The sequence below is a fragment of the Morus notabilis genome, unplaced genomic scaffold (assembly GCF_000414095.1).
Source record: "Morus notabilis unplaced genomic scaffold, ASM41409v2 Scaffold39, whole genome shotgun sequence".
Classification (NCBI taxonomy): domain Eukaryota; kingdom Viridiplantae; phylum Streptophyta; class Magnoliopsida; order Rosales; family Moraceae; genus Morus; species Morus notabilis.
This window is the reverse complement of record NW_010366566.1, coordinates 46,219-186,972: the sequence shown is the minus strand read 5'-3', so window position 1 is coordinate 186,972 and position 140,754 is coordinate 46,219. Positions and strand designations below refer to the sequence as shown.

General features: G+C 33.4%; 14 protein-coding genes and 1 non-coding gene across 27 annotated transcripts in view; 7 read left to right on the top strand and 8 right to left on the bottom strand.

Annotated features, from left to right (window-relative positions):
- LOC21403411 (universal stress protein A-like protein) overlaps positions 1-436 on the bottom strand; it is a 2,167-nt gene extending 1,731 nt beyond the window's left edge. Inside the window, exon 1 of one of the 2 annotated variants that reach the window (XM_024173741.1) lies at positions 165-436. In XM_024173741.1, coding sequence (XP_024029509.1) covers positions 165-342 — 178 coding nt within the window. In that variant the 5' untranslated portion in view covers positions 343-436. The remainder of the gene's footprint in view (positions 1-164) is intronic. The other variant, XM_010110481.2, reaches the window with a different exon arrangement.
- A 2,333-nt stretch (positions 437-2,769) lies between these two features.
- On the bottom strand, positions 2,770-3,626 carry LOC21403410. The gene has a single exon (XM_010110480.2). It carries the CDS (start codon positions 3,470-3,472, stop codon positions 2,963-2,965), a length of 510 nt encoding a protein of 169 aa, XP_010108782.1. The 5' UTR covers positions 3,473-3,626; the 3' UTR covers positions 2,770-2,962.
- A 6,548-nt stretch (positions 3,627-10,174) lies between these two features.
- LOC112093998 lies at positions 10,175-10,268 on the top strand. The gene has a single exon (XR_002903299.1). It is a non-coding gene; the product is annotated as a small nucleolar RNA snoR1 (small nucleolar RNA).
- Positions 10,269-12,026: 1,758 nt separating this feature from the next.
- On the bottom strand, positions 12,027-15,701 carry LOC21403409 (cinnamoyl-CoA reductase-like SNL6). Its single transcript, XM_010110479.2, has 5 exons — positions 15,276-15,701; positions 14,574-14,737; positions 13,180-13,377; positions 12,843-12,996; positions 12,027-12,585 (listed from the first exon to the last, which is right to left on the bottom strand). Exons 1-5 carry the CDS (start codon positions 15,544-15,546, stop codon positions 12,263-12,265), a joined length of 1,110 nt encoding a protein of 369 aa, XP_010108781.1. The 5' UTR covers positions 15,547-15,701; the 3' UTR covers positions 12,027-12,262.
- Positions 15,702-18,392: 2,691 nt separating this feature from the next.
- Positions 18,393-27,885, bottom strand: LOC21403408 (serine/threonine-protein kinase BLUS1). 6 transcript variants are annotated; one of them, XM_024173732.1, is made up of 22 exons: positions 27,489-27,885; positions 25,916-26,102; positions 25,372-25,579; positions 24,607-24,861; positions 24,042-24,166; positions 23,854-23,898; positions 23,672-23,753; positions 23,494-23,562; positions 23,248-23,418; positions 23,077-23,142; positions 22,931-22,999; positions 22,664-22,795; positions 22,454-22,527; positions 21,805-22,011; positions 21,100-21,191; positions 20,919-20,995; positions 20,268-20,393; positions 20,129-20,171; positions 20,002-20,048; positions 19,251-19,312; positions 19,087-19,165; positions 18,394-18,829 (listed from the first exon to the last, which is right to left on the bottom strand). In XM_024173732.1, exons 3-22 carry the CDS (start codon positions 25,537-25,539, stop codon positions 18,785-18,787), a joined length of 2,034 nt encoding a protein of 677 aa, XP_024029500.1. In that variant the 5' UTR covers positions 25,540-25,579; positions 25,916-26,102; positions 27,489-27,885; the 3' UTR covers positions 18,394-18,784. The 6 variants fall into 6 exon arrangements, with proteins under 6 accessions (XP_024029505.1, XP_024029500.1, XP_024029501.1 ...); XM_024173733.1 differs by having other exon boundaries at positions 26,001-26,102; XM_024173734.1 differs by lacking the exon at positions 25,916-26,102.
- A 12,221-nt stretch (positions 27,886-40,106) lies between these two features.
- Positions 40,107-47,681, top strand: LOC21403407 (probable phospholipid-transporting ATPase 8). The gene is made up of 11 exons (XM_024173786.1): positions 40,107-41,322; positions 41,837-43,194; positions 43,571-43,681; positions 43,764-44,040; positions 44,202-44,290; positions 44,363-44,471; positions 44,830-45,057; positions 45,183-45,308; positions 45,915-46,013; positions 46,367-46,558; positions 46,877-47,681. The coding sequence occupies exons 1-11, from the start codon at positions 40,930-40,932 to the stop codon at positions 47,471-47,473; spliced, it is 3,579 nt and encodes a 1,192-aa protein (XP_024029554.1). The 5' UTR covers positions 40,107-40,929; the 3' UTR covers positions 47,474-47,681.
- Positions 47,682-51,268: 3,587 nt separating this feature from the next.
- LOC112093992 lies at positions 51,269-56,264 on the top strand. Its single transcript, XM_024173774.1, has 2 exons — positions 51,269-51,289; positions 55,433-56,264. Exons 1-2 carry the CDS (start codon positions 51,269-51,271, stop codon positions 56,180-56,182), a joined length of 771 nt encoding a protein of 256 aa, XP_024029542.1. The 3' UTR covers positions 56,183-56,264.
- Positions 56,265-66,869: 10,605 nt separating this feature from the next.
- Positions 66,870-71,671, top strand: LOC21403406 (phosphoglucan phosphatase LSF1, chloroplastic). Of its 4 annotated transcripts, none has more exons than XM_024173750.1 (10): positions 66,870-67,309; positions 67,404-67,477; positions 67,803-68,268; positions 68,447-68,518; positions 68,785-68,906; positions 69,102-69,317; positions 69,443-69,554; positions 69,725-69,837; positions 70,681-70,825; positions 70,939-71,671. In XM_024173750.1, the coding sequence occupies exons 1-10, from the start codon at positions 67,025-67,027 to the stop codon at positions 71,056-71,058; spliced, it is 1,725 nt and encodes a 574-aa protein (XP_024029518.1). In that variant the 5' UTR covers positions 66,870-67,024; the 3' UTR covers positions 71,059-71,671. The 4 variants fall into 4 exon arrangements, with proteins under 4 accessions (XP_024029518.1, XP_010108778.1, XP_024029517.1 ...); XM_010110476.2 differs by having other exon boundaries at positions 67,404-67,510; positions 69,449-69,554; XM_024173749.1 differs by having other exon boundaries at positions 67,404-67,510.
- Positions 71,672-72,272: 601 nt separating this feature from the next.
- On the bottom strand, positions 72,273-74,166 carry LOC21403405 (26S proteasome non-ATPase regulatory subunit 11 homolog). Its single transcript, XM_010110475.2, has 2 exons — positions 74,067-74,166; positions 72,273-73,821 (listed from the first exon to the last, which is right to left on the bottom strand). The coding sequence occupies exon 2, from the start codon at positions 73,777-73,779 to the stop codon at positions 72,502-72,504; it is 1,278 nt and encodes a 425-aa protein (XP_010108777.1). The 5' UTR covers positions 73,780-73,821; positions 74,067-74,166; the 3' UTR covers positions 72,273-72,501.
- A 6,840-nt stretch (positions 74,167-81,006) lies between these two features.
- Positions 81,007-87,640, top strand: LOC21403404 (carbonic anhydrase 2). The gene is made up of 10 exons (XM_010110474.2): positions 81,007-81,295; positions 82,253-82,314; positions 82,496-82,642; positions 82,803-82,851; positions 83,003-83,119; positions 85,542-85,595; positions 85,779-85,864; positions 86,617-86,722; positions 86,977-87,135; positions 87,427-87,640. The coding sequence occupies exons 1-10, from the start codon at positions 81,116-81,118 to the stop codon at positions 87,463-87,465; spliced, it is 999 nt and encodes a 332-aa protein (XP_010108776.1). The 5' UTR covers positions 81,007-81,115; the 3' UTR covers positions 87,466-87,640.
- A 2,924-nt stretch (positions 87,641-90,564) lies between these two features.
- LOC21403403 (protease Do-like 1, chloroplastic) lies at positions 90,565-94,537 on the bottom strand. 2 transcript variants are annotated; one of them, XM_010110473.2, is made up of 8 exons: positions 93,964-94,537; positions 93,734-93,856; positions 93,470-93,641; positions 93,319-93,356; positions 92,859-93,057; positions 92,638-92,790; positions 92,354-92,488; positions 90,565-90,818 (listed from the first exon to the last, which is right to left on the bottom strand). In XM_010110473.2, exons 1-8 carry the CDS (start codon positions 94,437-94,439, stop codon positions 90,741-90,743), a joined length of 1,374 nt encoding a protein of 457 aa, XP_010108775.1. In that variant the 5' UTR covers positions 94,440-94,537; the 3' UTR covers positions 90,565-90,740. The 2 variants fall into 2 exon arrangements, with proteins under 2 accessions (XP_010108775.1, XP_024029511.1); XM_024173743.1 differs by lacking the exon at positions 92,638-92,790.
- Positions 94,538-95,734: 1,197 nt separating this feature from the next.
- Positions 95,735-99,794, bottom strand: LOC21403402. The gene is made up of 14 exons (XM_024173772.1): positions 99,545-99,794; positions 99,267-99,355; positions 98,971-99,025; positions 98,803-98,856; positions 98,605-98,688; positions 98,406-98,491; positions 97,963-98,043; positions 97,497-97,627; positions 97,366-97,407; positions 97,096-97,172; positions 96,935-97,025; positions 96,771-96,852; positions 96,208-96,280; positions 95,735-96,018 (listed from the first exon to the last, which is right to left on the bottom strand). Exons 1-14 carry the CDS (start codon positions 99,631-99,633, stop codon positions 95,850-95,852), a joined length of 1,203 nt encoding a protein of 400 aa, XP_024029540.1. The 5' UTR covers positions 99,634-99,794; the 3' UTR covers positions 95,735-95,849.
- Positions 99,795-109,311: 9,517 nt separating this feature from the next.
- On the top strand, positions 109,312-113,451 carry LOC21403401 (L-aspartate oxidase, chloroplastic). Of its 2 annotated transcripts, none has more exons than XM_024173718.1 (8): positions 109,312-109,380; positions 110,094-110,244; positions 110,368-110,722; positions 111,027-111,269; positions 111,540-111,596; positions 111,685-111,765; positions 111,869-111,930; positions 112,230-113,451. In XM_024173718.1, exons 2-8 carry the CDS (start codon positions 110,105-110,107, stop codon positions 113,239-113,241), a joined length of 1,950 nt encoding a protein of 649 aa, XP_024029486.1. In that variant the 5' UTR covers positions 109,312-109,380; positions 110,094-110,104; the 3' UTR covers positions 113,242-113,451. The 2 variants fall into 2 exon arrangements, with proteins under 2 accessions (XP_024029486.1, XP_024029485.1); XM_024173717.1 differs by having other exon boundaries at positions 109,315-109,556.
- A 2,257-nt stretch (positions 113,452-115,708) lies between these two features.
- On the top strand, positions 115,709-121,758 carry LOC21403399 (GDSL esterase/lipase At3g27950). Of its 2 annotated transcripts, XM_024173746.1 has the most exons (6): positions 115,709-116,205; positions 116,314-116,517; positions 120,627-120,799; positions 120,888-121,158; positions 121,244-121,490; positions 121,617-121,758. In XM_024173746.1, the coding sequence occupies exons 1-6, from the start codon at positions 115,962-115,964 to the stop codon at positions 121,648-121,650; spliced, it is 1,173 nt and encodes a 390-aa protein (XP_024029514.1). In that variant the 5' UTR covers positions 115,709-115,961; the 3' UTR covers positions 121,651-121,758. The 2 variants fall into 2 exon arrangements, with proteins under 2 accessions (XP_024029514.1, XP_010108771.2); XM_010110469.2 differs by lacking the exon at positions 116,314-116,517.
- Positions 121,759-122,458: 700 nt separating this feature from the next.
- Positions 122,459-125,858, bottom strand: LOC21403398 (protein KINESIN LIGHT CHAIN-RELATED 2). Its single transcript, XM_010110468.2, has 3 exons — positions 125,691-125,858; positions 122,977-124,968; positions 122,459-122,859 (listed from the first exon to the last, which is right to left on the bottom strand). Exons 2-3 carry the CDS (start codon positions 124,962-124,964, stop codon positions 122,646-122,648), a joined length of 2,202 nt encoding a protein of 733 aa, XP_010108770.1. The 5' UTR covers positions 124,965-124,968; positions 125,691-125,858; the 3' UTR covers positions 122,459-122,645.
- Positions 125,859-140,754: the final 14,896 nt, after the last annotated feature.

The following is a 140,754-nucleotide window of genomic DNA, read 5'->3' as shown; positions in this document are numbered from 1 at the left end:
GCCCAAATTTAGTTCAATTTTTCCGGCTTCCATATTCCGATCATCCTTCTCCTCCCTATTTTTCCTTTTCTTCCTTTTCTCGGCAACCAAACAGAGGCTAAACGAAAGAATCGAAGAAATCAAAAAAAGGAAAATAGAGACAAAGTAAGAGAGAAGAGAAGAACCGTCTTCGTCGGCGACTTGGACATGGAGAAAGAGGAGCTTGAAGCCGGAGGTGTTGGAGCGGACGATCTTCTGGAGAGTCCACTCGAAAGCTCCTCTGCTGCTTATGGAGGCGTGAGGATAGCCCTTGATCGTCGACTCGTTCACCGCCACCATTATCCGAGTTGGCTCGCTCTCCATCCTCTCTCTCTCTCTCTCTCTCTCTCTTCGAACTCTCTCGCTTCCTGGTCTTAACGGGCTTTCGGTTTTGCCGCGTGTGGCGTGTGCGCACAGAAGCGCATGACGCATCCAAGCGCACGATACGGGATGATTACACTTGAGATTACTAACGTGCGCTGTTTAGTTATTAGAGCCGTGGCGAAATTTGGCGGGCCGTAGTGTCTCCCATCTGTCCAACTTGAAATTACCCAAAACTCTCGCGTCCGGACAAAGGAATCAGCAGTCTTTCCTCCTCCCGCAGTTTCTTTTTCTTTTAAATTATTTATTACTATTATTAATTTTTCTTTTGTGTAATTGTAAAAGAAAAAAAAAATTGTGCATTTTGGACCGCGTTATGGACCTATGTTAAGGTACGACTCTTCTTTTTTTTAAGGGGGGTCTAATTTATTTTTTTTAAAGTTTGGTCTAACGTGTCTCACAATGATATAAAAAAAGACGTCAAGTGTCATGTCATCATTTTATAAAATTATAATTAGTGTCGTGTAAGTGTTATTATTTTATCAGTTTTGAATTGGGATGAAATAAACTTTTTTAAAAATTTAAAGCGCATTTTAGAACATAATACAAAATTTAGATGAGATTTATGAAATTAATCATAATATTTTTTTAAGGTTTAAACAAGGAAAATTATGTAAATATACCTCATACCACAGTTTTAATTTTTTTTTCAAAATTTTCTTATTATTTTTTAGAAACTATAAAATATCTTTTAATTTAAAAAAAACATTATATCTATAACGCTTATTGGACCAAAAAAAAACGTAAAAGGTAAAACTATACGTAAATAGTTTCTCAAAAATAATTTAAGAACTATATTTTCATTCGAAACAATATCAGTTGGAGAAATGCTGTAGATAATATCATTTCCTAAAGAAAAAGTTTGATGTTTTTTAAATGTTTCAAATCAAGTGCATAATTTTCAAACTAAGCCACATATAAACACAAAAAGATAATTAGATACGTGTAACTTTTTTTGTTCATTTACATTTTATCTTTTGAATTTTAAAAAGTAGTATACACACCGTTTAAACTTTAAAAAGCCAGCATATTTAGTCTTTTTGTCCATTAAAATATGGCATGCCAATAAATTAAGTTTAAATAAGTAATAATTATGCCATTAGATTATTAGAATATAAAACTAATATTGGCTTAATTTTTATTAGCTTATATTTTTAAGATAAATGGTAAATATTGGAGTATAAATGTAAGAATTGTCTTAAGTTCACAACGGGACTAATTAGATACGTGTAACTTTTTTTGTATGTCTATGTAATATTGTTTATTTGTACGTATAACTTTTTTCATATGTACGTGTAACATTTAATATTATACGTGTTGGGTTATATTTAATGAATGTTACATTAAAACAAAATCGAGTGTTACATGCACTACAAACAATGTTAAACGGGCATACGGAAAAAGTTTGCCTGATTGACTTGAGTACCGAATTTAAGACAATTCATATAAAACTAATGTTTAGGAGTCTGACGTTAGTATACCCTCTGTAGTCATTATTAAAAGAGTTCTCCAAATATTAATAGAAATATTCGTTGAAGACCCTATGGTTAGATTTTACTTTTCAACGATGAGCGCATCACCCAATCAAATTAAATGTGTTAGCAAAAATGATGCATGGGTGTGGTTCCAGAAACTCTATTAGAGTACTAAGATGATACAACCAAATCTTCACATTTAAGATTTTCATAAAAAGCCGTTCAATACTCAAACTTTTAACCACAAATCCATCACACCATTATCCCTAGACACCACAAATCCATCACACCATTATCCCTAGACCACCCCACTTAAGGATAAAATAACTAATGTTGATCTATTTCTTTTTTTTTTCTTTTTAATAGAAAATGTCGGTCTATCTCTTAACAACCTAAGTTTTTTATATAAATGATAAATTATCATGATATTAGAGCACTAATTGCACTCTCTAAATCAAATTATACTTTTGAGTCTTCAATGTAACCAGATAGATGCTTCTACCATTACTTATTATTAGTACACACGCGACAAAGAGCATTTTATGACTAAACTAATCTTAGTCCACATCCTCGTCACGCATGGACGAAAACTAAAACCAGACAAGGATAATGAAAATAAAAGTTGACATATTCACACCAAATAGAGAGACAGAATGTGTTTGTACTTGGTGATAGTTGGTCAATCAAACGATTTCTTCACAAGAACAGCAAAAATAAATAAATAAAATAAAATCTAAAACATTTATTTTACCGATTTAAATTTTATTATAATAAAAAAAAATTTAAAAACAATCACATTTAATTTTTTTATTAAAATAAAAAATTTTCACATAAAATTATATCTCAACTTAAATTAAAAATGTAAATTAATAAACTGAGTCTTAAAAATTCTTTGATGAGTAGAAACCCGAGTGGTTCTTTGATCAGTAAAACCCAAGTTGAACTTTGAATTGCAGGTAGGTACTTTTTTCCCATCACTAGTTAAAAGGGTAAAAAAAAAAAAAAAAAAGCAGATTCAAATATTCCCCCACAAAAAAAAAAGGAAAAAAAAAAAAAAAAACTCTTTACAATTTTTGACCTCCACTTCCCTAATTGCCCTTGAGCTGAGGCTGAATTCCGGTGAAGGAAAGCCTCCCAAACCCCAAATGACCAATCTGGTACAACTCCAACCAAACCCTCTCGGCTTCAAATCTCGCACTCACACACTCCATTCCTTCTTCCGAGCGTGAAATCTCCAAAACACCCTCCTCCCTCCACCACCTCTCTCTTGATTCCTCCTCCCCAACGACATCACCGTCGGTGTCGTATCCCCCTCTCTCCGTCGTCGTTTTCTTCTTGCGCTTCCTTTTCCCGGCCCCCAAACACTTCCTTCCCACCGCCCACGGCACCTTGACGAAGGCGAACGCCAGGAAGTTGACGACGGCGCAGGGGCAGCAGCAGAGCGCCACGCAGTCCGCGATCATCGCCGCCGCGCACGACCTGCAGGAGCACTCGTACCCGTCTCCGGCGCCGCCGTCGTCGTTCTGGTTGTGGTGGGCCCCATTTCGATGACGTGGAGCTCGGTGATCCCCCATAGCCAGTGAATGCCTGCAGAGCATTGAGAGGAAAGAGAAGGAAAAGTGGTGTGAATATTTGTTTAGTAGCGGTAGTAGTAGGCATGTAATTCACTCATTATTTTCTTCTCTATTTTTGAGTTTGAAGTACTCTCTTAACATGTCAGGTTTGGGAGTCTCTTTTAATCTCCTCAGGCCTTTTTTGATGTTTATACGTAAGAATTATGATTTTAAAGCTTGGTGCACTTTTATCAGAGTAACAAAAAATAAAAAATAAAAATCTGTAAGGGCAAAATAGTCCCCGTAAATTATTTTGGCACAGAGAGGGAGAGAGGAGATTCACGGGTTAAAAACTGGTGAACAGAGCCCAACAAGTATGGAATAATTTTTTTAGTTTAATGGAAGATTGGTGTTTGGTACGCGCGTAGCTGAAAAACTCAAATTGAAGTGGGACGCCTAAAACTTTGTGCACATGGGACAGAGTCGTTGACCATTGACCGGCCTAGTGTGTTGTATTCTCTACTTATTTTAAGAGAGAACGTTATTAAGCACTAGTAATAAATTCGGAGCCCAAAAAAAAAAAAAAAAGAAACGGTTAAATTATTCAAAAACAAAAAAAGGGGTTAAAACCAACATATCATAACATTAGAGATCAACACGACAAATGGTCTCTAAAGTTTATGCTTAATTCTACTTTGGGCTATAATTTTTACAACGTCTTACAATTAATCTCTAACATTTTACTGTGTTTTAATTTCTATCATTCTATTAGTTAAGTATTAAATATTTAACAAAATTTATGGAATTGAAGGCTCAAAATTGAAAACCTCTAAAGTTTAGGGTTAAAATAATATATAAAAAAAAAAAAAGTTTATCTCAAAAGATAGTCTCTAAATTTAACTTTTTCTAATTTTAGTCCTCAATTTACACATATTTCGTCAATCATTTAACACCTAGTTAACAGAAATTTAAAGTGACTGACTAGTTAACAAACTAACTAGTAAAATTGCATGAATTAACTGTGAGACATTTTTAAAGTTAAAGACTAAAATGAGATTGAGTGTAAATCTTAAAGATCTTTTATGGGAGTAACCCTAACATTAGCTCGTATTTAGGACCTATTTGGCTCCTAAATATAAAAGAAAACAAAAAATATTATAGCAAAAATAAATAAATTGTGGTTCAAACTGCAAACCAAACGAAGCTTAACATTATACAGCCAAATATGTCACTTTCATGAAAGAGTATTTGTTCCATAAGAATTTTTCAATAGAGTAAAAAATGTATTATGCCGATAGTGACATTTCTAAGGGTAGATTTTCTACAGGATCGTTTAAAATTTAAATCTAGTTAAGTGTATGATATAAAATGACGTTAAAGATTTGCAATACTAGTAAAAATGTTCCATATATATTAGTCCACGTTATAATAAAACAGAATAAAAAAAATGTCCATACCACACGTAGATATATACTATACTATGCATACGGCGGAACAACTTTGTTTGTCCCATCCAGCAGAGCATATGATCCGGTTCACCAAGTGGTCCATGTTCTTGTCTAGACACTGAACTAGAAAGATGCACTGGACTAAGAGTTGCCACTAGCAATGGCGTTTTCTACCCCAGGAAATGACAGATTTGCCCCACTCCGGCAAAATATAATCAAAGCACGCAGATTATACATTAACTCTTAATCTTGTGGCCAAATTAGGATTTTCATAGCATGGGATATAATTAATGGCCTATTTAGTTCGTTGATTCGAGTTAAGATGTGACTTTATGTGATAATTTTTTACTGCAGTAAAAAAATTAAATGTGACTGTTTCTGAGAGCTTTTTACTGTAACAAAACTCGAGTCAGAGCCTAAGAGTTGGTGTGAGGGCATATTGGTAAAACTACATTGCTGCTGCTAAAGTTAAGGACTAGGGAACATGGTTACAGATGTGGGTGGTGTAGTTTTCCTTGAATAAAAAAAAGTTGAGCTTCAAAATGGGTGCTTGACTTAGACATGACACACTAGAAAGATACTAAGTTGGTGAAAAAAACTTCCACTCCACGTATTTTTGTAAAAACAATGCTCACTTAATGTTCGCAAAATTTGCCTGATTCAGCTTCCCTAGAAACCAATTTGTGCCCTATTGAGATGAGTTGTCCTAGAAGAAAAGTTTGATCACCCTTTTCATAGGCAAAATTATTAGGTTCATCTGATATCACCCTAGTGTGTGTGTGTGTGTGTGTGTGTGATGTTTATATATACACGTTTTGCACTCTAGATCTGGATCTCTTATCTCTTAGTTTATGGAACATACTTAAAAACTACTAAATGAATCGTAAATTCAATGCTTTCTTGTTAAACTTGTTGGTTTCTTCCCTCATAAGCATTTGATTGAATTCTTCTGTACATGTTTCTTTGTACGTGTTGTTTTCTGTCAAAAAAAAGACAAGTAGGAAAACCTGAAAGTTTCGTCGGTGAGCGATCGAAAGTTACGTGTGAAGGGATAGATATAAAGCATGAGAAAGGAAAAGGAAAGAGTCCAATCAATTTCCTAATTGTTGAAAGGTCATGGGGGAGTGTCATTAGGGTGTTTCCTGAGTACACTGTCAAAATCAAACTCGTGAGGTCCAGAATATTGTAGAAATATATATATATATATATATATATATATAACTACATGAATTCCGTGGATGAAACTTATAGGTTAAAAACTCTAACCAGATTTACCCTATAAAAATGTGTGGTGTGGTGAGGTTGGATATGCTAGCTAGCAGCTCACTAAAGTTTATACAAACTCCAAAATCATTTGTTCAAAAAAAAAAAAAAAAAAAATCTCCCAAATCATGACAAGGGGTAAAGTTGAAAAATTTGGGTTCACATGGGTTGTTGTTATAGGTCAAAGTCTATAAGGCACCCAACCACATGGCCATGAGGTATAATGTTAAAAAAAGTTATAGGTCAAAGTCTATAAGGCACCCAACAAGAGGAAAAATTTAAAAAAAAAAAAAAAAAAAAAAAAAAAAAAAAAAAAAAAAACCTATAGAACAACAGCTACAGGTTGATATGTATATGTTGAACAACTAGCTAGCTAGCAATAATTTATACACATAAGTTAAAATGTGAATGCGTAACTGAGAGGACGTTTGGTTGGAGGATTCCAATCATGTGATTTGAATCATTTTCGATTTACGTGTATTTTTTATGAGAGAAAATACTATAACGAATCACGAATCATGATTCGAATCAGGGAACGAATCCCTCTATCAAACATCCTCGGAATGTTTCACATGTACCTTCGGTACTATTTATGTATAGTGCCATATTTGTCTAAGAGTAGTAGTGAAATTACTTAGGCCTCGTTCATTTCACCGATTCGAATTTTTAGTTTTAGGTTTCTACAGTAAAAAGCTCTCAAAAAATGTCACATCTAACTTTTTCTGTTATAGTGAAAAGTTCTTTGAAAATGTCACATTTTAGCTCAAATTGAAAACTCAAATCCGCGAAGTGAACGAAACCTTAGTCTGTAATCTCTAAAGGGTATTGATTAATTAAAACCATATATAACAAATCAAGATGATATTGTCATACATAAAACCAGAAAAAGGAGTACTGCAGCTGAAAGAAAAAGGAGCAGGAAAAGCTAGCTATATCACTGTATATATACATATATATCTATATATGCATTGCTATATATATATATATATATTAAGGCCATTTACCTTGTCAACACATTAATGACGACTGGCAAGGAAAGTACCGATCGGAAAAATTGAACGTGGTTTTCTGATAAAGTGAAGCCTCAAATATAGGCTTTAAAAAATAATAATAAATAAATAAATAAATAAAAGTTGGCGCATTGGTTGGACTTAACTCAAATATATATTAGTCAGTTCATTTCATCGATTTGAGTTTAGAATTTGAGTTTTGTTACAGTAAAAAGTTCTTAGAAACAGTCACATCTAACTTTTTTATTACAGTAAAAAACTCTCATATAAAGTCACATCTCAATTCAAATTAAAAACTTGAATCAGCGAACTAAACGAGCTCAACGAGAACTAAACGAGCTCAATGAGATATAGGCTTATAGCCAACGTTTCGTGAGATCCAGTGCTTATGACGTACTAAACCAAATACACAAGCAATATTTGTAACGGTTGCATGTTGAAAAAAGAAGACAAGAAAGCCCACGAAAACCATTATACATAATATAATCAGAAAACTCATGTGAATCAAATGTATGAAGAAAAAGAGCTCACCTGGTTTAAGCAAAATGTAGGTTTCGATATTCTTCCCTCTTGAAAGCTAAAAATGCGCTATAATACTCCAGCGAGATAGCTATGTTGTGAAAGAATTTCAAAGACGGAGAAATAAGATCTCTCTGTGTTTAATAAATAAGGAACGGCCACTAGTCTAGTAGTAGTACTATTACGATCTGATCTGAAACTTTGAGCTTATAAGTGATATTGATGATGCAATCTCTTGTTTATCTCTCATTTTCTGCAGCGGATTTACTCCACTACTCTCTCTCTCTCTTTCTATATATATGTGTGTGTCTGTATACATATAATATATATATATATATATATATAATAGTTCTCTGACTGCTTTTTATTATTCTAATAATATTGTTTTAGTAAGTTGTAATCCTATTAATTAATTCTCGATAAATTAAGAGAATATATCGTTTTTTGTTTATGGGGTGTAGAAATCTGAGGCAGAAGCTACAAATATAATAAGATATATATCAGGGAAAGAATCTCCGGAGAGCGATCATTAGAGAAGAGTGATCTCTGGTTTTGATGAGTACCGATGACAGCGAATATAGGGAACTGTTTCCTCATCTACCAAGCTCTTTTTCCACTTCCCCACCTCCTGTAAATATGTATATATATATATATATATATATATACCCTATCGGTAGAATATAATTACCGTAAAAATTAATCTCATCCTTTTATTTTTAAGAAATATTGTCCTGTTATTTTTTTTTTTTTTTAATGTCCCTAACTTGCATGAGTCATGCACGCACGTGGGGACGCTGGCGAGCACGTGCATGGCCACATTCAAATTCATTAAAACTATTATGTCAGTCGTGGCTCTCCACAAAGCCTGGCACAAACTCTCAGTCAGAAGCTCATATATAAAATGATGATCTATATATAATATTCATTTTGTTGTAAATATATAGGTGAGTAGCTTTATATAATTAATCTCACTCTCCATTTCATAATGGTATATTGTGGTAACTGTAAACAACCGTATCTGGGTGATCTCGTTAAACTAATGAAAAGCTGACAGGTCACCGGCCTAGGATTATGCAATAAAAAGAGGAGAGAAAGCTTTGATTGGTTTTGAGAAGAATTGTAAAATCAGAGCTGCATTGGAGACCACTTTATAATCAATCCAATGTGAATTGTTTAAAGACAAGGAAAGTTCTATGATTTTGGCATATTGCGTAAATGACTACAATAGTTTGACCAATTTCAAAGAGTTTTTTTTTTTTTTTTTTTTTTTTTTTTAAAAATCATTGTCTAGTCATTCAATTGCTAATTTAGGATCGACACAAGCATTTCTCTTAAAATTACAACTGATAAGAGAGACAAAATCAAATCATTTAAACATAACTCATTATCAGATTGGGGAATCCACCTCAAACGCAACTCGTTTGAGCTCTTATTTTGAGAGGTCTTTTATAAATTTATAGGCGTACCCAACGAACAGACTCAGACACTTTTCGACCCTCAAGTCACGTATCGCCTTGAAGTTCAAGTATGCTCCTCTATCAGTTACTAATGCTTGTATTGCATGTAACTCCTTCATACTATCTGTCTGTAACTCCTGGATAAAATTAATTCAATCACCCACGTGTAGGGGTACAAACATATATTACAGAGATTGCATAATAAGAAAGTTGATGTATAATAGAACACGTTCTATATACTTGACTCCATACTATATGAAGAACCCGTTTAGTTTACTGATTCGAGTTAATATGTGACTTTATGTGAAAGTTTTTTATTGTAGCAAAAAAAATAAAAATAAAAATAAATGTTACTGTTTTTAAGAGCTTTTTACTGTAGTAAAACTCGAATCGGGCCTTAGTACTTCCCATTTTAAACGACTAATCACTTCACTTTCGATATCTTTAGAAATTTAAATCATTACCAACAATGACAATTCCTAGTACGAGTATATTAGTTATTGCAAGTTGCAACCATCATAACCACTTGACATTCTTTTGTTTTCTTGAAGTGGAGGGATTCATTTTTCATGGTACATATTTTTAAAATCTGCAATCACTTCAATTATTTACCATAAAACACAACTTACTTCTTTCTCCAAAAAAAAAAAAGAAAAAAAAGGAAAAGAAAAGAAAAGAAGACAAACAGACAATTGATAGTATCTCTATAGTATTGGCGTTTTGTATGGACTTCTTGTTCGGCCTCATAAGACACTTAATGATAGTTTCGGCCTTCTTCTAAATGGCCTAGGTTGGTTGAGTTGGATTATTGGGCTCACATCCTAACCCTGAACTCGTCTTACACGGCCCAGAAGGGCTCAATAGCTGTCTTTAAATTCTCGAATTTGACTGAGATCAACCTCATTGTCACAGAGTCGGAACCCTAACAATAGAATAGCCGCCATGGCTGCTTCTAAATCTTTTCCTTGCTCATCTTCTTCTTTGTATTCATAGTTTTTTTTTTCTTTTGTTTTTTTTTTTTTTTTGAGTGAGCTTTGTGGCGATTAGTAGGGCAAAGATGACGAGTGCTTTATATTCTGACACCTCTTGTATGAGAGGAGTTCAAAAAAAACTCTTCTTTGAGCACAGATAGCAACTCTGAGCCCCTTAAGTTCTCCTTTTTCTTCTTTTTAATCTTTTCCAATTCCATTTTCATTTGTTATTATTTTCATTATTTTTATTTTTATTTCCGAGGTTCTAAATCGCTTGCTCTAATTTTTGAAATTTGACTTTTATCTCATAGAATAAATGTGTATTCTTTTACTCGCTTGTAGAAAATTGCCATCCGGTTATTCCTAGATTAAGAGGATGTTTGGTAGAAGGATGTTTTTTTTTATTTGAAGTGATTTTTTACAGTATTTTTTCTCATAAAAAATTTATGTAAATCAAAATTAATTCGAATCACATGATTTGAATTCTCCAATCAAACGTAAATTATCCAATATTTTTAATCAAATGCCCCCTAAACTTTTGTTGGATGGCAAGTTGTAGTTGAACTTTTAAAATTTTGGCGTGTCGAACCCTGATTGTCGTTCTTTAGTTGACGATTATTTGATTAGATTGCATTGCTAAGAGTTGTAAGATTCTGGGTGTAAAATTTTTAAAATTAAAAGTTTAGGTGAAATATGCAAATGATTATAAATTTATGATGCATTAATACAATTATAATTTTTTAAGTTTAAGGGGATGTTTAGTTAGAGAATTTAAATCATAATTTGAATATGATTTATGATTTATTACAGTATTTTCTCTCATAAAAAATAATCATAAATTAAAAATAGTTTTAATTATATAATTTTAATCTATAAACTAAACGCTCAAGTTTTAAATCTAAGCAATGTGATCCCTTTTTCTTTTTCTTTTTTTGATTAACCTTATAATTTTAGAAGTTTTAGACAGAGACACCCCGATAACAAGAGTGTTAATTCATTTTAAAGGAAATTGAAAGTGTAGGGTTTTATTTGCTTAAATTGAAAGTTTCGGATTCAAGATGGCAAAAGTTTAAGCTTTACCAATGACAACAAGATTTAACATTCTAGTCTAATTTAAAAATAATAAATAAAAAAAGAAGAAGAAAAGATTAACCTTCTAGAATGAGCGACTAAGCTTAGGAACTAATGTCTCTAAATGTTGTTTTACTTTCTAAACTTGATTTCCACTTGGCAACGTGCTATTTGACAATTAACCTTTTAAATTTAAAAATTCGTGACTAAAACACCCCAATGACAACGATGTTATTTTTTTTTTAATGGAAATTGGTAAGTGATGAGCACTAAGTATTAATTAATAGATTAAATAAATTAGGCTTCTAACGACCAAGCTTAGGAAATAATACCTGGTATATATGTTTCTAGTTATCATTTTGTTTTGTCAACTTCAATTTTATCTATACATTTGACGTATTAAGGGATTGTTCTTTTGTATTTTTGAATTATGGTGATTTGAGTGATAATTTTAAGTTGAGTTTGAGTTATAACTTGAGTTGAAGTTGTAACTTGAATTTGTGTTTGATTGTGCATATTTGAGATGATTTGAATTGAGAATCTTTTTGAGTTTGTATTTGAGTGGCTTAAAATTTAAATTTGTATTTAAATAGTGTTTTAATAAAAATTCAATAGTGATGAAAAATTTTAATAAGATATATTGATGGAGTTTTATTCGTATGCATAGAAAAAAAATCATCTCAATTATAATTAAAACGATAAAGTTATGACATTTTTAAGAATAGAAAAAATATTATTTATTAACTTGAGTTCGAGTTTATGAATTCGAGTTTAGTCCTAAATTCGAGTTCAAACTCAAATTATACAAAAAAATATGAATTTAAATAAAATTATAATTCAAATTCAAATTTTTTCTGAATTTGGTTGTATTAAATAGACATGGTCTCTACTTCTCACGTTTTAACGAATAATTCCTCATATGCCTTTTCATTAAAGTGTAGAACATTGATTCTCTTGATTTTTATCTTATGGGTTCCTTATGCTTGGTTTCCACAGACAAATCACCGATACAAAGCTATGCTCAATACAAATAAATCAAATTTTTAACAAAAACAATATGCGATAATCAACCACTATAATACACAGTCCGATTGGCCTAGTAAGTATAATTCTGGCAGCTCTGGTTGTAACAGGGCCGTAGAGCGGTTGACATGAGGCTCGAAAGCTTCTTATCGGACAATTGGAAGACATTGTCAGTGGAAAAAGAAGAAGAGCCTGTTCCACAAATCCTGGTTTTGGGCATGCTCATTTCACTTGCCAACTTCTCTGCATCTTCCTCCTCTTGAATGACCCTATCAAAGCAGACGTACCTTCCACCTGTTGTCTTGTTCAAAGCCTCAAATACACAAACGTGTGCCTCCGCCAATCTGTCCACGTCCATTGTTGCTAGCACCCCGCTTTCGTACATCTCTTCGGCTCCTGTGGTACAAGTCAGAGATTATCATTCGTTCAACTCTTTTTGTGGGCAATTTTGAAAATTAAAAGGGCTTGCTAAATAAGGTCAAGTCAAAACATGTGCTTTTTATTTTTAGATAGCTTGAGAACCAACGTGAGTGGTCTAAAGTTGACTGAACATAGTGTTCACTAACAAGAAGTGAAACTATTAGGACCCGAATTTTAGTGGACACACGTACACACTCATGTACCTAATCACTTAAGAGCTACACGGGGTTTACCTTTAAGATAAGCAAATGTTGCTGTTGAATTTCTTGAGCAAAACTCCGGACCTGTAATTAGACCGGGGCATAATGTGGCCATATTTAAACCACTTTCTTCAGCTACCTTCCAAGCAGACTTCTCAGCCCTTATCTTGCCCAATGCATACCATAGCTGATTGACCAAAGTAAAAAATATAAGGCACCGACCATTGAAGTGAAATGGTTTCCCAAAACAAAGAAAATATTATACTAGGGACCAACTAGATATTATTGACTAGCTAGTAGTAATCATTTTCTGGTTGCATAAATCGTGCAGTGAAATTAAAAGAACACAATGAAGGGGGGGAAAAGTCACCTTCTTGTCTATGCATACGGATTCATCGCTCCAACAATCATGGTTTATTACGGAAGAATTACTTTCATTCTGAGCTCTATCTTGCCATAGGCAGGCCAAAAGTGACGAGGTGAAAACACATTTTTTAACTGACGGTGTTCTTGCACATGCCTTGATCACATTCTCACTGGCCCTTGCTTCTACATCAACCATGTATTTCTGCTCGCATGATTAAATAGAAAATTGAAACGGAAAAGTTAAGAGTAGTGAAGCTTGAAATAGATATACAAAACAATCGCGAAACAAATTGATCGAATAGTATTTATATTTTTGTCCATATCAAAATTTACTCGGGTTAAATTTTAGTATGCTGAAATTGACATCTTAAACTCTGCTTGTAACTTTATTCAATGCTTGATAAGTTATTGTTTTGACCAACTAATAATGCATAGACAATGTTCTGCGGAAAAAAAATGCATAAATATGTAAGACAAAATAAACGCATTATATATATATATGCTCAAGACACACATTTTGTTTACGTTTTTCACGTTTTTTGAGATAAAAAATGAGATTAAAAAAGAAAACACATTTGGAGAAAAAAAGATAAAAAAAACAAAAACAGTTTTCGATTTAATGTAAAATCATTTAAAAACTGAAAGCGACTTTTAAGTGGTTTTTTATTTTTTCATTGGATCGAATAGTTTAGAGCCAAAGCAGAATATTTCAACCGACGACTAAGTGACATTATTGGCAGAACCATTGACCCGTTAAAGAAAATTTAAAAAAAAAAAAAAAAAAAAAAATCACCATCTACCTAATGAACCTTTTTCACATGGAAATTGCTACAGCCAGCAAGGCAAACTAACACGTGGGGGGTAGGCGGGTAGCTCTACTCCTCACGTGATCTGGCTCTTAATATGCAATCGGATGCCCCGGCTACCCTTCTCGTATAGACTAATGGTATTATTTTATTGAATAAATACTGAGCCCACACGATTTCAAAATTCAAATTACTATGAGTAATAAACAGACAATTCGAAACGAGGAAATTAATACTTAAACCTTATGTCATTATCTCAATAAATAATCGCACAAGACAAACAACAGAAAAATGCTTAGACGCAGGATGGGCCTGCTAACAACCTATAGGGAAGGAGCCTCACCAACCATTTCGAGATCAATAAATAAGGTGTGACTACCCGGAAGTTATGGATCACACGAACGGAAATTAGCCACCGAAAATATGTGTTTATTAATTGATAGCTCCCTTGAAATGTATTCAACACTTTTTTAAAATGATAAGCATTAATACTCTTTCGTATATGACAATTTAATATTATTTATCTCTTCTAAAAAAAAAAAAAAAAAAAAAAATTGATGGAACATTTGACAATAGAAGGAGCAGTAATTACCGTGTAGCCAGAGACACCGGTGGGGTCAATAAACGAAGAGGTGTGAAAAACACCACGACAGTCCTTGAATGCTTCTGGTAAACTTTCTACGTCTGTTAACCTCGCCATTGTCGCTGAAATATTGCTGTTTGTTGTCTCCATTTCTTGTATTATTTCCAAATCCTCTGTGCACACATTTTTTTCGCGTCATAAATATGAACAGAGACATAAAAGAAAATTTCTACGCTTCACAGTATTGTCCGATCATTTTGTTACACATAAGTTTTAGGCCACATAAAAAACAAAAAAAAAATGATTGGATAAAATATGGTTCATAAATAATTGAAACCAAATATACATGCCAACTGCAATGTCTAGCCGTAGATATATTTATGACACAATACATTATAAAACTTTGGGATGATCGCTTAAGTAGTACGTTAAAAAATAAAGTAAAATTACGTCACGACATGTTCGAGAAAATGTTAAAAATTAACAACTCCATTTAGCAAAAAGTGATTCTTACCAAACAAAAAAAAAAAAAATCAGATAAAAAAAAGGAGAAGAAGAATAAAAGAAAATTTGCAGTTCTTTTTGTTAAAAAAGTAAAAATCAAATAAATCATCAAATTCTATTTGCTTCTTAGTCGTTTCGAACTTTGATTCAAAGGATTCTACTAAGGAAAAAGAAACGTTTCGTTTCGAAAATCGGCGATCAAGTTACCTGGATTCTCAACGACGATTCGGACGGAGTAGCCGCGGGCGAGAAGGTTGTTGACGAGGGCGATGCCGAGGAAGGAGAGTCCGCTGGTGACGCAGACGGGGCGGTCGCGATCGCAGAGATCGTCGTCGTCGACGGAGGACGGAATTAATCGAGAACCGTCGAAGCCTTGGTGGTCCTTCCGGCGGTGTGTGGCGGCGCCGGAGGCCACCACCATGCGCCGGAACTCCTCGATTTCCATCCTCTCCCGCTCTTCGCAGTTCACAATTCCCATTCTTCTGGCTTGGCGATTGCAGAAACAGAGAGAAAGAGAGTGTTCTGTTCACGCTTTTGTTACTTTGCTCTTTCGCGCGGTGTCTAGCTCAGCTCTTGAGTCTGTTAAATGGTGTGAGATTTTTGTGAAGGATGAGACTAAATAAGGAGATAGGATATATATATATATATATATATATGTGTGTGTGTGTGTGTGTGTGTTTGTGTATTTTTATATTGTATTTGGCGCCGCAGAATAGAGGGTAGCCGGTCGTATAAATTTGGGCCGTCATATTAGACGCATTGTCCCCGTCCCCCCACTTTCAGCCCTTGGTTTTGACTCTTGACTTGGCTTAAGCTTTAAGCTGAATAGCTAAATTTTGGCTTACATATATAATATATTAATTTTTTTATAAAAAAAAAAAATAAGAAGAATAAGAAGAAAAGAGTGGTCCTTAAAATAAATAAAATAAAATAAAAAAAAAAAACAGAGAAGAATGGAATTTAGAATTTTATTTAGCAATTATCTCCGTATTTTTTTCCAACCAGCTACGACATTTCAATTATAAAAATCACAAATTATGATACAGGTCACGGACAATATTGTATTTCAACATCTAACTAATTAAAAATCAGTAGTGATCACTTTTGAAGATAGCTATAATATTTGAGATATTATAATGTGCGATTATTTTTTTATTTCAATGTTAAGACTTCCACTCAGACCCTCTAAGGAAAAGAAAAAAATCTGAAAAATATATAAATTCATATTATTTGCAATCAAATAGATAAAAATAACACAACTATATTGTGTGTCCTAAAAGTACTGTACAAGTTAAATTATTCAAATGAAAATTAATTGTTTATAAGTGTTTATTTTTTAAAATGATTTTTTATTGTATATTTTTCCTTAATACGCAATTGAATATTGTGAAAACGAGAACAATACAGGAAAATTTCATGACTTGATGGTGTATAAGTTTTGATTTATTAAAATGATTTGTTATAGTATGTTCTTCCTTAACACAGAATTAATATTGTGAAAGCGAGAGCAATGTGAGAAAATTTCATAATTTGAGATGAACTTGAAATAATTTATTTTCCTTGAATTTTTTGTTCTCAAGGGATTTTGAGTTTGAAATTGTAAGGTGATTATTGAGATTATAAAACGGGGCAGCTAAGAGAATTACAGAGAGTCAAGTAAGAAAAAAGCACGAGTCATATTGAGATTATAAAATTCAAACTTTAGAAATAATATTATTATAGAAAAGTTATCTCAAATCTTTTTGCCAAAAAGTATAAGTAATAAATATTATTTTGTAATTTTTTAAAAGGAAAAAAGAAAAGATATTTGATATACATGTTGAGACTGGGAGAGTCTTGTTGAAGCGGCTTGTGCATAGACGACGGCTGAATCGGGAGTAGATAAGAAAGGGAGGGCTCACGTGGTGAATGACTAGTGAGCACGGGAGAGAACTACTTGAGACAATCCGGGGTTAGGTTAGTTGTTAAAAATTATGTTAAAGCTGACGGGTCTGTGAGTCAACATCCTGACGGCCCAATAATCTCTTTTCACTGTAGTGGCGTGGCGCCTCCACGGTCGTTATCCAATTTATCTGTTTGTTCTTCACTCAAAAAAAAAAAAAAGAAAAAAAAAAAACACACACACACACACACATATACATTAGTATTGATGGCTGTCGTGGACTTGGAAATTTATAAACTTCCTCGTGTTTTCGGTTAATTTAATTGTTTGAAAACTTCCTCGTGTTTTCGGTTATTAGAGTATATACTATATATTATATTCAAATGTTATTGCAGTCTCATATGACTTTATTTTTTTTCCCCTGCAGTCTCAGATGACCTTTTTTTTTAATTTATTTGTTGGCTAATTGAACGCAGTCGCAAATGACTTGTGGTTTGACAATCAAATAGTTAGACTTTTTAAGATGTCTCAAATGAATTTTTTCCTTATGTTTTCTTTTTCAATAATAAATGTCTTATATGACTTGTTAACTTAACTATATAGTTTTGAGACGTGCTGACATTAAATTAAAGCAAATGGAGAGTTTGTTTTTTCGCTTGAATTTTCTCCTTGGACAACATGGAATTAGTTGCATTATTTGAACCTCACATCTCCACGTAAAAATTATTTGAACCTCACATCCCCACGTAAAAGTTTTTTTCACCTATAGAACGTTAAAATTAGCACCTTTTGGGTCCACAACATCTTGACACGTGTTGCTTCTTCCATGTGGGTACTTTACACGTGTTGGTTTTCAATAAATAAGCATTAAACTTGATATTTTCATCACGTATTGGTTTCCATAAATAAGCATTAAATTTGATATTTTCATACTCCAAATCTCTTTAGTTCATTAATTTAAATTTTTAATTCGAATTGAGATGTAATTTTATGTGAAAAATTTTTACTGTAATAAAAAAATTAAATATAATTATTTTTAAAAATTTCTTACCGTAATAAAATTTAAATTGATAAAATTAACGGGACCCAAGAGTCGTTACCTCAACCTCTCCGAGCACCTTCAAAGGTTCGTTGCTTACTTTAAACAAGAAATTTGGTTCCCTCTTTGAAATCTTTAACGGGCAACCGTCAAAAGTCTGACATGAAGTTCAACTGATTCAACTATGGTTTACTAATAGTAATAGTACCATAAGTCGAAGTGATTGCGGGAACATAGAAATAATTGTGTTATATAGAAATTGGTCCTCTTTTCTCTCCATCTGGACCTTTATGCATCCAAGTCATTATCGGATTAGTTGCATTAGTTGAGCAAATATTTGAAAAAAGTGTGATTTCAAAGGTTTTTCACTTCAACCCAGCTCCTACTCTCGATGGAAGGCTTTACCAATCCACATTTCTCTGTGAAATGGAGTGAGACAACACAAGCATGCACTTTTTGTATGTGTTCTAAGAGATTATAATTACAATATCTAGTTTTAAAAAATTACATCTTACAGAAATGTGAGAGACGCGGGGAATTGGATTTCAAAATTTTGGCTGTCTGCATAAACACACATTTTTTCTTCACACATATGGTACACTAGAAAAATACAGTACAAAGAATGCTCGTATACCTCTCAAGCAGCTTTGCCACTCAGACCAAGCTTTTGTCATTTGAAAAATTCTATCGCTTGGACTTTGATTCATATGCCATCCTCGCTTCATTGGCCCGGTCACATGGATTTTCGAGTTTCGTTGTAGAGACAACAGTGCTATTGCGAAACAAACTCGTCCCTTACTCGTCGTCTTTGTGGGCCACCACACTCAATTGCCTCTCTAACTGAAAACGAAAGAGACGACAGTGACAATTTGTCCCAGAGAGTTTATTTTTCAATTTCAGTAGGGAAAACATGTAATTTTTCCAAATAGCTCATCTGCAATCTGTTGAGAAAAATCATAATAAAGGCCAAGCAAAGCCAGAATGCTGACCCAAGGCCGAGCAACAAGCAAACTCAGAACACACTTCCCACCCACTATCACCCACTAAAAGTACTCATAGACGCAAACAATTAACGCTAATAAGATGAACAACCTTACATTTATAGCCAGGGTAAAGACAGAAACCTGGGAATTTTTTATTTTCTGTCGCTGCAATTCTTCGACAAGACTCCCAATTCTGACATAGAGAGATGGATGTGAGTTGAATGCAAAGTAAAGGTAAAACATAATGTCACCAGGAACTATTGGGTTGCATCAAGTACCTCTGTTGCAAATTATTCACCTGACATTGCAGGTCTCTCTCGCGGGAGGAAGCAGGAGATGTCTGCATATTTAACATTGAAGAATCAACCAAGAGTTTCTCTTCTTATTTTTTTATTTTAAAAACAATTATCCAAGTTTTTCCAGCAATTAGGATTTCTCTAGAGACATTTTAATCCTCAATAAATTAGTTTGACACGAAAGTGCAAAGGGGGTGCAAGCACTATGCTAGTTATATGTGAATTGTCCAAAACTAGCTATGCTACTATGGAAAGCATTTAATATCCAAAGAATGTTCAAGAAGTATCCAAGGCTGCCAATGCTCCTGCGAGGGAGGCTTGTCAAAAACAAAATAGTCCGACCAAGTTGGAACATATCAAAGGCTTTTCAACCCTCTCACGCAAAAACAAATTATTAATATTAGTACATAAACATTTACAACAATAGAAGTGAAATATTAGAAAGCATTACACTCAGTAGCGGAGCCACTTGGAGATGAGTGGGGGGCGGCCCCCCACTAAGTTTTTTTTTTTTTTTTTTAAAATAGCCTTTAAAAGTTTGTGATTTTGTGATTTTGTCCTGTACAGTTTTTTTTCATATACACGCCAACTGAATTTCATATTTTTTTATTACTTCAAGACAAAAATTTAGTATATGCCCCCACTGAAATAGAAGTCTGGCTATGTCACTGATTACACTAGGACAAAAATATCATTAAATGCTCAAAATGGATCCAGGGAATACAAACGTTACCAGCAAAAGGTCACATGTGCCTGCCTCCGTTAACTCCACTTGCTTGCCTGCGTCATGCTAAATATGTCAAATCCAATAAAAACCGTTAACGAGAAATTCTAATCAATGAGAAGGCAAGAAGCATTACCAGATGTTTGTTCCACATGCTTTATCAATTTAATTATTTCTTCCTGTTTGGAAAAACAAAAACAAAAACAAAACAAAAAAAGAATCTGAGGCATAATATCTAGCTTCATAACAAGGTAAATGTGCAGATAGAGATATACCCTTTGCATCGCATTCTGTTGCAAAATGCATTGCAGTGATGGAAGAACCGTTGAAGCTGTAACCTTCAGGGTGGTTGGACTGATTGAACCTCCACATATTGGGTTGAAGTAGCAGTTTGCAGGACCCTGAAGCAGAGACAAGAATGGCAATGGTTATAAAGCCATTGCCTAAAAGATATTTTGCTAAGTTCCGTTCTTATTGTTCCTAAGTTAAGCATCAACTAAGCACAGTTTATAGCTAGGCAATTTCCAATACAAGAAGAATTAAAGAGGGAAAAAAAAAGAGCAAAATTTTGAATAGAACTCACGAGTTAAGCATAAAAACTACATGCATACAAAGCAAGAATGGATATATATATATAGATGTATATACTAAAAATATCCAAAAACCACCGAAAGCCTTGTACAAAAATCACTGCTTTAAAAATTGTGTTGAAAACAGAAAGCAGTATTACAGTAGCAATGATAACCGTGATAAATAGATTGTTCTCTCATAATCATTAGTTATCTGCTATGCACGCATTGTTGAACAGAAGGTTTTGTCAAGCTGTAACATTAACGATCAATGACATGGATTTTGAGTCTGACCTTGTGTTAATGAAAGGCTAAATTGAGAATAATATAGATAAGAAACTATTGAAGCATTTGTACCTTCGGGCTCAGCTCGGCTGATGTGACTTTAAAGCGGCCCTTACGCTGGACAACCGTTCCGTCAGATGTATCTTCAGCTGCAGAACGAGATGTGAGAATACCCAAATATTATTTTCCTATAAAATTCTAACAAGTGACTCTCCAATAGAAAAGGGGAAAAGAAATATGAGAGAAGACACACCAGATGTAGCATTATTGGTATCTCTCATCTGGCGATACACCAATGAACCGCTGTAGTTCCGCTCAAACTGAAGTTTTGATTGTTGATAATCCCTTCAGAACATTTTCAAAATTACTAAAATCATTATAGTTTCCCTCGACCAGTTTTCTACTGAACAAATTGGTAGTAAGCGGCCAAATGAAATTTATAATATATTAAAAAAAGGACAAAAGAAGAAGGCTATACTAAAAAAATGATTCATGACGCCATGCTAAATTTTAACGTGCATTGCCAACTCACAATAGCACAAAGGTCCAGGCAATAAAACAATAATTCTATTACAGGATTGCTTCGACAGAACAACATGGATAAAAAAAGCCAACCCCGACGACATATTGTGAGACAAATATAGCTCCTAGTGACACTCTATGAAGAAAGTTGAGGATCATGCACTCCTGTTTAACACTAGAAGTCCCTATATAAAGGTTAACAACAAATATGGTCTAAGAATGCTATATTTTGCTTCTTTGCATTTAGCCAGATTCAAGACTAAACTTCACAACGTTTGATGACACATCTGTCAGAGTTCCTATCTTTAGCGAAGCTTCATAATCATCAAATTTCCTAAACTACAAAATGCATTAAATAAATGGAGGGCAAATAATCTTCCTGCAGGCTCAATTAAGATAAAGAAGCACAATGAATTTTTAGGACAAGAAAGGTTACCTGTCCCCGTCACCAACAACCCTTTTAGGAGAAAGAGCATTATCTGGTAGTAGTGTGCCGCTCAAAAATTTTTTATGCTCAGCTATGACATGACGTGGCAAAGAACTACTTTGCCCAGAACAATCACCATCACTTCTTCCATTTTCTTGGTACACCATTCTTGGACTAGTGGCACTCACATCATCCTCACAAATATCAAAACAACCTCTGTATCAGAAAAAGAACACCGCTTAAGAATTGTGGTACCATGGAGATATAATCAATGCCTAACAAAGCTTTAGAGTAATTCAAAAATACACAAGGAAGAAACAACAAAAAGGTAAAATAAAATGCATATGATCACCCTAACAACTAATAAGCAGTTATGTCTGCAAGGAAAAAAAATCTAAGGAAAAGAAGAGAAAAAAGAACTGAAGTACTTATTTTTCTTTTGACGATGCAAAACATCCAACAAACAATCAAAGAGCAAAAAAATGATGATAGTAATACACCAGCAAAGCGAGATAAATTTTGGGGGAAAATATGCAGTAAATATAATCTGATATAAAGCTGTTTAAAAATTGAAAGCCTCAATCTCTAGCAATATAAGCATAAAGATGAAAATTTTCTTCGATAGATAACACAAGGTATAAAAGGAAACCAATCATACTTAAGTGCTTCAAGAGGTTTAATAGGAAATGAAGTAAGTGAACTCTCCAAATCATGAAGATCACTGAATTCATCCTGAAACAATGAAACAACATATATATTGACTTAACACAAAGATTAAATATGAGAACACAGGACAATATATAAAACATAAAGAAAAAAGAGAGAGAAAAAAGAAAAACCAAGATATTTTCTGCAGAGGTCTCTATACCTCCTGATTTGGAGCAGGATTAGACTGGCTGGCCATTTTAAGGGACAACCTCTCCGCTGGAATGTCTGCATCTTTATATCCATCCATTTGCTTCTTTGGCTCTTCAACATTTGGCATTTCATCATCCTGAATCTGTGGGCAAAAAGCTGCTGTTATTATATGTATATAAAAATAAGACATGCAACAATATCAAAAGCAATGCAGATTAAATTACTATTTAAGTCCTTTCCTAAAAATCATGGTATAAGGTAACCAGACAATACTTACCAGAGCAGCCTGATTTTTCAAGTCCTCGAGGTTAAAATTCCAGGCACTGATTCCTCGAATGTACTCTTGCTGCAGCAATATATGAATGTACAAACATAAATAATTAGAAATACATAAATCCCAACACCATTTTAACCAGTTACTACCTGCGACAGCTGCTCTTTATCCCCATAGAGAGCCTTGTTCTGCACAAGAAGATCAGCCTCCTTTGCCTAAGACAGAAAATGTAGTCAGAAGAATTGTATATTAACTTGGGAAATATCTCGCATAATGGAGCCAACAAAGAAGAAAGATAAAATTCAGGATAAGCAAGCGACCTTCAGCATCCTAAAACGATCACCTAATGGAGCGAGACCCTCTAGAATGGTGCGAGCTAAATACTCAGGGGGACGCACATGCTTAAAAAAGTGGTGCTTCAAAAGCTTTTCTGAGGTTGGACGTTTCTTTGGGTCCTTGACTAGGCAAGCAGCTACCAATTCTTTGAAGGACTGGAAAAACATGGTGCTCTTTAAGAACAATATTTAAAAACGGAGGACAAATTACAAAACTGAAACTTCAGATACCTTTGAAAATCTCTTATCCCTTTCATAGTCCAGACCAGGAGGAGCATTTTGTAAAGTCATCAACAGAACCTGCAAGAGCAAAGGAAACAAGGGGGTTAGTACTTTTGAGTTCACAAATCAATCAGCAGCAAAATATCCCAAATTTCAACATAAATATAAGAAAAGTTTAGAAATTTACTTTCATTGGTGGATACTTGGAAAATGGGGCATGGCCATGAGCGAGCTCAAGTGCTGTTATACCAAATGACCAGATGTCTGCTCTGTGTGGAGCCAAAAAAGGGAGAAAAACCTTAAAACCGTTTTAAATAATCATAACACTAAAACATAATTTGACATAAATCCAATATACAACCAACTCACTTAAAGTCATATCCATGCAATTGCTGCATAACTTCTGGAGCCATCCTGAGTAGAAAAACAGGAATAAAAATAGAGTGTCCATATAGATAGATCTCCATATTTTAGAACCAACATTACCACAGGATCCAGATTTCATAAAACACAAATGAAGACATACATTGGTAAGAAAGAAAGCAAAAAAGAAATACCAGCAAGGGGTTCCTACAAAAGTGTTTCTGGAACGTTGCCTATCTCCAGTATCAAACATACACGCTGACACACCAAAGTCAGCTAACTTGACAGTGCCATTAGAATCGATCAAAATATTACCAGCCTGCAGAGGAAAGGCAAAAGAAAAAAGCAAAAAGAGAGAGATTATGAACTTAATAAGACAGGCATTGTCATACCCGAGGAACCTAACATGATCAGCAAACTACTTAGATACTATTACAGGCGAAAAGCACATATGAAACTCCACTATCAGATGTAATTCACGTAAATACTAGAGATTCAGCACAATAAGATAAAAGTAATATGCAACACGAGAAGAAAACAAACAAGTTTCTCACGGCTTTGATATTGTATTTGTACTCATGTAATTCCCCGCAGGATTGTGGATACCAATTTAACATTTTTCTTTAAAGATACTAAATAAAAGAGCACCAATGTCCTATTATTTTTATAATGAGACAGATCACTGAAATATTCCTAACCTGCATAACAAAAAAAAAACAGTCATGGAGAATTAATAGATGAGCATCTCGGGAAGAGTACCTTCACATCTCTATGAATGTGCCCATGGGCATGAAGATAAACAAGAGCTTTGAGAACCTCACGCAGTAAAGTAGCAATAACAGTCTCTTCAAAACCCTCTGGATAAGCGGACTTCATTATATGAAGGCAGGACCCACCAGCCATATACGGCATTACAACCCAAAGGTTATGGCCACTTGTGAAAGAGCAATGAGCCTGTAGAACATTTGGGTGATCAATCAAGCTCATTGTCTGTACCTCTCTCCGAATACCACCCTACAGTATAATATGAGAATAAAATGCATGTTTCAAATAACAGTTGCCAATTAACAGTTTGAGACAAAGATCAATCAAACATAATTTAAGTCCACAGACCTATACAATAAAATTGAAGTTCAACACGAGTGAAATTTAACTATTCTCCTAGAATTATCAGATCTGAAGATGCGTGTAATATTAGGAGAAGAAATGCTATAGATTTGACACATCACTTTGAGTACAAAATATCATCAAATAACTCCGGAACGGCCTTTCTTTTTTTTTCTCTAATAAGAGCTTCAATTCCAGCTAGCTCAGAAAATAAATCTCAAATTACCTAACATAAAGAAACAAGCAATAGATATGCACAAAGTGTAACCAAATACATAAATGTTAAGTCAAAGACCCAATGCTATTTTGAAAGTTTAAAGGGAAAATCAAAGTGAGCATCTATTCGGCAACAATAAAATACATTAAGAGAGAGAAACTTGGACAATTTGAGCTACTAAGTGGAATTGGCATACATACCAGGTCATTATTACATTTTTCCAAATCAAGAACCTTGATTGCAACAATCAAGTTAAGTGGAACGCAGAGAGCCCTGTACACAGTGGCGCTGACACCTTCACCAACTTCTTCATATAACTTATAATCTTTTGCATCAACTGGGAACCTCTTCTCTAATATATGCTCCATGCTTTCTTCTTATAAAACACTCTTAAAACTGTCTTTGCTCCTATATTTTACAAAGAAAGAAAGTAAAGTGCATGCCAAGGAGGTAAGCAAAATAATGCGAAGTTTCATGACTTTCGTCCAATTTGGTAGCATATTCCCTTTGTTCAACAGAAAACAGCAGACAAATCAAGTGACTTTATCAAAGGGTTTCTTTATTAATTTTTCCCTTTTAAAGCCAAATAAATCTAAAAAATGTTAGATACAATGTAAATCAGATCTTTAATTGCAAATGCCAAACAATATATTTAGATTTATTAACAATAATTCTTGACTGAGGTAATCGAAACAGCACTACACGCCATTGGATAAGTTATGGGATCAGAAAGAAAAATATGACCCAAAGCACTTCCGGAGGGAACCAGCATCAACACGTGGAGTTAAATTTACTCGACTCTAGCATATTCAGGAAAAATGCACGCTACCACCATCCAACTCTGACGCAAGAATTCTGCTCCCAAGACCAACTAATATGAGATGCATTCCAAAGACAAGTGCAATATCTTCAGAAAGCAAGGCAGAAAGACCTACACCATTTTGAAGGCAGTGTTTAGGGCAGTACTGGAACCAAAGGGAAGAAACCATAATTAATGGCAATTGCTACAAAATAACAAATTCGAAGTAAAAATAGGGAATGATACGAAAGAAGGAACATCAATGCAATGAAACAAAAACTAACTAGATATAACTTCGTAAACGGATTTCTAAAGAAAATTTACGAAAGAGAAAGTGCCCCCTCGATATAGAATCATAATTAGCATTGCCAACCATCTCACGGAAGGCTTAATTCTCTACATCTCAAAAGTTAGTATCATGCCCTTGTTGTTCCATTGTAAACATAAAATTCAACACCCCTTAATTTGCTTGCTGAACCAATCTTTTTTGCATTTCATCAGCACCCCACACAGCCAATAGAGTTCAGGAAGTTTCCATACACTTCATTATTCCCTTTCTAGAACTGAAAACTAATGCTCCCGATTCATCTTTCAAAATGCACCCCACCAAAAAAAAAAAAATCCTAGAAACCCACAGTCCAGAAACTTTTCCATGGCATAACAAACTAACAATCACCCTTTACAACCCAATTTCAGAATACACTTATTCTGACTCTGAGTTGACAATCCAACTACACCACCAATGACCCCTCATCAGACTCCAAGATGCATTATGATTTACTTCCCCAGTAGCTCAAGTACAAGTTATAGAAGAAAAAAGAGTAGCAAAGAAGAACACGGTTTTTCGTTTCCAAAAGCCAATCTAAATATATGTAAAATGGGCCAAGAAAAACCCACGATGGAGAAGCTCAAGCAATCCCAAATTGGAACTTCCAAACAACAGAATCACAAGCCACCTTTTTCTATTTAATCTTCATAGAGAAGAAAGAATCGTAATGTACTAAAAATAAATCAAAGCTTTACGTGCCTGTAAAGAATCGTAATGTACTAAAAATAAATCAAAGCTTTACGTGCCTGTACCTTAGAATTTCTAATCTTTTTTTTTTTTTTTTGCTGAAATATATTCTCTACTCCTTAGCCGCAAATCATTATCCTTAAAAACTTTTAGATCAAAAAAATGCTTGCATTCAAGCATTCCTATTTTCTATCCTAATTTGTTCGTCAAGGTTACAAAAGCAGAAATTCAAACAAAAAGACTAACAAGAGCTTCAAAAGAAAACATGTCAAACCAAATTTCAACTCTCCATTTCCAAACTTCATCAACCAAAAAAAGAAGACATCGGAAGAATAAAAATGAAGAACGATGATAATAATCTCTATCGTTTCGCGAAATACACGAAACAAATATCAACGAAATGCGGCGAATTCAATCGCACAAGGCACGACACGTGAGGAATTGCGGACCTAGGGTTTCCCAGACCTCGGACTAGTCGAAGAAGAGAACTGAATCTGACTGACCTAGTCCAGAGCAAAAACACAACCTCGTTTTCCGACAAAAACGACGGCGGCGATTCAGCTGGTGCTCAATTGCCTCATCATCGACTGTTCCGACATGAACGATGCCCGTAAGCTCTCGATGTTGTTCTCTCCTCTCTCTTCTCTCTCTCTGTATCCAACTGTCGCCGAGACTAGTACCGGATCGAATCTCTCACTGTTTTTATTAGCCCCAAAATAAATAAATAAATATAAATAAAAGGTAAGCTCCTTTTTCTTTTTTTTCTTGCTTTGATTATGGAAGAGAATATTTTATTTACGGTAAATGAAAATTGAGTAAATTTTCCAGGAGAGACTCCAGGGAAGGGGAAGGAGAGACTGCGCAGAATAGAAGTGGGACCCGCCAAAAAAGATTTTTGAGTCTGAGTATGAAGATGAGTAGGTGAAAATATCGGGCGAATCGCCCGAGTATATCGGGAGATTTTATCGCCGATTTTGAGATCGAGTAGAGGAGAGATAATTGGATCACCTGTCGGAGACTGAGGAGTTGTGTTGATTAGGAAATTCGTATCCCGATTTGAATTATAGTTTGTGGTTTGTTACAGTATTTTCTCTTATAAAAAATACACGTAAATTAAAAATAATTTTAATCTATGAACCAAACGTCTCCTGAATTTTGTCAACCACAGCGCGTGATTGGCCAGGATTTATAACGAGCGCTGTCATCTTGCTAATTTTCATCTTAAGCCAACCATTATGCTCCGGTTTTAGCATTTCATTTCTTGTTTTTAACACTTCGGGCACGGAGACGTTTGGTTCATAAATTAGAATCATGTGATTAGAATTATTTTTGACGTACGTGTATTTTTTATGAGAGAAAGTACTGTAACAAACTATAAACCATGATTCAAATTATGTTTTGAATCCTCCAACCAAATACCCCACAGTTTTTTAAGCTTTGACATTTTCACTCTTTGAACTTTTATAATTTTAGTTTTGAATTTTGTTTAAGTGTTGGAATGTGCCACATTTTCGTAACAATTAACATGTGTAAACGCCTAAAGAGAATTATCAATATTTTTTTCTTTTTGTCATTATATCTCTTCATCTTCGATTTTCTAATCAAACCTTAATCTCAAAATAATGATTAAAATGGTTTTTTATGTTTGAAACAACAATATAACTTGGAGAAATTTCGTTCTTAATAATATTAATATTATTAAGTGTTTATAAAGCATGTTTCACTTGTCTTATGACACTGGTGGCTCGTTTGGTTTGTAGGTTTAAACAGAAAAATTTAAATAAAAAATTTAATTTTTATAAGAGAAAATACGGTAACATAAATGTTAAAACAATAGTTTAAAGCTATGAAATAAACGAAAATTAAATACATCCGTGCTTGCTCTGAAGTTTTACCTAAAGAAATAAGAAATGCGGTTGTTATTTTAAACTTCTATTAGTACATTGACAATTGCATGGACCAATAGACTTATCTATTTTAGTCGTTACAAAAGTCGATACTTCAACATCGAGCTCGTTGTTAGAGAAGAAAATCAATATATTGTTTATTTTTACTTCTATCGCATATAACGTGTTTGAGTTTAAGGCCTTATACGTTGAGTGAAATGTTATAAAGCTCCACAATTATAATTGACCATTTAATTAGGTACGACGTGTTTATATAAAAAAAAAAAAAAAATTTAAATTATTATAACATAGTCAGTAAATAAATTTGAGTATATGATTTTTATGAGAGTGTAAAGTTGCCTATATTTATTATAAACGAGATGATTTTGTCACAAACTATTATAATTGGTGACATAAATATTTGGTTGTAGGATTCAAACCATGATTTGAATCATGGTTCATTACAGTGTTTTCTCTCATAAAAAATACACGTAAATAAAAAATAATTCTAATTACATGATTATAATCTATAAACCAAACGTTAATTTAACAAACTACATTGAACGTATTTTCATTTAATTTCCATCGAGATGGTTGTATTTTCTATAAGAATGGTCACATGAGATGAGCTTAATCCTGATTTATGAACTCATCATCATAGATTGTATCGTTCAAACTGTTGTCAATTGGTATAGTCAAGTGAAATAACAAAACTCATGAATTCATACATAATGAGAGAATTTGAGGACATAAATTAGTATTTAGAAAAAAAAAAAAAATATATATATATATTATGCCAATGAGAAGCATTCCTCTAGATTTCCCAAGTCCCAACAACAATTACATGCCCGTTAATGGATAAATGGGCTTTTTAGCTGAGTTGTCCCCAACTATTGTTGACAATGTTTAAGCCATTAGCTTCGTTGTCATGCAATATTCTTTCCCAACATGGCAGAGAGAGAGAGAGAGAGAGAGAGAGAGAGAGAGAGAGAGAGAGAGAGAGAGAGAGAGAGAGAGAGAGAGAGAGAGTGAGCCTCACAAACAAATTTGTTACTTCCTATATTTTCAATTGTGGAATCACCAAATATGAAAATAACAACTTGTAATTATAAAGAAGTCATTCTTTTCTAATAAAATTCAGAAAAAATTTGAACTCGAGTTATAATTTTATTTAAGTTTATGTTATTTTGTAAAATTTAAGTTTAAACTTGAATTTATGGCTGAACTCGAGTTCAAGTTTTTCCTTTAATTCCAATTTATAAACTCAAACTCAAGTTAATGAGCAGTATTTTTTATATTCTTAAAAATATCATAACTTTTTCATTTTAATTCTGATTGAGATTATTTTATTTCTATGCATTCACAATGAAAAGACGAATAAAATCTCATTCATATACCTTATTAAAATTTGTCATTACCGTTGAGTTTTTATTAAAATACTATCTAAATACAAATTTAAGTTTTTACTTATCCAAACACAAACTCAAAAAGATTCGCAATTCAAATCATAACTTAAATATGCACATTTAAATATAAACTCAATTTATAACTTTAACTCAAATTATAACTCAAATTTAACTCAAAATCATCACTCAAATTACTCTAATTAAAAATATAAAAGAACAACCCCGAACTAATTTGACCTTTTAAGTGGCAGAACGCGTGTTCTACATTGAGTTGCGAGAATGGTCAACTAATATTGACAAAGAAAAATATTAGGCTTAATTAGGATGTAAATGATATAAGACGTCAATAAATTATACTTTTATTGAATAATATATAGAATAATTGTCCGTCAGATCTCTCTGATTAAGATGTTATTCAGGTACTAGACCAAGCACTTTCTCTTTTCGCTGGAAACCATATTGTAATCTCCAACGGATTGCTGGGAGTGCTTAGGATAATAAGATTAGAAAGGGGTATTGGCCTTTTTCAATATCACCAAAAAAAATAAAAATATTATAAAAGGTTCTAATTGACTGTAAATTAAATTTGTGATTTGTCTTGTGCATCATTGTAGCTGTCAATTTTTAAAAGTTTTTTCAAACTAAACTCGTGTCTTGACCTTGGGAGTGCTTAGGATAATAAGATTAGAAAGGGGTATTGGCCTTTTTCAATAGCACCAAAGAAAAAAAAATACTATAAAATGTTCTAATTAACTATAAATTAAATTTGTGGTGTGTCTTGTGCATCGTTATATATGTCAATTTTTAAAAGTTTTTCCAAGCTAAACTCGTGTCTTGACTTTGAGAGTGGTTAGGATAATAAAATTAGAAAGAGGTATTGGTCTTTTTCAATAGCACCAAAGAAAAAAAAATACTATAAAAGGTTCCAATTGACTATAAATTAAATTTGTGGTTTGTCTTGTGCACTGTTGTGTCTGTCAAATTTTTAAAGTTTTTTCAAGCTAAATTCGTGTCTTGACCTTGGGAGTGCTTAAGATAATAATATTAGAAAGGGGTGTTGGCATTTTTCAATAGCACCAAAGAAAAAAAAACTATAAAAGGTTCTAATTGACTGTAAATTAAATTTACGGTTTGTCTTGTGCACCATTGTATCTATCGATTTTTAAAAGTTTTTCCAAGCTAAACTCGTGTCTTAACCTTGGGAGTGCTTAGGATAATAAGATTAGAAAGGGGTATTGGCCTTTTTCAATAGCACCAAAGAAAAACAAAATACTATAAAAGGTTCCAATTGACTGTAAATTAAATTTATGGTTTGTCTTATGCACCGTTGTATCTGTCAATTTTTAAAAGTTTTTCCAAGCTAAACTCGTGTCTTGACTTTGGGAGTGCTTAGGATAATAAGATTAGAAATGCGTATTGGCCTTTTTCAATAGCACCAAAGAAAGAAAAATACTATTAAAGGTTCCAATTGATTGTAAATTAAATTTATGGTTTGTCTTGTGCACCGTTGTATCTGTCAAATTTTTAAAGTTTTTTCAAGCTAAACATGTGTCTTGACCTTGGGAGTGCTTATGATAATAAGATTAGAAAAGGGTATTGGCCTTTTTTTAATGGCACCAAAGAAAAAAAAAATTATAAAAGGTTCTAATTGACTGTAAATTAAATTTGTGGTTTGTCTTGTGCACCGTTGTATCTTTTAATTTTTAGAAGTTTTTTCAAGCTAAACTCGTGTCTTGACCTTGGGAGTGCTTAGGATAATAAGATTAGAAAGGGGTATTGGCCTTTTTCAATAGCACCAAAGAAAAAAAAATATTATAAAAGGTTCAAATTGACTGTAAATTAAATTTGCGGTTTGTCTTGTGCACCATTGTATCTGTCGATTTTTAAAAGTTTTTCCAAGCTAAACTCGTGTCTTGACCTTGGGAGTGCTTAGGATAATAAGATTAGAAAGGGGTATTGGCCTTTTTCAATAGCACCAAAGAAAAACAAAATACTATAAAAGGTTCTAATTGACTATAAATTAAATTTACGGTTTGTCTTATGCACCGTTGTATCTGTCAATTTTTAAAAGTTTTTCTAAGCTAAACTCGTGTCTTGACTTTGGGAGTGCTTAGGATAATAAGATTAGAAAGGGGTATTGGCCTTTTTCAATAGCACCAAAGAAAAAAAAATACTATAAAAAGTTCCAATTGACTGTAAATTAAATTTATGGTTTGTCTTGTGCACCGTTGTATCTGTCAATTTTTTAAAGTTTTTCCAAGCTAAACATGTGTCTTGACCTTGGGAGTACTTATGATAATAAGATTAGAAAAGGATATTGGCCTTTTTTAATGGCACCAAAGAAAAAAAAATATTATAAAAGGTTCTAATTGACTGTAAATTAAATTTGTAGTTTGTCTTGTGCACCGTTGTATCTTTTAATTTTTAGAAGTTTTTTAAAGTTAAACTCGTGTCTTGACCTTACTGTAAAATTAAATTATTTCATTTTTTAAATTAAAAAATAATTTTTCTTTCATTTTTTTAATTAAAAAATAATTTATCTTTCATATGGATTTACAATAGATCCTACTTATGTAAGTCGCACATCAATAAACGATTGAGATGGACATTGATGTTAATCGTGATTATTAGTATTGACTCCATCTATTGTTTATTATATGCCTATTAGTAAGGGAAAATCTCTTTTTGAATATTGTTCTTAAGGAGCTACGCCGCAGCTCCATTCTCATCTTTTATTTTTTCTCTTTTTACTTTTTTTATCTTTATTTTTATAAATATTTTTTTTAGTTTATCTTTTAGGGCCTCCTACTAATAGGAGTCGGTTTCTTTTATTGTTGGTATGATCAAAATTAAATCGAATTAAAAAAATTCACATAATAGATAGATTTTGTCACAAATTTAATAGTTAAAATTAGAGAACTGACGATGATTTATTTTTTTAGGGCCTACAAAAAAAAACTCTTTTTTTGTAATTTTTTTTTTACAGATTAAATTTGTACATGTTTTTTAAAATATTTTGTTCCCACTTTACTCCTATTATCTATTGTATATCTTTAGGAGAATGCATTTTTAGGGAGAGACATGCAAAATGTTTGCACATTTTTTCCCCTCTAGTAACTAAAAAAAAAAAAAGAAACTTTTTTTCCTTTTGTTTTCTTTTCCCCTTTGTTTCTTTCTTTTCCTCGCTTCTTTCTTTCTTAATTTTTTTCCCTCTACAATACATTCTTTTTTTCCTTTTTCAAATGTGACCCCCATAAATATTTTTTACTCTAATTGTCTCATCAAAATAAATTTTTCTCACATATGTCCTAATCAAAATATATTTTTTTTATGAAATGACCATCTCAAATTTTTTTTTTTTTGTTTTGCTATACATGCCCAATTTTTTTTTTTGCTTTATTTCCCCCCCTTTTTTTTTCTTCTTTCCCCTTATTTCTTTATCCCCTCCCTTTTTTCCCTCCATAATACTTTATTTTTTTCTTCTTTCTCAAATGTGACCCTCATATATATTTTTTCATTTAATTGTCCCGTTGAATAATTTTTTCTCATACATGTTCTAATCAAAACTTTTTTTTTTTATGAAATGACCCTCTCAAATACTTTTTTGACTATATATGCCAATAAATAATCTTTAATATCTTGTTCTTCAAAAAAAAATTTATTCTCTATGTACTACTAAATATTTTTTTGACTGATGCACCCCGTTAAGAACTTTTTTCCCTTTTAATATGTTGCTCTATTTAATATTTTTTCTATTGGATTTAATTGTGAAGAAAACAATGATAAAAAAACTATAAAAATATTTAAAAAAAAAGGATCTCCTTATTAAAAAAAAAAAGGTTGAATACGCGCACGGGATTACGACTAGATTTAAATAATTCTTGACAGCCTCCGAGATACAAATATCATCATGTTTCTCGTCCTCTTTTTATTATATAGCGACTGGTAATTGAATTTACAAATTTCATGAATGTTTAGTTCATAGATTTAAGATTATTCTTGATTTACGTATATTTTTTAAAAAATAAAATAAAATAAAATAGTGGTTCAATATCCACTTGGCTGGTGTTTCCCTGCTTTGATTGCTGTCTCGTTAAGGACTATTGGACTTAACTATAATTGTCAGGCCATTAGGCTCTTCTTGGCTATCCTGGCCGAAGTTAATATTGGGCTTAACTTAATTAAGCCCAGCTGAAGTTTCTGAATTGAGTGTTTCCATATAGGGCAATTAAAAAGGAAATGCCAGACTTTCAAAAAAAAAAAAAAGAAAAAAAAAGGAAATGCCAGTAACTACTCCATGCCTTGAATTGATTCGTGATGTACGTTATATTAAAAAACGTTATTCTGCAAAATAACACGCCAACGAAGTAAAATACTAATAACCGTAATAGTAGTATTAAGATTACCACAGTAGTTATTCATGACCACCGGTATTCTATCATGATATTTAGAGGTATCCTATCGTGATAGTAAAATACCTCACAATCGACGATAAATGGTCTATTAGGATTGGTATCGGCCCGTTTGAATTGGCTTACAAAAAACTATTTTTGGTTTGAATTTGTTTGAATGGATAATCTTAAAGTATTTTTAGCTTTTTATTCAAACAATCTTAAAGTATTTTTAACTTTTTAAAATACTTTTAGTATAAGTCATCTCTTTGGTGCTTATGAAAAAAAAATTTTATTTACATTTTTTATTTTTTATTTGTGAATAATAAATTAAATATCTCATTCATATTCTTTTATTACATTGTTTTTTACAAAAATAAGTATTTTTTGACATTTTTACCGTTCAAAGCTCTTCTTAGATATAAAAGTGTTAGTACCGGTTTTAGTCTTTTAATAATTTATAAGACAATATGAATAATGTAGAGACATAAAATAAAAGAACATGAGAGAAATGGTATCGCGGTTCGGTAACACCCTACTCCGCGGGGCCACGCCCAGATGATGAACAATCCACTAAGAACTCTTTTACAATTCAATTGGACTTAATCTACCCGAGACTCCCTCTCTAAGAAGACGCCTATGAACTTGTAGTTTCCCAATAGACTTGAACAACGAGATCCCCTCGACTTTTTAACATTGGAATCCCTCCAACAAAGTTTTTCTCCCGAAAAATACTCAAATCATCTCACTCAATACAAGTGCTCACCCCTGTCTCACAACCCAGTAAAAACTCATCAAGAGATCTACAATTACTCAAGAGACTCTTTCAATAAATAAGCAAGCTGTGAATAGCTTGACACATTTTCAATTAATTCACTGAACCACATCTGTTGCAGATCATGTTGCAACAACACTGCAACATAGCTGTTACGGCCAACTTTCTCAAAACCAGATGAATCAATCTTCTTTAATTATGAAATCTTCCCAAAACTGATAAACGAACCTGGACACGTTCTTAGGCAACATAGGAAGATCATCCAGCTATGAAATCTCAATCAAGAATCAATCAAATCAATTTTCCATCTTTGAATCAATGGTTGAATTAGAAAAATATAAACTAAAACAAGTTTCTGGATTTTTTGAAACTTGCCAAAAGAAACTTGCCAGCTACATAGATATTTCCAAATGCAATCATCCCAGCAAAATATTTTCAAAATAATGCCAATCAAATCCGATTACAATCAATACACAAATTGGGAAACAAATCCCAACAATAAGTATATTTTTTAAGCATTATTCAAACACTAATAAAAAAAGGTATCAACTTATGCGTATCTTTTTCTACTACTTAAAAGCACAAACACAAGCTATCTCTAACGGGTTGTAGCATTAATACTTTCGGACACCAAGTTTAAAGACCAACAATGAGATCAACTTTATTTTTTTTTTCCTTCTCTTTTCACAAAATCCAATGTAAAGAGACACTTTGATAGTCAACAATTCAAGAAATGAACGTGATGATCGGATACAATAATGTTGTAGAGGAAGAGTTTGAATTTTAGACGTGTGAATTGCCGACCTATAATCATGTTTGGAAGAACATGATAAATTTGATAATGACCATTCAAAACTAGCATGACAAACATCACAATGGAGGAATCACATCTCGCAGGCACACTGCAGAACATGGGAGACAAATTTATGGCCATTATATAAGTTCGTGAATTTAGTTAGTTTTTGTAACTCGTGAATAGTTCTCTTAAGAGTACTAAATTAATTACTTCTTTAATTTGAGAGCACTAAATTAGTTATCTGAACTAATGAATTGTATAATAACCAAAGGGGTTCATCAATTATAAACCATATTGTTTATTAAAAGAAAAAGTAACTACAAACCATGTTAAACTATTCATATTTAAAAAAAAAATAATTGAAATGAACCCTTTTTTTTTTTACTCCTCAATATTAGTCCGTATATTTCTACCTTTTAAATTAAAACTATTTAAAGAGTAGAGTTTTTAAAAAAAATATTTTTAGTGAGTCAGATAATTAAAAAAGTAGAATATGTAATTTTCTCTAAAAGAAAAGTAAATGGACGTTCTTTTTGTTGTGTGTGGAAAAATTGTCCAACGATAATTTTAAGGTGAATATCGTACGCGTTTGACGGTTAGGAAAAAAAAAACGTGTCTTTGTGTATCGGTATTATAGGGTGAGATTAAATGTTGATAGACTATCATTTCAAAAAAAAAAATTAGTAGACTAACTAATATTTTACTTAATTAACACTTTTAGAAGAGAAACAACTGGGAGGAGACCTGATTAATACGAAAAAATTAAATTACATAAGATCACGCGGGTTTACTGATGTGATCCATACATAAAGCTTTAAGTCAAATTGTTCACATTATTACGACTTTATGAAATTGTAATATAATTATGTAGTTTGCATGTGTATAAAAATAATGATTCAAACTAATTGAGAGAGCAATTACAACTATTCAGATTACAAACACTTCAAATACGTTATCCGGATATTTTGTAATACAAATTGAAATTATAAAAGTACAAATTTAATATTTACAACTACAAAAGGCTTTCATGCGAAAAAAGTACAATGTACCAATATAATCATTTTCTTTAATATAATCAATGTACATTCTTTTTATCTTTCAAGAAATAAAAAGTGAACAACTTGTAATAAATATAATAGTCAAAGTAATATAATTAAGGAAAAAAAAAAAAGAAAACTGATATCTCTCGTCGAAAATATGTCTATTTTGAGCCATTTAAAGAGGAGAATACGATGAATATTCTTGAATAACAAAAGTACCAAACGGGAAAAAAAAATATAGAGCCAAACGACAATCAAAAAATATAGGGTGCGTTTGGAATTGGTTCCAAAACGTTTTTATTTTTTGTATGAAAATGAAAACGAAAACGTTTTTATTTCATTTTGGAATCATTTCTGAAAATGCGTTTGGTAATTTTATTTCGAGATTGTTTTCAGTTTAAAAAAAATTGAAATTGTGTTTGGTGGTTTAATTTTTAAAAACACGTAATAATATATTAAATATATTAAATAAATAATATATTAAATATATTAAATAATAATATATTAAATATATTGCCGGGGGAGGGAGCGCAGTCGCAGAAGAGTGAAAAACGAGCACATATTTTCAAAGAAAAGAAAAACGAATGAGAGAAAACAAAAACAGAAAAACAAGAATAAATCATTTTCAAATTTTCAAAAAATGACAAAAACGTTTTTATTTTTCATTTTTAGAAAATTTTACGCTAAACACGTTTTCTTCAAGCCTTAGAAACAAAAAGGGAAACAAACAAGCCCATAATGTGCCGTAAAGCACCTAAGCGACGACGTTTTGGAAGCGACGACTGAGTTGATCGTTGTGCATTTTGACTGTCGTATAAGTCTACGCAACGTGGCCGACAACAATCAAATCGAATGGCACACAAGGCACGTGTCGTGGTCCCAGTGGAATCATATCTTTCTTAAATTCCATGGCCCCACCGTGTAATTTCCTGCCCATTGTTGAACCGACGATCGGTTCTTTCTTCTTCGTCAATGGGCCGGAGCCCATCATTAAATTATAGATAAGATTTCAATTTTTTTTTTTTCTACTTACCAATGTTTGCTTCAAAATCAAGAGTTACACCAACCATTGACTAATTTTTCTTCCATTTTATTTTTTCCTTTTTTTTATGAAATTATTTATTTCCTAATTTTTTTACTAATATATTTCTTTCCTAATTAATCCATCATAATTTTTTTTTTGCTAATCTAATTAATCCATCATGATTGAAGATTGATCCCCACTTTTTTTTCCCCCTGTTTCCATTACCTTTTAAAGATGGGGTTGCAGTAGATTATAAACAAGTACACAAGTTACTCATTGCGACAAAAGCTAAAAAAAAAAAAAAACAGTTCTATTAAAGAACTATCCACATTAATATTCATAAAGGGTTTAGTAAACAATATGAATAAGGAACATGCCTTGCATGTATTTTCTTGAAGTAACATATCTTATTTTTGTCATTTGCTCGTATAGAGGTGTAAGTTCAGACCATCAGGCTCTAAAAAAGTAAAAGTCGGTTTAATCCGACCCTAAAACCTAAAAAATTTAAGATCGGTTTCATCCAGAATTTTATACGGTATTTTTTTAAAAAAAATTTAAAAATAATACATTTGGCTTAGTCTAAATTAGCTTTGGACACAAAACTTCAACTCCGGTGAATAGTGGCGGACTTCAGACATATCCGTTTAATCCGACCTAAACTTACAAGTTTTATACTTTTTTTTTTTTTTAAAAATCTAAAAAGTACTTCATTAAATAATAAGAGTGGCAGCCACAACAATAACTGCCTCTTAAAAAGTTGATCAAATCAGAGCTTGGTGATTGGCAAACCTAATTATAAAAATTGTGAGCACTTTTATTACTAGATCTCGAGATCCACTTGAAGGAAATATAACAAAAACTAATAGATAAATCAATGATACTTTCAACCAGACTAACACACCACCACTCAGAAGAACCGGAGATAATGAAGTTCAGAAAGTCAATATTGTTTTTTTTTCTTTTTCTTATTGAGACTTTTGATTTAAATTGTTGTTACAAATTAAATACTGCTAAGTGAATTAATTTGGGACATAAATATGTCGCGAAATATAAATAAAGCGTCCGGCAATTTAAAATGAATTCATGAATATAATTAATGCATGGAGGTTGTAACCGTGTTTCATCCACAATTGACATTTGAACTAAAACTTATGACACAAGAAACAACACAAGGCCAATAATATCACAGCCCAAAAAAAAAAACAAAAAACGAAAGGCCAATAGCCACAATGTCACATTAAACAAGTTGCCTAATTGGGACATTTTAAAAGAAGAATAATGTTGTAGATAATGTTTTGAATTGTCAAAAGTTTTCATTTCATAATATATGGTTAAAAAACTATTATTAATAGCAATGGACAAGTCTTTTTTTAAGCTTGAAAAGGACTAATTAATTAGCCCATGTCAGGATGATGTACACCAATTTAATTTATTTGGTTAAAAGAATATTAATGTAACTTGTCACATCCAATTAACACACGCATACAGTGCAAGATCAAGAGATTAGTAAGTGCAGCATATATAAAAAAAGAAAATTTAAAAAACTGAAAAAAAGGTAATAAAAAATGCACAACACAACAGAACATACTAACGTACAACATTTTTTTCAAAATAATTTGCACAGAAAACGACGTAGTATTGAGCCGCACCAGCGTTACGACAAGGGACGACTCGGACGGTGAAAGTCGTGTGATTCATACAGCCTGCCACGTGTAAGAAACCGATAGATACGACACGATCCTTCTTGCAATCTGACGTCAACTCTCCCCGGTCTTCGACTCTTTTCGTGAATCATGGGAAACGCCATGAAAGAAAGGAACCGTACAGTGTACAGTTAGGCAATTATCACCTGCTCCGCCTCCATTTTCACTCTCACCTGCTCTCCTCTCTTCTCTTCTCTTCTTTTATTTATTGTATTTTGTTTTTGTTATTTATTTTATTATTATTATTTTGCTTATAAAAGCGGCAAAGGCAGTGAGGCACAACAAAAGCTAACTACTTACTCATACGAAGCTCACCCTCTCTCTCTCTCTCTCTCTCTCTCTCTCCATCCTGCACTGTACTCCCTCTCTCTCTATCCTCTCTTTCTCTCTCTAGATTTCGGCCGAAACCGCAAGGAAGAGATCTCTGCAACTTGGAACGGAAGTAAGGAATTCGTGAATTTCTTTAGCTTCTTCTTCTTGAGCTGCGAAATCTGAGTTAATTTGCTTCGAGAAGTTTCCTTGATGCGCTACTTCGCTCACCGACTCTGCGCGTTCGGTTATGTAGCTCAGAAGCAAGGCATTTCGAGCATGTGTGGTTGCCAAGTTATGCTTGCTTTAGCTCGCCTGATACGGTTTTGGATATCTTCGAAAGATTTATCGGTTGCGCGTTAGTGAAATGGAAGGGTTGAGGAATTTCTGTTTGTTTTTCTGGTGATTGTGAAGCTAATACAGTCTCCGGACGTGTAACTTGCAGAGTAAATTTAGAGAATTTTTGTTGCGAGTGAGTTGTTTGGTGAATTTTCTTTGTTTTCTTCGAAAGTAGGAGGGAAATGTGGGTGGGAATTTGAGGGGATTTGGTGACCAAATCAAGAAAGAGAAACAAGAAAGAAGCAAGAAACCTAATTCATTCTTTCTGTGCAAAAATGGCGGAAAGGAAGAAGCGAAAGATACACTTTAGCAAGCTTTATTCGTTTTCGTGTCTTCGGTCGTCGTTTAAAGAGAGTCATGACCAGATAGGGCAGAGGGGATACTCAAGGGTCGTGCATTGCAATGATCCCGACGGTGCAGAGGCGATCCAGTTGAGATATAGAGGAAACTATGTTTCGACAACCAAGTACACAGCCATTAATTTCATTCCGAAGTCTCTGTTCGAGCAGTTTAGGAGAGTGGCAAATATGTACTTTCTTGTTGTAGCTTGCGTTTCGTTTAGCCCCTTGGCGCCTTATACAGCTGTCAGTGTTCTCGCACCATTGCTGGTAGTGATTGGAGCTACCATGGCGAAGGAAGCTGTGGAAGATTGGCGGCGAAGAAAACAGGTAATATTTTTTGAAATCATTTTTCTTTATTTAATTTGATTTTGTTTTATTGTTATCATGTTTTGGTAATGTATTTTGATTAATTTAATTGAAAAGTGCAGTCTTTAAGTTGATTTAGTAGTCAAACTATCTGGTAGTTAGACTTAAGTTCACTTCTGTATGGATTATCCTTTACTGTCAGAGTCTATACTGGTTCTCAATTACACAAACATTGGTGGAGTTGAGGTTGCTCTATATTAAGAAATAGGTTTAGTAACTTGGAATTATTGTATCAGGACGTTCTTTTCCAGTGATGTTTGTTGCAACTCACATAACATCGATAGTGTTAAAGTGAAGAAGAAAATCAGTGGTACTTAATTTCAAAAGTTTTTATTTAATCACCAATAATTTCATCTAATTTTTCATTAGTTGCTTTTTCAGCGTTTGATTTCAAGCTTTGATCTTTTATGTAGCCACTTATTTATCATAATTTGCGATTAAGTCATTTCTTGGCTGAATCTTAAAATGGTTTCAGGATATAGAGGCAAATAATCGAAAGGTTAAAGTGTATAAGAATTTTGCATTCCATGAGACCAGATGGAAGAATCTACGAGTTGGTGACATTGTGAAGGTGTATAAAGATGAGTACTTTCCTGCTGATCTGCTTTTGCTTGCATCAAGCCATGAGGATGGTATTTGTTATGTTGAAACCATGAACCTTGATGGAGAGACTAATTTGAAGTTGAAGCATTCTTTGGAGGCGACATCCCAACTCCGCGATGAAAAAGCTCTCAAAGAATTTACTGCAGTAATCAAGTGCGAGGATCCCAATGAAAACCTTTACTCATTTATTGGAACTCTATACTATGATGGCAAACAATATCCACTATCCTTACAACAAATTCTCCTAAGAGATTCGAAGCTTAAAAACACTGATTACATTTATGGTGCTGTTATTTTTACTGGGCATGATACGAAAGTGATGCAGAATGCGACAGACCCTCCTTCCAAGAGAAGTAAAATTGAGAGGAGAATGGATAAAATCATTTACATTCTCTTCAGTGCTCTAATTTTGATATCTTTTATTGGATCGGTCTTTTTTGGAATTGAAACTAAAAAAGATCTTGCTGGTGGAAAGCTTAAAAGGTGGTATCTTCGTCCAGATGACACCCCTGTATTCTATGACCCCAGAAGACCGACTCTTGCTGCTTTTCTTCATTTCTTGACGGCCCTTATGCTGTATGGATATTTGATACCAATATCGTTGTATGTATCCATTGAGATTGTGAAAGTATTGCAGAGTATCTTCATTAACCATGATCGGGATATGTATGATGAGGAAACAGATAGACCAGCTCATGCACGCACCTCTAATTTGAATGAGGAACTTGGTCAGGTTCATACGATACTTTCTGATAAAACTGGTACTTTGACTTGTAATTCAATGGACTTTGTCAAATGTTCAATAGCTGGCACACCATATGGCCGCGGTATGACAGACGTGGAAATATCTCTGGCAAGCAGGAAAAGGGGTGGGCAGCCTAAAACTGATGATACGTCATCTGATAATGCATGCCGTAATGTTGATGCATCAGGCTCCGGAAAGTCAATTAAGGGTTTCAACTTCAGAGATGAACGCATCATGAATGGGCAGTGGGTTAATGAACCTCATTCTGATATCATACGGAATTTTTTTCGGGTTCTAGCAATTTGCCATACAGCCATTCCTGATGGAGACAAAGAATTGGGGAAAATTTCATATGAGGCTGAGTCACCAGACGAAGCAGCATTTGTCATTGCTGCCAGGGAACTTGGCTTTGAATTTTTTGAGAGGACACAGACAAGCACACATGTCTATGAGTGGGATTATAATAGAGGGAAAAAGGTTGAGAGGTTAGTCCTTTTGCAACTTTGCTATTTCATATTTGTAGTTTCTCAACTAGATCAGTTTGATTATTTCATCTTGCATATGTGAAGAAGAGTTTATAATTTACTAGGGATTCTTTAAACTCCCTTGAAAGAAGAGTTGGCAAAAAAGCCTCATATCAGTTTCTTAAAGATACAGTCGCCATGATCACTATATGTTGCAATCTCTCGCTCCCTTTCTCATAGACAAGCATCATCTGTAAATACAGTTTGCTATTGCCCATATATGATGAGGAATAGATTATAGAGCTCTTTAACTTCATATCTTATCTCTCTCTCTCTCTCTCTCTCGTTTCTTTTGAACCATTAAGTCTTCACATGATTTGGTCTCTCTATGTCCCAGAGTGTACGAGCTTCTTCATGTCTTGGAGTTCACTAGTTTCCGCAAAAGAATGTCAGTTATTGTAAGAAACATGGAAAATCAGTTGTTGCTGCTTTGCAAGGGCGCTGACAGGTTAGACTTCTGATGCTTCAATATTTTTCATCAAGTATAAGAAAATACCATTTGTACAATATTAATTTAAAAGCATATCCAGTGTTATGTTTGAAAGGCTTGCGAAAGGTGGGCAACAGTTTGAGGCTCAAACCAAGGATCACATAAACAAATATGCTGAAGCAGGTCTGAGAACCTTGGTAGTTGCATATCGTGAACTTGATGAAGAAGTATATAAAAAATGGGAAGAGGAGTTTGTGAAGGCAAAAGCTTCTGTCTCTGAAGATCGAGATGCATTGGTGGATGCAGCAGCTGATAACATTGAAAGAGATTTGATCCTTCTTGGTGCCACAGCTGTGGAGGACAAGCTGCAAAAGGGGGTACATATTGAATTTTAAAAATTCTCATCCATGAAATGATGCTAATACTTCTTGGTATCATGGATTTTACGATGTCTAAGACCCCCCAATCTTTTCAATATTTATAAAGGCTTGTCTGTCTGTTTTAGTGGTTGAATTCATCCTTTGTTGTCTGAGTGCAGGTTCCTGAATGCATTAACAAGCTCTCCCAGGCTGGAATTAAGATATGGGTATTAACTGGTGATAAAATGGAAACTGCAATCAACATAGGGTACGGGAATATTCTAGAGATGTCTTGTGGCTTTTAAGAAGTCACGTATTACAATGAATGTAAATTTTGCAGGTATGCTTGTAGTTTACTAAGACAAGATATGAAGCAGATTGTCATCACCCTAGATTCACCAGATATTATTGCAACGGAGAAACAAGGGGATAAAGAGGCAGCTGCAAAGGTAGAGAATTCCAAATTATATGACAGTAACTTTTTGTGGTAAAATTCTGATTCATATGTTAAAGTATAAAACTATTGTTGGCCTACCTCCTAATAGCTTAAGCTTTTGGGATGGATTGGCAAACTAACATGGTATTAGAGCGGGAGGTCCTGAGTTCAAACCCTCGTAATTGCACTCTTCATCCCCACTTAAATTGTCATCATGTGTTGAGTCTTTAATATATCTCGGGCTTAAATATTCACATGTCGGGTTTTCTAATTAATACATGAGGGGGACTGTTAAAGCATAAAACTATTGTTGGCCCAACAGCTTAAGCTTTTGAGATGGATTGGTAAACTAACATCGTAAACTGTTTTAGGCTTCTCTGGAAAGCATAAGGGGACAACTTAGAGAAGGAATTTCACAAATTGAGTCAGCTAGAAAAATTTCCAACTCAGCTAGGAGTTCTGTTGAATTTGGCTTAATAATTGATGGAAAGTCGTTGGAATTTTCACTCCAGAAGAATGTTGAGGACTCGTTCTTCAGGCTCGCTACTAGTTGTGCGTCTGTTATCTGCTGCCGCTCTACACCCAAGCAGAAGGCTCTTGTAATTCTCTTGTTCTTTCTCATGGAAGTTTGTATATGTCATGTTAACCATTTACGTTTTGTTTATATCAATAGTTTCTGTTGTTGACAAAAGAATTATCTAATAGAAATACATAAGATACGCAGGTTACGAAATTGGTAAAGCTGGGAACAGGTAAAACAACCCTATCAATTGGTGATGGGGCTAATGATGTTGGCATGCTTCAAGAGGCTGATATTGGAGTTGGCATCAGTGGTGTTGAAGGGAGGCAGGTTATCATATTTCCGTTTTATATCATATATTCGTTGATTTCGATGATATCCATCTCAACTTTCTTTCGCTACCGCATTCTTTATGCATTTCACAGGTTTTCTTAGAAACCTTGATTGCATTTATCACAAAGCTCTCTGTATTATTTTTATTAGTTCATATGTTTTCAGCTCCTGCAACAAATTTGTCACCCCTACATCTACTGAAACATTAAAAAATAGACTATCATACTTTTCCTGAGTGCTTAGAAAGCCATATTCAGTCTGCTGGTGAAATTCCCTTTTCCCCCCCTCGTTAGGATATAACTTTTAATCAAATTAACTTTATAGAGCCAACTGATACTCAACCTACCTAGAAAAGTATTAAACATAAGAAACCTATCCTACTTGTCAGCTTTTAGCCTATTGAGCTTCCAATGTCTCCTCTTCCCTTTGTCCCAAAGCCGCCACATCTGCCTATTTAGTTTGGCATAGTGAGTGAATATGATCTTTTCTGGAAAATGGTTATATCTCTTACAAGTTAATATATTGACGACAATTTTATTTTCAGAATTAAATATGATAGAATAAAGATCCAGGTTCATACTCAATTGCATTCTTTCATTGCAGGCAGTGATGGCAAGTGATTTTGCTATAGCTCAGTTCCGGTTTTTGGAACGTCTCTTGTTGGTACATGGTCATTGGTGCTACAGGCGCATATCAATGATGGTACACCCATGCTCCAATGTTCTTTACCATTGCATATACAAAGATACAATTTTTTGTGTTCAACATGTCCTTTAAAAGTTTTTTTTTTCCCCCTATGTTGTATACAAAGGAGAGAAAAAAAATCATGTAGCAGTGATGGATTTCACATAGTTATTGTTTTTGCTTTGCCCTTTTGAAGGTCCTGTTTCATTTGGGGATGAGGGTTTTAAACTGCACGCTTTGGAGTTTGCTCCTTTAAAAATGACATATTTTTGTGTACAATCAATAGTTCGTTTGTGGATGTGGATAGGGAGCAAGTGAACAAAGACATTTATCCCTTGTTGACATGCATCATTCTTTTTTCGTGGATACAGATATGCTATTTCTTCTACAAGAACATCACATTTGGGTTTACTCTGTTTTGGTTTGAGGCCTATGCTTCATTCTCTGGACAAGCGGCTTATAATGATTGGTACATGTCATTTTACAATGTCTTCTTCACCTCGCTTCCTGTAATAGCTCTCGGTGTATTTGATCAGGATGTTTCCTCACGGCTCTGCCTCAAGGTACATAGTTTGATATAGTTCTTAAGATTATGTGTGAATTATAAGTCCAAAGAGAAAGCTAGGATGAAATATGTATGTTTGTGACAAACTGTACCTTTGAGATGCCATCTTGATCGCAGCATGATGGCATGAGTCCACTTGACTTCCCAGAAAGACACTGGGTTTAAGTTTCAGTTGTTGTAACCTGTTCTTTAAATGGTTTAATTAATCAGTCTTTCTGTTTTAAGCAAGAAGGGTGTCAAAATTAGAAAGAAGGCCGTCTTTCCATCAACCTAGACGCATATATGGAAAACTGAAATTCCATTATTCTATTTGCAGAACCCGTTTTTATATCTAGAGGGAGCACAGAACGTTCTCTTCAGCTGGCTTCGCATACTTGGATGGATGATTAATGGAGTTATCAGCTCCATAATTATCTTCTTCTTCACCACCAACTCCACTGTTTACCAGGCTTTTCGGAGAGATGGTCAGGTTGTTGACTTTGAAGTTCTCGGAGTCACGATGTATACTAGCGTGGTGTGGGCGGTGAATTGCCAAATGGCACTAGCTATTAATTACTTCACTTGGATTCAGCACTTCTTCATCTGGGGAAGCATTGCCTTCTGGTATGTGTTCTTAGTAATATATGGCTCCCTCCCGCCAACCGTGTCAACTACAGCATACAAGGTTCTTGTGGAAGCCTGTGCTCCTAGTCCTCTCTATTGGTTAGTTACAATTTTTGTAGTTATTTCGACGCTTCTACCATATTTTTCCTACCGGGCTTTTCAGACACGGTTTCAACCAATGTACCATGATATGATACAACAAATGACAGTCGAAAGACGAAACCAGACTCAGAATTCTGATGAATTGTCTCTGCCAGTGACGGGCAAACTACAGCATCTGAGGGAAAGATTGAAACCTAGGGAAACATGAAACATATCAAGTTCTAACTCTTACAATTTTCTGCTATTTTGGTTTTTTTGTATATGTTGCCAGTCATTTGAAGTGTAGTTTGAGAAATGATTTGTATACAGCTCAACTTTCCAAATAGATAGTCATGTAAAGGTCATGCAAATATATGTCAAAACTTTATCAAAGAAAGCTCTGTGTTTTTCCCATGCCTTTTGTTGTATAATATCGTCACGGGTTATCTTCAGTTTATATTTCGGGAAAATACTAAATTGCTTGCTAAAAGTGATTTGGTACATTCTATGAGACAAAAATAAATAAATAAAAATAAAACCTGTTTCCTGCCAAAGCATAGGATTATCACCCGGCCTTTCGTGGAGACCAAAAATTCGGCATTGTTAACACTCGACTGCTTCGGGTCTCTCCAACAACACAAAACAAAATTATTGGATAATACTTCGAATTTTATTGTGTGAAATTATCGAATATGGTAATCTCTCCCAGTTATCAGATTGAATTACATTCCATAATCGTAATTAGAAACCAACCAAAATGTATAATCATAATTTCTTCATGTTGGGCTAAGGTTTTTTTTTCAATTATTAGGTCACACATTGTGGAAAATTTGTGAAAGTAGCAGCCATGAAGAAGACCAGTGATAATCCAACTACGGGTCCTGGTCAACTATTTCTACTTTCACGGATCACCTTCTAAGATTTTCCATCCTTGACCCTTTTTTCTCCCTTTATAGAAGATTTTCGTTCATGAACTAGAAAATCACATGAATTGTGCCACCACATAACCCAATTTGTGTTTACCGGCAATTGCAGCCTCAGTAGCTTTTGCAAGTTTAATAATTCTATTCATTTTTAACTACCCACTTAGGTAGAGATAAACATGATCGGAACTTTTTAATTGCTTGATGATATTCCACAAACTGGAATATTGTTTTAAATAGAATATGTATATGGCTAATCTTCTAATGCAAATAACAATAGAGAAGAAAGCACGTGTTTGTGGTGGATAATCACCATTCACCATTCCATGCCAATGCAAATTGCAAATTGCAACTTGCAAGTAATAGTTCCCTTTAAAAAAAAAAAAAACAAATTGTAACGGTATGATTCATTTTGGTCATCGTTATCACAAAGTTTACTTTTTTTATTTAATGCTGCCTAAACTAAACAACTTGTTAATTAAGAAACCTGGCTAGGGCCAGTCTGGATACGTACATAGCATCAAACCAAATGAATGTAATATTAGATACAAATTTATATACGTATGTACCTACAGAATATTGCCGCGCAAAGAAAAAATAATAAGTACCTACAGAATAGTCAAACAGTGAAATTAGTAATTAATAAATTGGGATAGATAGTAATAAATAATTATGTTCAAATGTAAGGCACTAGTTTAGACTTTTAGTATCAAGATAGGTTGGGACTTGGTCACAAATTTTTTTTTTTTTTTTTTAAGAAAGAATTAACTATAGTATAAGAACGATGAAAACCATTGACATTCGATCACTTTTTTTTTTTTTTCAATTATTCTAAGCCAAAATAATTTCTCTGCGGAAATCCTTTGCAAATTTGTATGTCTCTTTTATTTTTATTTATTTATTTATTTTGAAAGGTTTTGAGTTTCTATTACGTTTGGTTCATGGATTTAGAACCATTTTCGTTTTACGTGTGTTTTTTGTGAGAGAAAATACTGTAACGAACCACGAATCATAGTACGAATTTCATTTCCAAACGCATTAGATAGTAATATATGCTAATTGAAAGAGTCTATCTTTGAAAAGTTATTCCCACTGTGTGTACCTATATTTATGCATAGGTTAGAAAAACATCCCACATTCCCACTCTAATTAGAATCTTCCAAAGTCTCAACTCTCGAGTGAAAGTAACCGCCGAACTAATCATATCTTATACCGAGACTTGATTAATAGGACTTCCTAAATAAACTCCACTTTATGTTTGCCTAAGAATTTTTGGGATGAATAATATAACATACGTAATATCTATAACCCATACGTTCGTATATAATACACACAGACACATATATGTATATATGTACGTATTTTTACATGTATATTTCTGTTTTCATATTTCTGAAAACATCCATTGCCTCCAAGAAGAGCTGTAGAATATATAATAGACACATATATAGCGTCCTTTTCTTTTTAATTTATTTGTTGACATGATACTCGCTAATAAATTAGTATGAGTTTGCCTTATAATATGCCTTTCACATGTATCGTTCTACAGCCAAATGACCGCGAAGGTTCTTCTTATATACTATTATTATTTTTTTCTGTGCATTTCACAATTCAAATCACAACTCAAGTTTTATTGTTACAGTGTTTTATCTCACAAAAATTTAAATTTAATTTTTTTATTATAGTATTTTTTTTCTCAAATACACCACTCAAATCATAACTTAAGTTGTGAAATGAACGTACCTGATAATTAGAATCGCATAGTGCCTAAGTGGTTGATACGCAAACATGATACATGCGTGTGTGTGTATGTGTGTTATTTTGGCAATAAAAAAGGCTAGGGTCAGCAATTACGTATATAGTTGAGTGATAATAACGATATGTCGTGGTACGGAATTGAAATCCGCTAATAGTCGGTACTTCTCTCATTTATCAAGTAATTAAAGTAATTATTTAGTTAATTTCCCATAACTTTTTTATATTTTAAATTTCCAAAATAGAGTCCCATGTAGAGAAGTTCAAAACAAAAAAAAATTATAGTAGTATGTACAATTTTTTATACTAATGTCAACTTTGCATGCTCCTTTCTTCTTTCTCAAATAGTTAATTTGTCTTTTAATTAAAGGGCCAGTTTACCAGCGAAAGGGTTTTTCTATATTATTATTTCACTAAATAAGGTAACAACTAATGTGGCGTTTGGTTCATGGATTCAAACCATGTGATTAGAACCATTTTTTATTTACGTGTATTTTTTGTGAGAGAAAATACTGTAGCGAAGCATGAACCATGATTCGAATCATAGAATGAATCTAGATACCAAACGGACTCTAAGTCATGCGCTGTTGCTTCTAAAATTTATTTTCTAGTGTCAGATCTTCCTTCTAGAAAGTCCACGGTTGGGGACAACTAGCTAGGTTCTAAGTCCCAAAATAAATAAATAAATAAGGCCCCGTTTGTTCATTTTATCGATTCAAGTTTAAAATTTGAGTTTTGTTATAGTAAAAAATTCTCAGAAACAATCATATTTAATTTTTTTACTACAATAAAAAGTTATCACATAAAATCACATTTTAACTTAAATTAAAAGCTAAAATTAACAAACTAAACGTACCCTAAATAAACCTGATCCCCACATATATAATCTCTCAAACCTGTTTTGGCTATTTCGTTTTCCTGTGTGAAATCTATCCTTTGTTTCTTTATTTGCAATCATAACAAATATTAGCCACCTTGTCCATATGTACGTCATTTATCTTAAAAATAAATTAGCTACGTAATTTCTCTTGACAATTTTTTTTTTTTGTTTTGAACGGAAAATTTTCATTTCACTTGACAATTTTATAGATTCTAGAACCACATATGTTCACTTTCCAATTTTTACAATGATGGGCGGCGTTTGGAATTTAATTTGCTAGTGCTCTTGCACAAATCATATGCTGTTTTTAATATAGCAAGGATAAATCTTGGAATGTGAAAAGTGGAAAGTAACTGAAAATTGTGGAATTTTTTTTTTCTTTCATTTTTTTACATAGAAGCTTGCTATAATTTGTATCAAAATTGACCCATTAGACGTGACCATTCTTTCTAATGGGTAGGTCAAAATGCGCATCAAATGTGGAAAGGTACATAATCACATATGCTCTCAAGTTGATGTGTCTTAATTATAATGATGATAGCAGGACCGCACAACTAATATCTCTAGCATAATATTTTTTTTTATTGGTAATATTAAAAAAAAAAAAAAAAAAAAAACTAGGCAAAATTTGTGTGTATCGCCTTTCTCTGCGTCGTTGTTTTGTACGTGCAAAAAACAGGAAACACTATAATCAATTGTTACTATATAGTATTACAGGGACAGCTTTTTTTTTTTTAAAAAAAAAAGCAGAGATTACGTGTACATGATGAGAAATGAAGGACTTGAGTGTAAATTTTGAGTTGAGTTTGAGTTATAACTTGAGTTCAAGTTGTAACTTGAGTTTGTGTTTGATTATGTACATTTGAGTTATGGTTTGAGATAAGAATCTTTTTTGAGTTTGTATTTGAGTAAGTCAAAACTTGAATTTATTTTTAGATAGTATTTTAATAAAAACTCAATCCTGATAAAAAATTTTAATAGGGTATATAGGTTTAGTTTTATTCGTCTTTTCGTTGTCAACGCATAGAAAAAAAATCATCTCAATCAGAATTAAAACGAAAAAGTTATAACATTTTTAAGAATAGAAAAAATATTATTCATTAACTTGAGTTCGAGTTTCTGAACTCGAGTTGAAGGAGAAACTTAAACTCGAGTTTTAGTTCCAAACTCGAGTTCAAACTTAAAAGAACATGAACTCAAATAAAGTTGTAACTTAAGTTACATTTTTTTTGAGTTTTTCACTAAAAAAAACTACCTCCCCGAACAACCCCGGAGTATAGCCCATTATTTTCTTGGTCTTAAAACGTATAAAACGCTTCTCACGTATCATAAAATAATAAAAATAACAACAAATGAAAAGAAGTGTAAATTAATTAAAACCTTGAAACACAAAGACATATGACAACTACTCTTGATCGCTTCACACCCACAATGTTCCACCATCCATATTCCATAGTATTAGAATTAAGTATATAAAAAATAATAATAAATGTGATCACAGACGCATAATTAATGTCTTTTTTATTAACAATGTAATTATTTTGTTTATAAAACTATGTACATATATGAAAAATCATATAGTATTGGTGTTACCTAGTACTTATGATGTGGTACTAATCATAAGGTGTTATCTTTTAGTAAACGATCAGGTCTGGTCAATATGTGTTGTTTCCGGTTTAATAGGTAATGTACAAAGTTGAATTAAATCATTAGTGACTGTACAAAAACAAAATGGTAATATTGCTAACATAAAATAAAATGTGGATTAATTTTGAGCTATATATACAGAATAAATTAGCAACCTCTCCGTCATAACGTATGTTGTCAATAACAAATCATTAGTTTTTCCCAGTACATTTAGATTCCTTTTTTTTTCGTCCCTTTTCGATAAAGTTTTAAAGAAAATTTTGTGAGAAGTTAGGCATAGCCAACCAATCAGTATTTCAACTACGACTATCTTGTTTGGTAAAAGGGTTTGAATTCCGGTTTAAAGTTCTGCTATAACGTTTTCTCTCATGAAAATTTAAAATTAAAAAGTTATGTTATAATTTTTTTTTTTTTTTTTTTTTTGTAAAAATTTCAAAAATTTATATTCCAGAACCAAACAAGCCCTACGTCTCATTGAAATATGAATAAAGTTTCATGACCAGGAATTAGGGAATATCATGTCATGTTCTAAACAACGACATTTTCTATTGAGACTCAAAAATAATTTTTAGAACAACTTTTCCCTCAGCCTAACAACCCAACAAAGATAATCAAGATGTGGAGACACATGATACTCATCCTGAAAGCGTTCTTAGCAAACAACGGGCCCCGTTCACTTCACCAATTCGAGTTTAGAATTTAAGTTTTGCTACAGTAAAAAATTCTCAAAAACAGTCACATCTAACTTTTTTATTACAGTAAAAAGTTCTCACATAAAATCACATCTTAATTTAAATTTCAAACTCAAATTAGAAAAGTGAACGGGCTCTATTAAATAAAGTTTTTATCCGACCTCCGTGTGCCCCAGCACATCGTGTTGATTACCTACTAATTATGAACTGTAATATTATGAACCATCATATTTTTATTAGCAAACATTATTAGATGTCATTTTTTTCCTATTGTATTGTGTTTCGCAATATCTCATTTTTTTCCCTTTTCTTTCGCTCAATCTCGAACAGTTCCAGAGTTAATTTTAGTCAGACTTAATCATATTTCTTTGAAGCTAAATCTTCTTTTATTACGCGGAATTCGGAAAGGGGAAAAGAAATAGTTATTGAAGGAATCTCCACTTTAATAACGCGCGGCACACTTGTAGTTGTCCTTTTTGCCAATGGCACACGTGTGAGTTTTTGCCGCACGAAAACGTGTAAATCAAGGGAAGGAAATATCCGAGAAGGGACTTGGAAATAAAAGCTCATTATTGTTTGTATAATTTTATCGGACAATTTTCTAGGATATTAAAGAAAAGAAAAGGTTATTTTGTATAAACACTTCTTGAATTTTTTAAATTTGATAATTTTGTATCAACTCTCTGAACTTTTTATCTTTAGCATTTTTAGTCATTGTTGTTTAAATTTATTAAAATTTTGGTACTTTTTTGTGTTAAACTTACAAGTGACAATTTAAGAAGTTTTTTATTTGGTATTAATAAAATTTAAATTAAAGTTTAAGTTATATTTAAATTAAGTTTAAATTTTTAAATGTATTTATATTGAAACTAAACAAATATGAACATCAATGTCCTTATAAGGCTATTAATTGCAAGTTAGGTGCAAAAAATCGTCAAAATTTTAATGTTGAAAGTGTCAAAAATTATAAATTTAGAGTGTTGATTGCTAAGAAAAAAGTTTAGAGACTAAATTATCAAATTCAAAAAGTTCAGGAAGTGTTCGGACAAAATAGCCTCAAGAAAATTTTATTGATGCACCATTTATTTATTTTTTTAATAAACTATTGATTCGATGAAAATTTTTATAACATGTACTATTTTTTATTAGTGTGCATATAACTCAGATAAATTTGAGCTTTATAAAATAAATCTTGGACTCTTTCACCTCCACCTCCAACATAAGTTCTAGTTAATACGGTTGTTTTCGATATACCCATTTTCACCCGTCTAAAATCTTATAAATATAAGAATTAGGAGGTATAAATCTTCGAAGAGGTCACACAAATGCGAAAAATCTAAATAAAAAAATATAACTAAATAGATATATGTGAACTAAATTAAACCTATCACCACTATGAATTGAAATCTAAGTGTGTGTGTATATATATATATATATATATAACGTGAAAACAAAATGAATGAAAATGAGAGGGACCTTCAAGTCAAAAAATGGTCAGAGTTCGAGATGAAAATGAAAATAGATTTTTTTTTTTTTTAAAAAAAAAAAACCCTATCGTTGACAAAATTTTAAACTGTAATATTTCCATCAAAATTCACTAAACATTTCACTTTTTCGATATGATATGATTCTAAATTATCTAACAGTTTAAAATTTTTGTTACTCGTTACATTTATATCTTTTCTCTCTTTTGTATGGTACCACAAAATTCTTTAATTTTATAATAGAATATAAATTATTTAAAAATCCTTTCATAAGACACGATTGTAAACATGAATTATATATTAGTATTGTAAACTAGTAAATCAAATCAAAATCATCCTAAATTAAACAAAATATGACAATCCTTCCATTTACAGGATATCAAAACTATTCTATTGGTACCCTAAAAAATAAAAATAAAAATAAAAATTTTCGATTTTGACACTTTTTCCCTTCAAATAAAATAAAATACGCTATTTACTAATATACTTATCTTCGGCAAGCACTTTGTGCGTCTCCCTAATTTAGTTACCTCTTTTTTTTTTTTTTTGTTACCACAAAAAAAATATATAAAAAAAATAAAATAAAGAGAGACAGTTACCTTTATCCTCAAGATCCCAACCCTAACCAACTCATACATATCCTATATAGTTTAGCATCTCTCTCTCTCTCTCTCTCTCTATATATATATATATATTTATACACACACACATATACACCTTTGTCCATATATACACATATATGTGTAGTTCAAACGGAAAATCAGCCACAATGCAAGACCAAAGCTCTGAAGTCTCTGTCTCTCCCAGCTTTGCTCCTCTCCCGATTCAATCGCCGATATCGCCACTAAAGTTTCCCGAGAATTCTGCAAATTAAACTTGGAGACCTCCGGCGATGACGAAGATAACGATTTCGAGTTCGTTTCGCTTTCTACGGCCGGCGACGAGGTTTTCCTAAACGGCGCTCAGATCGGCCCCGTTTTTCCAGTGTTCAACCGCGACCTTCTGTTAGGCACTTGCGAGGAGGACCGGCGAGGAGACCGATTTGCTCTTGGCGACGAGGAGGAGGTTCCAGATCCGCCGTCGTCCTCGTCGTCGTCGTGTTCGGAGGCCGACGAATTGGACGGGATTCCGCCTGGGACGTACTGCGTTTGGACTCCGAAGGGCGTTCCCCCGTCGCCGGCGCGGTGCGAGAAGAGCAAGTCGACCGGATCGTGCTCGAGGCGGTGGCGTTTCCGCGACCTTCTCCGGCGGAGCCACAGCGACGGCAAGGAATCGTTCGTCTTCCTTACGCCGTCGTTTGGCTCGAGGAAGTCTCCGACGGAGGATAACAAAACCAACAAAGCAGAAGAGAAGCCGATCCGTAAAAGCGGCTCTGCCGTCTCCGCCGCCGGAAAGGGAAAAAATATGGCGGCGGCTCACCAGGTTTTCTACGTGAAGAACAGAGCGTTGAATCAGAAGGCGGAGAAAAGACGATCAACCTTTCTTCCGTACAGGCGAGATTTGGTTGGCTTCTTTGCTAATGTGAACACCGTGGGAAAAACCTTCCCTCCATTCTGAAGTTTCTGAAATGGAAAGAATCTTTTCTTTTCTGAGTTCAGCCCCAGTAAAGTTTTGTCTTTTATTATTAGTTCATAATAGGTTTTTTTTTTTTTTTTTCCAGAAAGTAACTTTAATTTCCCATTAAAAGAAAATGGAAAGTAAAAGTTATTTATAATTAAGTATGGACTTTTGTTTTGGAGTATTGATGACGGCTTTTTGATAAAACAATAAACAAAACGCTGTATCGTTTTTCCATTTTTATTTATTACTTTTATGGAGAGTTGTAAATAGTTATATGATTTTGTACTTAAAATTATTATGGAGTGCCTCAAATGCAGTGACCATCGTGTAATTATATGATCAAGCAATGAATTATGTGTGATTAACATTTATATATATATTTCGAAGTTCAAAGTTATTTGGTCTAGTAAATGTAATATTTGTCTCCGTATGTATGCATTTTTTTTTTTCTTTCCAAAGGGGCACAATTTTGTTCTGCATATTGCCATTCCTTAACAAGTTCCCCACGCTAATTAAGTGCGCATGTATAATGATAAATTATGTATTTTTTTAGGGAAATGTATAATGGTACTATATATGTATATACATATTTAAAAATACATATATTTCTGAAATAGTCTTCAAGAATGTGTGAATTTCGCTTTTTTTAAACACAGCATAAATGGTAGGTAAAATTCCCTAAAAAATTACAGGTAAAATCATAAAATATACATTTATTTAGTATTCTGAATTACAAAATTCTGGTTCATTGTTTTAATCCACAAGAAAAATGTAGTTCTTTTTCATTTATTTATCCCGAATAGGTCACAACTTGATATGGGTGGAATTATTCTGATTTATTAAACTCTGTCTAATTCGCGTCTACATTTAAACCAATTGTCAATAAATAATCTCCCCAAAATTGGACAATGCGCCTAAACTTCACTTCTGATTGGTTAGATTACATAATTAAGCCTTATACAAGCTCAATGAAATCTTGTTACTAAGGTTAAGCAATTGACTTAAGCCTTAATATTTGCTAAAATTTCAAACTTCAACATCATATAACAATTTTCATTAGTTTATTCACGTCAAATTAATGAAAAAAAAAATCTCATTATGGCACAAAAGACTACCAAACATGTACTGCTTTAGCAGATCTCCTACTTTCCTACATAATGCCTATCAAATCTTTTTTTTTTCTTTTTTTCAAAAAAAAAACTTCAATTTTTAATGCTATCTTTAATAAGAGGGATAGAAAATAGAAAGGGAAAAGAAGCAGAAAATGTGACCGTGAGAAAAAATACAAAGAAAGAGGAAGCTTTCGGTAGAAGATAAAGAAAAAAGAGGAAAAAAATATATAATTTATTTAATAACCATACTAAGAAAGAAAAAAGAGGAAAGAAAATGTCTAACTTACCTAACAACCATACTATTATACAAATAAGAAGATACAGTGTGATGAGAATTTTATTTTTGTCAAATATTTTCTCTTCTCTTTACTTTCTAAAAAGTTAAAAAGGTTAAAGAATAATAAACCCCATAAATATTACATTTTTTTTACAATTTCCTTTTTATCAAACAATTAAATATTATATATTTTTTTTATTTAAAATCCTTTCTTTATTTTCTGTCTAATCCCTTTTCCACTCCAAATATAGGCTAAAAGTACTCTACCATTATGGTTGCCATTGTTATAGCGAAGTGGCATATGCACCCGTATGTGGAAGACCTCTTATAATTTTGCTTGCTCCAAAAAATTAACTCTTTAATCATATTCGGAAGTTTTTGGTGCGTGACCAATCACAGGATTTACGTGAAAAGCGTAAACTTTTTGAACCCGTTTAGTTCGCTGATTTGAGTTTTTAATTCGAATTGAGATGTGATTTTATGTAAACTTTTTACTGTAACAAAAAAGTTAAATATAACTGGTTTTAAGAATTTTTTATTTTAACAAAACTTGAATCGGTGAAATAAACGGAACCATAATATATACACATATATATACATGTATTAACAACATAAAATTTTAATTTTAGATATGAATATTGCTGGCCACGACGGTGACATGATGATGCTGTTATGGCAATATGGTTAGATGGCAAGGCTTTAAAATGTGTCAAAATTGGGTTAAAAAGCTTTGTGCAACCAAAAGTATTTTACCATTAGGAGAACCAAATGTAATTCCACATCGTCTGATTATATCAAAATTAGAATTATACTAGTTTAATACAAGTACACCAATTGAATAGGATAGAATTTAATGTTGAGAATATTTATGATGAACTTCACTCTTAAGAATTACTGTTATTTTTAATTATTGGATTTAAATTTTTTTAATGGTCATATATGTAAATGTTTACAATAAAAATTTTCGACGCGCAACACAAATTGTCCATACTCTAAATCAAACCGTTACAAAATTAATTTAACAATTGAAATACAATTTCGTTTTTGATGGAGTAAAATAACCTTATCCACCGCAAATACACTTTTTTGTAATAAAAAGACAATAATTCATGACTATGTTTTGTTTATGGCTTTTTTTCCCCTTACACTATGAAAGAATTCTCCTTTGTAAAATTAAGGCAAGAAAAAGAATTATGATAAAATATAAATAAATATTATATTTCAACAAAAAAAATGCTCTATTAACAGTCATACATAATAAACAAATTTTTATATAAATACAACGATTAAAAATAAAAAATTACTTATAATTCATTTTTTTTATCTTATCACAAAATTTTCTTACAAAATATCTCATAATTTAAAATTATATTATTTTCAAAGAGTAATTGTACATGTACTGTCCAATCCAATTGTCACTACATGATCTTTGAAAACTTAAAGACCATCAGCAGATAAAAGGGCTAAGGAATCTCCCAATTTCCACTCTCTTATTACACGTCTCTCTAGAAGGCCGTCTCTCTAGAAGGCCATAAACTGACAAAACAGCAGTATTCGTACAGATATAATCCACAATGGAAAATTCCAAAAAAAAGAAAAAAAATCCATAAATCCAAATTCGCATAACTTACTGTTTAAGGAGGTAATCTCCCAGTTCTAAGGAGGTAATCTCCCAGTTCTAGCTAATGATAATGCTAATCAATACATGAATTAGCGGCTATTCAAACATATTATTATTATTATTATTATTATTATTAGTATTCGTATAGAAACGTTTAGTTGGAAGATTCAAACCATGTGATTCGAATTATTTTCAATTTACGTGAATTTTTTATGAAAAAAATACTGTAACGAATTATGAATCATGATTTGAATCAGAGAACGAATCACTCTACATGTTTGATTAATATTTGTTTTTGGCTCACCAGGAATGAACTAAAGTTGTTGCATACGTGATACGTGTTAGTTTCCAATACTATTGCTTTATTACTTTTAATTAAAACGAGCTTATTGATTGTTATAGTTAATACTAGTTTTGGCGGATGCTTTGTAATCACACGTGTCTCTGTCCTTTGTTTGTTGAGCGAGGAAAGACAACATCAGGGGACCCCCTGGAATTAATGGATAATCCCATCATTAATCAATTCAAAAACAAAAATCGCATTAATCAATTTCAACAATTTTCCACATGTATGCTGTATGATGTATGATGTATCTACTGGCTGCATTGGACCTTCTAGATAGACTTGCTCTGAGTACTTATTATTGGGGTAAAACACACTCCGTGTCCTGTAAGAAAAGATGCAACACAAAAATAAAGGCTTTTACTTTTGGATAAAAATTTTAAAAAAAATTTAAACTCAAGTTACAATTTTATTTAAGTTCATATTTTTTTTGTAAAGTTTACGTTTAAACTTGAGTTTAAGGTTAAAATATGAGTTCAAGTTCTCCCTTCAATTTAAGTCATTAAACTTAAACCCAAGTTAATGAACAATCTTTTTTCTATTCTTAAAAACACCATAACTTTTTTCGTTTTAATTCCGACTGAGATGATTTTTTTTATGCATTCACAACGAAGAGATGAATAAAATCTCATCCATATACCCTATTAAAATTTTTCATCATCGTTGAGTTTTTATTAAAATACTATTTAAATATAAATTCAAGTTTTGACCCACCTGAACACAAACTCAAATAGATTCTCAATTCAAACCATAACTCAAATAGATTCTCAATTCAAACCATAACTCAAATAGATTCTCAATTCAAACCATAACTCAAATGTGCACATCCAAACACAAACTCAAATTACAACTTCAACTTAAGTTATAATTCAAATTCAACTAAAGATCTACACTCAAGTCACAATGACTTAAAAATGTAACCAAACAAGCCCTAAACTTTTATAAAGCTCGACCACAACACAAAGAAGATAAAAAATTTACATGCTTCAACTAGGTCCCAAAAAAAAAAGAGAGAGAGAATGAGGATCCGTCCGGAAAATTAGTTTGTAAAGTGGTGGTATGAACTTTTTTTTTTTTGCTTTAAATGAAAAGTTAAAAAAAATGTGATTTGAACTCGTTATTTGAAATGACATTAATATATACTAGTTGATTATAAGCTTAAAAAGTAATAAATTTTGAAATTGTATTTGATGGGTATATTCAAGAGATGGGGTTTTGTGTGAGAAATGATTCATTTTTTTTTTTTGCTTTAAATGAAAAGTTAAAAAAAATGTGATTTGAACTCGTTATTTGAAATGACATTAATATATACTAGTTGATTATAAGCTTAAAAAGTAATAAATTTTGAAATTGTATTTGATGGGTATATTCAAGAGATGGGGTTTTGTGTGAGAAATGATTCAATTGAGGTAGGAAGGGTTTGAATTATTGAATAATGCACAATTTAGGTTCAAAAATCTGAAAATAGGGGGATAATAATTTCGAAATTGGGGCCTCTTTTTGGTTCAAAATATTTTATCAATGTTTCAAAATCTCAAAAAAATTATCAAACACGTCCTCAGCTAGCACTTTGGGTCTAAAACATGCGATCTAAATTACCAAACAGACATTAAATTCGTTAAAAACTTTAAAATTACACATCCAACAAACTCTATCAAATATTTTTCTGCCCACAACGCACACACTGTTCATCTCTCTTATACCTAATTTTTCTTTAAAAAAAAACCTCAAGTGGAAACACTTTTGGCCCGTTTAGTTCGCTGATTCGAGTTTTTAATTCGAGTTGAGATGTGATTTTATGTGAGGAATTTTTACTGTAACAAAAAAATTAGATGTGATTGTTTGTCAAAACTTTTTACTGTAGCAAAACTCGAATCAACGAAATGAATGGGGCTTATCTCTTCCTTTTTTTCTTCTCTTAAAACCATAAAAAAAATATTTAAACACTTTCTCCTCTTCGTTATTATGGCAGACATTGAAAATTAGAAGAACCACCACCTTATACTTCCGTGAATGGTCCCCTAAATAAATATTTTTAGTACCAATCTTTTACGGTTCTATTCATATTTTATTTCTTTTCTTTATTTCTCGTCGTCCAATCTATATTCCACGTCTCTGCTCCCCACTCATTTTCTTTTATTTTATTAGATAGAGCGTCGTTCTCAGTTTATTGTGGCAATTGACGTTTTATTTTCAAGATAATGCTAGCTAGCTAGCTTGATAATTTATAATTTTTCTATTTGAAAAGCGTGAATAGATGAATGGGAAAATATGGATTATGGAATTCGATTTATTATTGAAAGTTGCTTGAAGCTGTAAAGACAAGAGACTGGATAGCACATGAGAATTAGGTTGTGATCCGCTAGATGAGGATCGTGTTTCCAGACCTCGTATTGAAAGTAGTGCTCAATATGTTTATAAAATTATTATTTTCCTCTTAAAAATTATCCACTTCTTTCTTTTTCCCTTTTATTTTCAATTTATTCATAGATTTAAAACTAATATTAATCAATAATCAAGCAAACTAATGGCCGTGCCTCTGTAAATTCTTTCTGTTCCGTTTTTCTTTCTAAACACGCGTACATATATATATATATATATGCCGGTATTATATTTTTGAATAAATAATAAATAATATTCGAGAGAGTAGATAAAATAATATTTAAGAGAGAGAATAGAACGTAACGTAATACTCATGACCATGCTCTTTCGTCAAGTGGGCAGCTTTGGTAGTGTCTTAAGATACGTTTAATTTAAAGATTATAATTATGTAATTAAAATTATTTTTAATTTATGTGTATTTTTTATAAAAAAAATACTATAATGAATAATGATTTAAATTATAGTTTAAATTTTTTAATTAAACGTCCCTTTAATTTAATATTGATAAAAATGTAAGGAATATTTGGCTGGAAAGTGGAAATTGCGAAAAATCAAAGGGGCTGCGGAAGTAAATTCATCTTCCTATTTTTCGAGTTCGTATATTCTTTAATGTATCCAAACGACATATGGGTAATTATTTCTGTGTGAAAAGTGAACAAATTAAAAAACCACACACGGGGTTGCTATATAAAAGTATATGTTTATATATATGAAATTGTTAAAGTATAAAATTATTATTGACTCACCTTCTAATAACTTAATTTTTTGAGATGGATTGGTAAACTAACATGGTATTAGAGCGTGAGTGTTAAAATATTTAAATTGTCATAATGTGTTGAGTTTTTAATATATCTCAGGTTTAAATATTTACGTGTTGAGCTTTCTAATTAATTTACTCACATGATTGTCCATTGTCCAGTCTACACGTGAGGGGGAGTGTTAAAGTATACAATTATTGTTGGTCCACCTCCTAACAACTTAAATTTTTAAGATGAATTGGTAAACTAATAGAAATAACATATACATTTTTGCTGATCAAGAAAAATATACATGTTTGGCTACGCTATGTTGATCGTAGAATATTCCTATATCCAATCATGAACTACCTAGTATTTGATAAGTTCATGAAAGCCAAGTTTAGCTGTTAATAAGGATCCAGCCAGACTAGTTTAGGGATTCTAAAACTGTCAACAGCAAGAAAACTAAATACAGGTTTCAGGGAGGTTTTAGGGCAGGCGTTCTATGTGTATATATATGCGTGTGGTTTTAATGAAAATTACATATTGACTTAGAACAAAAACTTGCACATTTAAGAACCTGATAAAATTTTGACGGTATGAAGTGTACAATTTGGGTAAGAAATACTTCTAGTAGTATAATTTTTTAATATTTTAATCTTAATGTTATAAACGTCATTTTCTCTTATCATGTTACTTTATATCATTTTTTTTCCTTTAAAAACTCTATTTATATATATATTTTTTATCTTTTGTATTCCATGAATAATAAATTCTATGAGTGGAAACAATTAATAAAAAAGCACTATTATTCATCTACTTATAATGATAGTGCGATAAATCACCAATAGTGTTATTATTTTATTAAAAGCAAGTTGTTACGCGGCAAATATTTAAAAAAAAAAAAACTAAGTACAATTATTTTGTGAGCAAGTTTAATGTGTTGCTGCATATATGAGAAATATTACATTATTAATTGTGATGAATCGTCTTAAAAAATGGTTATTTACTGTTTTATGCGCTCCGTTAAAGCTTATAAAACGTTACAAACATTTTGAACTTCCCAACATTGTGTCTTTGAATTTTATTTTCATATCAAATCTGTATTGTGTCAACTATACTAGTATCCTTACCACGTAAATAGCACTTTACTCTATAGATATTATCATTAACTTGTTTCTTAATTTCTTCACTCTGAAGTTTGGTGGAAGAGTTTCTGCTATGTAAATTTCTGTTTTATTGTTGTTGTTGTTTTTTTTTTTTTAAACCGTGAACGAGGAGCTTCTGTAACTATTATGCTAGAGGTGAAAAATGGAAAGAAAAAAGAAGAAAAGATGAATAGACATTAATTAAAAAGCTCTCATAAACCGTCACATCTAACTTTTTTGCTACAGTAAAAAGCTCTCATATAAAATCACATATCAACTCGAATTAAAAACTCGAATCAACGAACTAAATGTGTCCGTTTTTCATAACCCATTGATACCAGCGACTATCCGTTTGTTAACGTCAGTGAATACTAGTTGATGTGTATTTTTTTAAATGAGGTATCAAAATTTTCACACCTCAAGTCACAATTTAAGTTTTATTATTATAGTATTTTCTCTCACAAAAATTAAAATTTAAACTTTTTTACTACAGTAATTTTTTTTCACATATACAATTCAAGTTCTCAACTTAAATTGTGAAACAACCACATCCTTAATTAATTAGGGACAACTAATGGGACAACCAGCTTGAGACAACAGACATGGACTACAATTATTAAAGTGTTTTAAGAGATTAGAACTAATATTGGACCGATAAAATATGATTTTTAGTATAATTGTTTCCTGAATTTGTTGTGGTTTAATAAATTACCTCTTAAATTTTTAATTTTGACAATCAACCCTCCGAATTTGTAAATTTATTGTAATCTGCCATATTTTACTAAATTTGCTCAAGACTTTTTTTTATTAGATTTAAAGGATTAAAAGTTAAAAAATTAAAATATTTGTGTTACATTTAAATTGAGATGTTGAAATTTTCGTTGAATGTACTTTTCTGACACTAATTTAACACAATTATCGTTAAAATAGGACGTATCATAACAATTTTATAAGTTGAGAGGGCAACTTATCAAAATTAAAAATTTACGAAATAATTTACTAAACCATGACAAATTTAGGGCGCAAATGTACTAAAAATCCGATAGAATATATATACACAACTATTAACCATTCGACTAAATTTTAATGGCTTAACTATGAGTATATATATTAAAAGTAATGCACCACAATATATGAAAGTACTCGCACTTATAAATTAGACTATTAAAATTTAATCAAACCATTAAAAAATTTGCTTTACCGAAACAACAAGCTCTACATATAATTTTTCTCTTTTTAATGTAGGAACTGAAGTAAAATAGTAAAAATAACTAAAATCTACATCAAGGTCACTGACTTGAGTTCAGAGAAAAAAAACTGATTTGAGACCGTTCGATTTAGAACACATGTCGACCCTTTTATTTATGTTGGGAATTTCGGATTGAATAAATTTTTGGTGTTGGCATTATTTTAGGCATGTGTTGGTGATTAATCTGATTTAAGTTTGAATTGCAGCTATTGATATGTTTCGGGAAAGTTCAATTTATTTGGAAAATTATTTAGAATAAATTAAATTAAATTGATTTGGAGAAAGTAAACTTTTAATGTTTTTGAAAAGTTGAATTGATGAGATATTTGATTTGCTGTTGAATATTTGTTTTATAAGTTGATTTGCTGCAGAATATACATTTTTGGGAAGTTTCTACTTTGAAGAAATATGATTTGGTCAACTTTTGGTCCTTTTTGATAAGTTGAAAATTGATGGAATAATTGATTTGTGGTTGAGATTTTGCTGGGCTAGTCGAATTACCCATGATTCAGAGGAATACGTCAAGGTTCGTATGGTCTTATATGAGAAGATTTCAAGAATCATCATTATTGGCCTTCAGATCAGCTTTTGACAGTTATGTCGTGAGAAATTGTTGCAACAAAATATGCAACAAGTTGTTAGACAACGCACTGCATTGAAGATCTTTGATAAGTGAATTTTTGGCTATTTAATTGAATTCTCTTAGTGGTCTCAGCACCTTTTTTTAGTCCAAAAATTTCAATGGATCATATTATTTTGTGAGCATTTATTTTTCACGTTATTCAGGAGAAGAATTTGTAGTCTTCAAGAGAAGATGATTTGAAGTATCGAAGGGAGTTCAACTAACGTTAAAGGAGAAGAATTTGAAGCTATCCAAAGAGAGCGTACTGCCGGCCGAAGAGAGTTTATCGTGTAAATTTTGAAATCGAGGGGAGCTCACTAAGCAAATCAAGTGAATAGTTACAAGTTCATAAACGTCATGAATTTCTTGCTTGGACGGGCGGGAATTGGGCCGGCCCGCCCGAGCCCGAAAAAATTCGGGCTTCGGGCGGCCCGCCGACCCGAAGTTCCAGCACTAGTTGTAACATTATTTACTTAATGAATTGTTCATCATTTTAACGTGATCCCATAAAATAAGTAAGTGCTGAACTGTGATACTATTTCTCTCGTGTCTTTCATTATTTCACGGTTTTAATTTCATTTATTTCAATAAATCTTATATCAAAACGTGAAAAAAGACAACCGATACTAACAATTTCTGGGCTCGTTCATTTCGCTGATTCGAGTTTAGAATTTGAGTTTTTCTACAATAAAAAGCTCTAACAAACAATCACATCTTACTTTTTTACTACAATAAAAAACTATCACATAAAGTTACATCTCAACTCAACTTCTAAACTCGAATTAGCGAAGTAAACGGGTCTTTCTCTGGAGGAAGTAGTGGGCACTGGGCAGTGGTTGGTTCGGATATTTTACTGCTTCCATGATATTTGGCGCCAAGCAACAGATTTGTTTTAATGCCCCCGAGCCTATCTCAAAATAGCTACGCCCACTTCACCTAGACTAACACGTGGCATCTGTACGAAAAGATATTTTCACAACAATGCAAGATTACAGAAACATCCTCAGACATCGAGTTTTGCTGACTTGGCGATATATTATTGGGTGATACTCTTCCAAATGATGCGTTTCGCCGAAATTTCAACGTGGCGTTTTCTAAATAAAAGTGTTCAAAACTCCAGATCCTCGTGAGATGGGCCCAATAAACAAGCCACGCGTGTCACACAAATTCTTGGCCCGTACTCTCTGGCTTCTCTCTCTAGAGAGTAAAAACAGAGGGGAGAGAGAGAGAGAGAGAGGACATTGCTCTACTCCACACTCCCACTGCAAACCAAGCCACAGTCAAATGGATATTTGGAGCTAAAGGCCACCCTCAATTATCGTCTCTCTCCACCAGAAACCCTGGCAGAATGTCCGCTCTGCAAATCCCCTGTTGCAGAGCTCTCGCTCTCGACCGATCTCCGCCGCCGCGTCCGACGTCGTTTTGGGGCGGCCGAGTTATTTGCACTCCCGTCGGAAGAGACAACCTCCGACGCCGTTTCGATGGCCGTGGTTTCAGGGTTTCGGCGATGTCGAACGGCTCGCCGTTCAAGATGAATCTGAACCAGTACATGGTCACTCTCGAGAAGCCGCTCGGTATTCGGTTCGCCCTCTCCGTCGACGGCAAAATCTTCGTTCACGCTCTCAAGAAAGGGGTATTTAATTTTTCAATTTTTTTTTCTATGTTAGAATATTTTACGTTTCTATTTGATTTAAAGATCTCTTTTTTTTTTTTTTTGGTTGTTGAAGGGTAATGCGGAGAAGTCCAGGATAGTTATGGTGGGCGATGCTTTGAAGAAGGCAAGTGATCCGTCTGATGGCAGGTTTAGTGAGATCAAGGACTTTGGCGATACTCAGTATGATGTTTATCCTTTTTGTTATATCTGATTAGAACTTTCTTTCTTTTTTGAAGTGCTTAATTTCATTTGCACCTTAATGAAGTAATGAACAATGGCATTTTTCTTTAGTTTAAGTTGTAAGAATGGATGTAAATCAGAATCAGGTGATTACGATGGATAATTACACTGCCAAAATAAATAGAGTCTGAGTTTGAACTTTTCAAAATTGAGATATTTCTAAATGATTTTAGTATTGATGGTGTTCATTAAGTTTTTCATTTTTATTTTTTTCAGTCTTTGGTTTCTTCAGGAAGATGCTGAAAGAGAAAACTGGGTCTTTCAGCCTTGTCCTTGAGAGGCCTTTCTCTCCTTTTCCAATTCATGAACTGCTTATGTTGAATGATCTAGATAACTCATTTAACAAAGGCAAAGTTCCTATTGCCACTTGGAACAAGAGTATATTGGCATCGAATTTGCAAGCGTCTTCTGAGAGCGGCGGGAATTCTGGTTTTGTAACTTTCTCTTCGAAGTTTCTAAATCCACAAGGATGGCAATTTCTGGATGATCAAAATGGACATGTTCAATCACAAATGCAGAAGAATACGCTCACCCCACCCGTGACCTTGAGCCCACTCGTTTGTATTTTCTCTGAAGAAGAGCCTGGAGATGGTGATTGGGCTCATGGGAATTTCCCGCTAGAGGAATACGTAAAGGCAATCGATCGCACTAAAGGCGAGCTTTACTATAATCACTCGCTTGGTATGCGCTATAGTAAGGTGTGTTATTCAGCTTTTGTTTTCTGTTCTTAAAAAAAGGTGTGCTATTCAACTATGCTTGTGCTATAAACTTTTGTTGGTTGTTATGGACTCTATGCCATCACACTTTGATTAAGGAGTATTTGGCATATTTTTTGTTACATCACTGATCCATTTAGTTGGTCATTTTATTGTTTAGATCACAGAGCAGATATATGTCGGATCATGTATACAGACAGAAGCTGATGTAGAGACCTTGTCAAAGACAGTGGTGAGTACTATTACACGCTTATTTTGAACAAATTGCTAATCTTTTCTCTGAGTTGTTGGAAACCTATCACATTGACCCAGGTATAGAGGGTGTGCATCTATATATATCTGCATACTCACAAGTGGCAGAAGAAGATCTAGTAATTGCCCGTTCAGTAGTTTGTATTTACAATTTGCACTCAAGAACTTATGTTTGGTGATTATCCATTATATCGTGTCTACTTGTTTCTCTTTAAATTTTTGCTCATTAACTGCATTTGGTTACAGGGAGTCACTGCTGTGCTTAGTTTCCAAAGTGGAGTTGAGGCAGAAAATTGGGGACTTGATTCCAAGTTGATTACTGAATCATGCCAAAAATCTGGTATCCTTGTGATCAACTGTCCTATAAGGTAAAATAACAGGTTCTATGCAATACCGTTTATTGATGAAAAGAAAATTTTCAAATTTATGATGCATCGATTCTCGGATGCATACTTAAGGAGGGTGCTTGAGGAAGTCCTAAATTTGATATGAGATGGAGTATTTTTTAGTTAGAGCTCCGTAGCTGGTTACAACTTGGTAAAATTTGGCATATTCTTTTGCAGGGATGGGGATTCTTTTGATATGAGGAAGAAACTACCATTTTGCGTGGGGCTGCTATTACGCTTGTTAAAAAAGAATCATCGCGTTTATGTTACTTGTACTACAGGATTTGATCGATCTCCTGCTTGCGTGATAGCATACCTGCATTGGATGACCGATACTTCCCTTCATGCGGCATATAATTTTGTCACAGGGTTGCATTCGTGTATGCCAGACAGGTTCTTCTCAGCAATCCTTTTATTTATTTATTTATTTTTTATAATAGCATTTTGTCTTAGTTGTCGTCTTTAGCTGTTTTTCATTGCTGCCTCTATGACTTGAGAATTCATTCCCTTCATGTTAGCGGCAGGCCGGCAATTGTTTGGGCAACATGGGATCTCATAGCTATGGTGGAAAATGGCAGACATGACGGACCCGCAACGCATGCTGTAATATTCGTGTGGAACGGGCAAGAGGTGATTACTAATTTCTGATTTCAGTTCTATTCTGCTTCAAGCCAGGAATTAATATGTAGAAGAGTTTTATGAAGGAAACCCATAGACATTGTTCCTGCTGCTATAACTGATTAGCAATAAGATTTTATGTTCCACTGCTGCTTCTCAATCCATTTTATGTTGTCTGCCAGGGGGAGGATGTAAATCTTGTTGGAGATTTCACTGGAAATTGGAAAGAAACAATTCGAGCTAATCATAAAGGTGGATCAAGATATGAAGTAGAAGTTAGACTTCCGCAAGGAAAGTAAGTGCATAGTCTTTAGTCACTTATTTTGTGTCATAACTTAACTCATAAATGTGCACTATAACACATCTTGACAGGTCTCTGTGATTTTGATTTTTTTTTTTTTTTAATCTCATGAGTATTTTCGTTTTTGATAAAAAGAAAGCTGCGATAATATTTAGGGCTTGTTTGGTTCAACAACTCAAACTACGGAGATTTGAACCTTTTTTGTTAGAACTGTAGAATTTGAAGTGTGGTGATTCAAACCGTGATCCGAACTGTTGTTTGGATATCCAAATAAATTGTAATTTGAATTGGGAATAAAATCCGAACTGTGTTTGGATAAAGTGTTGAAAACTGTCATTAGAGTTTTGTAATAAATCTTATAAAACCTCATTGTAAATGACATTAAAAAATATGCAATATGGGTGGGGATTTGTTCCTGGATTCATTAAGAACACATTACAAAAAAATCATCTCAATCGGAATTAAAACGAAGAAGTTATGACATTTTTAAGATTGACATTGAAGAGAGAAAAAGTAAAATTTAAAACTATTGGACTGTTGACAATAATTCAGATTGTTAGGATTTAAGGGGGGAGGGGAATTCTAAAATCAACAATTTGAGTTGTCCTTGAACCATTGTTAATAGTTTGAATTGTCATTGAATTTTTCTCTCCCAAATATCAGCTTAACTCCTGAACTAAGGTTTGAATCCTAAATAACGGTTTTGAGTTGTTGAAACAAATAGGGGTTTAGTGCATCTTGACACACTATATCTTGCGTGCACGTCACAGATCATGTTATAACTAAAGTGTCTTTTACATTTTGGGGGGACTTGAGCTATATACTCATGCTGTTCAGGTATTACTACAAGTACATTGTTAACGGGCAATGGCGGCATTCGACGACGTCACCGGTAGAAAAGGATGAAGGAGGGAATTCGAACAACTTAATTGTGATCGGTGATACTGCGAGTGTGTGGCCTTCAGTTCAACAGCAAAAGAAAGTACATTTATTTCTTGTCAGCCATTTTCTTTGAACATTCAAATTGTCTCTCTCTCTCTCAGCCTTGCCTGTGAATTGTGTATGTGTTCTGATGTCTGTTTACCATTCTTTTAGGATGCAAACGTTGTGAAGGTGATTGAGAGGCCATTGACAGAAAATGAGCGCTTCATGCTTGCGAAAGCTGCTCGCTGTGTGGCATTCTCCGTTTGTCCAATCAGACTAACTCCAAAGTAGTTGGTCACATGATTCGAACCCGGTTAGGCTTTTAAGTTGGAGGCTACAGAAATCCATGACAACAAGAATAAGTGAATAACAAATGCTTCTCGAGGCACCAATAATCGTACTTCAGCGCAGGCACAAATATCATATCCTATTTCTGAATGTCATTAGTAAATTTTACTTATTTATTTATTTGGTATGAGTCTTTTATGTTGCACTGTCAATTCCTTTCTTTTCTTCGTTTCCATTTTTATTTTTATTTTTCCCCTGGCGGTTTCAATTCCCTCATGCAAGTAGGAGTTATACGAAACAAGAATTTTGTTGCTATTCATTACAATAATAATATACAAGAAAAGAATAAGTTGTCCTGTACCCAACATTTGTTTGGACTAACATCTCATTTCGCCTTGTTTTCTTGCTCCTCTTGTCTATACTAGTATATACGCTTGAATAATACTTTGAACTCAAATGTTTACGTTAATTTATATTCTTTGTGCGATTTCGGCATTATTTCACGCTAATGTGAAAACAATATGATATGCAATCACGATTTTCCGAGGTTTCACTTTCCGGCAATAACATACAATTTAAATCATGATCCGTACGAACAAAAATGCTGCAGCTTCAACGCTTCATAATGCTTATCACTCAAGTATATGAAAGTTCTCCAATGTAAAATCCATGAAATCGACTGAAATACACACACAACATCGTTCTGTACCTGTATTCAAATAGAAGTACGCGAAAGTTCTCCAATATCAAATCCACAATCTCTGAAATCAAACAACTCAGGACCACTGTTGAAAACAAGCTCAATATAAAAGCGGGCGCAACTCAGCAAAGTCAATGCAAGAACCAACCTCACAAAAGCTGAGGAAAGAACGTTTTCTGCTTCTCTTTAGTGACAATAACAATAATAATAATAAAATTATGTTCAAAGAACAGTCATCTTTCAAGAAACAACCTGTGCTCCACACAATGATACACTACGCGCAATTCTCCAGCAAACGTATTCACAAACTTCTCTAAAAGTGATAGTTGTTATTTGATTTCTCCCATAAACTTCTGTAAGGTTTTAGTTTCGTATATTAACTCTCTCCTGCAAGACTTTCAAATCTCGAACACACCAAACCTTTTATAATCAAGACCTAATGGTTTAATGGAGTCTCTCATATTTTCAAGAAGAAGCAAAAACAATAAATCTAAGGAGTGCATGGATGCGCTACTTCCAAACAAAATAACCATGAGAGAAATCCGACGCGAGGCACATTAAAAGTTTTTACATTATCTAAAATGAATGCCAAGATGGCGAAAATTACATAATCCAAAATATATGCTAAAATCTGAAAGATAAAATGGATTACTTTTGTCTTTGTGTGCATTCCGAGCGTCCAAGCCACTGATCCAAGCAGAAAACCAAGCTATTGAAGCAGGAAAACTGCCTCCCAACCTTCATCCTCATGCCATTATCTTGGCAGATCTGACATAAAGGCTATCTACAACCTTGCCAATGTTAGATATGGTTTCCAACGTCGCAGGGTATATAGCATCGGTCTTGGGATCATCAAAAATGATGAGGCATCCAGCACCCTGGTCCAAAGTCCCAGCAAACTTCTTATCCAGAATCATCTGAGACAACTTCTTCTCCACATGATCAACCGGCAGCTCTATCAGTTCAGCGATATGAGCAATCTCCACTCTTGAGAAAGGCTCGATCAACCTGCAAAGATTCTGCTCCAACAGTGTGTCGTAGAGGGACGAGAGATGCCTGTGGACAATGGGATCCTCCTCTAGCTGAGCCTTGAAATCACTCAGAGCAGTCTCAAAGAGCTTCAAAGAGCGCTTCGAGTGCGCATCAGCAACAGCTTTCATGGCATCCAGCTCCGGCCCCACATACTGCAAACCCGCTTTGGACGATATTACTCCCGCAACATCATCAGCCTGGTTCACCATAATCTTGCACAGCAACATATACTTGAGGCTAAACACGGCCCTAGGTTCCTCAAGAGCATTGAAGGCTTCAAATGCCTCAAAGAAATAACTATAAGCAGTCTTGTAATCCTTTTCTTCAGCATGAAGGATTCCACTTTGCAAATCAATAGTGCCCTGTTGAGCCGGGGGCACATATATAGCATTGGCTGCTGTCCTTGCAGCCGTGAGAGCGGCTTTCGCTTTCGGAAGATTCCTCAAAGAGAAATGGAGCTTACTCTCCAACAAGTCTATGTCCACAAGCAGAAGCTTGTCATCAAGTCTTCTCACTTCCTTGACCAACCCAGAAAGCAAACTCAGTGCCTCTGAGTACTCCTTGTTCTCCATCAAAAGAGCAGCAAGCCTCGCCTCGACTCGCTGGCGGAGAAAAGTCCGCTTCTCGGCCCGGGTCCACTCAACCATTTCCTTGCAAAGAGAGATCTGAAGATCAGCAGAAGTCCCTGGTATCTTAGTCACGGCATCTATAATCCCGCGAACAATCTTCGCGGTTTTTGCCTTGGGGATCAAGTTAAAGAAAGGCCTCAATTGGGTAAGGAGATTTCTGAGATCCTCAGCCCGATTCTCTTGCCTAAGAAGATCGGAAAGATTCGATATTGCCTGTTCCTTTATCCGTAGGGCTTCGGAAGAAGAGGACGGGTTTTCGAGAACGCGATAAAGTATAGAAATCGATTCGGAAGGGGTTTTGGCTTCTAAAGCCTGTGCAATTGAATCGGTAGTGGCCGGTAGATAAGATGACGAAGAAGCCATTGTTGCCGATTGCTTTCAAAATACCTAACCCTAACCCTAGCTCTGCAAAAAGAAGAGGAAAAAAAAAACCCCAAAAAATCTATGAAAACATAAGAAAATAACTGTACTAATAATCAAACCAATCCAAATACTTAATGCAAATACTACTACCGAGTTTCTCAATTAGCTAAAATCTATGATTTTTTTCCAGGTGAACTGATTTGATTTCTGGACCATTAACAATTGAAATTCACTTAGTTCAAAGCTATTGTTTTACTGAATTTCTGGAGAAGAAGAAGGAGAAGTACCTGAATAATGCAGGGTTGTTTCGAATCGGAGAGAGATCTGATTATGAACGAGGGGGAAAGAGGAGCTTCTGCGTTTTAGTACCTTTCTTGCTTCCTAGGGTTTGTAAATTGTATTTTAATATCTAACTTCAGTTTTATTTTATTTTATTTATTTTACTTTTTGACGTTAACATATCCAGCCCATTAGAAGCCCAATTAAAAAGGGCCCAGAAACTACTTAAGAAAAGCCCAAATTTCCTTAAATAAGAGGCTGGAAACAGTACGCACTTGTAAGTCTCTCTTTCCACACTAAGTCAGACTCATGTTATAGATATGGGCCGAATCTCTTACTAAATTGAGCTCTTCACATGGATAATGGATTGAGTTATACAAGGGGACAAAAACATTAAAAAAAGGGGGTAATTTTGACAAATAAACATAAATTAAGATTTGGGAGAAAGAGAAAAATAGGTTAAGATTTGAGATAAATTAAAATTAATAGGTCAATAGTTTACATAAGTTAATAAATAGGCCAAATTACTGTTTTCGTCTATAACTTGTCTGGTTATGAACCATAACTTGACAAGTTATTGTCCATAATTTACAATTTTTGTCCATAACTTGTATGACTATGATCTATAACTTGACAAGTTTATCTATAACTTATCTGGTTATGAACCATAACTTGATAAGTTATGACTTATTAATTTCTATAACTAAAAATTGGCTTATATACTTTCTTAAGCTTTTCATATTGGCATATTTTCTACTATTTCCCTTAAGATTTTTATCATTTATTCTTATTTTGTAATCTTTTTAGTTAAATAATTACACTAACAAAAAGATATTTATCAAGAGTAAGGAATAAAAGTTCAGATTCATATACTCAAGAATAATTCTTCATTTTTTATTAAAAAAATGGTTACAACCACGTCATCACATTATATTTGAGTACTAAATATACTCTTATGGCATATTTACTTACCAGGAGTGGGGAATAGGAATTGAGAATCGAAATCAACCTCATGTTTACTTACCCATTTTTATCTTAGAATGTGAGTGAGAATGTGTGGGTCCTACACCAATTTAGGGTTGAGGAATGAGATTGGCACTCCCCCCACCGGATTGGCACTCCCAATCCTAATAGTAAATGTGAATTAAGATTTTACTATTAATTCTACTAACAAATTAAATAGTCCTATTGATGTGCTTTCCACGGCTGATAAGGATCTAGTTGGATTACATGCCAACTTGTATCAAGAAATGATGAAAACTGATGGCTTAGATGATGATCAAGTATATGATGCCACTAATATTTTGGCAAATAAGCATGATTTGCTAGGTGTAATCTATAACATTCTGAATCAACTCAAGAAGGGATACATCCTTGAAATTCTTAATCGCGGGGTTTAAGTGTTCTTATTTTATTTCATTATTATATTTTTTTTCTTTAAATTATTTCAAAATTTATTGAGGAAAAATAATTTAAATGATTAATTAGATGTGATTAAAAAATTTTGATTACTAATTAGTTATCCTAATATTAAGATAGTTAGCATAATATACAGTTTTTTTTTTTTTTTTTAAGTTCAACACATAAAAATCTACTAAAATAGTAGGTAAGTAAATTTATAACAGTTTATTCTGATTTTGGATGTAAGTAAATGCATAAATGAGATTGGGACTGATTATGACTCCGATTTCTAAAATCTAAGTAAATAGTTTATTCTGATTCTCATTTCTATCCACTATAAATTATGTCCACTTTGATTCATGTCCACTCCGATTACGAATAAGTAAACATGCCATTAAGGTATTTGCCGATATCCATTGTGATACCGGCCACGATACCAATATCTTACCGAGAATAACACGTAAAAATCGATGGAGCGGAGCTGCAAGGAGATCGAAGGCCACTGACGGTTGGTTTGTTGTTACAAGGATCTCCCTGTGCCCGGATCTCCTCCGCGAGAGATTTTTTGGCGCTGTGGATACCGGTATCTGATTGTGATACTGGTTAGTATCCACCACAACACTGGTTTATAACTACAATACCGACGGCACCACAGTGGTCCCCATCGTTCAAACAATTAAAAATCACCAACATATTCACAGAAGTTCCATAACCATAGATCAAAAATTACAAAACCAAAAAAAAAAACCTTTTGCCATGGAAAAGCGATCGAACATAGCTGGAATAAATGACAAAACTGGCAAGGCAAATTTCTTCCACGGCGGCGAATTGAGGCAACGATCTCGACTAGTGTAGAAATCTACTTGAGTCTCGATGATCGATCTCTAGCAGAAGATCTCCAAGAAGGAGATTAGATCTCTTCCATGATCATGGCCGGAAGACCAGTGCAGAGGCGCATCATATCTCCTCTACGTTGTGGGTCCTCATGGGGAGTGATCTCCCCACGTACGAAGGTAGAAGAGCTTCGTGCATCGAGCTTTCTGCTTAACGGAAGAGGAATCGTGCGAGAGATCTTCCCATCGCATGGGTGAGAAACTTCAAGCCAGTGTCTCAGGCATGTCGCCGGTGAACGTGACAGCAACGGCGCAAGTAGAGAGGTAGAGGTTGGGACGTCAGCAACTAAGAGAGTGAGTGAGAGGAAGAGAGGTAAAACAGTGAGAGGATCAAAGAATGAGAAAAAACCCCTAAGTCAGTTTAGGGCATTTTAGTCTTTTTGTTTTGATTTTTGTTCTGCCACATGGCATAAAACCTAAGGGCTCATTTGCTTACTACGTTTAAATTATTTTGATTCTGCTACAATATTTACCTCTCATAAAAAATATAAATTTCAAATGCCAAAATGAAGAATTACGGGTTTCAACACATGAACTAAACGGGCCCTAAGAGTTTATTCGCCCCTGTCAAAAGTCGATCCACACCTGGTTTCCATGGTAGGCAGCGTAATCATCCCTACTAAATTAGTAGTTCAGTGATTTAATTGTCAAAATAAAAAAAATTAAGGCACTAATTTAAAAGCTTAGTGACTATTTGCACTAGTAACCGTTTGTTTAATAAGGACGGGAGGGAAAGCACAAAATTTGAGAAAAAAAATGTTAAGGGCGGATAACTTTATTAGGAAGTTTTAAATTGATTATTATTTGTTAAATGTGAATTAGTAAAGTTAGGGAAGATAATTGTTTAAGGGACGTAAATTTAGATTCGATTTTTATGTCCATTTGTTTATGTACCCTTTCATTTTCTCCAATCATATAATGTCATATCAATTAAAGCATTATGATACAAGGTTTTGCCAGTAAAAATATTTTAATTGACGTAACATGATAGACGCAAAAGGTAATATATGAGCCGAATTCTATGAATTTTAAATAACAATTTAATAAAAAAAAATAAAAAAAAATGGTGCCCTAATGAAATTTGGATGTCAATATATAATTCTCCTCTATCGAAACTGTACATATCAACACAAAATGAGCTTTGCAAGTAGTAGAAAGAAAGAAAGAAAAAAACAAGAAGCAAATAATAAGTGTCAAGAAAATGAGCAGAGGATGTCGACATTGGCCTAATGTTGTTTTGCTCAAAATGTCGACACTTTGAAGATAGTTGCCAGCTACGCCTAAGCTTATAATAAATGTTTCACACAATTGAACTCTTCTAAGTTTCAATGACTTCCTCTTCCTCTTTCTGCTACAAATTTAGGGAAGCAATTAACGGTTTCTTAATCCTCCTGTTGACGAAGATCATGACCAAGAAGAATCTGTGCCATGGAAGATGGTTACCTGATTTTAGTACCGCCTTTGTAGAGATTGTGCAGGTTTGAATCATTCTTACATCTATTTCTCATGACTTTGGCATAATTCATACACCAAAATTAATCTACATATATCTAATATGTATTCAAGAGATCCAAGAATAAAGAATTCAAAGAATGAGAGACAGAGCTTCTCTTTTTTTTTTTTGGTCTATATATTTATCGAATCAGGTGTGTTGAATTATCAAACTCTTTCCAAAATAAAAATGAAGAAAATTGTTCAATATGTTGTACTTGTGTTACTATTATATCCCCATATAAAATAAGAAAAATAAATATTTGGTTTCTTATTTGCAATTCTTTTATTTCTTTTTTCTCTCCAACTTTTCAAAGATGGGTCAGTCGATTCTCTCTGTTTTTGGACAACGAGAGAACCTGCCTTTGAGAGAGAGCCCATCTATGAACGACCAGCCCATTGAAAGGATTTTAGAACAATGGGATCTATATATATTATGTATTTAAAAATTTTCACCAATTTTCTCCCTAATAACTTAAAAATATTCTCTTCAAAGTTCCTCCATTAACTTCTTTTCTTTCTTTCTCTAAAGTTTTAGGGCCCGTTCAATTCGCTAATTCGAGTTTTTAATTCGAGTTGAGATGTGATGTTGTGTGAGAGCTTTTTACTGTAGCAAAAAAGTTAGATGTGACTGTTTCTGAGAGCTTTTTACTGTAACAAAATTCGAATTCTAAACTCGAATCAACGAAATGAACGGATTAGATAGTAGGAGAAGGACACGTAGATTTTTATATTTTAGCTGGTATACATTATTTCCTTAAGACGTAAAATTACAACATGCAGACAAAGCAAAATAAATATTAAGTACGTGTTTTGAAATAGTATTCAAGTGCCGGGAGGGACATGGCCCATGGGTAAGCAAATGTTATGGGAAAGCAAACAATTTAATTTAAAACCACCTTGGTTCAAACCATCTTAATTTTAATTCAAACATTGTTTTCTCTTAAAAAAATTAAATTTAAAAAATTATGTCATAATATTTTCGCTCACAAATTTTAAATTATGATTCGAATCATCTTATTTGAACTGTCAAATCAAACAAGTACGAAGAACAACTTAAGTACGACCTTTTATAGAAAATGTAATTTTTAAAATATGAAAGTATGAGTTGAAACAAATTGTAAACTGAAACAACTATTCCACCACACAAACCGTTAAACATATATCGAAATCAAACCTTTTATTATATTGTAAAACGACAACATTCGAGTCATATTCTTTTTCGGTCATCGAAACAATGTACTATTGCATTGACAATTTAATAGAAATGGAACTTTATATATAAAATAGTATGAGCAATATTGTTGAATTGAACTGAATACTGAAACAACTATTCCACCTCCATAAACTGATAAACATTCGAAATCAAATTATAAATGTATTGCTAATGTTGCAAAACGACATCATCTCCAGTCATATTTATTATTCTTTTTCGAAACAATACTATTGCATTGTCAAGTTGCTACTTCCTTTTCTTTTCTTCTTGTCTCTTCTTTTAGTCTCTGTCCCCCCTTTTTTTTCTTTTTTGGAAAAAAAAAATCATTAATTATACCTCGAGTATTTGTCACTTGACAAGAAAATTTAGAGCAAAATAACCTTAACAAACATTATCGAGCTTCAAACATCAGCCATATAAAGAACAATACATATTGTTATTAAACAATATACATACATACATATATATCTATATTGCAATATTGCGTGTATATATATAATGTGTGTGTATATATATATATATATAGAGAAAGTAATGGCCGAGTCTAGAAATTTTGCTAGAAGTACATAATTATATAATGGACTATGTCTATATTTGGCAATATTGCGTGTATATATATAATGTGTGTGTATATATATATATAGAGAGAAAGTAATGGCCGAGTCTAGAAATTTTGCTAGAAGTACATAATTATATAATGGACTATGTCTATATTTAAACATAGTGGAAATTACTAATCATGTTCTCTAAGGAAGTCACAAAAATTCCATACTTGTATCAATAGTACTCTTGGAGATGACGAACAGTCAATATATAGCAACTAAATGCACTTTTTTTTTTTTGGGGGTGCTCAATATAGCGACAAATGCACTTGGTAATACTACTTTGTTATCAGAAAACCAGCACTAAAACGCGATGTGTGACTCAATCCCCTTTGGATGCCCATGCATTCCACAAGAACCGTGTTTTTAGGATAGGCTTATCTCTTCAATCCTTCACACATTGTGCCAGTCACATCTGCACCATTGAATATTTATTTCACTAAGGATATTACCTGAAGAACCCTCTAGAAGATATATTGTCCTATTGTGAAAGTAATTTCTTTTCTCCATTTTACTGTCTTTTTTTTTTTTATTTACCAAAAATCATAATTGGCATCGACATCAATTACTTACATGTACATATATACATACAAGTATACACTAATAATGTAATGTCGTCATAGGCAAATAATTTGGACTCAGAAAATTATATACAAAATCTCTTTTATTAATTTTACATAGTTATTCTAATATCTTAACGAAAAAAGGACAAGTTAATTTAGAGAAGAAGTGCAGCTATATAGCATGTATATATATTGTCGAAGCTAGACAAGAACATGAGAAGTACCTATTAAGTACGAAAGTAAAGGATTGTATACATTGGTAGGTGGGTTTCAATTATGTTTTTTTTCGCTCATTTACAAGTATACATAACAATATTGATCTTGACGTACGGCATGCATTTTTGTCATAAGAGCAACATTATACAAAGATGAACCTACTCATTATATTGGCAATATTACTGCACTTCTATATATATATATACACACACATATATTTATGGTCATGCATGTAACTAATTAAAATGATCATCTATTTTATGATACATGGACGTATGATTATGATGGATCGCGCTCATGATCAGCCTTGGGACGACAACATATGCAGACCAGGATTAAATGGACACACCGGAAGGTTCTCTCCACCCACGTGGCAAACAGTCACTGCATGGACACTAAAAATCAAGAAATGTGGATCTTAATTAGTCTGGACAGGCATATATTGAAAGAGCCACATAACGGTTAAAATGACATTGGAATTACGAGGGATGAATGAATGAAAAGTATAATTCTATAGAGAGACAATGAAACAGATTCATTCTCCAACGCTCAAACCTCATCTTGAAAGGAAGAAGCTCTCGTTGGCTGGGATTTCGCTTTCGTTATCTGTTGTGATATGTGGTGATTGTGGGGGTATAAACTATAAAGCAAACAAGTTCTGGAGGCGCCTGCACAATGTCTTCGGCTTCCATCAACAGCGCGTGCCTTTCCTCTGTGTCTCCTGCCCAGTCCTCCTCTCTTAGGAGACCCGCATTACGCGTTTTCGCGAGGCTCGGCTCTTCTTCTTCTCCTCCCAGCCTCATCCGGAACAAGCCTGTTTTTGCTGCCCCCGCCCCTATCATCACCCCCACTTTGGTAACTCTCTCTTTCTATCTCTCTTAGTCCAACCAATGTATAAACGTTATAATCTCGATAGTTCAAACAGATGTATATACAAGTGTTATCGTAAATTGAGTACAATGTGACATTCATATATACTAATTATTAGAATGTTTGAATTTTGTAACGTTTGTTTGTTAGTGTGCATGTGTATCTTAAAACATGTCATGGAACTTAAACTACAATTCAAATTGGACAATGTAGATCCTATAATGCCGCAAGGTTTCTTTTTAAAATTTTTTTTTTTTTTGAATAACAATACTTGATGTTATGGTTTTGGGATTTAGAAGATGTTATGCTTGCATGTGAATGGCGGTGTTGATTAACGTGAGCTTAATATTTACATAAATTGGCTGAGGTGTACGTGCTTTTTGTAGTTAATATTGCATGAAAGCCTCCGTGTTTCACAATTATAAACCGCTGTTTTTGGCTTTAACTTTGTGTTGTTGTCAAACAACTAACCATCTAGATATTAATACGTGGTGATCACTCATTGGTTTACTACTCATGTGGCTTGTTTAACGCGGTGACACTTAATTGGTTCTCAAAAGCCTACTTGTCATTTAATAATACGTGTGTGGTTATGCTTTTGGCACATACAGTTCCTTTGATTTTTTTTTTTTTTTTAAATTTCAATTTCAATTTGTACCGAAAAACAGAAATCCACTATAAAACATGAAAGAAGCTAGCCGTTAGCTACCGAATTCTTTGGAGGATACACAAAACAGTATCACCTTTCGGCTTTCGCACGAAGAAAACGTCCATTTTGCGTTGAGGTCTAAATCTAATTACTCCTATAATTAGTTAATTAATCTTGAATTTATATACATTTTAAAGGGTCTGATTAAGCCTAGGCACTTTGTAATGACCTCTAATTTAAAGGTTAATCTCATTATCCGTTCCTAATTACATTTTGCATCTAATTATCTGCAGAGAGAAGACATGGGGAAGGAATCATACGAGGAGGCCATTGCAGCTCTTCAAAAGCTTCTCAGGTATCTACTATATATATATATATATATATGCCTATATCACAAGCATACAAATTAAATTTTCTATAACATAATACAATTACCCTTTAAGCTTTGCATGCTAATAATTAACAATACACATTAATAAATTGAGCCATACTATATATATACGTATACATGTAATGTAATGATAATAATATTGCAGTGAGAAGGGAGATTTGAAACCTGTGGCAGCTTCCAAGGTGGAGCAGATAACTGCCGAATTACAGAGTCCTGCAGATGGAAAACCCGACTTTGACCCGGTTGAGAGAATCAAGTCTGGCTTTATTAAATTCAAGAAGGAGAAATATGAGTCAGTCTCAAACCCCTCCTCTCATCACATTCAATTTTATAATATATAGTCTTATATATATATATATGAGTGTTTGTATGTCATATATATAAGTGTGTATATATATATATATATTGTGATGATGTTGAAAAATAGTTCTCTTTTGCCCACTCTTTCACAGCGCCAATCCAGCTCTCTACTCTGAGCTTGCCAAAGGACAAAGCCCCAAGGTATGATATACATGTATATAAATATATGTGTGTGTATATATTTGTCTAATTAATCTCAATTTGGTCTTGTAGTCAAAAGGACCAAAAAGAAGAATAAGAAGAAGAAATTTTTAATTGAGTATTGAAGACGAATGTTTATGGTTGTTGGCAGTTTATGGTATTTGCTTGCTCAGACTCTCGGGTTTGCCCATCACATGTTCTGGATTTCCAGCCAGGAGAGGCTTTTGTGGTCCGTAATGTTGCTAACATTGTCCCTCCCTATGACCAGGTTTTCCCACAAACCTATCATCTTCATTTGCCTCTTTTTTCTTTTTTAACTCTCCTTTTCTTTTTTCCCCTGCATATATATATATATATATATATGTCACAATTAAATTTTTTTTTATTATAGTATTTTCTACCATAAAAATTTAAATCTTTGTTTAAATCTATTAATCAAAAAGAAAATGCACTAAATAACATATTTTAAATATGCTTTTCAAGTAAATAACATATTTTTTAAAACTGGGTAAATTATAGCATGTTTAAACATTTCCCTATAAAAATAAATATTGTTTTTCAAATATACCCCTCCTGTTAGAGTTTTATTTTGCCTCCCTCCCTTTTCATCATATTCTCTTTCCTCCCAAATAGTATCTCTCTCTTCCTCCACGATGTGTCCTCCCCTGCACGATCTCTCTCCCCCACCGCACGCTCTCTCTCTCACCTCTTCGTCTCTCTCTTCAAGGACAACTTGCCGCTGTGGTTTGGCGGAGATCGGAGACGCGACAATGGCGGCTTATTCTTCCGACTCTCACTTCCCTCATCGCCGTCATGACCACGACAGCGGCGATGGTGGCTTCGACGACCGATGAAGCCACCGCGCGAGAGAGATCTTCAGCGATCGCCGATTGCAATCTTCGGCGACCTTCCTTCGCGAGTTCGCTCTGAGGCGCATGGATCTCCGACGGGCTTCTTCCCCGACGCCGATTCGTTTGAGTCCCGAGGCCGGCCTTCTTCTCTAGCGACGATTCGCGAGCATTTTTGCTAATCCATTGCCGATCTTCTTCTCCGGTTTTCTCTTTTCTCTCGTCGCCGATCTGTTGTGGATATGATGGAAGGATGGCCGTGGATTTCATGACGGTGACGATCAGATTCGGCGTTCGCCGTTGCTTGAGTTTTAGTTTGTTTTGGTTTTTTTTTCTTTTGCTGAGAAATGATGTAATTTGGAAAAAAAAATTTTGGCAGCGCGATTTACGTGGGCTCGCCGGAGCTCGGTTGGGATATGAGTTTGCGATTGTGATTTGAGAATAATTTTTAGGGTGTATGTCACGAGAATTCGTGTTATAGTTTAAATTATAGTTCGGTTCGTTACAGTATTTTAAAAAAAAAAAATATGTGAATTGAGAATAATTATAAATCATAATTCTAAATTCGTGAACCAAATATCCACTTTATTTTAGATTTGTTTTGTTTGTGTTTGAAATTTGATAAATAGTGTATTTATTGATAAATATTTTAGTAGTTAGAAGATTGAATATGATAAATAATATATATTTAAAAATAATATTAGTAGTTATAAGTTTGAATATGATAAATACTATATTTATTAATAAATACTTTAATAATTTAAATTTTAAATATGATAAATATTATATTTATCATTAATTATTTTAGTAGTTATAAGTTTGTATGTGGTATATATTATAATACCTTTAAATACTTTAGTAATTACAATTTTAAATATGGTAAATATTATATTTACATGTAAATACTTTAGTAGTTATAAGTTGAAATCTGTTATATTTACTAGTAAATATGGTATTTACCGGTAAATACAGTGTTTAATGGATGTCGGAGTCGGTGGCAGGATCTTCAGAAAAATACGATATATACTAGTAAATACAGTATTTACCTGTAAATACAGTGTTTAATGGATGTCAGAGTCGGTGGCGAGATCTTCAGAAAAATATGATATATACTAATAAATACAGTATTTACCTGTAAATACAGTGTTAAACGGTCACCGGAGTCGGTAGTCAAATTTTTAGATAAATATGATATTTACTCGTAAATACAGTATTAAATGGTAAATACGGTATTTACTAGTAAATACAGTGTTAATGGTCGCTGAAAAACGGTCACAGCTTGCCAGAAAATGGTATCTGGTTATCGATGCTGGTTGTCAGTCCCATCCAAAGTGGACTTGTTATAATTTATTAAATTTTTAAAAAAATAGTTGTTTAGGGAGGAGGAGTGAGGTGGAAAATGAGGTTTAAGGGTATTTTTGAGTTTTTAATAATATTTAAAACTTAAAATATTAAATTATGCTATAATTTAATATATTTTTTTTAAAATAGACTATAATTTATTAATCACTTTATCAATTATGCTATTTCCCTTCTTATCCCTAAATCAAAGTATATGCACAGTAGTTTTTACTTTTTACTTCAATAGCAAAACTACTATATTTATTTTTTAGTTTTGAAATAAGAAAAAAAAATGCATTGTGGAAAAAGAAAAGGTTTGATGATACATGATCATGAAACTAATTAATTAAAGTCAAACTTATCGTGAAAAATAAAGTAGGACAAATGAGTATTTTACTTTCGAAAAATTCCCAGAAAATTTTTGACATGTTTCATGATGCGTATTGAGTACAAATTAAACAAGGCTCTTAAATTTTTTAACGCCAGTTTTCTTGGTAACAGAGTAAATACTCAGGAACTGGAGCTGCTATTGAGTACGCTGTTTTGCATCTCAAGGTAATTAATTAGCATCCTTTAGTCTAAACACCATGGATTTAATTAAGTACAAATTTGTAGTGGTAACGTACATATAGCTTAATTATGGACAAACTTTCTAAATAATCGATTTCATTCATTAAGGTAATCTAATCTGGTACTGATTTTTTTTTTATTATTATTATTTTTTTGCATGGGCCACAGGTATCATACATTGTTGTGATTGGTCACAGCGCTTGTGGTGGGATTAAGGGGCTCTTGTCCTTCCCATTTGATGGAACCTCCTCCACGTGAGTTCATCCCTCTATATGATATATATAATCACGCACTTAGACTAATCAATACGTAAGATCTGTTCATTTCACCGATTCGAGTTTTACTATAATAAAATGTTTTTAGAAATTGTTACGTTTAACTTTTTTACTACAATAAAAACCTTTCACATAAAGTCACATGTCTGTTAGTTTACCAATCCATCCCAAAAGCTTAAGCTGTTAGGAGGTAGGTCAACAATAGTTTTATACTTTAACACTCCCCCTCACGTGGGCTGGATAATGGGCAATCGTGTGGATAAATTAATTGGAAAGCCCAACACGTAAATATTTAAGCTCGAGATATATTAAAGACTCAAAACGTGATGACAATTTAAATGTGGATAAATAGTGCAATTACAGGGGTTTAAACCCATGACCTCCCGCTCTGATACCATGTTAGTTTACCAATCCATCCCAAAAGCTTAAGCTGTTAAGAGGTAGGCCAACAATAATTTTATACTTTAACAATGTCAACTTAAATTAAAAACTCGAATCAACGAACTAAACGGATCTTATAGAGTGTGCATTTTTCATTCGTCAAAATACGTTCGTGTAACACTCAATAAATGTAGTTCAACGTTTATAACATTCAGTGTTAATTTTAAACAAATTGAGTATTTAACGTACCGGATTGGTCTAGATGCCTACATATACGTCATGATTTTTTTTTTTTAAATATATTAGACATGTTCAGTAAAATAAATAGCTCAAAATTCATGCATATGCAGTGACTTCATTGAAGACTGGGTCAAAATTGCTTTACCTGCCAAGAACAAGACCAAAGCTGCATTGCCTAACGCTGATCTCCCGCAACTATGCGCCTACTGTGAAAAGGTATGAATTATTTCAATGTTTTATTGCTAGAAAAAGATCGTGAGTACAATACTTAGCCCTATATTTATTATATTATATGGTAATGTCCTTTAAAAAAAAAATTGTACCAAAGCGATTGATCTAGTGACACCGGAGAGTTTGAGTGGGATGCAGTTTGAGAAGGTTAAGGATTCGATCTCGTATTGTATATAAAAAATATTGTACCGTCTCGTAGTTACTCTTAACCAATTATGTGTTTTATGTCTATAATGCAGGAGGCAGTGAACACCTCCCTTGGAAACTTGCTAACCTATCCTTTTGTAAGAGAAGGCTTGGTGAACAAAACTCTTGGATTGAAGGGTGGTTACTACGACTTTGTTAAGGGATCATTTGAGCTCTGGGGACTTGATTTTGGCCTTTCTTCCTCATTCTCCGTATGAACATGAACCAATATCAATCGGTCATCGCAACTTTGTTTCATTACTGCTTTTGTTCCTCAAATTAAAAAAAAAAAATTGTACTTATTAACTAGTTATTGCTTCATATGAGTGAGTTTTTAATATTTGCAATAAATATTATAAGGAAATTGGAGACCCCCTCAGATGGGCTCCTTTCCCTTGTGAAGTTTAATTTTCTTAATAATTAAGTAGCGAAATTAAGATCTCTATGGGAACCACGAGTTTTCATTAGTGCATTTTTCTTCTTTTCTTTGTGTCTTTTGTTAGGTTAAAGATGTGGCCACCATACTTCATTGGAAGCTCTAGGGACCATTGCTTATAGGTCGGTCGTCCCTGCAAAGACGAGGCTGTCTTAATTATATGATTATGTAGAAAATAGGCATCTGTTTTTGAGAGTTGGGTGTAAATTGTTTAATCCCCAAGTAATTGCTAATTTACATGTTTCCAGCTTAATTTGTTTTTCTCCACAAACCATATGTTTCCACTAGAAAACTTAATAGTTTTATTTTAATCAAATGAAACCTTATTACAAGAGTTGTTTCAAAACTTTTAAAAATTAAGCCACGATATCTATAGTCTCTGAGGACGCTTTTCCTATCAAAGACTACCCAAGAGAAGCAGTTTCTACGAGTTATCTAAAACTGGCGGAAGAACAAGTCTTCATCAATCTCTTTGTTTTGACATTTCCAGTATTTGAATGAAAACCGACCATTAAATTTAAATGACATGATAAATAAGTAATAGAAGGACATCCAATGAGACAAAAGAATGGGGACAACAAATCTAGACTCTTGGGATAGGTAGGGTGGGGATAAGTACGATAGAGCTTGAGTTTGGGAGGCACATGCTCTTGAAAATGAAAAATTCAACAAAATATTCCTATTTTGCCCTCTTTTCGTTTTTCTTATATAATCCCATTTTCCTTAAACATTGTAGTTTATGAGTGGTTGTCGTTCTCGAGTTGTTATTTAAGTGTGCTGTCGTTTTTCAGAAATGATGTCGTTTTCACAAATGATGTGGTTTTCGTACTTTCTCGTTTCTTGTGTTTGCTTCAAACAGGTTGCCGTTTTGGTGACATTTTCTTTTATAAGCATCTTGTCGCTTCCGTATTGTGATGTCATTGTTATGAACATTGAAATTCACGGCTAATCGTTTTCATAGACACTATCGATTTTGAGGATGTTGTCGTTTCCAGGAATTCCTAATATGGTGTTTCTCAAAAGTTGTTATTTTCGGAGGAGTTCGGATAAGTACGATAGAGCTTGAGTTTGGGAGGCACATGCTCTTGAAAATGAAAAATTCAACAAAATATTCCTATTTTGCCCTCTTTTCGTTTTTCTTATATAATCCCATTTTCCTTAAACATTGTAGTTTATGAGTGGTTGTCGTTCTCGAGTTGTTATTTAAGTGTGCTGTCGTTTGTCAGAAATGATGTCGTTTTCACAAATGATGTCGTTTTCGTACTTTCTCGTTTCTTGTGTTTGTTTCAAACAGGTTGCCGTTTTGGTGACATTTTCTTTTATAAGCATCTTGTCGCTTCCGTATTGTGATGTCATTGTTATGAACATTGAAATTCACGGCTAATCGTTTTCATAGACACTATCGATTTGAGGATGGTTGTCGTTTCCAGGAATTCCTAATATGGTGTTTCTCAAAAGTTGTTATTTTCGGAGGAGTTCGTAATAACTTGTCTTTTAAGCATGATTTCATTTCCTAATTGATGTCCTTTACATAAACATTGTTTGTTTTTGTTTTCAATTTAAAAAAAAAAAAAACATTGTTGTTTTCGTTATATATTGTTGTTTTTAAACATCTTGTCGTTTTTCTAATGTGATGTGGTTTTCAACACGGTAGTTTTAATTATGTTTGTTGATTTAAATCATTTTACGTTTTCGTGAGGTTGTTGTTTTAATGACTTGTGTTTCTAACAGATGTCGCTTTCCGTATATTGTGTAGTTTTCGTAAACTGTCATTTCAAATTGTTGTTGTTTTTATTTATTGTCGTTTAAACAGAGATTTAATTGTTTTCAAAAGTTGTCCTTTTATTGAGTTTTTTTTTTCCCCCTTGACATATCTTTTTATTGAGTTTAAGGTGTGCGGCCGTTATTGACTTGTCGTTTTTAGAAAACATTGTTAGATGTTAGTGACAGTCAAGATTTGGAGAATTTATCTGTAAGATTTTATTTTATGTGATGTGAATTTTATTATTACCTTTTAGCATTTCATTAAAAATTAAAAAATATATATAAAAAATTGGGTGCGGTTTATGGAATTAGAGATGCCATTCGTATCAGTGTCGAACTGAAGGACGGTGTTTGAATAACCATCACGTCCTGCCCTCTTTACATTTCTAGTCTGGACCTTGTCATGAGGCATTATATTTTTAAATTTATTTGCTTCTCCAATATGGCTGTTTTTAGAAAATAAGAGTACCTACATTATTGTCGATGACAGAGTTAGAAAAACTAATAATTAAATCAAAAATCTATTAGGCTTTTAATTTAGAAATAGACTTCTAACATTAATTTTAGTAGGGGGTAATTAATACTAATATAATATAATACTTAACTAGCCTATGACCTTTTGGTCTAGTGGCATTGTTGGTTTTGGGTGGAGTGGGGTTTGAATGGAGATTGCGGGTTCAAACACGTGTTATATAAAAAAAATATATATTTAATACCTAATTATGTATATAAGATTTAAAAAAAAAAAATTTAAGCCCCAGTGGGGTAGCTTTGGCTCCGTCCATTTATTGTTGTATACCAATATTGTTTTCATTTTCTGGAAGTTGTAATACTCATGAGCTCTTGTCGTATTCTTCTTCCATAGTTCTCTAAAGATATTGTTGTTTCTAGAACGATGTCGTAACTTCACATTATTATCGTTTTCTTGAAGTTATCATTCATAGAAGATGTCGACCTTTCTAATTTCTTGTTCGTTTATCTGATGTCACGTCGTTTCTTTGGAATATTCTCTTTTTATTAAATTTCATCATAGTCCTCTAAATATTGTCGGCTTTAAGACGTAGTCGTTTGTACATTATTGTCGTTTATTTGGAAGTTGTTCTTATAAGAGTTTGTGTACTGTCCGAAAGCTTTATCGTTCACCATCACGATATTGTTTCTTGGACTACATGTTTTCAAAAATTAAACCACCAAACGCAGTTTCAGTTTTTTTTAAAACTGAAATCAATCTCTAAATAAAACTACCAAACGCATTTTTAGAAATAATTCAAAAATGAAACTAAAAACGTTTTCATTTTCATTTTCGTACAGAAAATAAAAACGTTTTGGAACCAATTCCAAACGCACCCAAAAGGTCTTCATTACCCGTCACAAAGCAAAAGAGAGCACGTCTCTCGCCTCAAAAACAAAAAAAATAAAAAGGAAAACACAGCACCACAAGTTCTCAAGTCTGCCAAAGATTTGTTGGTCAGCATTTCACTAATGGAGGCACGCATTGATTCTTGAACTTGATTGTTATTCATATACACAAAAATAGATGCGCCTTCAAAGTTAGGCTTAAATATGTACAAGATTCCTTATAAATACAATTTATACATGCCGGCTCCATTTGGTATGTTATGACTCGTCAGGCTTCGGTTCAAGTACTACTGGGATTTTCTCCTTGTGATCGCCACGCAATACCTCCACAGTTACCTTAAAAACAAAACAACTCATTTATGACTAAAAGTAAAAGGAGCAGTGTAAATAAGCTCAATTAAGGAAAAGTCACATAGCCCTCCATTGGACCAGAAGGGATAATATAAATATGTTAAAAGTATGTTTTATCCACATATTTCCATGTTTTGACAATTTCTAACAAAAATTTCAGCTACGTAGCTTAAATGCAGATATGTACGCATATAAACATCTACATCCATTCTCATCCTTCCACAAAAGTACCCACTTTTTTGAATTTTTAGCAAAGGGGCTGAAAAGAGAGACTGGTACTGGAGGTGTAGATTTGGAAGCAGGAAATTCATTAGAGGAATCAGCGTCCCAACATGACATAACAAAAGATAGCAGAAAAGCGAGTACCAGAACATACAAGCCCAAGACGAGAAGAAAGGTGTTGGGAATGAAGCATATGGTACCATGCATTTATAAAGTCGTGTTACACCAAAAAATAAACTAGTCAACTTCACAGCATGATTAACGTGGGAGATATGCAACTACATTAGCCGTACTACCCTATCTTTGGTAATGAAGTAACAAGAAACTGACACATCCACACCAACGAAGACCCCAAATTAAAAGCAACGTTTTAAAAATAGACCAGGTGGGTGGATCAGATGGTCAACTGGATCACTCTAATTCAGCTCAACAAATTCCAATCACAACCTAGACTAGGTCCGGTTCTCATTTTACTTTGTATCCGTTAGTTTCTTTTTCTTTTTTTTTTTTTTAAAGTGAATTATGCAACAAATCTGAATGAGAGGAGAGACTGAGAGAGTGAGTCGAGACTCGAGATAGAATAAGATTAGATAGAAGGAAAAAAACGACATCGTCGGACTTCTAATAAAAAAAAAAATTCAGTTCGGTTCGGTTTAAAACTGAACCTCAAGGAGCTGAACCGAAACTGAACCTCAAGGAGCTGAACCGAAACTGAACCGCCATTAAGGCAGTTCCGTCAGTTAACCGAACCGATTTTTTTTTGGTTTCACATGGCGCCGTCTTTTTCGGTTTTTGAGCGGTCGGTTTTAGTTTTACCGTTTTTTTCTACAGTCCTAGTAACAATGGCATGGGCATCAAATCATGAATTCTAAGCAATTAACGGCAAACAAACTACAAATCCTTCATATCTATGCAAGCGACCATGGACACAAAAAATAAAATGTTTCTTCAAGTTTAACCAACGCAGAATGAATGCTTAGAACATTCAATTGCTATACCAATAACCGCAACATCCAATATTTGATTTAGCTAAACTTACGAAACTAGTCTAACAGCAATCAGATTGTAAATAACGGTCGAGTCATTTCTACACTCAAAGCAATTGCCGTGATCAAAATTTTATTTGTCGTGTCTCTATAGTAACTCAATTATATGTACGTTCAACTCATTTCAAACTTTATTCAACCATAACTTCATATATTGAGGCATATCCTCATCATGCCAATATTTGATAAAAAAAGAAGAAGATCATGAGGTAACTGGTAAGTAATAGTAATTGAAATCGAACTAGAAAATACCTTTTCACCCACTTTGCATTGGTCCAGAATTCTATACAAGTCGCTGCCACTAGTTACCTTTGTCCCATTCACAGATGTAATAATGTCCCCCAATATAAGTCTGCCGTAGGCATCACGTTTAGTCGGTTTAAGTCCCTGCAGAGTATGCTTCATCAGCTTTACTGAAACTGAGGAATAATGATCATATTTTAATGCAAATTGGAATAACTCAAGCCCAATACTTTTAGCTAACAAATAAAAAATCATGTAACTCAGATTGGTAAAAGAGGAAGTCGAAAAAGCACCGCTTTTCCAGCGGGACCAGTGGCAGGAGCATCTAAGACAAGCACTCCACTAAGCCCCAACTGCTCAACAGATTGATCAGGTGCAAACTTAATACCCAAAATAGGTCTTGTGACTTTGCCAAATTTCACCAGCTGTTCAACTATGCCACTTACCTGAATACATATGCAGAAATAAGAACCACGAATCATGCATTTTGAATTCATATGTATAGCCTACTTACAGTGTCAACTGGAATTGAGAACCCAACACCAGAAGATGCACCAGATGGAGAATATATAGCTGTATTTATCCCAATGAGGTTTCCTGCGCTGTCTAGAAGTGGCCCTCCACTATTACCGGGGTTAATGGCAGCATCTGTCTGGATAACATCCTGGATCGGACGGCCCGTAGCAGCAGAACTAATTTCTCTACGTAGCCCGCTACAAAAATCACAAGGAATGAATCAACACCATTCTTCTTTACAGGAAGGAAGCAGCAGCTGATAAATGTAAAAGAAACTATAGTTTATTTGCCATACTAAGTAGTTGCTTCAATTGCATAAGAATGCATTATAATCAAATATAATTATAGATAACGTTCAATGCTAGTATGAAAACTCAATCACTCTTGCCTGGAACTAGAGTAACTAAACGGCGTTGCAAACTACGAGCCAAATGAGGGCAGATTTCATGGATCTTTACCTGATAACACCAGTTGTAAGAGTATGGTCGAGTCCAAACTACAAAAAACACAAATCAGGAAACTCAAACGTCAGTTAACTCGAACCATATATCATATTATTCTTTTTCCCCAAAATCACAAATTTAGAAGCTAAAAAGATCGTATACATACAGGATTGCCAATAGCATAAACTTTCTGACCAACAAGCAAATCCGCAGAGACGCCAACGGGAATAGGCCTCAGCTTGTCTTTCGGCGCATCGACCTGAATCACAGCGACATCCTTGTCTTGGTCGAATCCAACAACTAGCGCATCGTAAGTTGTCTGGTCAGCTAGAGTCACTCTACAACAAGTAATCAATCACAAAAGCTTAAGCAGATTCTACGGCAACAAAACCAAAAACAATAAAGCATAAGCATTACGATTCAAACCAACCTCAGATCAGAAGCACCTCGGATCACGTGGTAATTGGTGACAATGTGACCCTGTTTATCCCAAACGAAGCCCGAACCAGAACCTTGAGGAACCTCCAAGACATCCAAAGTAAAAGCGTCTTGCCTGAATGAAAATAAGTTCGAGCACGGGATGACGATCAGAGAGAAGAAATTAAGGTTATACATGAGAAAGATTGAAGCTTCAATCGGAGACGGAGAGATTAGAGGAACCTGGCGGCGAGATTTGTAATGTAAACGACGGAAGGAGTGTTCTCCTGAAAAAGACGGACCGTAGCGAGCTCATCGGACTGCAACCTCCTGGGGCTGGTGACGACGAATGCGGCGGCGGAGTCGACGTCGGCGACGAAGAGGGAAAGGGAGAGAGCTACGGAGGTGCAGAGGACGAGGAAGGAGTTGAGAGCAGAGGAAGAGGAAGACGATGGCGTCTCGGAGGAGGAAGAGGAAGACGATGGCGTCTCGGAGGAGGAAGAGGAAGAGGAAGACGATGGCGTCTCGGAGGAGGAGGAGGAATCGGAGTTGTGGCGGAGGAGTGAGAGGATGGGGAGTGGAGTGCGGCGGAGGAGGAGAGCTGGGGAAGGGGATTTGGAGAGAGAGAGAGTAGAGGGCTTTCTGTTTGGGAAGCTAGAAAGTGGAGAGAAAGTTGGAGAGGAATGGAACACCGTGGAAATGAGTGAATATGCAGCCATCTGTTTGTTTGTGTGTTTGGGACAGCTGCTGCGAAGAGATTGTATTATGAGATTCTTTTCTTATATATTTATTAATTGATAATTATTATGGAGGGTGCAGAACTTGTGGTCCCCGGCGCCGGTGATATAATACATTACACCCTCGCATCTCTCTCTCCTCTCTCTGTGTTTTTTTTTTTTTTTTGGTCTTGGAAGAAAAAACATGTCTTTCATGTTTCCTTTCCAATGAAATTAAAAAATATATATATTTTTGTAAAAATTATTACTGTATTTAAAATTGTTCTTATTTTTATTTTTTATATTTTTTAAGAAAGAAAAAATAAAACAGACGTTTAATATAATTAAAGATAAAAAATAAAAATAAAAATATTTTTTTAATATAGTATAAAATATGAGAAAAATAATCCTCTCTCTGTTTTTTTTTTTTTTTTTTGGTCTTGGAAGAAAAAACATGTCTTTCATGTTTCCTTTCCAATGAAATTAAAAAATATATATATTTTTGTAAAAATTATTACTGTATTTAAAATTATTCTTATTTTTATTTTTTATATTTTTTAAGAAAGAAAAAATAAAAACAGACGTTTAATATAATTAAAGATAAAAAATAAAAATAAAAATATTTTTTTAATATAGTATAAAATATGAAAAAAATAAAAAATAATTTTTAATCGTTTTTTATTTTTTGTTTTTATTTTCTCCTCTCTTGAGCAGAGCGAGAGAGGGACATTAATGAATTTTTTTATACTGAAAACAATCTCTTAATAAAACTACTAAACGTATTTTTAAAAATGATTTCTATCTAAGATTAAAAATGTTTTCCATCTAAGATTAAAAACGTTTTCATTTTTATTTTCATACAAAAAATAAAATTATTTTAGAACGAGTTCCAAACGCACTCTGTACTTTTTTTAACATAACTCTTAAGCTTAATTGTTTCATACATTTATTCATAAGCTACAAATAGTATATACCTTCCGTTGGCAAATCAAAATCAGCTACTCAACTTAAAGTTATAAATTTGACTTTAACTTCAAAATTCAAAAATATAATTTTGGGAACATAAAATAATTTACAGAGTACATTCTTATAAAACTCAAAATACAAGTATAAGATATAAAATAGTAAATAACTGAATATATAAATAGATCCAAATTATACATCATTTTATAACAGATTTCTTAATGAGCTTTTTTTTATTATTTCTTATTTTTTTTGCTACTGTAATGTAATGTGTGATTATTTACGACTTCCTCAAATAAAGAAGCAAATAAAAGATGATGTGACAAAACAAAAAATAGATCACCAATGCATGTTCTAGACCGTCCTAGACAACCCCAGAAAAAGGTCATCCCGTTTGAGAGTTCAACTGTTCAAGTACTAAAAACAATTTTAAAAAAAATAAAATAAAATTTACAAAATTCTTTCCAGGGGTCTCAGTTCCATCGGAATGCCATCGAAATTTCCGGCATTTATGTCTGATTGCAGCATTGGTCTTTGCCCAATCTTCCAAACTATGCCTTCCGCCAGGTGCTCTTTGTTCGGTGTCAGCATCACAAAATTTGGATCAGCTCTTTGATACCTGCAATTCAATTACAATGGTATATTATAAGCCATATGCAAGTATGAATGTATACCGGTGTTTAAATAAGCACAAGTTCATGAGCTTAAAACTGTAGCGTCACCTGAAAAAGTTTGTTTTTGTTATTTTTGGATAAGGGCATGTATGCATTAAGATCAACTAATGAAAATGACAACCAAATGATTAAACCTGGCTTCTCTAAGGTTCTCAACACGGACGCCAAACCCGTATGCTGTGCTTCCGGAAGTGTGATCTCTAGTGGCTGCAAAAACAAGGCTCCGATCAGATCCACAACTTACTGTTATTGTTCTCAAGTAGAACATCAAACGGTATCCTCAAAGTCAATGTCGTACTGAACATTTGTCCTGTATCTTCACATGTAGCATAATTTGAACGATGACAAATTTACCAGATTTCACAAATGAGACCTGAATTTTTGGTTTCTCTGAAACCAATTAGGAAACTAGATTGGCTATATTTCCTTCATATGTCGACTAGATATCCATACGTAGTACCAAATTTCTCCTCCAATCAGTATATGATACTGCCTCGTCATCCACAGCTTGCACCATCTAACTATAATCTCTTATTTCCATTTGAGAGAAACGTTTCTAAGTTTTGCATATAGCATATGATGGCTATAAATAACTATCAACTCATATTATCTTGTTTCCAAGAGGTTCAAAAAGTTGACATTTTCAAGCAGTGGAATCCAAAATTAAATAAATTTACCAACAAGAGCCCCGAAGTACCTGAAATGCTAAATGTGAAAGAAGGCTTCCACCATGATTTGAATGCCAATGCTACTGCCGAGCTGAGAGGGCCCAACTTTCCCTGGCATATATGGATTCTTGTTAGAGTCTGCTTAACATGACACCATAATAGTTACAAGCATTAGATTGATAAAGCATGCTACCTTCAACAGGAAGTTTTTATTGGCTTGCCAAGATGCAGCAACTTGGAAAGTAGACTCTGGTATCTGGTTTGATGCTTCAGCTACATCGACCCTTCAGATAAAGATTAAGTCAATGAGATGTGTCTAAACTAGTTAAATAAAAGTGAGATCTAACGGAATACCTCGTCTGCAATTCAAAGCCGAAATCAATATAATTTGTAATTCCAACTACTTCATTTTCTTCAAGAGGGTTCTTCACCTGTTTAGATGATATTTTACTTTTCAATAAATAAAGAAAATTTGAGAAACCCCAGTAATAACACATGAGAGACTTATGGTCAGCCTCATATCATACCACTGAAAATAAAATAGCAAGTACAATAATGACACGAAACTCTGAAGTGACTTGCAAGAACGACACACACAGAGGAACTACAGCTATAAATATGTACCCGTCTTTGGACTACCACATGTTGATAGAATGAGGCGTTGAACTGCAAATTCAAATTAAGATATCAGATCCCTTGGCAGATAACTGGGACAAACGCAAACGTATGAATAATCAAAACGTATTATTTAAAACCTGATAATCTTTAACAAGTTCAAGGCAAAAATTGAATGATGGACTCAAAGGACTGCCTGATCCCACACAATAGCCAATTGCACCACTCCAATTATTTAAATTTATATACTTTGTACCGTCTTTCCTTCCATCTAAAAAGAAGAATGGCACATATCAAGACTAAATAAACAAATAAATTAAATAAGCTCCCGTGAGGGCAAAATAGAGTGCTGAGATTACGTGTCTACCACACCCAACATGTAATAGCATCACACTTGGGATGGTTATAAAACCACAATGAAACTTCATGCAGTATAGCAAGAAAAAGTGAATAGGCAAGAAAACAACTTAGTTCCTAGGATAACTTGACAAATTAGCCTGCGTAAAGTTTGAACTAAAATGTAAACTTTTGTATAAGGAATCTGAGTAAAACTTACATTCTGGCTCATATGGAAACTTTTGTATAAGGAATCTGAGTAAAACTTACATTCTGGCTCATACTGCAATCCAACAGTTAGCCTCCCCGCCCTGCTCACGAACCACATACTTTCTACACATTCATTTTTAACTGCCAAGAATGACAAGTGTGCAGAAAAAAGTTTATATAACAAATGGTGTGTTCACATAATACACAGAATGGAAATGGAACTTTAAAGTTACAATTCTGTAAGTCTACTGAAGCAATTAAGCAAAAGAAATAGCGGCAGAGTGATTAATATCTAAGTTGAAGCAGTCTGATCATTCAATCCCTCAAATCCCTTCAACCTTGTAAACTAAAAGAGATGTTGCTAGATACAAATTTAGCTTAAAAATCTTCTTAGGGGAAACGTAGAACTACAGAGCGGAAAACAGGACCTGAGAGTTAGACATACATGAAAAAATATAAAAAATAAAAAATAAAAATCCATAAATTGATTTCAGGTCACATACAGGAGAAAGGCTTGATTTTGGCTCCAATGGATAAACTATCTGAACCATATCTTATTCCACAAACACAGTTGTCCAGTAAAGATACCCTATAGCAGTAGTGAGCTTAATCAACAAATTTGTGATATGAACACACAGCGCACCAACTAGAACAAAATACAACTCTCATATTTGGTATAAAATCTTTCTGATATAATTGCACCTGTTCCTCAGTAGCAAGGGTAAAATGCCAAATGCTCCAATTCCTAGTTCGGGGTTGAAGGAACAATACCGCATTTGTAGAATCCTGAGTAAGAGAGAATATTGCACTATGTACAAAGTTGAAGTTTCTGAAAATGAAAACTAGGGGGGGGTGGAGTGAAATCCAACAAATCATTTTACTCCAAAAGATGTCGCTTACGGATTAGAGCTCGACACGAAAAGGTCAACAAATGTATGAGGATCATAAACGTCACTGTTTCCAACAAAAAGGAAAGAAAGAAACCATCAAGAACATGGTCATTGCAATTTAAAAAAATTATTGTTAATCAATTTACATTTTACAAAAAGATATCTACTTCTACAACACCTTTGCCAACGGAAAAGTGCATTTTTAACTGTATCCTCCTCTGAGTCTGAGTCTGAGTCATCCGGTTTGTGATCAAACGGACCCGAAACCTAATCACAATTAAGGGGAAAAAAATCTCCATGTTTCCAAGCCCAACACAATTTTCAACCAAAAAAAAAATACTGGACTGACAATTAATCTTGCAATAAAGAGATAAACAGTAACAAAGATTAAAATATAAACACAAGACATGAAGGATACGGTTGCGATTAAATCGACATTTGGATCATCGATTGGCTTAAGCATGATCATTGTCCTGAAATGATTTGCTTCTTCAAAATAATCCTCAAAGAGGCATTTCAAAGCAAGCTTTCCGAACAACATATTATAAGATGACTCCAACATCCTGCACACCCGCATTTTTTTTTTCAAAAGCAGATAACTTAATTAAAAAAAAGGAAAAAAAAATCTTCCAAACTAAACCCTAAAAAACCTAAGCAAAATAAAAAGAAACCCAAGAAAATGCAAACAAACAAACAAAAAAATCAATCGAACAAAAATTTTCGTCATATTAAACTTTCTTTCCCGGCCGGACCTAGTACGGGCGGCGAGAGGAGGGAAGTCGAAGAGAGGAGGAACGAGCACCATTGGCGGTGGTGGTTGCTTGTTCAACAAGTTTCCCATCGTTCTCTGGTGTGGTGTGGCTAGGGTTTCGATCCCACCGTTGAGCAGAAGAAGAGGAAGAAGAAGACTCTAGTATGGGAATGGGGAAGAAAGAGGAGTGAATTGTGGAAGGAAGCTCAAGCTGGGACGCGGAGTGTTATATATATCCGACTCAGAGGCTGAGGTCTATGACGGTTTTCCCTCTCCAGAAATCCGCGGGAGCGATTTGTTTCACAGATAATTAGGATTAATATCTCTAAACTATACTTTGCTTCATGTTTAATTCGTTTTTAATTTGAGTTAAAATATAATTTTATATGATAACTTTTTATTATAATAAAAAATTAAATGTGATTATTTTTTAAAAATTTTTACTGTAATAAAACTCGAATTCTAAATTCGAATCGTTAAAATGATCAGGGCTTGTTCTTTTGATGTTTTTGAGTTAGGTAACTTGAGTGTAGATTTTGAGTTGAGTATGAGTTATAACTTGAATTGAAGTTGTAATTCGCCCGTTCACTTCGCTGATTCGAGTTTGTAATTCGAGTTGAGATGTGATTTTATGTGAGAGTTTTTTACTGTAACAAAAAAGTTAGATGTGACTGTTTCTCAGAACTTTTTACTGTAGCAAAACTCGAATTTTAAACTTGAATCAGTGAAGTGAACGAGGCCAAGTGTACATTTGAGTTATAGTTTGAGATAAGAATCTTTTTTGAGTTTGTGTTTGAGTAAGTTAGAACTTGAATTTGTATTTAGATAGTATTTTAATAAAAACTCAATGCTGATGAAAAATTTTAATAGGATATATGGGTCTAGTTTTATTCGTCTTTTCATTGTTAACGCATAGAAAAAAAAATCATCTCAATCAGAATTAAAACGAAAAAGTTATATCATTTTTAAGAATAGAAAAAATATTGTTCATTAACTTGAGTTCGAGTTCTGAACTCGAGTTGAAGGGGAACTTGAACTTGAATTTTAGTTCCAAACTCGAGTTCAAACTCAAGTTCAAACTTAAAAGAACATGAATTCAAATAAAGTTATAACTCGAGTTACATTTTTTTGAATTTTTCACTCAAAAACCACTCTGCCAAACAAGGCCTGAGACTTCATTTCACTTGTTGGGTATGTTTATTTTCATAACTCAAGTCATATTCCTATAATATTTTTTCTAATAAAAATTTAATTTTAATTTTTTTATTATAATATTTTTTTTTCACACAGTTAAAATCATAACTCAAATTATGAAAAAAAAACAAACTTTTTAAATTTAAAAAAAAAACTTTAATAGAAGTCTTGTCTTGTCTTTTTTTTATTTCATTCTATATTCTTCAAATAATATTCTGTCATGCCAATAAAAATAAAACTTCTCTGGTGCAGTAGGACACATTTCTAGTTACAGTTAGATTTAAAATCTTGTGGTGTGTAATTGAGAACAAAATTGGTATGGCAACTTTAAGATCTCATTTATCTTATCAATTTAAATTTTTAATTTTTAATTTTTATAATTAAAATTTTTTTAAAAATATTACATTTAATTTTTTTTTGTTACAATTAAAATTTTTTTAAAAAATAATACATTTTAACTCAAATTCACGAAGTAAACCATACCTAAATGTTTAGTCCACCTAAACAGTTGTTTTCAGGTGTAAAAATGGCTGAATATATATATATATATTTAAAAAACAAGTTGAATAATTTAAAAAAAAAAAACGGTCTCTTTTCTTCCAGGTTTTTTGAGCCTTTTCTTTTTTGCCTTTGCCCTTTCCCCATGATATTTGCCCTTTCCCCGACGCCGGCAACTCTCCGGCAAACGCGCATGCATCACCTCTGCCATCTCCACCTTATTCAGGAGATTTAGATGGTTCTTCATTTGTTTATTTTTTGTCCATTTTCAGAAAAAATTTTGCTGGGCTTGTGATATGCTTTTGTTATCGTCTTTTCAGGTTTAAAAGAGTGTCCTCTTTCAAAGCATTTCCTTACTAAAATACCTATCAGGGAGCGGTGCTTTTATTTATTTATTGATTTGGGTTCTCTCTCTTTGGTCTCTTGCTCACTTCATGTTTCTTCTCGATCGCCTCTCGGTAGTGATGGGGTTTTCTTTATGGGTGTTAATCGGTTTTCTTTTTTGTGGGTGTTAATGAGTTTTCACTGACCTTCATAGATTTCTAGTTAATATTCAGAAAAGGGGCACCAAAAAAAAAAAAAAAAAAAAAAAAGAGGAAGACCACTGGCCCATGCATAAATCCATCCATGGACCCCAAGATCCATTCTCGAAAAAGAGAAAATCATCTTTGAATAAAAGTAAAATCGACGTGATCAAGTTGAATTTTCTTTTTTTTAAAAAAAACTTCTCTCTGTTTTTCTTTTTTATCTCTAAGCCGACCGGGAATTTATTTAACGCTGGAGAAGAAAATAAAAGAATGGAGGAGAGAAAAAGAAGAAGAAAGAGAACGGGAGAGATTAAGGTCGGTTGATTTAAGTTTTTTATTTGAGTTTTGACGTGTTTTTATACGATAATTAAATATAATTATTTTTAAAAAAAATTTAGTCTAATAAAATTTAAATTAATAAAATGATCCTGACTTAAAATAGAAAATTTGTTTTAAAACAAAAAAAATAAAAAAAGAGAGAATTTAGTGAGATGTTTTTTATAGTGGGCCCCACGTAATTGATGAGCCTTAAAGATAATAATGGGTCCTACAAAAGTCAAAATCAGCTGCTATGTAGCTTTATCCTCTGTCAAAATCAATTTTTACATGTCCTGCGGTAGTATCAAAACGGGAAGCGTACGAGAGAAGTTCTCGTTTTTTGGAGTTCAGGTCTCGTTCACTTCATCAATTTGAGTTTTTAATTTTAAATTTTTATAGTAAAAATTTTTTAAAAAATATCACATCTAATTTTTTCTGCTACAGTGAAAAGCTCTTATAAAATATCACATCTCTGCTCGAATTAAAAACTCGAATCCGCGAAGTGAACGAGACCTAAATTTAAGTTTTTACAGTAAAATTTTTTTAAAAAATATCACATCTAATTTTTTTCTACTACAGTAAAAAATTATCAAAAAATGTCACATTTTAGCTTGAATTGAAAACTCGAATCTACGAATTGAACAAGACATTATATATTATGTAAATTTTCTATCAATTAAAAAATTATAAATATTTATAAATGTTTAATTAAGCGTGCGTTGGGTTGGAATTAGGGTTTGAGTCTTTGGGTCCTAATTCAAAATCAATCTCCCCTAATTCAGCCCATCTTGAATCATTCTGCACAGTGCACAAACAGTAATTTGAGTAATGACTCTCACCTTCCTCACGCTCAGTCTTGACTATTCTGCTAGAGAATCTACAGCCTTCCTCATCCTTTCGTTCTTCTCGTGCTCCTTCAGAGAATCTGTTCAATATTTCTCTGTTTTTCCCTTCTCTTCGAATTTTTCACGCTTATGTTCCCTCACATGCTCGCATATTAACCAGGTAAAGAACCCACATCTCGGTGGAATCCTTTTATCTGGGTTGATGCCTAGTCCTTCGAGTAGGTTGCCCATGAACAATCGACGGAAGCATCACATTCGGTAAAAATTTAGCCAGTACTACGCAATTTCTCACCCTTACCGGAGAGAAAACATAAGCGAACGAAAAAATTTCAAAACACCTTCGTCTGCCTTTGGTTTTCTGCCGGCGGTGTCGTTCATCTCTTCCTCTTGTTCAAACTCTGTAACGGTATGTGATCCTCACTTTATTCACATTTTTGTTTAAAGATCCGTAGATGCTTAGGATATTGTTTTGCATGGTTGGTCTTTTGAATGGGTTCATCTCGGCGGATGTACTCGAGATGTACTCAAATAATAGGGATTCAAACAAAGCCTTTTTGTGTTATTAGTTGCAGTTGTATTTCAATTTTTTTTGCTCTGACTCTTTACAGTTGATACACAAGTTTCTATAAACTTGTAGTTTTGAGAATTGGAAATTAAATTTGTAACAATACCAGAAGTTGAATCAAAGTTCTGTTTTTTCCTTTGTCCAGTTATGAAAATATGTACAAGAAACACAGATTAGATCCAATAGAATCAAGCCAAATTAGATAGCATCATACACAGAGATCAGCATGAAGTAATGTGTAAGTGGGGGTAAAGGGTGGGACAGGGAATGCGGATGCTGGGGCTGTAAGTTGATTTAAAAGACATAGCTATATGCCATGTTCCTCCTTGTTAGACTTCGTTCACAAGAAAAGGTCCATCTTCTTTCCCTTTCTATGACAAAGAATCCAAACAACTACAACCACAAGAGGCAAAAACTGATTATAAAGTTTTCCTGTCTTCATTTCTAGTTGCTTGCTTTCCCTTTCCTCTTTATCTTTTCCTCCTTTCATGAACCCATATTCCCTTATACTGGAGCCAAATTCTGTGAATGGAACAAATAAAAAGATTCAACTTAAAAAATGACATCTTAGAAATGACATTAGGCCATGAAATGTAGAACATATTTGAGAATATTAACCCATAAACAAGTGTAGTACTAGACCAAAGGTGTAAATTTTGCCTGCCATCATAATTTTTATGGCATCTGTCATTTTTAACCGGTATATCAGTAAAAACACTAGGGATATTTTCTCCTCCAAATTTAACTGCTTGAGTTTTTCAAAAGTTACTTTTAGTACTAGCCTCTCATGATTTTGAAACTCTGCAAGTTGAGGGTTAGAAAAATCTGTAGTAGACATATACCAGCCAAGATTTCACCTCCCTGTCCGGTGGTTCTTTTATATTGACATCTTAATCTGATGCATATATACATTCATACACACACACACACACATATATATGTACACACACTGGCAGCTGCTATGTAGCTTTATCCTCTGGCAATATATGTTACACCTTGAGGCGGTGCACGGCTCAGTCTGAAAGCCAATAAGAGTAGAGTCAAAATCAATTTTCACATGTCCTAACGTAGTATCCAAAGGGAAAGTGTCCGAGAGAAGTTCTTTAAATATATTACCTCTTCTTTTCACTGATTCGAGTTTAGAATTTAAGTTTTACTACAGTAAAAAGCTCAGTCACGTCTAACTTTTTTACTGCAGTAAAAAATTCTCACACAACATCACATCTCAACTCGAATTAAAAACTCGAATTAACGAACTGAACGGATCCAAATGTAAATTTTCTATCAGTTAAAAAATTATAAATATTTTACTGACGTAATATGATTTTATTACGGATACATTATGTCCAATCCCTCGTTCTAATGATTTATACTACTAGTGAGTACTTTCAATAGAAAAAGGTTGTTTTGAATGATCTTTTTATATTCAAAATAAAAATTGATTGGCATGTTGAAAATAAATAAATAAGGACTTGTTTTTTTAGTGAAAAACTTAGGACCCGTTTAGTTCGCTGATTCGAGTTGAGATGTGATTTTATGTGAGAGCTTTTTACTGTAGCAAAAAAGTTAGATGTAATTGTTTGTGAGAGTTTTTTACTGTAGCAAAATTTAAATTCTAAACTCGAATCAACGAAATGAACGGGGCCTTAAAAAAAAGCAATTCGAATTACAACTTTATTCGAGTTTATGTTCTTTTAAGTTTGAACTTGAGTTTAAACTCGAGTTCAAACTCAAGTTTGGGACTAAAATTCGAGTTCAAGTTTTCCTTTCAACTCGAGTTCAGAAACTCGAACTCAAATTAATGAACAGTGTTTTTTCTATTCTTAAAAATGCTATAACTTTTTCGTTTTAATTCTGATTGAGATGATTTTTTTTCTATGCGTTGACAACAAAAAGATGAATAAAACCCCACCCATATACCCTATTAAAATTTTCCATCAGTATTGAGTTTTTATTAAAATACTATCTAAATACAAATTCAAGTTTTGACTCACTCAAACACAAACTCAAAAAGATTCTTATCTCAAACCATAACTCAAATGTACACAACCAAACACAAACTCAAGTTATAACTTCAACTCAAATTATAACTCAAATTCAACTCAAGAATTATACTTAAGTTAAACTCCAAAAGAACAAGCCCTAAATAAATGTTAACGATAAAATGATTTGGGCTTAGGCTTAAATACCTAGTGGAGTTTTGACGGCTCTTGCGGATGGAGAGCAGCTGTTGAATTACTTTTGTGAGTTTTTTGAGTCAATATTTGGGACCAATTTGCGATAACCTGACTGGCGGGTTCCCGATGACCGTTGGTTATAATATGATAAGTTATGATTTATAATTTAACTGTTTATCATTTATTAGTTTATAACCTATAATATGACAGATTATATTGACGCCAGTCATAATCGATCAAGTTATAATCTATAACCTAATAGATTACGACGATCGCCAATCATCAGTGTCGGCCATAGTCTATGAAGTTATAATCGATAACTTGACAAATTACGCCAGCTGCCGACCTTCGATCACCAACGTCTGTCATAGTATGATAGGTTATGATTCATAGACGGCTAGTTTATGCTTCATAACTTGACAATTTATGCTTTATAATCTATCAATTTATGAGATTATGATCCATAACTTGCCAATTTGTGATCCATAAACTGTCAGATTATGCTTCATAACCTGCCAAATTATAAAGCATAATCTACTACATTATGTTGTTTTTTTAATAAGTATCACTAGATTTCTAGCAATAATAATCAAATTAAAAAATTAAAACACAAAAGAAATATTCAAGAGTTTCAAAATTTTTCAAGAATCCATCGATTTCATCTAGTGAATTAAAAGCTAAAATATTGAATCAGTAGTAGTAGTTATGAATATTCTTAAAACCACCATTAACTTCCTTATAACTTGCAGACCATGTAAAGGTCTTTAATTGATATATTCATCAAAACTCTCGATATTTTCATCATTTGGATTTTCATCTTAGAAAGTCAAAGTTGGCACAAAAAATTAAAAATCTTTACTTGGTTACTTCCGCAAAGATCTTCATTGGCCAAACCCAAATCAAAATCTCTTTCATTCTCAGCAATATGTTATTTTCCTATCAATTTTGAGAGTTTTGATTTACAGTGTTCCCTGTAACAAAACAATAACAAAAAAAAAAATAATATATCGTGTTTTTGATAGAGATGATAACATGAAACATCAAAAGCTTTCAATATTTTCCCATCTGAAAATGATATAGCATAATAGATCCTTTTATCATGTTATTCAAACATATATAGAATATTTCCTAAGCTAAAGAGACATTCCATGCTCAAGCAAATCTATAGTTTTTCCCCTTTACCTCTAAAAAGGAGTTTTCATGCTCTCCTTTTTCTATTTTGTATTGTAAGGTAATGAATACATTTACAGATTAATGATGTCGTTCACAGCCAACAGAGTAAAATTGTAATATAAGCGAAGTAAAATCTAATTAAAGAGAATTACCTTGACAATCAGAAGGCATCCCTTTAGACTAATGACAACTCGGATGCCCTAAGCTTCAACAACGTTAGATTATCTTTTGATTTTTATATAACTGATAGCTGAAAAGAATTGGAAGAGGCCATATAGTTAAAATTGAATCAACTGTAGGCGAAGCAAAAACATCCCCACAAATAGCTGCTATAGCATCCCTTCCCCCCACAAATCCGGCATGTGCAGGCTCATGTCCACTTCCACCCCTGCATTGTCACAACATATTATATTACATTTTATGGAGCACATATAATATGTAATAACAAATTCCTCGAATTTTCATTATGAGTGCTACAATGGCAAAAACAGATTTGATTAAAAAGCCAAATAAAAATATATATAACAAACTATACAGAGAAAAAGAAAAATACTAAAATCAAAATAAAAAATAATAATAATAATAACAATAAAACCAACCTAGCTAGAATGGAGGTCGCGTTGAAGAGGGCCGGAGGCCGAAAACATCGTTGAAATCGGCTGATCTGGAGAAAAAAGGGAAGAAGCTCGTTTGATTTTGAGAGATGATATAAGCTAAGACGCTTGTGGCGGCGTTGGTGCCGTGCTATGACGCAACAAAAGAGGCGTCATGAGGCCGCGATCTGCAAGGTCATAAGAGATCGGAGAATAGGAGGAGAAGATCGGAGTTTCTGGTGTCGCAACACCTCCCTCAATGACTATAACTTCCAATCGTGACAGAAAATTAGAGGTGTGACTTCGACAAGTTTCAAATTGCGACAGTCATAATTTAAGTTGCGGTTCAAACTAGCGTTTGTCAAAAATTATTGAGCTTTTCACTATTCAATTTTTTAAGAAAATTTTAAGTATATTTAGTTCGCTGATTCGAGTTAAGATGTAACTTTATATGAGAATTTTTTACTATAATAAAAAAATTAAATATAACTATTTTTTTAAATTTTTTATTATAAAAAAATTTAAATTTTAAATTTAAAATGGTGAAATGAATAGAATACTTGCGTGGCTAGGAGCATCTTTGCAAGATTATGCTCAAGTGGTTCTAGGCAGCCAGGAATATAGGTGTATTTTTGTCATAACTTTTGACCTTTTTCTTCTGACTCCTCGGCTTTCTAATGGACAATACCGAGTTGCCGTACAAGGTTCTTGGCCATTTTGATTACCAATAAATACTGTTAGTGGACCAACTAATTTCTCTGGTTGACTTGTTATTCCAATTGGTCAATGCTTAGTTGCTAATCTATTAGAAAACCTTTTTCCCACTCATTTATTTTAACCAAGTTCTCATTTATTGAGACAAATTTCCTATAAATAATGTCAGGACACCAATTCTATCTTAATTTTTTATACTAACTGATATGCCACATGAGTTATTATTTTTATATCAAATGATAATAGATTACATCTATTAATTAAAAAATAATAACTCAGTGCCATGTAAATTGAAACACGAAAATTGAGATTTAAGTGAGTATCTCTAAAATTACTCATTACGCAATCAAAGTCACCTTCTTTGAGCAAAATAAAACAGAATAGGATTTGGTAAAAGTTCAATGTGTCAAATGTTGCAACTTATTCCATAAGAGTAACAACATCTCACAATTAGAGCACACACCCAAATTGTCTATTTCCTTTCAGCTTCAATATTAAAACGTATTTCCTATTTTTTTGGTGTTAATAAAATTACTATATAGATTAATGAGTAAACACAAATTATCTAAAATCTAAAATATATAAAAAAAGAGAAATTAAATTTAGATAATTTTTTGAAACATGACCCTTTTAATTAATTTTAAGTTAATGATTTTAGATATTAAAACCTTTTCGAATTATAATATTTTCCTCTTGGGATTTTACGTTTTTTAATAGTTTTGGATATTTGATACAATTTCTAAGAAATTAATCATGAACCAGCAATTAGAAAGGCAAGAGTATTTTTTTTTTATTCCAAAACACAATTTCAAGCTATTTAGATAGTCATGTTTTTTTTTTTTTTAAATTGCATGATACTATATTAATATTAGCAAAACATAGCTTTATGAGAGCGTTTTAAATTTAGAGAGTTTTTTTGTAGGTACAGAAAAAATGAATTTAATAATTTTATATTTTTAACTGTTAGATTTATATTAAAAATTATTCATTATGTATATTTTTTTAATTTAATATTATTTTAATAAAATTTAACAGTTAAAAAATTAATTTTATTAATAAGACGGTCATGAAAGATAATTAGTTAGTTGAATGAAGACGGTTAGTTATGAGGACAACAAAGACAAAATAGACAAGAAAGAAAAAAAGAAAAAAGAATATGGGAAACGATGGGCTGCTCATAAAGAAAAGCATGGCGCGATTTTCGATAGAAATTCTGGAGCAAAACGAAGGCGTGTGAGTTTCGTCCTCTTCCTCTTTCGCCTCCGTTTTTCTCCCAATCCCATCAAATCCAAAACGAATATTCGTCCCATAAATTAATTTTTTTTTTTGGTTCCCTTCCTCCATCGAAGCCCAGAAGAAAGTTCGCGTATTTTTACTGGGTTTCTGCTATTACACCAACAAAATTCTGTGTACTTACTGGAATTTCCCTTCAACTCAGTCGGTCGATTCCAATTTTCCGTGTTTTCGTTGCGTTTCTTGAATCTGAGATTTTGTTTTCTTTTATGCCAATGATTTTTTTTTTTTTTTTGTCCCAATTAAAACAAATTTTTTTTTTTTTTTTTTTTTTTTTTTTTTCATTTTCTTTTTGCTTCTTAATCTTCCATGGAAAGCTATGAGCTTTTTGTCTGCATGGTTTGTATGATGTATCCTCTTGCTGGCTGTTGAATAATGAAAATGTCTGCCTAATTCACCTCTATATTTGTTGCCCTTTTGTTCTCGCATGTTTCTTTTGTCTCATTTTGTCCTTCTCACTGTCTTATAGTTCTCAATGTTGGAATAGTTCATTGATTTATTGCTTGGAATAGTTCTATACGGATCACAATGTTGGAACTTCCAAGAAATGTTGTGAACTACCTTTCTGGTTAATATTGGAAACATGGTTCTTGTCTTTCCGTAGCCTAGAGTGATTATTTAATTTCCTTTTCCTTGATTTTGCTGTCACACAGAGGCATTGCAAATGACAACTTGCATACACGCCGGAGGTGGCAAGCTTCGTTACCGATTGATTGACTGCAAGGGGCAGGTACAAGGTTGTCGAAAAATTTCCTCGCTCTCCAGCGTGACATCTTACAGATGCTCACAGAAGGAGCTTTCATGGTACTTGATAAATATCTTGATCCTGGAAATCACATTTACTCCCATAATTGCCAAGCATTCTCCTTCATTGTACTGTATGTCAACGCGATATTTTCTCTCGCTCTTTCTTGTATAATTATCCAGGTCATGTGGGGTTTCCAAGTTCTTGAACATCCAGAGATGTAGTTTTTCCCAATCTCCAATTGGTGAGAATTGGAGGATCATCAGAACTGTTACATCGTCGTGCTTGAGAGATGGCTCCACAAAGTACTTTGATTTTGCTGTCATTGGCAGTGGGGTTGCCGGTCTTCGCTATGCCCTTGAAGTTGCAAAGCATGGATCTGTTGCTGTGATCACTAAGGCCGAGCCTCATGAGAGCAACACAAACTATGCTCAAGGCGGTGTTAGTGCCGTGCTGTGTCCTTCAGATTCTGTGGAGAGTCACATGCATGACACCATTGTAGCAGGGGCTCATCTATGTGACGAGGACACTGTTAGAGTATGTTAGAAACCTAATAATTTATTTTATGAAGGCATTTAGTGTAAATATGATACCTGCTAAAAAGTATCACCGTAGGAAATGTCACGGTCATGGGCTTTGCGTGATGGTTCTTTCCAAGTTTCTTACCTCCTGCAACTGTTTTATAAAGGGATTGTTGCTGTAAACTATCCTTGCAATCGTTCATGTAACTGAAAGTGACAAAATGTTTCTGTAGATAAGTGTGTTATGTAGATAGAATTGCATGTAATTGTGACTTAGTTTATCATTTTGCTGTTTCTCACGTTTCAGTTGTGCTCACCAGGTTGTCTGTACAGAAGGGCCTGATAGAATTAAGGAGTTGATTGCTATGGGCGCATCATTTGATCACGGAGAGGATGGAAACTTGCATCTAGCAAGGGAAGGAGGACACTCTCATAGAAGAATTGTTCATGCCGCTGATATGACTGGAAGGGAGATCGAGAGGGCTTTGCTGGCAGCAGTTCACAAGGATCCTAATATCTTTGTATTTGAACATCATTTCGCCATTGATTTGCTAACCTGTCAGGTTTGTTTTTCTGCAGGTTCTATTTATGAAAAAAACGATGCGTGTTTAATATTCTCCTTTATGGGTGGCTTTTTTTGCCATATTTTGTTTGTTTGTTTGCTATATGCGTTTTTTCACCTGACTGTAAGACATTTTCAACGTATAATAAAGAAATGAGAACTTTCGGATATTTCTTGTGTGATTTTGACATTGTAAAGACTGATTGTCCAAGAAATGTGAATGCTTTACAGCTATATGCTAACGTATAAAAGTATCTCATTGGCATTGTAGGATGGCTCTGATACAGTTTGTCTCGGTGTTGACACTTTGAATACTGAAACGCTGGAGGTAAAAGAACTGTCCTAGCTATACTGCGCAAATGCAGAAGAAACTCCTGGTCTTGAATGTTGAAACTATTCCTCTTTCCTACTTGCAGGTGACAAGATTTATTTCAAAGGTGACTTTACTTGCATCAGGTGGTGCTGGACATATGTATCCTTCAACTACAAATCCAAAGGTACTAGAAACTCTCCCCCCCCCAAATTGCTACTTTTTTCATCCTGGAAATCATGATGGTTAAATCTAAGTGCTCTTAGATTGTTCTTGATATATTTTGACAGGTAGCCACTGGAGATGGAATGGCCATGGCCCATCGAGCTCAAGCTGTGATTTCAAACATGGAGTAAGTAAATACTAACCAGAGATTTTCAGAAACATTGTCAGCTTGGAAATTACTTTGTAATAGTTGTTTTATCAAGTAAATGAATATTAGTGCGATATTGTTGAAATTGATGACTATCCAAGACAACCCAGGGGAGCTCAAGAAATGTGGGATATAATTAGTGCTTGTTATTGTTGCATTAATGTGGTGCCATAAGTCCTTTTGATTGAACTTACACTACAGGACATCTTGTGTACTCAAACTATTTCTCAATCCCTGGAGGTTTGAGTTGGAACATAATTCTAGCTTGCTTGTGGCAGATTTGTGCAGTTTCATCCAACAGCCTTGGCTGATGAAGGTCTTCCAGTCAAACTAAGCAAGACACGAGAAAACGCGTTTCTCGTCACTGAAGCTGTCAGGGGAGATGGAGGCATCCTTTACAATCTCGCCATGGAAAGATTTATGCCCCTGTATGATGAGAGAGCAGAGCTTGCTCCTAGGGATGTGGTGGCAAGAAGCATAGATGACCAGCTTAAAAAGCGTAATGAGAAGTATGTGCTACTTGATATAAGTCACAGGCCCAGGGAAAAAGTTCTCTCACACTTCCCCACCATAGCGGCAGAGTGTCTCCGACATGGATTGGACATAACCCGCCAGCCAATACCAGTTGTTCCTGCAGCTCATTACATGTGTGGGGGAGTTCGTGCTGGGCTGCAAGGAGAGACGAATGTACGCGGTTTATATGTGGCAGGTGAAGTTGCATGTACAGGTTTGCATGGTGCAAACCGACTTGCTAGTAACTCATTGCTTGAAGCGCTGGTTTTTGCAAGAAGGGCTGTTCAGCCCTCAATCGAACATATGAAGAGCTCTGCTCTTGACTTCAGTGCTTCAAATTGGTGGCCAAGACCAGTTGTGCCTAGGTCACTTGGGAGCAATACCGCGGACAAAATTTTGATGTTGACATGGGAAGTGAGGAAAGAAATGCAAGCGGTAATGCGGAAGTATGTTGGCATCGTTCGGTCCACCATTAGGCTCAAAACTGCAGAGAGGAAGATTGGTGAGTTGGAGGCTAAGTGGGAGGAGTACTTGTTTCAACACGGATGGGAGCCAACGATGGTGGGGCTCGAGGCTTGTGAAATGAGGAACCTGTTTTGTTGCGCAAAGCTTGTTGTAAGCAGTGCACTTGCTAGGCAAGAAAGCCGCGGGCTTCACTACACAAGTGATTTTCCTCATTTGGAGGAAAGTAAGAGGCTGCCAACAATAATCTTCCCGTCTTCGCCTGTACAGAGTACATGGAGTTCAAGACAGCTACACAAGCAGCCCATATGTTAGGGAGTGCAACCTCTTCAAGATTCTGTTTTCATTGAATCCTCATAATACTTGAAACTTATAGGATACTCATGATTATATTTGAGATTTACCATTGAAAGTTTTTACTTAAAGAAAGGAAATTTCTTCTTCAGAATAATATGGGAATATGGTGTCCCAATTCATTTTTGGATATTTGCAAAGGTAACAACCATTTCAACTGTAAATTACATACATTAACTACAAGCAGCATCAGCATTTTCTCTTACTCATTTTTTCTTTTTCTTTTTTTTTTTTTTTTTTTTTTTTTTTTTTTTTTTTGTCCTTGATTGACGTGAATGGGGTTATGATTTATAGGCTGAAATCAAAATTCAGGTTCAGTCTCTATGCTGAGAAATTAGTCAGAATTTCTGCTGCTCTTGTTGTCCTCATCATTTTTTTTTTTTTTTTTTCAGTTGAACACTCCACAATGCTGAAAGTTGTGGTCTCATATCCATCAAGGTGCCTCTAATTACCCTTTGGTTGTTAGCAAACGATTGGTAAAAATTGGGGTTAATAAAATGTAATTTTAATTAGCGGACCCTATCCTTAGAATAATTAAAAAAAAAAAAAAGTAACTTAGTGTCAACTTTTATCTATGAAATTCAGGATGTCGGTGGAGAAATCTTCTGGTGTAGTCCTATTTGTATGCAAAAAACACAAAGTCCCTTCCCTATCATTAATAGAAGATCAAGAATAACTTAAAGATTGGAGGTTTTCCTAACTTGTCAGGTTATAGTAAAAGTTCCAACTTAACCGGCAATTATTTAGTTTCCAAATTGGTATTTTAACTCATTGTAAATGGACACTATATGTTTTTTTTTTTTTTTTTTTTCTTTTTTACTCTAATTCTTTTTTTTTTAGAGTTAAATTCATCAGAGGTTCCTATACTTTTTTCTCTTTTTATAATTAATCCTTGTGTTAAAAAGTAATCTATTTTAAACCTTGAACTCTTTAAGTGTCTTAAATTTAGTCTCTCACTTATATTCCGTTAAATTTTGAATGGAAAAAGTTGGGTAATTTATAATTTCATCTTAATAAATGGGTATTTTAGTAAAATTAGAACAAATGAACCAAAACATAAAAAGTAAAACCAGAGTAAATAGTTTCTATTACTCTTAATTTCATCTTTTTTTTTCTTTTTGTTTTAGATTCATATCATTTTTTTTTTTATCTATTGTCTTGTTTTTTAGTTAGAAGTTCTATTTTTTTTTAGAGTAACTTATACTTATCTATCTAATCTATCTAATTTGTTAAGTTTGGGGCGATTATTGTTTTTCATTTCAAAGTTCAAGAATTATACTATACTTCTGCATTAGTTTAAGCATCCAAAATTAATAATGTTATTTCAATTACAAGATGCCAAGAAGAGCAAAGAACGAAAAACTGTGGGTTATTGGGAGCACTAAATAAGGTGAGTTTTGAATTCAAACCTGTGGGTAATTGGGAGCACTAAATGCATAACATCAGGCATTTGAGCTTATGTGTGTTAGAAACCTGGGTTCTATACTTCCACAGATCAAGAGAGAAGCCAGGGAAATAGAGGAAATTGTTGGAGAATGGAGGGCAATATTTATTCGGGTGTAATTATAAAGATTACTTAAATCTTTTCCATTCAAAATTTAACGGAATGTAACCGATGACTAAATTTAAGACACTTGAAGAGTTCAGAGTTTAAGATAGAACACTTTTTAGTTTAAGGATTAATTATAGATAGAAAAAAAAGTTTAGGGACCTAAGACGAATTTAACTCTTTTTTTTTATTATTTTTATCATCATGTAATGATGATCATAAAATGTACTAATCTCTAATTCTACTATTTAACTTCACTTCATGTTCTTTTTAATTTGAAGAGTATTTATGTTCCATTAATGAGCAATAATAATGGTATTTTTAGTCTTGATCAAAGGGAGAAAATAAAGTAATCACATAATAGTAGAGTAGATAATAAGCTAGCTAAGATTCTGCTTGGAAAGATTCATATTTCGTAGTACGATCCTTTGTCCTAATTAATTTAGTTTGACTATAGTTTAAACATAACCATACTTCCCTTCTAATAATTACAAAGCAAATATCCCTAAAAAAAAAAAAGAAAAAAAAGAAAGACGCCAACATACGCATATGTATCCATACTTCCCCATACTTCCCTTCTAATAATTACAAAGCAAATATCCCTAAAAAAAAAAAGAAAAAAAAAAAGAAAGACGCAAACATACGTATATGTATCCATACTTCCCTAATAATAATTACAAAGCAAATATCCCTCTAAAAAAAAAAAAAAGAGAGAGAGAGACAGAACACAAACATACGCATATGTATCCATACTACATACATATACGTACATACATACATAGGTCTTTCCCAGATAAACGCCATTAGTGACACCGACACAGACAACAATATCTCATTGGAGATGCGGTTAAAGATCCTTATCATTAATCATATCAACATTATTTTTTGTACGCTTTATCATCATCATATGTAAAAGCCACGGAATTCCATTAAAAAACAAGATGATCCTCTGACTCCGACAGATGTCAAGCTTGTGAGGCAATCACTGTGTACTAGTAATATTAACTGATAAAACAAAAACATTAACTGATTAAAAAAAAAGGGTAGTAAAATCCCCTAAAAAAACGACAAATTATGTATAAGTTTCTTGTTCTGGCTTCAACTACAAGCCGTGAGTGAACTGTGAAGCAACATGGATCCTGTAAAGCTACTCGCTCTAGTTGGGCTTCTAGTTTTGGGCTTGTTGGGCCATCCGACGGCAGTTCACGGCGGCCGGAGTTGCAAGTTCCCGGCGGTGTACAACTTCGGCGACTCGAACTCCGACACCGGCGCAATATCCGCAGCACTGTCGGAGGTTCTTCCACCCAATGGTGAGAGCTTCTTTGGGAGTCCCTCTGGAAGATTTTCTGATGGTCGCCTTGTGGTAGATTTCATTGGTAAGTTCGTAATATATTTTTGTCACTGATATTGAAGGCTTAGGATAGATTATTGTAGTTAAAGAAAGGAATTAATTACATTTTTATGTTTTTATAAATCTGGTGCAGCTGAGGAATTGAAGTTGCCATACCTGAGTCCTTATCTGGATTCACTTGGCACAGATTTTAGACATGGTGCTAATTTTGCAACAGGAGGGTCATCAATTAGGCTAGGAGGTTATAGCCCATTTCATTTGGGCATTCAGATTAACCAATTCTTAAGGTTCAAGTCTCACACCACTGCTCTATACAATCAACTTACTCCCATTAATGGTCAGTCTCTCCTCTTCCCACTTCAAACAGCTTTCCATCACGTTATAATTAGGATGATATGGGCCAGTTTGGCGTTGCTGTGTTATTGAAATATTTGAAATCAGTTTAGGTAGCGTTTTGGCATTTTATTTTTTTAATCCCAAAAGCGGTCCTCAAGTTTTACACCAATTTCTACATCGGTCCCGGAGCTCGATCTATCTTGTTGTGGAAAAGTTAACGTGCGTTTTGTTGGTAGATTCATACCATGATTTGAATCTAATTCGTGATTCGTTACAGTATTTTCTCTCATAAAAAACACACATAATCTAAGAATGATTCATGAATCCATAAATCAAACGTCTAAGTTTTTTGGTTACAGATGTGTTAAATTTTGGATGGAATAGATCACGTGATAAAATGGATATTTCAATGGCTTTCGTGGCGGGATTAACATATTCAATAAGGTTTGATAATGGTATTTATATTTTGTTGTTGGTGTAGTCCGTCTGGTTTTTCCTCTAAATGTATGTTATAGGATCTGATAGGGCTGTAAGAGCTTTTATAACCCACTTCAATAATCTATTTGTCCACCACACACAACTCAAGTATTATTTTCTATCTTTTTTCAATTTTAACTCTTAGCTTATTCGGAAGGACTAATTTTGTCACACCAAGATAAATCGAGGTCAGTTTTAAAATGTTTTAAACGTCATAGATCAAAGTGGATTTGGTGTAAAGTTTAGGACCATTTTTGAGATTTAACTTTCAAAGTTGTTGTGAACACCAAAGTAGAGTTTAGGTATGATAGATCTGAGTTAATTACGTTTAGTTGCTCGAGTAAAATAAAATGCAGAAAGTAAAGGAACACACAATATGATATCGCAGTTCGATGCGCACACATACTCTGTGGGACCACGCCCAGACAGTAAACAGTTTCACTATGATTTAAGAATTACAACCTTGACGGACTTATTCACTCAAGGGCTCCCTCCTAGACTATGACGCCGCTGTGATGAACTCTCACAATGACACTGTTTAGTGTGTACCACACGTCTTCACCTTTAACTGCTAAACTCCCTTCAGTTGTTCATACTTTCAATGAGAAAAAACATAAACTACAGATTGTTCTACTTAAGCACCGATTCTCTATCTCAAGATTTTTTCCTGTAGTCGACCCACTTTTTCCTGCAGAGCCACTTCCCATATAAACCCATTCCACATATCTCATTTTTCAACTTTTGAACCTATATTCAGATACCAAAAAATTCTCCTCAGCTTTATCTGCAACATCTAATATTCTCTTAGCCATCTCCACGTCAATGCCTTATCTTTCATTATAGCAAGTTATCTTTGACTTTTCTTTGACCAAGTCAAATTTCAAGTTCCAATTCTTATGTGCAACTCAAGCTTAATTGTGTAACTCACGTGAATACACACACACACACACACACACACACACACATATATATATATATAAGCCATTCAACTCTCCTAACAATAATCGGATGAAGCCAAGAATTCAAATTCGAAAATAACTTGATCTTCATGCAAGTTTTATCTCCCATTTAAATTCAAATAACCAATGCCTTATCTTTATTTCTCCAAATCTCAACCAATGTCTTATCTTTCTTTGACCAAGCCTTTATTCTTATCTCTTCAAATCTCAACTCAACAAAATCTGCAACTTTAACTTCAAATCTGATTCGAATTCTTCTTCCGCAATCTGAAATCTTCTTGAACCTATTTTTTGAATTTTTACAAGATTGCGAATAAATTGCCAACTAATAAAAATACCCAACAATCTCCCCCTTTGACATTTTTTGGCAAAACTAACAAATGATCCTAAAAATTCAAAAACGTAAAAAAAATTACATTGTTCTCCCCCTTTTTGACAAAAATAAGCCAAAGACACAACGAAAAAATAAAATAAAAAAATTCACACCCTAGACACGTCTTCAGCAGTTGATGTCGCAGATCATGTTGTAACATTAGTTGGAACATTCGGTGCAACACTTCGCACTAGATATCTTCGAGGGCATTGGTCTTTGTAGCTTACTCCCCCTGAATCTTCTCTGTGTCTTACTCCCCCTGAATGTAGCATTCTTTCATATATAATGTTCTTAACACCTGTCTTAGTGCAACCACTGTCACTACATCCATAATCATTAGTACATGCTTCTAAAGAAGTATAAGCCTTATGACACCTCAAATCAGATTTCCTTACCCACACACATCTGGACAAATTATTTTTCAAATTAATCTTCACGTTAGGTGTCCTTTTTGAGTTTGTGGAATTTGGTGGATTAATGAGCATACCTCTCTTCAAAGCATTTAAATACTTGTAGCATCTCGGTCTTATGTGGCCCGGTATACCGCAGTAATGACATGTAGGGACAAACCTTCTATGTCGAGGGGATGAGATAGTAACATTCTTACTGGAGGAAGTCGGAGGCTTAAGGGCAGGCGTCTTCTTCACAAACATTGTTTTGGACGTTGAGCTCTCACCAATATAGCCAAGGCCATGTCGATCACCACTCGCTTTTCCTATTGAGAGAATGTGATCCAATTTTGAGGTGCCCGAATTCATCATCTTCAATGACTTTTGAGTGTGCTGCAATTCACCTCTTGTCTCCTGCAGCTTTTTCTCTTTTTCAACAGCCCAAAATTCATAGTTTATAGCAGCCCTTTTAAGTACATCATTCTATTTAATAAGCTCATCGACTCGCTCCCGCAAAGACTTATTCATTTTAACCCATTTGTTGAACATGGTTTCATATGCCTCCTGGATTGTCTCCTCAGTTAGTTCTTCACCAATGCTGGAACCGTCAGAATCTGAAAAATCTCTGTTTTCATATGCCTCCCGGATTGTCACCTCTTGATCGTTGGAGTTTGGTTCTTCTCGTTGAACTTCTTCATCACCATGTTGAAATTTTTAGTCAATCGAGTGAGAGACTCCGTTAAGTCTTCGTCTTCTTCTTCAACATTATCTTCCACTTTGGCTTGGAAAGCAATCCCCTGAGAAATCTCTGTCTCCTTCTTATTTTGACTCAGATTTATTTCAAATGTCCCAAGTGATCCCATCAATTCATCCAGTCTCATAGTTTCAGTATTTTTCACCTCTTCAATGACAGTGACTTTGTAGGCAAATCTCTGTGGTAATGATCTCAACATCTTGCTGACAGGTTTTGCCTCGGAAATTTTTTTACTAAGATCAAAAGATTCATTGGCTATATCACATAACCGTGAATTAAATTCAGAAATAGTTTCAGTTTCATGCATTCGAAGAGTTTCGAACCTGGTTGTGAGCATATTCAATTTTGATTGTCTGACGGCGGCTGTTCCTTCATGATCCACCTCCAGAATCTCTCATGCTTCTTTTGCCGATTCACATGTAGATATCATCTTGAATTGATTAACATCAACTCCATTGAATATTGCATTGAGTGCACGTGAGTTGTAGTTGGACAACCTGTATTCATCAGTGCTCCATGACTCTTCGGGTTTGAGAGTCTCTTTTCTTTCTGCATCTTTAGTTACTGGATGTTTCCAGTCATTCAAAACAACACGCCAGGCTTTCTCATCTTGAGCCTTGATGAAAGCCTTCATTCGGGCCTTCCAATATGAATAATTTGAACCATCAAGCATAGGGGGACGTACAACTGAACCTCTTTCCTTCAAAAAATCCATTCCAAACATAACAGATCAATTCTCCAAGATCTCACCGAACTTATGGTCAGTGAACTACGTTTAGTTGCTCGAGTAAAATAAAGTGCAGAAAGTAAAGGAACACACAATATGATATCGCAGAGTAGGTGTGCGCACCGAACTGCGATATCATATTGTGTGTTCCTTTACTTTCTGCACTTTATTTTACTCGAGCAACTGAACGTAATTAACTCAGATCTATCAATAAGGTATTTGATAAATAATGGATTGAATTGTAGTGGAGATATATATTGACTAAAATATACATTCTTTATTCTCATGTTATAAAAAGATTTTAGTCCACAACTTTAGTTTTTATTTCTAATATTGTGCTTTTATGCATTAAGTTAATTACTTGAGATTTCCATAATTTGACAAGCTTGTTTAAGATGGGTTTTTGAAAACTGGCAAATTTGGATAACCAGGAAAACGAGCAACCTCCAAAGGCAAGCTTTCTAGGCCAGAGGACTTCTCAAAGGCTTTATACACATTTGATATTGGACAGAATGATCTGGCCTTTGGTTTTCAACACACGACAGAAGAACAAGTTATAGCCTCCATTCCTGATATCCTTGCCAACCTTTCTCAAGCAATACATGTACGTGAGAAGCTACAACTAGTTAATTAGCATGAGAAAAATCGAATAGTAAGCCTTAATAGTTCTTATTTGTTTTGCAAAATTACAGCAAGTATACGAGGAAGGAGGTAGATTTTTTTGGATACATAACACTGGACCAATAGGTTGCTTGCCATACAATGTTATATATTATCAATCAAAGCCAGGAACTTTAGACAAAAATGGATGCGTGAGACCTCAGAATGCGGTGGCTCAGGAGTTCAATAGGCAGCTCAAGGACATGGTTTTAAAGCTAAGAAGCGATCACCCTCTTGCAGTTCTTACATATGTTGATGTTTACTCGGCGAAATATGCGCTAATTAGTAGCGCAAAAGATCTAGGTAATCTTATCTCTAGCCGCATTTGTGTTTTGACAACGCGATATCGGTCCATTATATTTAGTCTTTTATGGTTTGCTGATCGCAGGATTTGTTGATCCATTGGAGTTTTGCTGTGGGAGTTACTATGGCTACCATATTGATTGTGGGAAGAAAGCGACCGTCAATGGAACGGTTTATGGTAACCCTTGTAAGGACCCTTCAAGGCACATTAGTTGGGATGGCATACACTATTCACAGGCAGCCAATATATGGATTGCTAAACACATTCTCAATGGTTCTCTCTCTGATCCACCAGTTTCAATTAGGGAAGCTTGTCATTATCCAAAAAACGTGTGAGTCAATAACCATGGCTGTTCTGCTTGGAAATTGTAAACTAGAATACTTCTTGCAGGGACTGCATTAATATTTATTCCTGAAGAGAGAATTTATGCTTTGCCTGTTTTCTTTGTACTTTTTAGTCCTTTTTGCTTCAGATTTGGAAGAAAAGCTTGAAGCATTGCTTAATGTCGATCCTGTGTTGTTTGTACTGAAAAAAATCTATAGTTGTCGTTTTGATTCCTGCTAATATTGTACACCAACTACCATGACAGAGAAAGAATAAGCTAAATTAGTTTCTTTAGCACATATTCTTTTACTTTTTTATTTTTTGTCTTCTAAGGTTCTGCAGGTCGTTGTGAAAGTGTCTTGCTCACCAAATTCTACTTCTCAGTCAGTCAGTCAGCTATATACGTGTGTGTATTACATACATACATACATATATATATATATATATATATATATTACGTATATACACATTCAAGAGTCTGGTGATGCATGTATGTTTGTGCAACAACGCTACGAGGCATCAGTGGTGTTAGAAGGTGGGTCCACACCAAAAGGTGTCACTTCTATTAGCTGTGGTGTTAAGCACCATTAGTATCCCAACTATTTTCATATTTGTTTTCTTGAAGCACGATAGGCGAGTCTTTGTTGAGTAGATTGGACAAAAATAGAACGTGGGTCCATGTCCATATTAAAAACTTCTCATTCAATGATAGAGACGGTCAGACAGCAAAGATACTTGAGTTATACTTTAACCGTCAAGTGTCAACCTCAGTTAACAAACCCTCAAACTGAAGATCACGATAGCGATTTCAGTCCCATAAAATATATTAATAACTCATGCAATAAGAAGCTGTTCAAGTTTTCTACAACAGGCATTTTTGGTGCACCAAGAAAAGAAAATGATGCTCCACCAATATTTTATTGAGATCTGAATACAAATAACAATATTGTGATAAGGAAATCTCATCATGTCTGATACAATTATACAAGAAAAAAAAAACTTTGACACCTTTAATAAACAATTAAGGACAAGAATCTCCTTCCTGTTGTCTCTAATATTAATTCTCTTTATTCTTCCAACTTTGCCAACAAAACAAGCACCAACCACCTAATCTACAGCACATAGATTACACGCGAGCCTATATACACATCACCATCACCAATTACATGACCTCCATACGGTCCTCTTTCACAACTTGAGCGTTGGTATCAAGTAGTGTTTCCAGAGATCTGGCTTTCCTGTTTCTCGCCCTGCCTGCTTCTTTCAACAACTCGGCCAGTCTCCTCTTCTCGTCGTCCACGTCGGGATTCGCAGTTCCTAGCTTATCCTCCCTCATGCCAACAACATACTCTAGAAGTTCAATGGCATCATCTAGTCTGCAATATTTTTGTTTAACGCAAGAGATATTAACAAATAGCAATTAGTACTTATAAAAATTTGAATGAAACATGAACTCCACAACGATATGACAGAACATCATATTAGAACAATACCTGCCCATTGCATCATAGGTTCCAGCCAAATTGCTGTAGACTCCTAATGTGTCGGGGTGATATGGACCATATTCCTTTTCGAGAATACTTCTTGCTTCTTCAAACAGTTCTGCAGCCTCGTTAATCGAATACCGCTGCACGCAGGCAAGGCCCATTTGATTCAAAGCAATCCCAAACAGGGCAGATTTCTTCTCTGCACTGGCTCGAAACTTCGTTACTGCGCTTTTGAAGGTGTTGTAAGAGTCAGAATAATTCCCCATCATGTAATACATGACACCCATCTGGGCTTCAATCCCTGCTATTGTGTTTTGTTGACCTGGAGCATCACCAAATATCTTCAAAGCCTTCTTGAGTAACTTCAGTGCCTGCTCTAATTCATTCATAGACTGATAGATCGCAGAAACATCAATAAAACCACTGGAAATCTCTTCTGAAGGGATCCCGGGATTTGGCTTTTTGTAAATCTTGAGCGCATTTTCACAGTATGATTTGGATTCTCTGAACTTTCCTATCTTGTAGAACAACTCAGCTAACCGGACAAAGACAGAAGCAACTGATGGATGATTCTCCCCTTTATTTGACTTAAAGACATTGAGTGCTTTCTGATATGCAAAAACTGCCTCATCATATCGCGCCAAGGATAGATAAGCATCACCAATGCTGCGATCTATCGACGCCACGCCAAGTTCTTGGCCATTAGAAGCCATGGCCATACTTGCTAAAACATAATGTTCAAGAGCAGCTTCATAGTCACCTTTTGAGTCACAAATAAGTCCCATGAGTCTTCTATCTGCTGCTTCTTCAAGGGAAGCAGGGGAGCCATTTTCCCTGTGGATATCAAGAGCCATCTGACAAAGCTTCTCAGCCTCATCAAATTGCAATGCTTGGACATGAGCCTCAGCTACATATCGGCAGGTCTCACCTAACCGCGGGTCTTTTTCTCCCAGGACTTGCCTTTGAATTTCCAAACCCGCCGTGTAAAGCAGTAATGAGTTCTCAATTTGTCCCATCATTGCATAAGTGTCACCTAATTGCATGCAGCCAGCAAACTTGGCCAAAGCATGATCTTCACCATCTTCTATCACTGGAATTTCTATCGAGCGTTCGAGAACTGGAATTGCCTCGTCATATTGTCCTAATTTGCAGTATATTGCTCCCAAGACATGTAAACACATTACATGCTCCAAACTAGGCTTCTCACTTGAACGTCTCTCAAATGACTTCATTGCCCGAAGAGCCACTTCAAGTGTTCTCTGCGGGTTTTCACCAGAAGAGATCATGTCCTTAGCTTGTTTAAGCAAAAATGGACCGAGGTCGGGGTTATCCAAATCATCCACTTGAATGTCCTCCTCTCCATTTCTCAGCTTTGCCTTGCCTAAAGCAAGATTTCTCAGCTTGTTCCTCTCTAAAACTCCATTTGGTCTTCTTGGACTTTTCTTATCTATTGGAGGTCTACCTTGTGAAGATTTGCTCTTAGGACTTGATTTAGCCGATGCCCCCAAATCCATTTTCGATACAGAAAGCTTCTTAGGATTCGCGAGTTGCGTCTTGCCCTTTTTTGCTGACTTTTTAGCGGAAGACCGATCAGTTTCTTTACTAATGGGCGTGTCACCACCACCATTAGTTACCTCCTCATTCTTTACTATGACAACCTCTTTAGTCACCTCCTCCTCATAGTCGATATCTCCAACAAGATGGCGCAACTCCGAATCGATCCTTGATTCCTCGCCGTAGGATAAGAAGCTAGCCCTTGATGGAGATTGATCAGAGCTCTGCATCTCACAGACGTTGTGATAAAGCTGCTCAATTGAGGTGTCAATAACACCATCAATGACCAGATCAATGGAATCACTTTGAGGACTTTGAGGACTCAACGGGCTTCTCGGTGAGCCTTGCTGTGTAAAGCTTTCCTTTCTTGGTGTGTAGTCCCCGTTTGCTTCATCAACTAAACTGTCCCCATTGAATGCATCCATAACTAGTCCAGGCATCACTCTGAGTATGATTTAAAAAAAAAATAAAAAAATAAACTTTGAACAATCAATATGAATTGTTTTTAGAGGTTTAACCAACAAACTAAGCTAAACAAAACAATGGGAAAATGACTATTATCTGATAAAATATCCAATAAACTTCTGCAATATGCTGAACAGGGCACATATTTCTACCTACAAAATGTGGTTCTGCAACAAATATTTACTTGGTATACTATAGATTCAATGCCATGATTTCATTATTACATAAGTGATAATAGTGCTCAAATGTAACAAAAATCGGAAGAATGCTACTTTTAAGTAACATCTAAAACGCCAAAAAAAAAAGGGGGTATGGATAACAATTTTCTCCCTTTGTTCTCCTATGACAATACTACCATTAAAAAAAAAAGGAAAAAAAATAAAAACTTGCTAGCAGATTCTTCAAATGCAGCAAACAACAAAGAATTATGAAACATGTATTCAATTCAAAAACGCATAATAATTCTGTAGACCAAATTATGAAATAAAAATAACAGATAGTATCAACCATAAGAGATATGAAATTCAATCCTCCTTCTATGGCAAATTTATGAAGTTCCTCGTACAAAAAGCATAAGAAAACACAAACCCGTTTAAGCTGCAATGCAGGAAACAAAGAAAGGCTAATAAATAGCACAAACATACAAAACAAAGAAATCCTGATACAAAAAGAAAAGTACGATAATGTAGGAATAACTCAACCTTAATAAATGTTGCTGAACGTGTCAGGAAGAGGCAAGGAAACAAAGCAATAAATGATAAACTGAGCCTTACTTTTGCTATTATGAGAAGCAAGGTAATGCCAAAGTTGTAAGCTCTCTGGGCGTTTTGTACAGATAGAAATATATATATGTGTGTGTGTGTGTATATATAGAGAGAGAAAGAAGGATAGAAATGAGATGAGTTTCTGTTTTGTTTGCTTAAATTTATTTATATGAAGGGTAGAAGAAGACGAAGAGGATGAGACAAGACCGAATGGGATTACGAGAGAAGATGAAGGGCAAAATGGGCAACTGGGTAATTATTGTATTGAGGATTATATACAGAGAATATAATATGTATAGATGTATAGATATCTGTATAGTTGTGGGGTTTGCAGAGAGTTGGAGCGTTGAAGCAATGAAGAGGCTGACCTCTCTCCCACTCCTCTCGCTCTCTCTTTAATATTATATTTTTGTTATTTAATTTATAATTATTGTTTTTTGTGAAGAATATTTTTATTTTGGGTATTTCATTGTGACATCGCAAGTTGGCGGGATTAACGGCTTTTCAACGCTAAAGGGATTTGTGGAAATGTTGTGCTTACCCCCCCGGGATTATTAAGGGATATTACTTTAATAAAATGTTATCACGTGGCAACAAAAAGAGGAATGTTTTTCTTTAATTTTGAAGAGAATTTTGCTCATGACAGAATCAAATAAGATTTAAGTAGAAATTAAAAATATTATTACAATCTAATAAAAATCTGAAGATTATAAATTATATTAGGCTAATAGAGTAGTTTCTCTCACGTTTGGTTCATAAATTCAGAACTATAATTCAGAATTATTCTCATTTTATGTGTATTTTTTGTGAGAAAAAAATACTGTAGAGAACTATGAATCATGATTCAAAATCAGAGACGAATACAGAAAATGTAAATATCATTATTCTTTGCCTTTTAAATCTACGTGTCGCACGACCAACTGCACGATCTGGGTTTGGTTTTGGCATTTTCTAATAAAAAAAGAAAATAAAAGGTAATGATTTTTACTTTTTATTCTTGATTCATATTTTTTTAGTTAAATAATTACACTAATCAAAAGGTATTTATTAAGAATAAGAGATAAAGGTTTAAACTCATATACTTTCAAAATAAATTCTTTATTTAAAAAAAATTAAAATAAAATAAAAGAATGGTGGGTCCCGATCCAGTTAGCTTAGTGGGCCCAATCAATTTAACAAGGACATCGCTGTTCCATTGCTTGAGAAAGTGATTGGTAAACTTCAGTAGGCATCCAGCTTAGCTTAGTGGGCCCAACCGATTTAACGAGGGCAACGGTGATCCATTACTTGAGAAAGTGATTCGTAAAATTCAGTAGGCCCACTTTGTTGTGATCAACAAAAAGGGCTTGCGTTAATTATAAAAAACAAAAACAAAAACAAAAACAAAAAGGGCTTGCGTTGTTCTAATGTTAGAAGCAAAATGCTATAGAGTCAAGACATTGGAGAGATACCTTTTAAAAGTGTATGAATTTTAATTTTTATCATTATTTTTTATTAATATTTTTTGTAATCAAATAACTATATTAATGAAAGAGATATAATCAAGAATAAACAACAAAAATTCAGATCCATACACTAATAAAAAAAACTATAGAAAGTGATTTTAGTATGATTAAAGGATTTATTTGTAATCTCAGAATTTATCATGCACGTGATTTTAGTATGGTCAAAGGATTTATTTGTAATCTCAGAATTTATCATGTAATAATCGTTGCATGTGTAGTGTTTTCTCATCATGAGTAGTAATTACATTTTTCAAGGCAAAGGCAAAACTATGTTTACCAAGAGAAGGTAATTGGCAAATGGGTTATCTATATTATGCTACCAAAAAAAATTTACAACTCATTATTAAGAAAAGTTTAAACAAAAAGCATACTATTTGTTTTCCTACTTTTAAAAGAAAGAGTTATGGAAGTTGCTAGTTAAATAAGTTTGGAGCTATATATGACTGGCCCTACTTTCCAAGGAATTTTTTTTTTAAAAAAGAAAAAAAAATGTAGAGAGAGAAAAAAAAAAAAAAAGAAATCTTGGAAGACCCAAATCCCAATAATAATTGCTACAGTGGAAGCAGTCTATCCTTGATTGAATTAAAATTTAGATTAAATGGAAGAATCTAAGTGGGGACAGTAAACAAAGTTTCGACAAAATCAAATGATTGATTAGTTGTTAAGGGCATCTATCAAAATTTGTGAAAACCCTGAACTTGTGGAGAAGACAAGAAGAAAAGCCAAGTTAATTAATCACGTATTATGATTCAATAAGTTAATTAATCACGTATTATGATTCAATAAGTCATATAGTAAATCCATAACCACAATATATATTCCGATATAAGATGGAGCAGCCCTCCTGCATGGTGGTTAGGACTCAAATTTAAGAATTTTAGGTGGGTCGCAAGGACTAATCCAAACCCATTATACCCACCGAAATAAACCACGATTAATTAACGGCAGAAAATTGGGGATTAGTAGGGTCTAACATGATTTTCAGCAAACTAGATAGTTGTCTAAAATAAAAGAGATAAGGATTCAGATATTTCTTTTAAAGGAAAAGAAAAATATTGAAAGTGGGTTTTGTCTTAAGTTTTTGATTTATCAAAGTTGATTAGCAGGTGAGCCACCAATTCAATGATAGGGAATCCAAAAATGAAACACCAACGAACAAAGAAGGCTTATTGTAAAGAGTCTAATTAAAGTGCAATTCAACTTAAGTATAAATTGTCTCTTCTTCAACCGCAAACAACAATGACAGCACTAATCGCAATTTAATATACATACATACATTCATATATATATATATAGTAAGTGTAATATTTTTTCTACGAATTTGTAAACTTTGTGTTATATGATAACACTAAAACAAATTTAATGTAATATTGCCATAAAATATATTTTATTAAGTGTTACATTAACGTTATACGAACGTACAAAAGGTATTATAATGATGAAGAAAAATTACATTTGATGGATTGATACGATGCCGGACTCGATATTTCCTATATGTATATATTATTTACTTGTATAAACTAACATTGAAAGGAATGGTTTTTTTTTTTTTTTTTGATAAGCGGAATTGTTGAATATTGTTGATATATTACACTTGTTTCTCTACCCAGAATCATACTACTTTTCTTTTCTGTTTTGTTAAGAACTATTATTGTTACTACTTTATTAGACTAGCATGGATATATATATATATATATATATATTAACTAATCAATTTCTTAGGCTGGTCTTTCTGTTAGGAGGTAGGCCAACAATAGTTTTATACTTTAACACTCCCCCTCACGCGTGGGCTGGACAATGGGCAATCGTGTGAGTAAATTAATTAGAAAGCCCAACACGTGATTGTAAACTTTGTGTTATATGATAACACTAAAACAAATTTAATGTAATATTGCCATAAAATATATTTTATTAAGTGTTACATTAACGTTATACGAACGTACAAAAGGTATTATAATGATGAAGAAAAATTACATTTGATGGATTGATACGATGCCGGACTCGATATTTCCTATATGTATATATTATTTACTTGTATAAACTAACATTGAAAGGAATGGTTTTTTTTTTTTTTTTGATAAGCGGAATTGTTGAATATTGTTGATATATTACACTTGTTTCTCTACCCAGAATCATACTACTTTTCTTTTCTGTTTTGTTAAGAACTATTATTGTTACTACTTTATTAGACTAGCATGGATATATATATATATATATATATATATTAACTAATCAATTTCTTAGGCTGGTCTTTCTGTTAGGAGGTAGGCCAACAATAGTTTTATACTTTAACACTCCCCCTCACGCGTGGGCTGGACAATGGGCAATCGTGTGAGTAAATTAATTAGAAAGCCCAACACGTGAATATTTAAGCCCGAGATATATTAAAGACCCAACACGTGATGACAATTTAAATGGAGATAAAGAGTGTAATTACGGGGGTTTGAACTCAGGACCTCTCGCTCTGATACCATGTTAGTTTACTAATCCATCCCAAAAGCTTAAGCTGTTAGGAGGTAGGCCAACAATAATTTTATACTTTAACACTTTCACGGCCATCGGATAATTCTCATCTATAAATCCTTCTCAACCAAGGCTAAATTTGATTCTAAATTTTATATTTAAGGGAAGAGTCTCTCCCAATTGATCCTGGTTGACATCTACAATATGATGTTTACATCTTTTTCCATACATGTGGGCCCCAAAAGGGTGTTGATTAAGGTCCAATTCAAGCAACGTATCTTCTGTTTATTTGATTTCTCTACATTATCTTAGCAGATGACGAAGCCATATTATAATTAATTTATTACATCTCAAAGATAGAAACGTGACAGATGATTTAAGGAAATAGCCGTTTTGAGGGTGTGTTTGAAATAATAACCGAGTTTTTGAGATACTTACAAGAGGTACCGTTTCCCATATATTTGTTACCCAAGAATTAGGAAATAATGAAAATTAACTGTCTACAGCTCTGTAAATTCAATTGATTTACATGATAAATAATTGATTTATAGCTATTTTTCTCAATTTAGAGAAAGTTGGTAAATTTTCTTTGGTAATTTATTTTTAGTCTCCACTTCGCAAATATCTGTTTGTACTAACTCTGTGTGAGAGTGTTTAAAAAAAAAAAAAAAAAATTCTGTGAGAGTGAATTAAAGAAGCAATATGGCCCCCAAAATCCATTTGGATGCGTAAATTGCAGTCTGTTTTAAAAAATAATTCGAGGAAAATGGCTAATTTCAAACTCAAAGATTTGACTCAACAAGTGCAACCAAGGGTCGCCATTGTGAAGTTTGCGAGGCGAGCCTTGTTATTGTAGATCAGACTCGAGGAGATTTTACTCGTAAAAACTAAGATTTTTGGTTGACGTTGATGACGACTAATGGTCATTTGACGTTTGGTTCATGTATTCAGAACCATGATTCAGAAATATTCTCGTTTTATGTGTGTTTTTTGTGAGAGAAAAACACTGTAGAGAACTATGAATCATGATTCAGAATCATGGACAAATATAGGAAACAAACATCCAGACTACGACAACCTTGCTTCGACCGATGACTAGCGGTCATCCTGGTCATCTGGATGACTCTGGGAATCTCAAAACTGGCTCTAGCAGATGACCAGTGGTCATCCAGGTCATCCGGATGAATTTGGTGACCGGGAGGGTGTAAATAATATAATCTAAGGGTATCATAAATGCTAAGTGTATTATAACCTGTATACAAGTTCAAAATCAGAAAGAAGAGACCCGAATCTATGAGTGTGTGCTTTGAGTCAAGCATTCCTATCTTCTCACTTCACTATTTGGCCTCCTTCACCATCTAACAATCCTATCCTACGGTTCTTCCGTAACCATTGGCCTCCTTCAGGCTGAAAAAAGAGCCCATATTAACTGGGCTATTATACTACACAAATTAGGCCCATTTGTGTACGTTTGACTTTGAAAATTAGATAGAGAGCGTAGATAGATACAACCATTGCAACTTTTTACCCGTTTCTTGAGCACACTGCACATGTGCCTAAAAGAATGAAGGGAGAAAGAAGAAAATATATTAAGAGTTGAGATGAATTAAAATTAATAGGTTAATAGTTTATATAAGTTAATAAATAGACCAAATTATTATTTTTGTCCATAACTTGTCTGGTTATGAACCATAACTTGACAAGTTATTGTCCATAATTCACGGTTTTTATCTATAACTTGTCTGGCTATGAACTATAACTTGACAAGTTTGTCCATAGTTTATCTGGTTATGAACCATAACTTGACAAGTTATGGCCTATTAATTTCTATAACTAAAAATTGGCCTATATACTTTCTTAAGCTTTTCATATTGGACTATTTTCTACTATTTCCGAAGAATGAATAATAAAAGGCCAACACTAATTTCAATCTCAACTTTTGTACTAATATCTGAATTGTCAATTTTTTATTTATTGATAGATACAACTTCTTATCATGAATTGATGAGGAGGTTATTTACCGATAAATCAAGTACTTTCAAGTTCAAATATATTTGAGTTTTTAAGCATTTTTGTTAGTTTGATGTGTTTTTTTGTATTTTTGTAGGAATCATTAATAAATGAGAAATTACGTGAAAACAAGGAAAAAATTGGTGATTTGGAAGCTATTCGGATGAGCCACGGATGAGTGCAAGGGCCTGCGCAAACTGCCTCACGAAATGAGGTAAAAAACACCTAAGAGCAGCCCTGGGCAGGGGCTGGTGCGCGCCTGGCAAGAGGCCAGGTGCTGCAACCCACGTCTACGCCAGGCTGGCACGTGGCCATGCCCTTTCCTATGCTGAAACGAGTATTTTAGGGCTTTTTAGCCCTTGATCAATGTTGGGAGACCATTTTTGACCCTTTAATAAGTATGGCTGAGATTTTCTTCATGTTTGAGCATACTTAAATAAAAGAAACCCTACTACCTAACTTGGAGAGGATGAGAGGCACAAAAATTCCTAAAGAGAGAAGCTTGGAGTTGGAGATTCTTGAAGAATGCTTGAGAGAGATTCTTGAAGATTTGAAGACTTGAAGCTCATCTACACAAGATTTTTCTCTTCCTTTTCCCTTTTCTTTGTAATGTTTTTAGTTTTTGTTCTTAAATTTTTGAATTTTGGTTATGGATTCCTCTATGTTAAGCTACATGTCATATTTTAGGGCTTGATGTAGCTTTATTTGAACAATGTTTGATTATCTTATCAATTGTTAGTTTAAATTCCATTTTAATTTATTTATGTTTCTCTATGCTTGATGTTTCTAAATTATGTGGCCAATGAGTTAGATAATTTTAGATTGTAATTTTGATGCTCGGGAGAGATTAATTTCATAGTTTGAAATTGGGTAGTCTAGGTTGTTGTGAGTCTGGGAGGAGATCAACACTTAGATAATCTCGTTGAGAGTTTAGGATATTGTGAGACCAGGAGGTGATCAAGACCTTGATTATCAACTAGGATTTCGATTGTTATGAGGTCGGGAGGCGATCGACATTTGAGTTCTAAATTAAGGGCTAAACTTAATGAATGTACGGGTTCGATAGGAATATTGATTCGGGTATTTATGCATATAACTTCGTTTGACGCTCAGGAGAGGTAGTGAGGTTAGATTAGAACCCTTGATTAATGACTTGAGTGGAATTGGCTAGCAATGGTTTGATAAGATGAACATAGGAATGATAAGGTGAAGTCGAGTCCGTAGTACATTTGTGCATAAAAGTTTCCATATTTTATTTTATTTTTGTATTTATATTTGTTCTAGTTCTATTTTTATTTCATTGAGTTAGGTTGCCTAGATAAAGTTGAGTTTCAATAATCGTGGTACTTAGTGGTAATTTAACACTTAATTCCTATAGAGATGATATTCACTCACCTTATACTATTAAAACTTGACACCGTACGCTTATATATTTATGTCACCTACTAAAGAGAGAATAACAACTCAAGAGTTAGTATAAAAAATAGGATTAAAGTTGGTGTCTCTAATATTATTCAACAACGATCGATAAGAAAATTTTCAAAAAGCAGAAATTTATTCAGTCCATGGTCAAGCATTCGGAAGAAGCAACTTTAAAAGGTTCTCACCCTTTTTCATCAGTTTGGCTTTTGTTGTATTAGCAATCAAGTGGATACAAATGGGGGTCGACCATGTTGTACATCAAAGTTGTAAGTTTGACCATGTCATATAGTGATCTATGACCAGATTGAAAAGGATAGACATTAATAATATATATATATTATCTTGAAAGCCATATATACTTCCACACTCTTGTCTTTACAGATCTGTCTCAAATATATGATAAGAATAACTCACGCCATATATACTTCCACACTCTTGTCTTTACAGCTGTGTCTCAAATATATGATAAGAATAACTCACAAAAATATTACTATAATATATATATATATATATATCTTTGAGCATGTTGTTAACTGAATGCATGCAGTGTCTTTGTTACAATATTTGAGTGCCACAATGATCTTAAATAATGGCTAGGTAGTACCAATTCAATTTAGATTAACCTATGGAATATTGAAAATATTATCAAGACAAGAAAGAAAAAAATACTAAAGAACAGGCACGTAACATTCGACAAGCTGAAACATGAATATTAGTGACTACAGATTCAAGAACAATATTTCTTGAAAATGAGAAACATTGATGACTCCATATAACGTGATGAATATATATATATATATATATATATGTTTAAATATATCTATACACACTTGTACATGTATATATACACATCATGTGCGTTAATTAGGAACAATACTCTAGCATATATATGTTCGGCTTTAGGTCTCTCTTGGCTCAAATTGGACAATGCAGAAGGTGGAAATGATTGAAATGAGAATATGCTCGCAATACAAGAAGAAAGGACCAGTTCTATAAAATATGGACCAGTTTTTTCAACAGAAGTTATATGTGGCTGAGTCATTAATATATAGCTGTATATTATCGTGCGTGGATATTCATGATGGTCACCTTTCTTTTGACCATCTTTTATGTTCAAAGAATCGAAATTGATCTTCTTTTTCTCCCTTGGAAATTCTGTCCGGACTTTGTTGTCAAAGACATCAAGAGAGAGACCTGCGATATATGTTGGAAACAAAATGAATATTTGAGGATCCTCTACTAATTGTCAATAAAATTTCCATGCATTTTATCGTTTTCCATTGGTATCGCTTTTCTTGGTACAATATATATCTTTTTCTTAACTTCAAAATTCCTTTAGGAGTTGGGACCAATCATAAATTATTTTTCCATTGATCAAAGCATAAAGATCGCGCTATATCTTCAGCAATATTGAAGCTTAATGGGAGCATCGATCTACTAGAATAAAAGGTTTTCACGAAACATTTTGGGAGTAAAAACTAAAATCTTGTAATCAAATTTTTTGTCGGTATTCAGCAAAAAAAAAAAAAAAAAAAAAAGTCGGCAATAATTGTCAGCAAAACACAAGTAAAATAACTTAATTTTCTTTTCCTTGTTTATTTTATCTCCCAAAATCTTAAGTCCGTGAGATAGAAACATAAACTAAATAATTATTAAGTTAATTTTGACTGATTTTGGTTTTTTGATTATTTATAAGAAAAAATGATTAATTAATTTCAGAAAGACTTATGAGGTTTGTGACGTTTGTCCATGATATGATCTAAAATGAAATGCATAGCCATGTCATGACCATTAGTTACTATGTTCACTCTACTTTAAATATCCCAGCCTCTATTCTTCAAAATACCACATATGTCGATAAGGTAATGAGGTAAATAACATATTTTTGAGAAGTTTTCAAAGTAAATAACATATTAAAATGATTAATAGTTTACCAAGCGTAAATGCATTATTTACGTTGATTATTTGCGAGTAAAGAAATTATTTATGCCCACTAAATAAAATAGGTACCAACAAATATGCTATTTACTTTATTTTTTAAAAATATATTATTTACTATGAAATTATTTATGCCCACTAAATAAAATAAGTACCAACAAATATGCTATTTACTTCATTTTTAAAAAATATGTTATTTACTACTATTATTATAGTTTGCTATACGCTTATATGAGGTATTCCTACTAGCAAGGACGGAGCTAGGATTTTATTTTAGGGGGGTGCTCACAAGATTTTTTTTTATTTCTCACCATTTTTATTTTTTTCCTTATAGTTACTAACAAATTTCTTTAAGAAATAAATTAAAAATACGCAAATCAAAGCTAATCCCCAAGATTAAGAAGTAAAATTCACATATGATTAATCAACACAAACTTATTATGTTAAAATAGTATTAATTCAAAACAAAGCTTTTTATAAAAGCATGGAAGAAAAAAAGTGGATGATAAAAAAGAGATCAAATATTGTCTTATTCAACCAAAAAAATAGTGACTATCTAAGTAAGAAAACCAATTAAATAACTTAAAATAGTGGGATAGGTTTAAGAAAAAAAAAATAAAGGGGCCGGATCACTTTTTATAGAAAATATATTTTAGGGAGAAAGAGAAAAATATGTCAAGATTTGAGATGAATTAAAATTAATAGGCCAATAGTTTACATAAGTTAATAAATAGGCTAAATTACTATTTTCGTTCATAACTTGTCTGGTTATGAACCATAAATTGTAATATATACTTTACATATTTAAGACCCCATTTATTTTCTCGATTTGAGTTTAAAATTTGAATTTTATTACAATAAAAAACTCTCAGAAACAGTCACATAACTTTTTTGCTACAGTAAAAAGCTCCCAGATAAAGTTATATCTCAACTCGAATTAAAAACTCGAATCATCGAACTAAACGGGTCCTAAATAATTATAAGAGGGATAAACCTAGTGTTTTGATTAAATCCAAGAAATATTTTTAAGGTATAATGGTCCTTATAATAATTTGATTAATAACTAGGGTTTAGAAATGGATTATTATATGAATTGCAATTGCTTTCGGCAAAAATCTTAAAATGACATAAAAGATATTGGAATACTACTAATAAAAGTGTGATTTTCAACACATTGACTGCGTCAGAAAATTAACTTCCCGATGCCACTGTAGCGTCACTAAATTAGCGTAAGTACGTACACTTAGTGACGCGATCAACGCCTCGTTAAGTTAGTCATAAGTTTATGACGTCAAAATTGTATCGCTAAGTTCCCAAAAAAAAAGCGTGTACCACAAACGCTTTTCACAAAATTTACCAATGCCATTAGCGCCAGTAAGTTCCTAAAATCAAATTAAGTTGAGCTTTTAATCTTTTTCTTTTTTAATTGTTCTTTTAATTATTTATTTAAAATAAATTTGGTTTGAATTATTATTATTTCTAATTTATTTTTTAAACCTACTGATTAATATTTTAAATATAAAATTAATGAGAAATAAAAAAAATAAAAGTAAAAGGTAATAATTCATATTAACCAATAATAAAACAGACATAATAATTTTGAGTATGTTATCAACATCCACTCTATTACATAAAATATAAGTCTCACATATAAATCTGTACATGAAATTAAAAGATTTAACCTAGAAGCCTAATAATGTTGATCTCTCGGTAGCATAGGATGATAAGCATCATAATCATCGTCGCCGCCATCATCATGCTATGAAGGGTGCTCTTTTCCATGTCCAACCAACACAAGAACTGGAAAACTCTTTCATAATTTTCCTGAAAGAGGCTCGCGAACTTTTTAATCTAACTCTTCTTCCGTAGAGTATGGCTTAGTTTGATATTATATGATAAAATAATATTATTAGAGTTGTTAATATAATTATGATATATTTGTTACAATATTATTATTATATTATATTATATTACGAGTCTGAATTTTAAATTAGAAAGATTATAAATTTTAAATTTTATTATGAGTATTATGGGTATTATAAAAGTTTCATTAATTGTACTATGCTGCTTCTCGCACAATTTAAAAGCTAAAATTGCATTTGGACTGCTTCTGATTTTGACTGTAGATTCTCAAAAATTCTTAAAAAAACACTTTAAAGGAGATTTATCAAACACTAAAATCAGTTTTTGTTACAAGCAGAAGCTGATTTTGAGAGCAAAAAGTAATACCAAACTAAACCTATGTTGATCTTGGATGTAGGTTGTTTGGTTGGTAGATTCGTGTCCTAATTCGAATCATGGTTCGTGGTTCGCTACAGTATTTTCTCTCACAAAAAATACACGTAAATCGAGAATGATTCTGAATCATGATTCTAAATTCATGAACCAAACGTTCACCTGAATCCAAAATACTGCTGGGGCTGCGAATCCTTTACCATCAACATATCATTCTGAAAATAATAATAATAATAATAATAATAATAATAATAATAATAAATACATAGATATACGTAGTTAAAAAGATCAATTTTACGTTTTCAAAACATGAACCCACTTAACGATTATTAAATATTATCTAAACGAGGCTGTTCAAACCCACTTTAGCTGATGAACAATTTTTCTTCACTGCCGTATTTATATCTAGAAACCTGTACAGAAAGACCAAAAAAATAAAATAAAATCTAAAGTTAATCTCTCATACATGTTGGTTCATAAGTCATGGCAATCAGGTTAAGCAAAAAGATCAAGCAATTTAATGATTTTTTTTAACAAAGAAAAAAAGTCACTAACACGGAAGCACATATCAAGCACCCAGGTTCTTCAAAGCCATTCTGTTAATCTCCACAGAGACATTTCGTCGAACGCCAAAGATACGAACGGAATCTCGCATACTTCTTAAAACTTTAAACAAAAAAAAAAAAAATCAGAACTAAATCCTGTAGATGTGTCTCAATAAACTCCAGTTGCCAAATTCACAAGTACCTTATTTAGTCAATTTAAACGAATAATCAACACTGATGGAATTAGAAATATAAAGTCGTAACAATCAATAAAAAGCAATTGATAACCAAGCTAGAATTTCTCGTTAGAAATATAAAGTCATGAACAACCAAACACATAAAGAATCCAAATTAGATTAGGAAAAGTAATTGAAGGAAAATGGCAAATTGAGACCTAGTACATAGAAAGAACAATTAGGTAAAAAAAAATGAACCAATATTTTGCTTTTAGAAAAAAATCCCAAAATCGCCAAACAGCGGTACCTGAAAAATATATACATATGCACATTATGCTTAAAAGTGTGACCTTTGATATGTTAAGAACAGAACAGAAAAGCATAGAGAGAGAGACAGAGAGTGGGAAAACCAGAATGGCTGTTCAATGCTCCTAATGCGCGCTAAACCTTGATTTTTTCCTCTCTTTTAAAAAAATAAAAAAATAAAAAAAACTTGGCCCTTCCTTTTTCATTAGTTTAACCGCCTTTTTGCTGCCTTCACCCGTTCGGTTCGCTAATTCGAGTTTTTAATTCGAGTTGAAATGTGATGTTATGTGAGAACTTTTTACTGTAGCAAAAAAGTTAGATGTGATTGTTTTTGAGAGCTTTTTACTGTAGCAAAACTCGAATCAGCAAAATGAACAGAGCCGTTTTTTTTTTTGAAAGATCCACTTTATGTAAAACAGTAAAAGCTTTCATATATGGAATTTTTTTTTAAATTTTTACCAATATTTTGCATTTGTTATTTTTACCTGCATTTCCTTAGAAATTATTTTATTTAATTAGTTTAGATAATAAAAATCAATTAGGTAACAAAAATTTAAAATTTTAACTTTTTGTGAATTATGCAAAAAATATGGCTATCACATATATATATTTATTTTTATTTTCTCTATAAAAAACGGATATGAAATCCCTTTAAAACAAAAACAAATGAAATTTCCTTACAAAGCTCAATATGATATCTTACTTACAAAAAAAAAAAAAAAAAAAAAAAAAAAAAAAAAAAAAAACAATTGCACTAAATAAAAACAGAAATATATATGAAAATACAGAATTCATTCGACTATAATTAAACTTCAACTAGTGATAATTCATTATTGATCTTCGTTTATTAAGTCAACAGGCTCGTCACTATCATAGCGCTTTGATCGTCTTCCCTGACTTCTTTATCTTTATATTCTTCTAGAATTTCATCTACTTCATCATCTTCAATATCAACATGTCTAACACATTATTTATATCACTAGTGCAGATTTATGGTTCTACATCATGACGATGAATCAATAGAGCATCCATCTTAGACTCCATAAAAGTAAAGTGCATGTCCCTCTAATAAAGACTCATCTTCCTGCACAATGTCATCATTTTCAACATTCTTCAAATATTTTGTTGCTACATTTGTTCATGACCTTCACGTACGTGCATCAATTTGACTTGGAATGTCAACGCCGAAAACTTTTCACAGCCAAGATATGAAGGGTTTTTTTTTTTTTTTTTTTTTTTTTTTTTTTTTTTCAAATAATCAAATAGTAGATCAAACTGTTTGGTATTTGTTGATCTTTTTACAATTTCAGCTGTCGCATTTAATGGATCTTCATTATCAACATTTTTTCAATGAACATTACTAGACCCAACAATAATATCGTGCAACACATCGTAATCATATTCATTCACCTCAGTATTAGGCACAACCTATTCAATTGCGAGAGGATCACAGTTTCACTATGCAAAGCTTACATCTCTCTTTTATATATTTCTTGCATTCCTCTATCTATTAAATGAACTTGAACTGTTCTCGTCGGATATAATATACATGACTGTAATCACAACATGAGCATCAAATATCTTCCGATGCATTAGCAGAATTCCGAGCTTCTAGAATAAACTCCTGAACCCTGGTTATGTACTCTAGACACAATCGGTTATGCAACGATGTCCAACTTTTATCCATAGACATTTTTTACTAATTAAAAAACATAAGAATTATTAGATTCACAAAATTTATTGAGAGTTATATATAAAACATATAAAAAAAATAGTTTAGCATTTTTACAAAACATATATAGGTAAAAAAAGGATGGGAATTACAAATTTAGAATTATGATTATTAAATAGTATATACGATTATTTTTTTTTAGAAAAATATGGTAGTCTTTAAATATATTGATTTGTCCCTTTATTCTTTTTTATTATTTATCCCAATAACTTTAAACTCAAAATTATAGTTGACATGAAAATAGCTTGTTATTTTCAAATTTTAAATTTATTTAGAGATATAAGTACTATTTGATGAATCTTTATATCTTTGAATTTATCTAGTATATAGATCTAATATATATTTAATATTTGAATGACTTTTAAATATCAACATTATCTAATTATCTTTCTCTTTTCTTATGTACTGTATGTTAATTGTTTAGTCACAATTTCTACAACTACTACGTCTAAATATTATACATTAACTAAATTTAAAGTGATAAAAACAATATTTTCAACATAAAAATATTCAAACTTATTCTTTTGACAAACAATAACAAAATTTTAAAAAATACTAACAATATACCTTATAATAAGTTCATGATGAGAAGTTTAGTAAGGGAGACGATTAAAATTGTAAAGCAACATGCGTTATTATATGTATAAATAATAATAATAATAATAATAA

What these genes read in the sequence shown, in the direction of transcription:
- LOC21403402 (XM_024173772.1), bottom strand. Translation starts at nt 99,633, where the DNA reads ATGGGAAACTTGTTGAACAAGCAACCACCACCGCCAATGGTGCTCGTT. An exon ending in TGAAGAAGCAAATCATTTCA is followed by an intron (nt 99,026 to 99,266) that starts GGACAATGATCA and finishes AACCGGATGACT; the next exon opens with CAGACTCAGACTCAGAGGAG. An exon ending in CCCTTGCTACTGAGGAACAG is followed by an intron (nt 98,492 to 98,604) that starts GTGCAATTATAT and finishes CTACTGCTATAG; the next exon opens with GGTATCTTTACTGGACAACT.
- LOC21403405 (XM_010110475.2), bottom strand. Translation starts at nt 73,779, where the DNA reads ATGGCTTCTTCGTCATCTTATCTACCGGCCACTACCGATTCAATTGCA.
- LOC21403409 (XM_010110479.2), bottom strand. Translation starts at nt 15,546, where the DNA reads ATGGGAATTGTGAACTGCGAAGAGCGGGAGAGGATGGAAATCGAGGAG. An exon ending in AATCGTCGTTGAGAATCCAG is followed by an intron (nt 14,738 to 15,275) that starts GTAACTTGATCG and finishes ATGTGTGCACAG; the next exon opens with AGGATTTGGAAATAATACAA. An exon ending in CCGGTGTCTCTGGCTACACG is followed by an intron (nt 13,378 to 14,573) that starts GTAATTACTGCT and finishes TCATGCGAGCAG; the next exon opens with AAATACATGGTTGATGTAGA.
- LOC21403399 (XM_024173746.1), top strand. Translation starts at nt 115,962, where the DNA reads ATGGATCCTGTAAAGCTACTCGCTCTAGTTGGGCTTCTAGTTTTGGGC. An exon ending in CCTTGTGGTAGATTTCATTG is followed by an intron (nt 116,206 to 116,313) that starts GTAAGTTCGTAA and finishes AATCTGGTGCAG; the next exon opens with CTGAGGAATTGAAGTTGCCA. An exon ending in TAGTAGCGCAAAAGATCTAG is followed by an intron (nt 121,159 to 121,243) that starts GTAATCTTATCT and finishes TGCTGATCGCAG; the next exon opens with GATTTGTTGATCCATTGGAG.
- LOC21403407 (XM_024173786.1), top strand. Translation starts at nt 40,930, where the DNA reads ATGGCGGAAAGGAAGAAGCGAAAGATACACTTTAGCAAGCTTTATTCG. An exon ending in AGAGGGAAAAAGGTTGAGAG is followed by an intron (nt 43,195 to 43,570) that starts GTTAGTCCTTTT and finishes TCTATGTCCCAG; the next exon opens with AGTGTACGAGCTTCTTCATG. An exon ending in CACCCAAGCAGAAGGCTCTT is followed by an intron (nt 45,058 to 45,182) that starts GTAATTCTCTTG and finishes TAAGATACGCAG; the next exon opens with GTTACGAAATTGGTAAAGCT.
- LOC21403403 (XM_010110473.2), bottom strand. Translation starts at nt 94,439, where the DNA reads ATGGCTGCATATTCACTCATTTCCACGGTGTTCCATTCCTCTCCAACT. An exon ending in CGAGGTGCTTCTGATCTGAG is followed by an intron (nt 93,642 to 93,733) that starts GTTGGTTTGAAT and finishes TACTTGTTGTAG; the next exon opens with AGTGACTCTAGCTGACCAGA. An exon ending in TTTATGCTATTGGCAATCCT is followed by an intron (nt 93,357 to 93,469) that starts GTATGTATACGA and finishes TGTTTTTTGTAG; the next exon opens with TTTGGACTCGACCATACTCT.
- LOC21403404 (XM_010110474.2), top strand. Translation starts at nt 81,116, where the DNA reads ATGTCTTCGGCTTCCATCAACAGCGCGTGCCTTTCCTCTGTGTCTCCT. An exon ending in GCTCTTCAAAAGCTTCTCAG is followed by an intron (nt 82,315 to 82,495) that starts GTATCTACTATA and finishes ATAATATTGCAG; the next exon opens with TGAGAAGGGAGATTTGAAAC. An exon ending in TTCAAGAAGGAGAAATATGA is followed by an intron (nt 82,643 to 82,802) that starts GTCAGTCTCAAA and finishes ACTCTTTCACAG; the next exon opens with CGCCAATCCAGCTCTCTACT.
- LOC21403410 (XM_010110480.2), bottom strand. Translation starts at nt 3,472, where the DNA reads ATGCTCTGCAGGCATTCACTGGCTATGGGGGATCACCGAGCTCCACGT.
- LOC21403398 (XM_010110468.2), bottom strand. Translation starts at nt 124,964, where the DNA reads ATGCCTGGACTAGTTATGGATGCATTCAATGGGGACAGTTTAGTTGAT. An exon ending in ACCTATGATGCAATGGGCAG is followed by an intron (nt 122,860 to 122,976) that starts GTATTGTTCTAA and finishes AAAATATTGCAG; the next exon opens with ACTAGATGATGCCATTGAAC.
- LOC21403406 (XM_024173749.1), top strand. Translation starts at nt 67,025, where the DNA reads ATGTCCGCTCTGCAAATCCCCTGTTGCAGAGCTCTCGCTCTCGACCGA. An exon ending in TTGGTATGCGCTATAGTAAG is followed by an intron (nt 68,269 to 68,446) that starts GTGTGTTATTCA and finishes TTTATTGTTTAG; the next exon opens with ATCACAGAGCAGATATATGT. An exon ending in TCGTGTGGAACGGGCAAGAG is followed by an intron (nt 69,555 to 69,724) that starts GTGATTACTAAT and finishes GTTGTCTGCCAG; the next exon opens with GGGGAGGATGTAAATCTTGT.
- LOC21403408 (XM_024173732.1), bottom strand. Translation starts at nt 25,539, where the DNA reads ATGGAGCATATATTAGAGAAGAGGTTCCCAGTTGATGCAAAAGATTAT. An exon ending in TTTGTAGGAACCCCTTGCTG is followed by an intron (nt 23,899 to 24,041) that starts GTATTTCTTTTT and finishes TTTTCTACTCAG; the next exon opens with GATGGCTCCAGAAGTTATGC. An exon ending in ATAAAGAGCAGCTGTCGCAG is followed by an intron (nt 23,000 to 23,076) that starts GTAGTAACTGGT and finishes ATATTGCTGCAG; the next exon opens with CAAGAGTACATTCGAGGAAT.
- LOC21403401 (XM_024173718.1), top strand. Translation starts at nt 110,105, where the DNA reads ATGACAACTTGCATACACGCCGGAGGTGGCAAGCTTCGTTACCGATTG. An exon ending in TGAATACTGAAACGCTGGAG is followed by an intron (nt 111,597 to 111,684) that starts GTAAAAGAACTG and finishes TCCTACTTGCAG; the next exon opens with GTGACAAGATTTATTTCAAA. An exon ending in CTTCAACTACAAATCCAAAG is followed by an intron (nt 111,766 to 111,868) that starts GTACTAGAAACT and finishes ATATTTTGACAG; the next exon opens with GTAGCCACTGGAGATGGAAT.
- LOC112093992 (XM_024173774.1), top strand. Translation starts at nt 51,269, where the DNA reads ATGCGCATCAAATGTGGAAAG. An exon ending in TGCGCATCAAATGTGGAAAG is followed by an intron (nt 51,290 to 55,432) that starts GTACATAATCAC and finishes TGTCTCTCCCAG; the next exon opens with CTTTGCTCCTCTCCCGATTC.